Source organism: Lepidochelys kempii, chromosome 11 (genome assembly GCF_965140265.1).
Source record: "Lepidochelys kempii isolate rLepKem1 chromosome 11, rLepKem1.hap2, whole genome shotgun sequence".
NCBI lineage: Eukaryota > Metazoa > Chordata > Testudines > Cheloniidae > Lepidochelys > Lepidochelys kempii.
The window spans coordinates 72,995,977-73,140,155 of record NC_133266.1 but is presented as its reverse complement, the minus strand read 5'-3'; the positions used below and the strand labels follow the sequence as shown (position 1 = coordinate 73,140,155).

Below are 144,179 nucleotides of genomic sequence, written 5' to 3'. Positions count from 1 at the left end.
CACAGGAACTCAAGTGAATGTTAGATCTGTGAAGATAAGATAAGGAGTGTAATAAATAGAATTCTTTAAAATCTACCCTTATCTTGTTTTTGTTTCAGTACAAGTGGGGTTCTGGAAAAGCATCAGCTGCTTAGTTAAAGGGACAGGTCTGGATTGTAGAATTCAGCTTCTGGTGCCAGCTGGGATTGCCCTATGCCAGTAAATCCACAGTTCTTTATAATCAATGGGGATAGATGTTGCATAGTCCTCACTAGAAGTGCACAAGGAGCTGAGAGGCAGCTAATTGGTTAATGAGAGACTGGCCCAGTTGGACCCAATCAGATGCCTCCATTCCGAAACTGCATTTTAGAAGAATTGCTCTGGAGCAAAATTTAATGTGACCAATCACAATGGTAGGATTTAAGGCACATCTTCTTGCTATCCCTATGGCAATGGGACAAAACAAAAATGCTGTTTGATACCTGTCATTCTTGGGGATTGTACGTATTTCAGCCACAGTACAAACTGTTCAGAGATCCATGTGCTCTGAAGAGCACTTCTGGGAAACTGAACATTCCGGACAGTTGCATGGCAATAAAATCTGCACAGAAAACTACTAGAGGAGCAAAGTTCAGATGGGATGAAGAGCCTCAAGGCTATTCCTGGGTTCTAGCTCCCGTGCTTACCAGGAAACCCCTACCCAGCTTCCTCTTCAAACCTTCCCCAGTGCCCCATACCAACCACCGCCCCCCGTGCCCCACCCCCACTCAATGTGGCATTCTCTTCCCTGCTACGTGTGGCTGGGCCATATGTAGTGCATGTTGAGCTTGCTATAGGAATTAATCTTTTCACTCAGGCAGTCGAGGTTCATGGCTTTAGAACACGAGGTGTCTAGTTCAATCCCCGCGGCTGACAACTCACCTAGGGAAACAGTGAAATTCATCTGAATTATCACAATTGTATACAAATGATCCTACTTGGAATTAAAGGGAACAATTTTTTGTTCCCTTTAATTCCCCACAATTGTATACAAATGATGAATATGGGAGTTACAGGACACTCCCTGGAGGTATAGAGTGTCACAGAGCGTAATGGCTCAGTCATCAACTGCTTTATGCACCCACGCAGGGAAATCAGCATGTTTAAGGAGTTCCCTTACTTGCTTGTGTGACACACCCACATCACTGGTCTGGGCATGGCAGTAAGGGGGCAGGTGGGTGGGGAGTGGACAGGCCAAGGTAAGGAGCAAGCAGAGCCTTGGGTCCACCCTCCAGGACGGCCAGTGCAGCTGAGCTGGTGTGAAGCTGGTGTGGAGCCAGGTATAGGGGTGGTGCAGACTACTTCCCCTCTTCCCAGCTGACTATAGGGGTAATGGGACTGCATTGTGGCTTTCTGAGACACACTTTGATCTTCTCTTGGGGAGCCCAGTAATGGTCTGTCCTTGGCTCAGGGCACATGGAGATTCCATGAGGAAGCACTGGGTGAGGTTCTCCAGCTGCGGTATGCAGGTCAGAATAGAAGGTCATTGTGACCCCTTCTGGCTTTAAAGACCATGATTGTCTCCTGGTGGGCCTCCATCCATCTTGAAGGCAAGTCTACTTACTGGACTTTCAACGATTCTCTGGGCTGAAATCCATTCAAGCTAGACAGCAGCTCGGACACAACCCAACCCCAGCCAGAAGGGATTGCTCTTGCGCCACCCTGGGATCCTTCTCTGCCATCTCGGTGCCTGTGGTCCTGCCTTTTACAGCGGAGATGGTTTCTCTCTACTGCGTAGGCTGGGGGGTGGGAGCCATCTGTCTCCTTCTTCCAGTATTTTGTGTCCATCCTTTCCCCATTTTTCCCCCATCTGATACACTCCAGCTGTGCGGATCCCTGCTGATTCTGGGGCTCTCCTCCTCCTGCCCACGCAAGCTTGACAAGGCAGTAGGGTCCCACTTACAGGACGATGTTTAGCTGCTTGGCTTTATAAGTTAAAAAACGCTACAGCCAGCCAGGGAGTGAGGGCAGCAGCTCCCCCTACACAAATTCCCTGCTACAACTAGGAGTCCAAGTCTTACAAAAGGCACCAGGCTACGGTCTAAAATCCTCCCAATGCTTGTATCCTTTAATTGATTATAAGTAAGGCTACATTTTAGTCACAGGTATTTTTACTAAAAGTCATGGACAGGTCACAGGCAGGTGCTGGGGGGGGGTGCTCAGGGGTGGGTGTGGCCAGGAGGAGCACCGCAGGTGCTGGGGGTGGGTGCTCAGGGGTGGGTGCGGCCAGGAGGAGCACCGCAGGTGCTGGGGGGGGGTGCTTAGGGGGGGTGCGGCCAGGAGGAGCACCGCAGGTGCTGGGGGAGGGTGCTCGGGGGGGGTGCGGCCAGGAGGAGCACCGCAGGTGCTGGGGGGAGGGTCCTCAGGGGGGGGTGCGGCCAGGAGGAGCACCGCAGGTGCTGGGGGGGGGTGCTCAGGGGTGGGTGCGGCCAGGAGGAGCACCGCAGGTGCTGGGGGGGGGTGCTCAGGGGTGGGTGCGGCCAGGAGGAGCACCACAGGTGCTGGGGGGGGTTGTTCAGGGGTGGGTGCGGCCAGGAGGAGCACCGCAGGTGCTGGGGGGGGGTGTTGGTGGGGCTGGGGCAGGGTCCATACCCAGCTCCTGGGAAGTGGAAACCCCAGCTTCCTTTGAATGCTGCCTCTGCTCCATTCAAAGCCCCAGTTCTGCAGCTCCCATTGGCTGGGAGCCGTAGCCAATGGGAGCTGGGGAGCGGTGCCTGCAGGCAGAGGAGCTAGGAGCTGAGGGAAGCGAGTTGCTGTTGCCCTTCTGGGGAGCCTCCCACCACCACCCAGGCAAGCACTTCCCCCAGCCTTGAGCCCCTCCCAATGCCTGCTGGGGGGTGGGGGCTGAGACTGCCCCAGCAGCAGCCAGTGTGACTGGCCCAGGGGCTGCCTGAGCTGCAGAAGTCAGGGAGGTCACGGAAAGTCACGGAATTGGCGACTTCCATGACCTCCACGTGACCTCCATGACAAACATGGAGTCTTAATTATAGGGCCATTGTGATCATCTGCTCTGATCTCCTGCATAACAAAGGGCTTCACTGCAATAATGTCTGGCAGCACAAACTCCCTTCCATGGTACAGGCAGCCCATCCTGCAGCCCATCCCAACAAGAGACAGGCCCTGTCTTTAATGACTCAAGCTGGAGCTACCTTAAGGATAAATTTCATTCTAATGTCTTTTTTAAAAAATAAAACCTCCCTGTAGTTCACATGTAAGGTGGGCATGTGTGGGATCCTTTCAAATTCAGTTTATTTTTACATAGCATCTTTCAGACATTGCATCTCACGTGGCTTTAAAGTGAGAGAGAAAATAAGGAGCAAAACACAAAAGATGGTTGGGGGGACAGGGCTGGAGAGACAGGACTCCCCCAGCAAACAGCTGTGGTTTCACTTCTTGAGGCAACTGAGAGGACAGAGAGGTGGTGAAGAGAATGCATTTCCAGTAATTAAGGCACAGGATTTTCAAACAAAGGATAGTCTGTAGGAAGATCCACTACAAAACTCAGAAGATGTGAGCCCTATTTATACTGGTCTAACTTCAAAGGAATTACTCCCAAATGACACTGGTGTGTGTTAAATTAGAATCAGGGTCAACATACACATGGGCTTTAGAAGATGTTTTTACATGGGCCATTCCCCTTCCTGTTGTTCTGCCGCTGGGGGCTAAGGATGGGGGAGTCAAGCAAGAGTCACTTAGAGGTCTGAAACTGCCTCTTTTCTGCCTTTTTTTTACTGAAAACAGCTGTGAAAAAGACCAAAGGTGATGAAGACACTGGTAGATGGCCCTGTGCCAGAAACCTGGATCTGAACTCCAGAGCTGGCGTCAAACATTGCATCTCTATGGCAGGCAGAACAAAACCCACAGCTCTGAACAATCCTAATGGAGGTGCTTGGAATTAGGATCAATCACTAATTTGGGCCTTGGGGTTCGATTCAACTTACAGAGACGTGGACGAGCTGTGAACTTGGATCAGAATCCAGCAGTGGGGTTTGCATTCAGGAGGTCGGCCCACCTCTAGAATGTGTCATAATCCGGAAACAGTGTGGTACTGTAGAAGAAGAAAGATGAAATGGATTAAATATAATAATCTCCTATAATACTTATGTAAGCAGAGTCAGGATGAGTTCCACCCCGACATCTGGTGGTGAGGTGTGGCAAGTTGGTGCGGAAAAGAACTTCAGGGGCCGATCTCATTTGTATAGGCACACCCACCCCACCTAGAATGAGGCCATAGCTGCCCAAATGGTCACTTTGACTGCTGTGGGATCCCCAGTGTCCCTGTTATTGGGGCAGGGGCAGGAAGATTGTTATTACTCTGATTATGGGAATCAAGGACAGTGGAACTGTACTGGGCCTTTTGTTATAATGGAGGGACTCGCCATCAACTTAGTAGCACTCGCTAGGCAAGGTACATGGGTTCCAAAACTCTGTGAATAGAGAGAGGCTGGGGACAGGTATTAATACTTGGTGGTATGGGCCCCCGATGAGGGCCTTACATGCTAATTGCATTTCCTCCTCTCTCCACTGTGGAATATCAGAGCTAATTTTGATTCTATTAGGAGTGTAGTTACAGGCTGCTGAGCTGAATTCACTTTGGGCTAATGGTGCACCAGCAGTGAGGCTCCCCTACTTCAAGCTGAAATCACAAAAGAGCTAAACTTACTAAGAGCTGAAATCATGAGTGTTGTGTTAAGTAGTGGGGGAGCCTGAAGATGTATGGTGGAGGAGTTTGCGGGACAGCAAGCAGAATGGCTGGTGGAGCAGAGCAGTTTGCAGGACGGCGAGCAGAGTAGCTGGTGGAGCAGAGTGGCTGGTGGAGTAGAGCAGTTTGTCAGATGCCTAGAGCAGCTCATGGGGCGGCTGGCAGAGCGGAGCCCCATGGAGAGGTGGGGCCATCAGCTTTGGACCACATAAAGTACCCCTTAACACCCAATCTCCACCCAGGTTGGGAGGTAAAGCTCTGCAGATAAACTTTTGAACTCTGGGGCTGCCCTGACCAGGGACAGAGACTTTTGGGTTGTTGGACTTTTGGGACTTTGGGTGATTTTGGGTTGCAGAACTCAAGAACCAAAGGGAAAGGGCACGCCCTGATTTGCTTGGGGTGGGTTTTTTGCTCATGGGTTGTGTTATGAATCCTGTTGGTGGTGTTTCCCCAACATAATGCCACATTGTTTCTCTCGGTTATTAAAAGGCTTTTTGCTACACTCAGACTATGTGCTTGCGAGAGGGGAAGTATTGCCTCTTGGAGGCGCCCAGCGGGGGTGGTATATATTTGTCCCAGGTCACTGGGTGGGGGCTGGAGCCAGTTTTGCATTGTGTTATTGGAATGGATCCCCTAGATACTGAACCCGGCCCTTGTTGCTGCCAACTCTGACGGGCAGAAGGGTTACAGTTACAATACAACCAGCTATCGCAATGTCAGTGGCTTCCAACATGTCTCCATGAGTTATTATTTGGGCTTGCCTTTATTTCCTAAGCAAAACAATAGCATCCGGGTCACTGCAGAAGCTGGGGAACCTACATATTACAAGCCATGCTATTTGCAATGACAGCCAGCAGCATGTTCTCCAGTTACCATGGCAATGCTGCCAAGGTTCAGATAAAGAAAAGGAGTACTTGTGGCACCTTAGAGACTAACCAATTTCTCTAAGGTGCCACAAGTCCTCCTTTTCTTTTTGCGAATACAGACTAACACGGCTGTTACTCTGAAAAAAGGTTCAGATAGTTTTCTTCCACCCAGATTTCTGCTCTTTTCATTTGTTGCTCCATTGGCCATGCCAGCACACACCATGCCTCAATCCTTGCCCATGAGTAGGCTGCAAAAGGGTTAAGATGTCTTGGCAAAGGGTTCCTTACACTGCCATGAGGATCACGGTCACATTGCATAAAGTCCTTGCTTAGGAATAATAGCATTAGATCTTCTGTCACAACAGAGGTAAAACTGAAATCAGCCAGCAGATACTAATAGATCCTCAGTATCTCTTCTCATTAGTCTTAATCATAGGGAAAAACCCAAAAGGCCTAAACCATTTTTGTTGAGCGAGAGGGAGGGGAAAAATGAGTGTGTGCAGACAGCAATGTGGAAGGCTCCTCGTTAGCACCGTTATTCCTGCTACAGGCTCTCTAGGTTGGGAAGTCATATTTTATGTCTTCATCCTCAAACCTCTCTTATAGTATTTCATACTGATCCATAAACTGCCATGCCTCAGCTACCCTGAGATGGATCCTCCAGCTCAGAGGTCAGAAACATTAGCAGACCACTGTGCAGAGATTTTTTTTTTATTTATTTTTTCCAGGCACATCCTCCAATCACAGGACAGTCCCTGGTCTGTTGTTGATTCTATTAGAAAGTCAGGGAATTCAGATGCAATAAAGTTTGGGCGTAACTGGTCATATTCACGCCTGCATCTGTGTAAATACACCCATGCCATCTTTGTGCTCCCCATGTACCACCTAGGTCACTGGAAGGGCCAGACTGTGTTACTCTTACGTTGAGTGCTGCAGTGGTCAAGGAGTAGTCCCAGTGGGAAGATTTGTGGAGGAAGGTGTGAGTCAATGTTAGAGTAAAGCAGTAAAGAAATGTTCAAGAGGGCCTCTTTCAAAGGGGTTTGGAAGTATGGTTGCCACTTAAAGTGCTCCATCTTCAGAGGAACTTTGCACCAACAGCTCCCTTGGATGTCAGAGGGAGCTGCAGATGTTCTGATCTCTCTGGGCCAATCAGAAACTATGAGCTCCAGCTTCCAAGTAATCAGTGAAGAGAGAATGTAGTAAACAATCTCAAAAAGGCCAAAGGAATTAGTTTTCAACCAAGATCTTCTCCATACAAACATTCATGATCATTAAATGAGGCGACAGTGGTATCCTAACCAGAAGTATCAGTGGCTTTAAAAAGAGAGGACCATGTCAATGGTAGACATGACCACCCTGTAGAAACTGATGGACTGGGGTTTTGGCACTGTATGGTGGGGAGTAGTGGTTTCTTGATTCTCTAGCACTTTCTGGCCTCTGGAAGCTGACTTTGGAGCAGCATTAATCTTAGCCCATCCAGAAGGCCACTTAGGCCAGGTCTATACTACAGAGTTAGGTCAATATAATGCAGTTTACATTGACCTATCTGTATAGGCGTCTACATTAAAATGAAGCTCCCTCAGATGTAACTCGCCCCCTACACTGACTTAATAACTCCACCTCCGTGAGAGGCGTAGCACTGAGGTCGATGTAGTTAGGTCAATGCACTGTCAGTGTAGTGGCTTACATTGCCGTTTGCTCTCTTTCAGAAGCTGTCCCACACTGGCAGTTAAATTGGTGCAAGTGCTCCTGGTGAGGACGCGCACTGCCGACAGAAGGAGGACATGCAAAAGCAACGTAATTACTGAGGTGGCTGTACATTGCTGTAACTGAGGTTGATTTAATTTTCTGGGGTAGACTTGCCCTGACTCTCCTCATCAGAAGTATCAGTGGCTTTGCTGAGAAGAGTGTGCAGATATTGGTGCTGATGAACTGGTTCCATCTTGGTAATAGCTCATCTTAAGTGATCACTGTCCTTACAGTGTGTACGGTAACACCCATTGTTTCATGTTCTGTGTGTATATAAATCTCCTCACTGTATTTTCCACTGAATGCATCCAATGAAGTGAGCTGTAGCTCACGAAAGCTTATGCTCAAATAAATGGGTTAGTCTCTAAGGTGCCACAAGTACTCCTTTTCTTTTTGCAAATACAGACTAACATGGCTGCTACTCTGAAACCTATCTTGGGGAGAGCTGTTCTTCAGGGCAGAGCGTTGTAGCAGGAAACCCAGATGTCCTAATGATTTTAGTGGCCAGGTTGTTTAAAGAATTACTGAGACCACAGGGGCCAGCTTCCAACCCCCCATGCTCTGCCCTAGGCCCCGCCCCCACCCAACCATTTCCCCCAAGCTCCCGCTCCCACCCCCACCCTGCCTCTTTCTGGCCCTGCTCCGCCCAAGTCCCGCCCCCACCTCACCCCTTCTCCCAACACCCCATCCCTGCTCCACCTCTTCCCACCCCCGCCCCACCGGAGCCCCAGGCCCTTTAAATCACCACTGGAGCACCGGACAGCGCAGGCCAGGTGGAGTGGAAGGGCTGGCTGGGGGACGCTTACCCCCAGCCATGCCCCTTCCACCTGAGACCCCGCCCCTTCCGGGGGCTGGAGCTAGCCCCCATACTGGCAAGTCTTTGGAGTTACTTTCACCACTGCCTGGGTCCAGCCGTCACAACGACTGCCTATGCCTGAGACTGACACGCTGCCTGCCAAGAGCAGCTTGCCCGAAGTGGGGGGGGGAGGGAGGGTTATGTCGCAGATGAAGAGTAGGCAGGGTCACAGCCTGTTTCCCCTCCCTCTATGTGCATGGCTACTGGGGGAAATATGCAGCACTTATTAAAGGGCTGAAGCAAATTACTCCTTGACTGAAGGGCTGTGGGAGGCACGGGGTCTTAGTGAGGCAGAACACCTTCGGATGCCCCCAGTGCAGCAGGGTAGCCTGATGTGTCCTCACAGGGCTCTGACTGAATAGCACCCAATAGCCTTAGCAGAGCTTGATTGTCTCACCTTGGGCCTTCAGGGTCAATCATCGAAACTCACAGGCTACCAAAGCACCCACAGAATTAGGAGTCTTCAGGACAGCGCATGCTCAAGATGGATCAGAACTGGAGCCCTTCTCATACAACTCCTGAGGCCCAGCCATTGCTGGTTTGGATGAAATGGAACCTCGGTCTGAACCACTCTCACTCTGCTTTGGCAAAACTCAGGCCTGATTTACAGAACCCAAATGCGACCTCCTTGTGCCCAGTGGTGAAAAAAAAAAAGGAGTAAATTAAACTCCATGTCCCCAGATGGGAAGTGGATCAACTCCATTTACCCACGTTTATCCTTGACGACACTACTGCTTGTTCCTTTTCTACAGCAGAAGACCTAGAACACCTACCCACCATCCAACCTGGTCACTATATTGCCCTGCACAGATATTGATCAGATTAATTCTGAGCAACAAGAGCTTCAAAACCTCCCCTTGAAAGATATCCCATAGATGTACTGTTTTCACTATTAGGATATTTTTTCCTAAGGTTTAACCCAAACTTCCCTTTTCATAATTTCTTCTTATTCCTGCTAGTAATTTCTCCTTTAAGAATCCTACACACTTGTTCCTCTGCTGCTAGAGTAGACAGTTATATCTCCTCTTAGTCATCTCTTTGCCAAGCAATTGTTAAGCTGTAATAGCTTTGTATGTTGTAAAAAAGGGATTAGACAGTGGTGGGTGGGTAGAACTCTAACTGAAGTGTGGCTCTGACATACAGGATCTGATTTTTTTAAGAGCTTCTTGCCCTGACAACCATGTGGGCACAATGATGTCACATGTATCTACCGGCCTGATAGTGACAAGTCAGGCAGGTCGGTGTGTAAGAGCGAGTGCAAGTGACAGCATTTATCTGTGCTTGCAAAAACACACTGGCAAAACGGGAGACTGTTTCTGAAAGTTAGCCTCAGCGGATCGCTGAGAGCTCTGAATTTGCATGTGCGCCTGTTTGCACACTCAGCTACTGGAGCTGTGCACAGACAATTCAGGCAACAACCCAATCTACACATGCACATAAGGGGGTTTATACAGATGACTGACATTTTGCATTTATGTAAACAGGACACCCTTAAAAACATGTCCAATGACTTTAATTGCTATTGAAGTACCCCAGTTTGTCTGTATGCATGTTTGCCCTACTTAGTTTGCAGCCAAGTTTAACTATAAACCAATGTTTACTCGCCTTAGTTAAGACAAAACTAGACAGTCACTCAAAGGCATCAGAAATAAATAGGGTTGCCAGTTTTGATTGGATGTATTCTTGGAAGTTTCATCACGGAACATAATCTTTAATGAAAGATGAATCTTTAATTCCTGGAGACTCCAGGATAATCCTGGAGGGTTGGCAACCCTAATCTGCCAGTACAGAGGGTTACCACACAGTTGTATGCACTGCATGGTGAGGCTGTGGCTTACACCAGGAGAGAAAGGAACCTGACTAAGAGGAAGAAGGCCTTCCGATTTCTATCCTGTCCTGAGGATCTCTGCAATAAAGCCGAGACAGGTCTAACCTTTCACCAGGAAAAAGGGTTAACTATTTCCCTGGTGGAATCTGCACAGCCTGTCAGGGAAGCATGAGGATTTATAGGCATTTCAAGAAAATATTGGAAGCCAAAAAAAAAGTAAAGCAACTAATTAGGAGTCAGTTGTTGGTCTCACATTTTATCACAAGCTGTTAGCAACTGACAAGCTGCTAAATTCTTTTTTTCTCACTGTTAAATGAGATTAACCTCTGGTTACTTATGGATAGGAACCAATTTTGCTAGCGCACCCACAGAAAAAAATTAATGGGTGCTTAGCACCTACCAGCAGCCAAGTACCCCCCCATCCGCACCCCCCCAGCGCCTCTTGCTCACCAGCGACCCTACTGATCAACTCCTCCCCCTCACTCCCAGCTCCTCCTGCCCGCTGCGATCAGCTGTTCCGCTCCATGCCGGAGGCGCTGGGAGGGACAGGGAGGAGCAGGGATGAGGCGCATTTCGGGGGGGGAGGTGGGGAAGAGGTGGGGCGGGGATGGAGTGGGGCAGGGAAGAGGTGGGGGTGGGGCCTTGGGGAAGGGGCAGAGCGGGGGCAGGGGCAGAGCGGGGGCAGGAAGAGGCAGGGTGGAGGTGGAGGTTTGGGGGAAGGCGTGGATTGGGGGTGGGGCCTGAGGGGGAATCGAGCACCCCCCAGGTAGAGAGGAAGTCGGTGCCTGTGCTTTCCAGGACACCCAGTGGAGAGCCAATACAAGAAATACACCCCAAAGGAGTTGCTGAAACACTAGAAAAAGTCAAAGGTCTAGGCTGGGGCACTCCCTGTGCTCTGCTAGATTTACTGGTGCTGGAATTACGTTGCCTTAGCTTTTCCACCAATTGTCCTCAATGCCTACAAAGGGCCACAACCCAGCAATGCGGAGACAAACAACGCTCTGACGCGAGGTTGATTCAGTGGAGTATATGGGCAGGGCCTCCCGGGGGGGAGGCAAAAGGGGCAGCTTGAGAGGGTCCCCAAATTGAGTGGCATTGTGACCTGCCACATGGGGTCCCAAGTCCACTCAGGCTTGGCCTGGATGCCATGACAGAGGGGAGGCCAGTCCAAGCTTTAGTGGTGCTATGAGGCCTGGAGCTGGGTCCAGCCCCACAGGATGGGAGCTGTCCCTGAGGGGTGAGTGTGGGGCAAGCCTGCTCTACAGCTCACTTCCCACCACCTCCATTTCCCCAAATTTTTTGGGAAGGGTAAGAGGAGCTCTGAACATCTGTGTGGCCCTGGATCCAGGATAGATCCAGAGACACTCTTGGGATTGGATGTGAATGGCAGCAAAGCTTTCTGCTCGCGCAGGTGTTTGTAATCTCCTTGCAGTGGAAACAAGTTGGTAGCCTTGATCTAGCCAGCCTGCTAAAACTAGTTGCAAACCCACAGCAGCTTGAGCATGTGTTCAGGAGGTTAACAGGGACATGCACAAGGGGGAACAGGAGCATGGGTCCCCCCAGTCAGAACTCCTCTGGGGCCGGGGCGGAGAGAGCAAGCTCCACCAGCCCCAGGGCGGTGGGGAGAACCAGCTCCTCCAGCTGCGGGGCATGTGGGGGAGGAGATCCTGCTCCTCTGGCCATGGAGGGAGAGGGGAGGAGAGCCAGCTCCTCTGGCAATGGGGAGGGGTAAGGGAGGACAGCCAGCTCCTCAGGGTGGGGAGAAGAGCCAGCTCCTCTGGCCACAGGGGGCACAGAAAGTGCCCCTCCAAAAGTGGTCAAATTTTTATGCCTGCACATGCCCCTGGTGGTTAGCCCATGCAGTTGGGGCCACACTGCTATTTTTAGCAAGTTAAATCGATCCAAGCCGGCTCAGGTTTGCCTACACGTGCTGCAATCACACCTCCCGATTGCTCTGTAGACATACCTCAGTCTCCCGGCATGATCTGTGTTTCCTTTCCCCAGAGGTGGGTTGCATATGCCCAGATGCCCTGCTAGTGATTTGCACTCTGAAACTTTCTGGGCTGGAAGGGTCAGGACACAGTGCTTGCATGGAATGTCCTGCAGAAAAATTCCTGGTGTGCAGTTCTCCAGGCACTAGCCGCTGCAGTGGAGTGGGTATGAAGCCCTCAAGAACTTGCAAGGAACCAAGGTTAACCACCCAACTCTAAAGTGTCCCTTGGGGAGGGTACCCCTAGATTCCTGGGAGGCTAGGGCTCATCTCGCATGGCTGCTACACCTGTACTTGGTTCTGCTGGCCCCATCCCCCACAGTGGCTATTTATTCTTGTCTTACCATAGCACCTAGAAGCTGTAGACCAGGGCCCTATTTTGCTAGGTGCTGTGCAGACACAGAACAAAAAACTGGCCCTGCCCCAAAGAGCTGACCATTGATGTATGAGGAAAAGACAACAGGTGGAGACAGACAAACAGACAGACGTGGGAGGACAAGGAAATGATGAGACAATCCTGGTCAGCATGATCAGTGGTGGTGTCTGTACTGGCCTCTCTCTCAGAAGGTGGAGGTTGCCCGGGAGTAGGCTGCAGCCTCTCCTGAGGCTGATGGGTGGATACATTAACGATAAAGACAGAGGTACTCCTACGCCAGGTGGCAGTTGCTCGCTCCACTGCTCATGCACATAGCTAAGCACATCCCCTCTGACATATGAATGGGCTACCCACATCCAGGGAGCAAAGCCATCAAAGCCACATCTAGCACACAGCAGTGGGCTGCTAGCCATTGCACCAGTAGGCTAGCTACCAGAGCTCTTCCTTGCCAGCCATTTACCGCTCCACTGAGTCCAAGTGCATTCAGGGGAAATAGAGGTCTGTGCTGAAGATCTATCAACTAGCACAAGAACACTTGTTTAAATTATCTTCCCCCCATGCATATTCCATAGGAGGCTTAATGCCCAATTTAGCTCGCTATAGACGAAAAGGGACAGTGTTACGGGCCCTGACATGAAGGCAGAGAAGAAAATGGAAGCACAATGTTTTTTTTCTGAAGACAAATTAACATGATGTAACCTTCCGTTGAGGCACATGTACAACCCCCGTTAACATTCACAGGAGTGAGGCACATGCATCCTGGGTAAAGCAGCTTTCTATGACGAGACCTCACGCCGGACGAAGGGTTATCATGAGATGATTCTCAGCAATCATTGAAGCCCTCCGGGCAGAGCTAGGTAAGAATTATAGGTCGGTCTTTTCCATAGCTCCATTAAAACAACTGTCGGTGTCACCTACTGAATACTTCCAGAGCTGCAGTAAATCTCCACACGGAGCATTCAGTACTGGTATCATTGTTCAGTTAATGTTTGTAAAATACAGAGGCTGGAGAAGCACTATGAGGTGCGAATTACGGCAAGTAAAGGAGTTTGGCACCCAGCTCTCACTGTAAGTCATTAGAGAAGTCCAAGGCTACAGAAATAAGCGCTACCTAGGGAGACTACAGTCGCGGCGGCCAGAGGGCTGTTGGCAGGGGCAGAGATGCTCTTGAAGAGAGGGTGCAGCAGTACTGCCAACCCAAAGCCGCCAAAAATCAGGAGGCGGGCCCACCAAAATCATGAAACTTTACAGAAATACAGTTGGGGTTCTTGTTATAGACCTCCGGAGTTTGAACCTTTAGGGACACACTCAGGTGATGTTCACAAGCGTTTCTCACAACCATGAGAGCTAGAAACGTCTTTTTTTTTAAAATGAAAGGGGAGAGTCTCCTGTGATCACATGACTGCGGATGCTGGGGCTTTACCAAATATAGCAGATGTCGCAAGACTTGGGATCAGATCAAATCAAAGATAGTGCTAGCAATAACCAGAGCTTAAAACTAACCTCAAACAAGAGCAGCACACAGCAGGAGTTTGCCTGGGAGTTTGCCTGGGAGTTCGCCTGGGGTGAGCCCAGTGAGGCTTACATCTTGCCAGCTTCTTTGAGGAAGCTCATAGTAGGAAGGTGATATGGAGGGGGGGTGTTCAGCTATTGTGACCTGCACTGGATGTGCCATGTTTGTCTTTCTTCCACAGGACAGAAGCGACTTTGTCTGTACAAAGTGCAAGCTAGTATCCATATTGGAAGAGAAGATTGAAGGTCTGGAGCAACAGATATCAACCCTGCGTTGCATACGAGAATCTGAGGATTTCCTGGACAAAAGTCAGGATATGCTTCTACGGGCACAAAGCTCTAAAGATTTAGAGCAGGTTGCACAGCGGAGCCAAGAGGCCAGTGAAGAAGCTTGGCAACATGTGACCTCCAGAAGAAGAAGGGGGAATGTCCGGGTACCAGCAACGCAGACACAGGTAAGTAACTGTTTTCATGTTCTCTCCACAGGTACCATTGCAGAGAGTGGACTAGATGATACGTCTGGGGGGAGAAAGCAGAAGGAGACTCCGCTGGTTGGAAGGCATGAGATGCGAGGTCCTGAGGTTGGGGGTTCCACGACCACCACTCCCAAGAGAAGGAGGCGGGTGGTGGTGGTCGGGGACTCTCTCCTCAGGGGGACTGAGTCATCTATCTGTCGCCCTGGCTGGGAAAACAGAGAAGTCTGCTGCTTCCCAGGAGCTAAGATTCGCGATGTGACGGAGAGACTGCCGAGACTCATCAAGCCCTCGGATCGCTACCCCTTCCTGCTTCTTCACGTGGGCACCAATGATACTGCCAAGAATGACCTTGAGCGAATCACTACGGACTACGTGGCTCTGGGAAGAAGGATAAAGGAGTTTGAGGCGCAAGTGGTGTTCTCGTCCATCCTCCCCGTGGAAGGAAAAGGCTGGGGTCTTCTGCCCGCCCAACAGAGCCACCGCTTCTTGGGCCCCTCTGCATCAGACTCCGACCTGTGCCACTGCAGGGCACGTCTCCTATGCCTGCTTTTCAGAGGGCGAGCACCCAAAACTCCACCTGACAGCACTCAGAGGGGCAGGTGTCAGCTCCTCTGAAAATAAGGCCCCATTGCATTGCACGACGGTGACTCAGGACTCTCCATGCCAACTGGCAAGGGGCTACAGAAGTCCCAGAAGTCAGCGTGTACATTCTGTTCCCCCAAGGAACGTCATGTGAGGTCTCAGATTAAAACTGACCTCACACTGGCTATTACTATCTTTGTGAAATGTATGTACAGATACTATGTAAGGAATTATGTATATACACTGAAACTATGTTCTTATAATCTGTGCAAGGTATTAGTTATCATACCTAATAACTAATGGGGGAGGGATAGCTCAGTGGTTTGAGCATTGGCCTGCTAAACCAGGGTTGTGAGTTCAATCCTTGAGGGGGCCATTTGGGATCAGGGCAAAAATTGGGGATTGGTCCTCCTCTGAGCAGGGGGTTGGACTAGATGACCTCCTGAGGTCCCTTCCAACCCTGGTATTCTATGATCACTAAGGCTACATTTTAGTCACAGGTATTTTTAATAAAAGTCATGGACAGGTCACGGGCAGTAAACAAAAATTCACAGCCCATGACCTGTCCATGACTTCTACTATATACCCCTGACTAAATCTTGGGGCAGGAGGGCAATTAATTAATTGTTGGGGAGTTGGTGCAATTAATTGTTGGGGCAATTAATTAATTGGTGCTGAGGGAGGCAACCCAAAGGGTGCCGTCGGTGCTGGAGGTGGGACAGCCCAGGACCCCTGCGGGTGCTCGGGGGGGGGGCAGGAAGTTGGCGAGACTGGCAGGTTCCTACCTCGCTCCCACACTTCCCAGGAAGTGGTGACATTCTCCTCACTCAGTTCCCAGATGGAGGTGTGGCCAGGCAGCTCTGTGTGCTGCCTCCACCCCACACGCCGGCTCCACAGCTCCCACTGGTCATGGTGACTGCAGGTGAAGGCAGTGCGCAGAGCTCCCTGGCCATGCCTCCCCTTAGGAGCTGAGCGAGGGGGATATCACCACTTCTGGGGAGCCACCCGAGGTAAGTGCTGTCCGGAACCTGCCTCATCCCATCCCGTGCCCCAACCCCCTGCGCCCTCCCACACCCAAACTCCTGCTGCTGCTGGAGAGGGCAGGGGGCGCAGTGGCCCAAGACTGCCCCAGCAATGGCCAGTGCCACTGGCCCAGGGGCTGCCTGAGCTGCTCAGGTGGTCCCCAGGCCAGGTGCACCAGCCTCTTCAGAAGTCATGGAGGTCACAGAAAGTCACGGAGTCTGTGACTTCCATAACCTCCATGACAAACTCGCAGCCTTAGTTATCATCAGCAGAGGTGAAAAACAGGTTTTTGGCCAGACAAGAGATGTTCATTCACCTGTCTCTGTCGGGTAGGTTCATTCACTTAACTCTCTGCTGAGATGTAAATTAAGCATTGTAAGCTTACACAATGGATACCCATTTCCATATGAAATCCTTGAAAAGATATGAAGTCAACAGGAACATAACACATAGGAAAAAACAAGCCACAGGTGGTTGCCCTGGCTGTTTGCGAAGACAATGATCTTTAGGGGGTCTATCTAGGAAGCAAAGGAAACACCCCACCATCCTGCACCTAGGAAGTAAACAGTGTGTTAACATACATGAAAACAGACTCTCAGCCAACCTGGGCTGAAAATGCAGCAGAGGGCTTTGGGTGACATGAACGTCTTGGTTCACCTGTTAGTTAAGTTTAGTCTCTAGAAAAGGACTAGATGATTTTGATATCTGTAACCCTTTGTTTCCAGTATCCTTACTCACTATCACTTGAATCTTTGATAATAAACCTATTCTTGTTTTCACTATAAATACATTTAAGTGCTGATACATTTAGCAAAGTGCTGATTCTGAGTTGAATCACAAAAGCTGGTATATATGCAGTTCCTTTGGGAACAGCAGACACGGCAATTCTGTGAGTAGCCAGTGTCAGGGGCTGGATATCCCAGGGGAATGCTTCAAAGGGGCTCAGGGACTGGGGTACACTTATTATTAATTTGCAAGTTGTTTACAGGGCTGGCATAGCCCAGGGAAGAGTGCTTGAGTGGCTAACAGGCTGGTGGTGTTAGCAAGCTAACACCGAGCCAGGCTCAAGCAAGACTCCCTTATGCTGGAGGCAGGGGGTAACAAGCCGACTCACATTCCTGGGTACCCTGAGAACCATCATAGATACATGAGCAAGGGCCCGCTAGCTGATTTGCCTGTGACAGGGCCCATCTCCAGATCCGCATCCCTGGAGTATAGGCTGGTGGAGGTGTCAGGGTTTGGGTTCCAGTTAGCCAGACATTGTGGTCCAAACCAGAACATCAGTCCGAAACCAAACTTATCCTAATTAAGTCACACCCATATGCATCATTAATTTAGGTACTGATCACTCATGAGATGAGTAGTACTTCACTCTTCAAGCAATCTTGGCCTGCATGTGGAGAACTGTATTATTAGGGCAGAAGCCACCAGATGACACTGTTACACACAGTCTTACAAGTTCTTTTCCTTCATATGAGAACAGTGGGCACTCTTGGAAGAAATGTATATTGTTGTTAGTTTTGTGATGTAGATTCTTTGGGGAAAATGGTTGCAAACAGCAAGAATTTCTGCCTTAATCTCTCTAACTAGAGTTGATTCTTAGCACAGAGATGCTCTCTGGGGATGGGACTCTGGTGTTTGACTGAGATTCCTGAATGAGGAGTTTCCCTGCATGCCATTGGTGACTAGCTCTGTTCCAGGACTGGTGTACATACTATAAATAAACTAGAGATACTAAGGATATAACCTAAGTTATCTTAGGTGCCTGTACACGAATGCAAGAAGCCTGGGAAACAAGCAGGAAGAATTGGAAGTCCTGACACAGTCAAGGAACTATGATGTAATTAGAAGAACAGAGACTTGATGGTGTAACTCACATGACTGGACCCCTGGGTATAAACTGTTCAAGAAGGAGAGGCAGGGGAGAAAAGCTGGAGGAGTTGCACTGTATGTAAGGGAGCAGTATGATTGCTCAGAGCTCCAGTATGAAACTGGAGAAAAGCCTGTTGAGAGTCTTTGGGTTAAGTTTAGCAGCGAGAGCAACAAAGCTGGTGTTGTGGTGGGTGTCTCCTATCAACCACCGGACCAGGAGGATGAGGTAGACGATGTTTTCTTTGGACAACTAACAAATTTCCAGATCACAGACTCTGGTTCGGATGATGGACTTCAATCACCCTGACATATGCTGGGAGAACAATACAACAGTGCACAGATAAACAAGGAAGTTTTTGGAAAGTGTTGGGGACAACTTCCTGGTGCAAGTGCTGGAGGAACCAACTAGGGGCAGAGCTCCTTTTGACCTGCTGCTCACAAACAGGGAAGAATTGGTAAGGGAAGTAGAAGTGGGTGGCAACCTGGGCAGCAGTGACCATGAGATGTCAGGATCCTGACAAAAGGAAGAAAGGAGAGCAGCAGAATATGGACCCTGGACTTCAGAAAAGCAGACTTTGATTTCCTCAGGGAACTGACGGGCAGGATCCCCTGGGAAGCTAATATGAGGGGGAAAGGAGTCCAGGAGAGCTGGCTGTATTTTAAAGAAGCACAGGAACAAACCATCCCGAGATGCAGAAAGAATAGCAAATATGGCAGGCGACCAGATTGGCTTAACAGTGAAATCTTCAGTGAGCTTAAACAGAAAAAGGATGCTTACAAGAAGTGGAAACTTGGACAGATGACTAGGGAGGAGTATAAAAATATTGCTCAAGCATGCAGGGATGTAATCAAACCAAAGCACAATTGGAGTTGCAGTTAGCAAGGGATGTGAAGGGTAACAAGAAGGGTTTCTACAGGTATGTTAGCAACAAGAAGGTGGTCTGGGAAAGTGTGGGACCCTTACTGAATGGGGGAGGCAATCTAGTGACAGATGATGTGCAAAAAGCTGAAATACTCAATGTTTTTTTTTTGTCTTGGTCTTCACAGACAAGGGCAACTCCCAGACTGCTGCACTGGGCAGCACAGTATGGGGAGGAGGTGAGCAGCTCTCAGTGGTGAAAGAACAGGTTAGAGTGATACTTTGGCAATTATGCTGAAGAATTGGAAGACAATGGGACATTGTTCCAGGAAGCACAATCCATTTATCAAAGTGCTTGCAGCTCCTGGTTCAAGGCAGGTGAAGTAATAATAAATATTGAGCGCAAAGAAAGTGAACCTTAATCCAGAGAAGTTTAATAAATAAAAGGCTTTTAAAAAATTAGTGCAGATCTTTGGCTTGTGCCAGCTCATACTTCTTCAGAAGCAGCTTTAGGTGCTGGTAGTGAGCATTCAGATCTCCCCAGAAAACCCTGAACAGCTCAGATTACCAGATGGAACCTTTGTTATTTACATGGCAAAATTGAAACCTTGCAAATTTCAAACTGTGGTCCAATTTCAGAATATTTTTTCTAGGCAATATTTCTCCTGATGTCACAAATTCTCCAGAACATTTGCGCTTCTCACAGTTGTTTTGTTCAAGTTTTAAAATTTCATCTGTGATAAACACTCATGACTTTGCCCTCCAAAATGTCATTTCAGAGCTGCCTGTATTTCTACTTGCATATATGTTCCTATCAGAATATACCTATCAGAGATTTTGTTCCCCAGTCTGCGCATAGAGCTTAATGCTAACGTGGAGCAAAAACACAGAGATGGAAAAGCTCCCTGGTGCCATTCCTTGTAACACCCTCTGGCATTCCATGCCCTACCTGCAGATATTCTTCGTTTCAAACTAATTTTTACTTAAAAAAATATAAAGCAAAAACCAAACAAAAAATCTTGCATGCACATTTGTATTTGCTGTTTTGATGGCAGTACTGACAGCTCTGACAATAGACATTTTCTTTCTACCCACAGAATAAGCATAGCAAAGGAAACAGCAGCATAAACATCTCCAACCAGATCTTGGAGGGATAAGGTATAGGAGTGAGCAGTTTGATAGTTTATAGTTCAGGTCCCATGCCCATTCGTCACAATAGGCCTGAAGGAGTTAAGGAGAGCCTGTAGCTGCAATCAGCCCTGCTCTGCTACACCTCAATCAGTGTCCAGGTTGGGGCTGACTAGAAAGGACAGCAGATGGCTGGCTGTCATGCAGCCGGAGAGGGCTGGCCTGCCTGCTGAATCCTAGGAGCCTTGTGACAAACTGGGGAGAAGGGGCCAGCTGAAGGAGAAGCTGGCTATTCCCTACATCTGGCCAATGCTACACATCCAGCTTCAAGGAGGAGAGCTGGGTGACTCCTGTTGTGAGAAGGAAGCCAGAAGGACTGTTTGGAATACAGCCCTGCTGCCGCTACTGGGAGCAACTCAGAGGGAGCGTCTCAGTCACTAGCTAGGAAGAAGCCACAAGGAGCCACCAATCCACAGTGGCATTCACTGGTCTGTGGGAGGTGCTGACAAGCAGGAAAAGGTAGGAGCAGCCCAGGGAAGTGCTGGGGGAGTGAAGGAAGAGTCTACAGCCATCTAACCAGGGTCCCTGGGCTGGACACAGAGGAGAGGGTGGGCCTGGGTTCAATTATCTCCTTCAGTCCCAGAGGGGAAGTACAGGCTTCAAGACTGAAAGAGGCCAAGAACAGTGGGTCCCAGATGGGGGCTGAGCGTCTGGCATAGAGTCCATGAAACACTGAGTTTGCCTGTTTTGTTGGACTATTGGAAGGGGAGGGACTGTAGGGGACTGAGTGCTGAGTTGCAAGAAGCAGACCACTGCAGGGGGCACTAAAGGAGGAGAGCCTGTTGCACCTTGCCTGGCCACCAGGGGATGCTTTGGCCAGGAGTCACATGCTTACATGGACATTGGTTAAAAGTTCCATGCAATTTTCATGTTTGTGCAGCATAAATATAGTCCTGTTGCAAAATTAGTGCTGATACAAAGAACCCACCTGGTTGTCTGTTGAAATGCACTGGAAGATAATTGCATCTCAGCCTTTTGGTTCTCCAGGGTTTGTGCTGGGACGCAGAAATGCAACTTCAAAAGATGGGAAATAAAAAGGGAGCGGGACACTAAAAACATCTTTGAAGATCAGGCAACAGATGACACACTCAACTATAGCTCTCAATGCCCACAAAAACATCCATAGAAAGGCCAATATCCTCTACAGACAACCAATAAAAAACAGTCAGTGCTGTTTGTATTCATATGGAGAACAAACACCTCCAAACCTATCAGTCCTCCAGCTCATTCCATGTATAACCGAAACCCTCTCCTAAGATAATTGTCTCATTCACATAAAGCAGAGATGGGTCCCACAGTATTCTTGCCAGCAAGTTAAAGAAGTATGGGCTGGATGAATGGACTATAAGGTGGATAGAAAGCTGGCTAGATTGTCAGGCTCAACAGGTAGTGATCAATGGCTCCATGTCTAGTTGGCAGCCAGTATCAAGTGGAGTGCCCCAGGGGTCGGTCCTGGGGCCGGTTTTGTTCAATATCTTCATAAATGATCTAGAGGATGGTGTGGATTGCATCCTCAGCAAGTTTGCAGATGACACTAAACTGGGAGGAGTGGTAGATACGCTGAAGGGTAGGGATAGGATACAGAGGGACCTAGACAAATTGGAGGATTGGGCCAAAAGAAATCTAATGAGGTTCAACAAGGACAAGTGCAGAGTCCTGCACTTAGGATGGAAGAATCCAATGCACCGCTACAAACTAGGGACCGAATGGCTCGGCAGCAGTTCTGCAGAAAAGGACCTAGGGGTTACAGTGGACAAGAAGTTGGATATGAGTCAACAGTGTGCCCTTGTTGCCAAGAAGACCAATGGCATTTTGGGATGTATAAGTAGGGGCATTGCCAGCAGATCAAGGGACGTGATTGTTCCCCTCTATTCAGCATTGGTGAGGCCTCATCTGGAGTACTGTGTCCAGTTTTGGGCCCCACACTACAAGAAGGATGTGGAAAAATTGGAAAGAGTCCAGCGGAGGGCAACAAAAATGATTAGGGGACTGGAACACATGACTTATGAGGAGAGGCTGAGGGAACTGGGATTGTTTAGTCTGCGGAAGAGAAGAATGAGGGGGGATTTGATAGCTGCTTTCAACTACCTGAAAGGGGGTTCCAAAGAGGATGGCTCTAGACTGTTCTCAGTGGTAGCAGATGAACGAACAAGGAGTAATGGTCTCAAGGTGCAGTGGGGGAGATTTAGGCTGGATATTAGGAAAAACTTTTTCATTAGGAGGGTGGTGAAACACTGGAATGCGTTACCTAGGGAGGTGGTGGAATCTCCTTCCCTAGAAGTTTTTAAGGTCAGGCTTGACAAAGCCCTGGCTGGGATGATTTAGTCGGGGATCGGTCCTGCTTTGAGCAGGGGGTTGGACTAGATGACCTCTTGAGGTCCCTTCCAATCCTGATATTCTATGATTCTATGAAATAGAGAGTAGGGGGCACAGTTGCATAGTTGTTAAACACATCTCTGTGTAATGAGTACAAACAGATGTAGTACATTATACACTGCATACTATCCCTTCCCCACCTCAGTTACAGGCAGTGGCAATCTTGCACAGGTTAAAGAAGCACTGGGGATGCCCAGACATAAAGACATTCCTTAAATGCCTTCCTTAAAAGGAAGATGGATTTGAAGACAGCTTTTCTGATTGGGAGGGAAGCTGCAAGAGAGAGGTCCAAGGAGCAAGGGACAGTTTAAGAGCGGAACCTTCTCAAAGTTCAGAAGGGTTTGGCTCATTAGTGAGATAAGGACCAGCCCCCAAATTGGGCTCAGGTTCCAGCTCATCTTTAGTCACTACTGTGTCTCAATAGGCCACCATTCACCTGCAGATGTATAATGAAAAAGCAGAATGTCTGGATCAGCCCACCAGCAGTGAGCTTCCAGACACAAATGCCAGAGCTCAAGTGTGTTCTACACTTCATTGCATCGGTTCATGTCCAGAATGGATCTGCTGAAGAGTTCTTCAACATATTTTCAGTGGGGCTGGCCACTAGCGAGCAGCACTACAGTGAGAATTGTTGCAGTGCCCAGCCCTGTGACATGGAGGGCCTAGCAGAGCTAGTCTCCCACTTCCCCATACAGTTCCACTGCAGTTTGTACTTTTCATAAGCAGTCAAACTTGGTGCAGGGAATCATGAAAGATGGAATTCAGCCTCCAGCCCCTGGAAAGGTGCAAGGTTGCAACACAGCCCTTCTATGGCTATTCAGCATCCCTTATAGGGAGGTTTGGCTCAATGGATCCAGGTCAGAGAAGACATTGTGCACCACTCCCCAGCCCACCTCCAACCACCCCCATGGAGTGGCCTGGAGACCCTCCTTTATAGTGCACAGGGGGTGCAGCTACTGTTCTGGGTGATTGTTCCCCCGACAGCACCTCCTCTGTGCAGTTCTACTGCTGGGGTAAGTGTACCCCATTCAACCCTGTGTAGACATTTTGCACCTAGCTGCATGTTGCCAAGAGTGAATATAGCACTCTGTGCATTTTCACACTTGATTACCACTGTATTTGTAGAGCTAGTTACTGCCATAGTTGTACAGTAAATTACCACTCTTTTGTTGCTATCTTAACATGTGAATTAAAAATATTTATTACACACACACACATGCACGCTACACAAATGTTTGTGACCATTTTAAGCTACATGCCTTTATTTCATTTGGTCCATTTAAAAAATGACTTTATTTAGTAACTAGAAGCAACATGGAAAATACAGAACACCACATGCACTATGCTGACAAGTCACCAACCCTAAAGTAAGGGTCTTGTGTAGGGCTCGCCTGCTTGAGATCAGATATTGTCTGCAGTGTAGTGGGGGAGAAGCCACGTTTTTTAAAAAGAATCTCAGAATTGGAGAATAAGAAACACCTAATTGCCTCATTATCTGGTTGCACACAAACTAGTTCCCACAAGCTGTGTAGGTTTGGGAAGCTGCATCGTAGAACGGTACTTACATGACATATTGTATCCACCTGAAAACTGACACTGCAGCCTTGGGTGGGTGGAACAATATGTGAATTCAGAGGGGAAGGGAGTGTTGGAAAAGAAGAAACGGGGCAGCTCCTGCGTTTAGGAAGAGCAGGATTTTCTAAATGGGTTAGCACCCGTGGTTTGCATTTCTCAGGTCCGTCTGAGAATATAGTATTCCGAGTCCAGCTGCATATCTTCTTATTAGAAGAAAGTCTGCCTTGCAAATTGTCAGATGGGGGTGCCTATAGTTTGACTCCAAAATCCAGATTTAGGCATCTAAAAAGAAGAGGCCTGGCTGCTGAGTAGGGTTGCCAACTTTCTAATCGCACAAAACTGAACACCAGAGCCTGGCCCCTTCCCTGAGGCCCCGCCCCCACTCACTACATTCCCCCTCCCTCGGTGGCTCAGTCTCCCCCACCCTCACTCATTGGGCTGGGGCAGAAGGCTGGGGTGCGGGATGGGGTGAGGGCTCTAACTGGGGGTGCGGGCTCCAGGGTGTGGCCAGAAATGAGGAGTTCAGGGTGTGGGAGGGGGCTCTGGGCTGGGGCAAGGAGTTGGGGTGTGGGATAAAGGTTGAGGCAGGGGGTTGGGGTATGGGAGGGGGTGAGGGCTCTGGCCTGGGGGTGTGGGCTCTGGGGTGGGGCCGGGGATGAGGGGTTTGGAATGCAGGAGGGGTCTCCAGGCTGCGGGGTGGGGCTGAGGGATTCTGAGTGTGGGAGAGAGCTACGGGTTGAGACGGGGGGTTGGGGTGCAGGAGGGGGTAGGGGCTGTGGGCTGGGGGTCCGGGCTCTGGGCTGGGGCCCGGGATGAGGGCTTCAGGGTGTCAGAGGGGGCTCTGGGCTGGGGCTGGGGGTTGGGGTACAGGGGGGAGTGAGGGCTCTGGCTGTGGGTGCAGCCTAGATTCATAGATATTTAGGTCAGAAGGGACCATTATGATCATCTAGTCTGACCTCCTGCACAATGCAGGCCACAGAATTTCACCCACCACTCCTAAAAAAGACCTCACACCTATATCTGTGCTATTGAAGTCCTCAAATTGTAGTTTGAAGACCTCAAGGAGCAGAGAATCCTCCAGCAAGTGACCCGTGCCCCATGCTACAGAGGAAGGCGAAAAACCTCCAGGGCCTTCCAATCTGCCCTGGAGGAAAATTCCTTCCCGACCCCAAATATGGCGATCAGCTAAACCCTGAGCATATGGGCAAGATTCATCAGCCAGATACTACAGAAAATTCTTTCCTGGGTAACTTGGATCTTACCCCATCTAAAAACCCATCACGGGCCATTGGGCCTATTTACCATGAATATTTAATTACCAAAACCATGTTATCCCATCATACCATCTCCTCCATAAACTTATCGAGTTTAATCTTAAAGCAAGATAGATCTTTTGCCCCCACTACTTCCCTCGGAAGGCTATTCCAAAACTTCACTCCTCTGATGGTTAGAAACCTTCGTCTAATTTCTAATCTAAATTTCCTAGTGGCCAGTTTATATCCATTTGTTCTTGTGTCCACATTGGTACTGAGTTTAAATAATTCCTCTCCCTCTCTGGTATTTATCCCTCTGATATATTTATAGAGAGCAATCATATCTCCCCTCAACCTTCTTTTAGTTAGGCTAAACAAGCCAAGCTCCCTGAGTCTCCTTTCATAAGACAAGTTTTCCATTCCTCGGATCATCCTAGTAGCCCTTCTCTGTACCTGTTCCAGTTTGAATTCATCCTTCTTAAACATGGGAGACCAGAACTGCACACAGTATTCCAGGTGAGGTCTCACCAGTGCCTTATATAACGGTACTAAAACCTCCTTATCCCTACTGGAAATACCTCTCCTGATGCATCCCAAGACGACATTAGCTTTTTTCACAGCCATATCACATTGGCAGCTCATAGTCATCCTATGATCAACCAATACTCCAAGGTCCTTTTCCTCCTCCGTTACTTCTAGTTGATGCGTCCCTAGCTTATAACTAAAATTCTTGTTATTAATCCCTAAATGCATGACCTTACACTTCTCACTATTAAATTTCATCCTATTCCTATTACTCCAGTTTACAAGGTCATCCAGATCCTCCTGTAGGGTATCCCTGTCCTTCTCTAAATTAGCAATACCTCCCAGCTTTGTATCATCTGCAAACTTTATTAGCACACTCCCACTTTTTGTGCCCAGGTCAGTAATAAAAAGATTAAATAAGATTGGTCCCAAAACTGATCCTTGAGGAACTCCACTGGTAACCTCCCTCCAACTTGACAGTTCACCTTTCAGTAGGACCCGTTGTAGTCTCCCCTTTAACCAATTCCCTATCCACCTTTCAATTTTCCTATTGATGCCCATCTTATCCAATTTAACTAATAATTCCCCATGTGGCACAGTATCAAACGCCTTACTAAAATCTAAGTAAATTAGATCCACTGCGTTTCCTTTATCTAAAAAATCTGTTACTCTCTCAAAGAAGGAGATCAGGTTGGTTTGGCACAATCTACCTTTTGTAAAACCATGTTGTATTTTGTCCCATTTACCATTGACTTCAATGTCCTTAACTACCTTCTCCTTCAAAATTTTTTCCAAGACCTTGCATACTACAGATGTCAAACTAACAGGCCTATAATTACTTGGATCACTTTTTTTCCCTTTCTTAAAAATAGGAACTATGTTAGCAATTCTCCAATCATACGGTACAACCCCTGAGTTTACAGATTCATTAAAAATTCTTGCTAATGGGCTTGCAATTTCTTGTGCCAATTCTTTTAATATTCTTGGATGAAGATTATCTGGGCCCCCCGATTTAGTCCCATTAAGCTGTTTGAGTTTCGCTTCTACCTCAGATATGGTGATGTCTACCTCCATATCCTCATTCCCATTTATCATGCTACCATTATCCCTAAGATCCTCTTTAGTCTTATTAAAGACTGAGGCAAAGTATTTGTTTAGATATTGGGCCATGCCTAGATTATCCTTGACCTCCACTCCATCCTCAGTGTTTAGCGGTCCCACTTCTTCTTCTTTCTTTGTTTTCTTCCTATTTATATGACTATAGAACCTTTTACTATTGGTTTTAATTCCCTTTGCAAGGTCCAACTCTACTTGACTTTTAGCCTGTCTCTCTTTATCCCTACATATTCTGACCTCAATAAGGTAGCTTTCCTTACTGATCCCTCCCTTCTTCCACTCCCTATATGCTTTCTGCTTTTTCTTAATTACCTCTCTAAGATGCTTGCTCATCCAGCTTGGTCTACAACTCCTGCCTATGAATTTTTTCCCCTTTCTTGGGATGCAGGCTTCCGATAGCTTCTGCAGCTTTAATTTAAAATAATCCCAGGCCTCCTCTACCTTTAAACCCATAAATTCTTCAGTCCAATCCACTTCCCTAACTAATTTCCTTAATTTTTGAAAGTCAGCCCTTTTGAAATCAAAAACCCTAGTTGCAGATTTATTTTTGTTAATCCTTCCATTCAATTTGAACTGAATTAGCTCATGATCACTTGAGCCAAGATTATCCCCTACAACCATTTCCTCTATGAGGTCCTCATTACTCACCAAGACCAAATCTAAAATGGCATCCCCTCTAGTCGGTTCAGCAACTACTTGCTGAAGGAATCCATCAGCTATCGCATCTAGGAAAATCTGAGCCCTATTATTATTACTAGCACTCGTCCTCCAGTCTATATCTGGGAAGTTAAAGTCTCCCATGATCACACAGTTTCCATTAGTATTTACTTTATTAAAAACATTAAAAAGGGCTCTATCCATATCCAAATTAGATCCCGGCGGTCTATAGCACACCCCAAGCACTATCCCAGGGGAGGCTCTAATAGTTTTCTTCCCCAATTTAATTGTTGCCCAGACAGACTCAGTCATATCCATTTCATCGCTTCTTATTTCTTTACATTCTATCTCATCATTGATATACAGTGCTACTCCACCACCTTTACCTTTATTTCGGTCTTTCCTAAACAGCACATACCCCTCAATACCTGTAGCCCAGTCATGACGACTATTCCACCAGGTCTCTGTTATACCTATAATATCTGGTTTCACTTCCTGCACCAGTAACTCTAGTTCCTCCATTTTGTTACCTAGGCTCCTTGCATTAGTGTACAAACATCTTAATTTTTGCTGTTTGGCCTCACTCACATTCTGTACCCTATTAGGCACGGTTATTTTACTACCAGTATAACCTATTAGACTTGTATCTACACTGCCCTTCCTCCTACCTACAGCTGTATCCACTCTTACTTCATTTTCTTTCCACTCTATGCTAAATTCTGGCGTGGCGATTACCTGGACATCTCCCAACCATCTCCCCCAAATTCCTAGTTTAAAGCTCTCTTAATCAGTTGTGCCAGCCTCCATCCTAGAAGTCTATTTCCTTCCCTACTCAGATGAAGTCCATCCCGAGAGAACTGTCCTCTATCCATGAATGCCTCCCAATGGCCATACATCCCAAAGCCCTCCTTATAGCACCACTGCCTAAGCCATCTATTGATAGTCATAATCTTGTCACACCTTTGTTGCCCTTCTCTAGGAACAGGCAGAATCCCACTAAAGATCACCTGAGCCTCAATTTCCTTAAGCGTCCTCCCCAGCCTAGCATAGTCTCCCTTAATACTTTCCAGCGAGAATCTAGCCATATCATTTGTTCCCACATGAAGGATAATTAGGGGATTCTTTCCCGCTCCCTTTAGAATCCTTTTCAACCTCAGGTCTACATCCCGTATCTTAGCACCTGGAAGACAGCACACCCTCCTATTTTCTGGATCAGCTCTGGTTACAGAGCTATTCTTCTCAGTAAAGAGTCCCCAATCACATAGACCTGCCTTTTCCTAGTGACGGTGCTATTCTCCAGTCTATCCCCTGTTCCCTCTGGCTGCAAGTTTTTTCCATTCCCATTCTCCCTTGTAATCCTTTTTAACCCATCCTGTATCCTCCTGGGGCTCATATTTGGTGTAATCTCCATTAACTCTTCCCCTTTTCCTATAGGACTAACCGCTCTTCTCTTCTTCCTTGCCCTGTCACCTTCAGTGACTACCTGCTGAGCCCCTTCTTCATTTTCCAACTCTGCAAACCTATTCTGAAGCTCTATTTCTCCTTCACTAGCCCGTCTTTTCCTCTGCCTAGTTCTTTTAGTCACATGCTTCCACTGACCACTTTCCTCACCCAGTCTCCCCTCAGAATTCCCTAGTCCTGCTTCCATCTGCAAGTCTGAGCTTTTCCCTTCAGATACCTCATGTCTTTGCTCCATAATCTGCTCAAACCCCTTCCTAAACTCTACCAGACTTTCCACCTGCATCTCCAAACCTCTGATCTTTTCCTCCATCAGCTCTATCAGACGGCATTTCATGCAGACAAAACTCTTACCAGGTGCCCCCTCCAGGATCATGTACATACCACAGCTTCCACATCCAGTCATCTTCATTGTGTCATCTGCTACATGGGTCACTCCCACTGCCACCTCTGAATCTGTCATAGCCTTCCCACCTAAATCCTGTTAATCTGGGAAACACAAACCCCACCAAAACACCACCACCCACAGCAAAACCAAACCCCACACAAGCACCACAAGACAAACTCCGCTTTCAAACTCCCACTCAAACTCCCCTGTTTACAGCTCTGTTTGCTAGCTCCTGTGCCGCTGCAGCTGTCTGTGCCTCTGGGGTGGGGCCAGGGATGTGGGGTTTTGGGTGCAGGAGAGAGCTCCGGGTTTGGGGGGGGGCTCAGAGCTAGGGCAGGGGGTTGGGGCTCAGGGTTGGGGCACAGGCTTACCTCGGGCAGCTCTGGTCAGTGGCACAGGGGGGCTAAGGCAGGCTGTCTGCGTCTCCTGGTTCCACACTGCACCCCAGAGGCGGCCAGCAGGTCCGGCACCTAGGCAGTGGGAAGAGGAGGCTCCAGGTGCTGCTCTCACCCTCAGGCAACGCCCCCCCAGCTCCCATTGGCTGAGGTTCCTGGCCAATGGGAGTGCGGAGCCAGTGCTCTGGGTTGGGGCAGCGCGCTGAGACCTGTGGGCCCCCCACTTAGGAGCCAGACCTGCTGGCTGCTTCCAGGGGTGCAGCGCGGAACCAAGAGAGGCAGGGACTAGCCTGCCTTAGCCCTGCAGCACTGCCAACTGGACTTTAACAGCGCAGTCAGTGGTGCTGACCAGAGCCGCCAGGGTCCCTTTTTGACCGGGCGTTCCAGTTGAAAACCGGACACCTGGTAATCCTACTGCTGAGCACCTGCAAAGCCAGTGCAGTCAGCACAGGAGTTAAGCACCTCTGAAAATCAGACCACTTTTATTTAGGAACCTAAACATGGATATAGGCACCCTCTGCTAGAGGGGCCTCTGAACATCATTGGGACCATGCCAGCCAGGAAGATCCTCAGTGCTGCACCCAACCTACAGTTCCCATGGTGCCTTGGGGAAGAGAGAGACTTCTGTGGGGAAACATGTGGTGGGCTCCCTCTTGGCGGGGAGCGGAGATCCTGGCCAAAGGAGTGGAGATTGCTTTGTGGAGCAAGACAGCAGCTGGGTCTGGGAAACTGCTGGGCTTTAACCAAGCAGAGAGCCCCGGAGGCTATTGCTGGGCCTCACAGGAGCCAGGGCCAAGACTGTTGCGGTGCCCAGATCTGACTGAGGTGGCCTTGCATGAAGGCAATGGGAGTAACCACCACCTTGTTGTTTGGCAAAGTGCTTGCAGGGGAAGGGGGACAGCAAGAGGTTTCCCTGAGCCTGAGATCTAACCAAGATCCAGGGTTACTGACCTCTGGTGATAACAGCATGGAATGATCCTATGGGAAAATCACTCTGCCCCTTGCTGTGTTCGCTGGACTGCTTTACCAGACCCACAGAGGGCTGTCCTGGGCTTCAAGATCTTCACAATCGCCCACGCAAGTGTTTAGACCTTTGACAGTCAGAGGGGTGCACACTCCGGGGTGGGGTAACTGGTGTGAATGGGCAGTTGGTTACATTTTATTTACTGATGTAAACTGCCGTTTATTAATTGATTTACTGAAGTGCCCCTGCTGATTTAAAGGGGTTGTGACATTTTAATTAACCTCAGTTTGTTACCTTATGGTTTTCTAAAAGGATAAGTAAAGGTGTGTCTAAGGTAGTCTAAGAGGATATTATTTGTCTGTTGGTTATAATTGCTACTTCTGAGCTAGATCCAATGCATAGATAAGCTCAGGTTTACTCCTGGAGGCTCATTTAGGATCAGTTTCCTTTACAAGTAAAAGGACTGCAGCAGAGGGGTGGACAGAGGATTCCCACCCATCCAGCATCACCACTGGGATACTCAGGATTTTCTTTACTGTCAAGGGGAGTGTTGCCTGTCAAGGGCCGAGTAACCCAGGGAGGAAGTGGGGGGGGGGGGGGGGGGGTTTAACACAGAGTTAGGAGCTGAAATGTAGGCACCTGGGGTTGATAATTTTGACCAGAATTTTTCACTGCCTAACCTACATTAATTTAGGAATAAACTAGCCCTGCTTAATTCCTCTTTCACTCTGCCCTGTTAATAAAACTTGGTTCACTGATCTAAATATCCCAAAGCTTACAATAGTTTTGGATTTTCGTATTTGTTTGCCTTATTTTGCTTCATTGTTGGGCTTTATTATTATTTATTTGTTCATTAATTTTTAAGTTAGGAATTGCAGAAGCTAAGGTTTCACCTCCAATATTAAGCTCAGCACATCACATATGTGGGGGTCTCTTTTCCTTTTAATTTCCTGGTTAAACGTGTACTTGGTTTACTGTTTTTGTCATCAAACATACACTACATGGGCGGCATATGCCTGAGTACCCAGGCCTAACCCAGTAGCTCCCTGTGCCCCCCGTGGTTACTCCATATGGAGCAGCTGATGAGCCTGCTACTAGATTTGAGCTAAGGTGTCTGGTTCTGTCATTCAGGCAGTTAAAGCCTTAAGCATTTCAATCAGGGGGACATGGACTCACTTCAAATACCAGAAGGCAAATAAAAAAGAATCCAAAGTGTGTGTGTCTCTCTTTCTCATAATGGTGGGGGTGGAGTCCAACTCATATTTCTTGAATGCCTGGGGTTGGCCATACTGAGCTGGGGAACCGTTAGAAGAATAAGAAAGCAATATCCCACAGCGGACAAATTTATACATGGGAACCAGGCCTAGGCCCAAACCAAACCCTTGGATATCCCCCTTCACCAGCCTCTAGAGAAATGCAGCTAGGCCAGAGTTGCCTTGTTTGGATCCCAATCTCAGCACTTCCTTTTTGTGCCTCACTTTGGAAGTAGATTTTAAATCTTTGTCAGAGGGCCGAGAGAGTCAAAGGGCACCTGGGCATTGGAGCTGGAGGTGTTATTAGACATACCAAAGTCTGTGGTGGACTCTCCGTCGCTGACAATTTGTAAATCAAGAGTGTTTCTCTGATGTTTCTCTGAAAGGATGTTTCTCTGAAAGATCTGCCCTAGGAATTATTTTGGGGCAGTTCTCTCTGCAACCAATGTTATGACTATAGCTACAGACTTGACTCGCACCGGGGCAACTCTTGAATTTCATGCTTGGCTTTATACACAGGCAAAATGTTCAGCACTTTACTCAGATTTTTGGCTTAAAAGAGAAAAAACGCTTAATTCCTGAAATATGCCATTCATACATAACTCCAAGAGTTCTGATTTGGATGGGATAGCAAAATTCCAAGAACCCAGCAAGCCACTGTAACTTATTTAACAGCGATTGGAAGGGGTACAAACCAAAACAGAATTTTTAGAAATTGCAAGTATCCCATTATGGGCCGGACCCCCAACTGGTGTAAATCCATGTAGCTCTATTAGAGCCAATAGTATACATTGGCACTGTTCCATTGAAGTCAAAGGGTGAGCTCTCCAGCTGCTGTAAAAGAGCAGCTACCCTGAAACCCTTGGAGCTACGCTCATTTACACGAGCTGAGTATCTGGCTGCATGTTATCTCATATTACCAAGGCCTTTGGGATAGGGTATGACCAGAAAGCTGCATCCAGGAGGAGTTCTGTGAGTTGCAGCTGTTGTGCAACTGATCTCGGCTCCTCTAGGACCCTCAGAATTGCCTGTCCTGATGCTCCATGCACTGAGCTGCAACAAGTCTTAGCCAGTTAGGAAGGGGCCTGTTCCTGTCCAGAGGAATGAAAGCAAGCAGGACAGACAGGCAGAATATCCTTTGCTTTCATTTGAACTCCATCACTAATTCACTGAGGGTACATTTACATTGCAGAAAATATGACAGTGAGTCTCAGAATCCAGGACAACTGACTCAGGCTCTCAGGGTTCGTGCTCGGGGGCTAAAAATAGCAGTGCAGGTGTACCTCTCGGCTCGCAGAATCACTGCTACAGGGAGCTTTTTTTTTTTTTTTTTTTTAAGGCTAGTACCCTTAGTGGCCATGACTTACTTCATCTTCTACCTCAGTTTCCCCAACTATAAAACCTGTCTGACAGGTGTGAGGACTAGCTAATGTCTGTACCACATGTGGACAACTTCAGTGCTAAATATTATGTCCAAAATCTTCAAAGTGAAAGCCCACAATGAGGCATCAAAATCCATATGTAGGCGCCTACAGAAGTGACCTTCTTGTCAGAGGTGAGCCGATATCAGCATCAATGGATTACAAGCATGAGTAAGGACAACTTGCCTGGGGAAAGACCTGCAGGACCCAGTCCCTGGTTTGAGGGGAAAGCAGGCAAACCTGTGAGGTCTGTGTACATTTTTCCAAGAAGGCTCAGGTTCATTTGAGCTTCACAGACCTTCCATGAATGTTTAGGCAAACCTAGGGCGGGTTTCAAGTTTGTAACCAAACGAGATGAGGTAAATCAGTATATTTGCTTTAATCCCTAGTTTACAGATAGAAAAACCAAGGCACAGAGAGACTAAAAGACATGAAGGCCCAGAAGAATTAAAGTATAAAATAAACACCTCTGAGGATCTGGCCCAAGTGACTTGGCTACCATCACACAGGTGGTCTGCAGCCTAGCCAAGAATATTGTAGGCTGTAAGGCTTCAGACTCACTGCCTGCAGCCCAAGGAAGACCCTCCATCTTTCCACAGAGTTACCTTTTCCTTGGATTTCTCTGCAAATATTTCACACAGCTCCACCATATTCCCAGCTGATTGGTGTTTTGCCTGTGGCTTTTATTCACTCTTTTAAATGTAAAGTAAACCAAAGCCTTTCGGATCCTGTTCCCAATTAGGCCCAAATACTCCCCCAAACATGGGGAAAATCTCTCTCTAATATATTTTCGAGGTCCCCGGTACCATAGTATCTGAGCACCTCCCAGTCTTCAATTAATTTATCCTCCCAACACCCCTGTGAGGGAGGGCAGCATTATGGTCCCCATGTCAGATGGAGAACTGAGTTACAGAGGCAATTCCTTTGAGGAGCCAATCCCGAGTGGCTCTCCCCCAAGTCACTCCAAAAGCCTGTTGCGGATGAAGGAATTGAATTCTGGGCTCCTAACTTGCAGGCTAGTGCCCCCAGTGCTGCTGAGACCCTAGCCACTCCTGCCTTCTACGCACGCCACCGGCACCCTGCAGAAGACGGTGCACGCCTGTCCTGGGCAGGAGACAGCCGTGTGCTAGTCGAACAAGGAATTTTGTGTGTGGCCAGAATGGCTGTGAAATGGCCATTCCTGCAAACGTCTACAGAGGGGGAAAGATACAGTTCTGCGGTGGCCTTAAGAATAGAGGATTTTCAAGGAGGGGCAATTTTTTAAGTGACGTTATACTAATTGCTGAGTCCAGTCTGTGTGCTGCTGCACCCCCTAGTGACACTCCAGCAGGTGTAGCATCATTTTCCAGTCAAAATGTGCATTACTGAGAAACAGTCCAGCGTGAGCTGCACCGTCCCAACAGAACATCTCCCATTAACATCGTCAGAGCAGAGCCACATCCAAGCTGTATCCTAGCAAACTCCAGAGGCTTCGGGATCTAATTAGCACATGGTCCCCTTTTCAGGTAAAGGAAGCTGTTTCCCACCCACCCCCCAACCCCTGCCCCGTGCTCTGCCCCTGTGTGGAGGTGCAAGGTGGTGATATGGGCATGCCGGGGTGCCAACATCTTCCATTCCTAGAGTCATCTCTCTGGCACAATTGCAGTCCTGCAGAAACAGGCCAGGGCTCCCAGTGGCACGGCTGAGCTGCAGAGGACACGCTGCTTCAGCTTCAGGGAAAAGCAGATGCTGCATCACACTTTGCATGCCAGGGAGCTCTGGAGACTGGTATATTTCCTTGAAGGATACTGGCTTCCCTGCAGGTGAGGGGGGATAACAGTATCAATCCCCCACATAGAGTGCTTCTAAGGCACAGTCCAGCCTTACAGTTATAAACCTTGCCAAGTGCCTCAAGCTCGGCCTAGCTTAATGTTAGAGATGGCTCAAGCCAGGGAGGAAGAATTCAGAGATTTATCCATTTTAAGGCCAGAAGGGATCATCTAGTCTGACCTGCATAGCACAGGCCAGAGGATTTCACCCCACATTCCTGAATCCAGCCCATATCTGGTGGTTGAGCTAGAGCATATATTTTAGAAAGGCTGATCCAGTCTTGATTTAAAGACTAAGGATGGAGAATCCACCATGTCTCCCAGCTAAGTTGTTCCTTAATGACCATCACTCTTCAAATGCTCCAACGTTTTGGGAAGTTGCTAAATGAAGTTTTGGTTCAGGAACCCTTATAGAATGTGAAACCAGAGCTGGGTTTGGATTCTTCCAGAATCAGGGTGCATTTATATATGGCTGGAGGACTGGTCAGAGTTACCACCCTCAGCACTGAATTCCCTGGCTCTTGAATGTTTAGACTCAGAGCCCCCCGCCCCAGTGATGCTTTATTCTGGTTTTTATTTCAAAGGCCAGTGTCTTTTTATAGGAAAAAAGACAGTCTCTGAGAAGCAGGTAACCATTCTCTGCGAGTTGGCTCCAGCTCCAAAGGTGCAGGAGATATGGCCTATTAATATTTAATGATGCCTTTACGAGGTATTCATCCAGGCCAGAATTTCCCTCTCTAATGAGCCCTTCAGAAGCGTAACCCTCAGGGCACAGCTCTGGGGAATAATTTGTACTGGTTCCGAGGGGGAAACGACCATTTAAGTCAGTGGAAATTTCATGTGCTGATTTAGTTCCCAATATGCAGCAGAGACCCTCACTGTGGACAGACCCGAACGGGGCTTCAAGGAAACTGGGCACTGGATCATTGGGCTGGGTAGCTGGCATGGGCTGTTCTGATGCACCCTGCTGCACTCGGTCACTTGAAGAGCATGTCTAGGCAGACCACATTGGGTACGATCAATTCCTTCCATTTTCTGTGACAAAAACCTGGTGACTGCAGGGCTTCCCATCCCATTCACTAGCCTGGATAAGTTGGAGAGCCAGAATCTACCAGTATATTCCACACACCCCATGCCCTCAGGAGAGGAGGGCTGCCAAATGTCATGTAGCAGGAATTTACTCCCAGTCCACATCACGCCTGCCCACAGCCTTGATGGAATCTCATGCACTCCATGGGGCTGACGTCATTGAGCAGTTTACCCCTCAGTGAGTCCTCTTGGGGCACCGGCCACAAGGGCAGGGAGACTATACTCACTATTTTAGTCACCCCTGGGCTGTGGGAACGGCCCCTTACACAGGTTGGGTAAAGAAGGAAAGTTCCATTTTTATATTGCTCAACTAAGCATGAACAGTTCCAGACCCAGCCTCTTGGGTGCTGTGCATAGTGGTGTGGTTGCGGCCGACAGGCATCAGTAATGTTGGGGGTTTGTCTACATCATTTCATAGACCAAATGGTAAGGCTAGCTGTAGCGCAAGTTGATCTCCACCTTGCCCTCCTAGCGGACATCAGGATTATAGGTTTCATTCCTTCCTGGTCAAAGGCATCCCAGAGAGGGAAGTGGTTAATTTTGGCTGGGTTTTAGGTTGTCACTGCAACAAGTTTCCAAAAAGATTCCCTGGAATAAAATCATCCAATTCACTTTGGCTCTGCGGGCCCCTTCTCATGACGCATTCCTGAAAATATTCTAGGGAAGAAGTTGGCTGGCAGAGATACTCACCAAACAGGGAAATCGACATGAATGCTAAAGAGTAGTCACAGAAAGCAAATCTGAAGTTTAGAAATAGGAATATTCACAGTCAGGCTTCTGGTATAAGACTTACACGTGCAACCATTTCTACCAGGTCTTGTCAGCAGCAAAAAGGGCTAGGTTCAATTCTGTAGGGGTTCTTTCTAAAGCCAAGCAACACCAGCTCAAGCCCCCCCCCGAAACCTGGGAAAATATATATATACCGCCTTGTGTGCCCTTGATAGGCAATACTTCCTCACTCACAAGCATTGAGTGCAGGGGTTTAAAACCAAGAGAACTTTACTGGGTGGGGAGGGAGAGAGAAAAGCACATGGACAACAGAATGAATTTGGGAAAACCAGCAATTAATAAATGAACAGTTTTATGTAAAATTCCCCCAGCCACCTCAGGTGTCTCAGCAATAGTCCCAACAACCTCACTCCTCCTCTGGTAGTTGTAAGTGGCTGATGCATTCTACCATATCCCTGCTCCCCACTCAGTTGTTTGTTGTCCTAGAGTGATAGAGTCCAAGGATTCTATGAGGTCAGTGGTGTCTGAGCTGCTACAAGGGCTCTACTATATGACCCAGCTGAGGTGCTTTCAGCTTTAATTACTAGGAAGGGAGGCTTAAACCAGAATCCTATTGGTAGATTCATCTGTCAAGTAAGCTCTTTACCATTCACTGTTGTACTGCATTTGCTATTTAACTTTTTAGATAGAAATAAATAGCATATAGAATCCTTAACAGAGTACTTCATCCCCAAAGAGTCCCATGGAAGTAGAACCAGAGCCTACCCTCGCCGAGCTCCTTTACCCAATCATGCCCGATTACAGTTGCAGTCAGGGTGACCCCTCACCCCAAGCACATTTGGTGCAGTTCTCTCATCCCTTCATTTCCCAACAGGGGCAACAGCATTTTATTTCCCCCAGGCTCAAAACTCAACTGTATGTTAACCAAAAGTGCCCCAAACTGTCACATAGCTGAAACGCAAATGAGATGTGGCCCACTCAGTCATTTACCCTTGTTCCCCAACAGATGGCATCAAATAGCTCCCTCCCCTGTGTAGCCTCAGTTCATCTGGAGTTCCCAAGCAGCTCTGAGCCATTCTTCTCCCTGTATGTCAACAGGTGTCAATAGTGAGCTCTCTGCTCTTGAAGGCTTCAGGCTACAGGACCTTACATATGTCATACCAGTGTCCTGGCTAGGTCACCAACAGTGGGAATTAAACCTAGGACATCAGTTCTCAATTCCTGAGTGTCTCCTGTCTGAGCTAAAAACACTTGTGTGGGATAGCCAAGCTGGTAGCAGACACATCAATCTCTAGGTGGCCTAGCTACCAGCAGAGGGGGGAAGAATGCCACACCAACTGGGCATGGCTTTTGTGCATGAATATAACATGTGAACAGAAGCCAGACCACATGACCTGCATCAAATCAAACTAACACAGCTCAAACTTAAATTAATGACTACTCACAAAAAATAGCTCACCCACAGTCCAGAAAGCAAAAAGGATTCATAGACTTTATTTGGTGAATAGCTATGGAGGAGTTAGTATTTAAATTAGATCAGCCCCAGGCAGGCCCCATCAAACTAGGTGCTGTGCAAACCTGAAGGAAAGACACAATTCCTGAAAAAGAAAGCTTAAATCTGAGCAGAAAAATGGAGTCAGTGACTTGCTAAGAACGATTTACTATCCCATAATAAAGCTCATAGCCATGGTTTTAATTTTCCTCTTCTGCTTCTGCAATCTCAAATCAAAGCTTAATGACTTCTTAGCCATGCTTCCACTGCTCCTTGCCTTTCTACTAATGGTGAGCTCAGACCAGGCTGGCTCAAGGGAGCTGGCTGTATTTCCCATCACCTGAGAAGAAAGCAGGGAAGAGGCAGGAAGGGAACGTTGACATGGAAATGGTTGAAATATTAGTGGGTTGTGATTTACTCTAAGGTGCCCAACCCCACTGAACAGCAGCGGGAATTGGGGTCAGATTTTCAACAGCATCTAAGTGACTTGGCTCCTTCTTTGAAAATCCCAGCCCATGGAGATAATCTTCACAGGAACTAATATTCATAATCACATATATATAACAGGCACCCACACTTTTCCATGCATCTATAATTTACATGAGCTGGATTACTTTAATGCTCACCCACAATTCTTTACCAGCATTTTGCCTAGCCATTGTTGTGACTCCTTCCACTAGGTCACTGGTATTGCCGAAGAATTTTTGTGGTCCACCTTATTATCTTGAGCATCCTACACAGCAATGACTCTAGAAAGGGAAGAGCTAGTGGAGGTCATGTAAGCCAGCCCTGAATCACTACAGGATTATTTTTTTTTAAAGCTGGTCAAATAAACGTTTTGAAAAAGCGTATTAAAGCCCTGGCTAGTTTCTCCAGGGAGCGATCAAGATAATTTTCCTTGGCCAGAGCGTGGTAGCAGGGTCAGGCTGTCAGCTTCTATTAAGATTCAGATTTGCGTCACTGCATGGAAAGTGTTTAGCTGTATTGCTTCTCATTAGATTGCTGTAGAATAAATCTAATCATTAACTTACTACACTTGGCTGATTTTAAGGTTAGAAATCTAGCTCTCTTGCTGCCCCAGCGGGGCTGTAACCACACCGAGTTCCCATTAGGAATGACAGCTTTACAGGAACATTACCTGTATTTCTCTGTAATGGCAAACAAGCTGACGTCTGACAAGAGCAACCTTGCAAAGGAGGTGCCGTAGTTTGTCACTGCAGGAGCTAGTGGGGTCCATTGTATCATAGAATCATAGAGACCTCAGGAGGTCATCTAGTCCAATCCCCTGCTCAAAGCAGGACCAACACCAACTAAATCATCCCAGCCTAGGCGTTGTCAAGCCAGGCCTTAAAAACATCTAAGGATGGAGATTCCACCACCTCCCTAGATTCCCTGCATTCCAGTGTTTCACCACCCTCCTACTGAAACAGTGTTTCCTAATATCCAACCTAGACCTCCCCCACTGCAACTTGAGACCATTACTCCTTGTTCTGTCATCAGCTACCACTGAGAACAGCCGAGCTCCACCCTCTTTGGAACCCCCCTTCAGGTAGTTGAACTCTGCTATCAAATCCCCCCTCACTCTTCTCTTCTGGAGACTAAACAAGCCTCTCCTCATAAGTCATGTGCCCCATCCCCCTAACCATTTTCATTGCCCTCCCCTGGACTCTCTCCAATTTGTCCACATCCCTTCTATAGTGGGCGGGACCAAAACTGGACGCACTACTCCAGGTGTGGCCTCACCTGTGCCGAATAGAGGGGAATAATCACTGCCCTCGATCTGCTGGCAATGCTCCTACTAATGCAGCCCAATATGCCGTTAGCCTTCTTGGCAACAAGGGCACACTGCTGACTCATATCCAACTTCTCATCCACTGTAATCCCCAGCTCTCTTTCTGCAGAACTGCTGCTTAGCCGGTCCCCAGCCTGTAGCGGTGCATGGGATTCTTCCTTCCTAAGTGCAGGACTCTGCACTTGTCCTTGTTTAACCTCAGATTTCTTTTGGCCTTCACTACACACTTAACACAGGCTCTTACCCGTGGTTTAGCCCAACCTCCCCAAATATCCACACAGAAGCACTTTTACCCAGCTCAATATGGCACTGAACCTGAGCTTGCTTGCCCAGCTGTGGGTATAAGTTTGGCGCTCAGGATACAGCAGAAGCCTTGGGTCACAGAGGTCGGGTTGTGATAGTTCTCCAAGGCCTTCCCACCATTCCCCCAGGGCTGTCGTTCCTGCCTTTCTTCCTCCTCACTTCTGGTGTCCCTCCCAGTTTAAATACACCTGGTCAGTGGTCACGCCCCTCCCTCTGCACAGCCTGTCCCGTTCCCTCACAGCTCGCTGGTACCACAATGCTGCCCAGGACCGCTTCATCCCAGCAGGCTGCCAGTTGGCCAGAGGTGCACACCCAGGGTCCGGTGGACCTCTGCTGTGGGTCCAGTCATTGCCACGATTGCAGGAGGTGCACCCAAAATCAGCTGCTCTACAACAGCGTTGCTGAGAGGCTGGAGGAGAAGACTAAGATGAGTGCACCTCAGTGCCAGCAGAGAAATAAAATACTGCTAAGGGCATATACTTCAAGGCAAAGGACACCAGTGGCAAATCTGGATTCCCTCATTCACTTGCCCCTACTAAGAGTAGGGCCAGGTGCTCAGCCCTGCCCTAAGCCCGGTGCCCAGTACCTGGCTTGATGGGCTATTAAAGTGAATCAGTCTGATTTTTAGACTAGGAGAGAGGGACCAGCCGAGCCAGAGGAGACCCGGGCAGCTGAGGAAGCAGGAACAGCCCCCAGACCAGACCATGCAGCCAGGCCGACTGGAGGATGTCCTCCAGTCCATAGACCTGTCTGGGGAAGGGCCTGGGGAACAGAACAGAGAAGAAGCAGCTTCAGAAGCAGAGTCACAGCTGGGTAAGAAACCCCCACCATTTCTGTTATAGCCTGGGCGGGAGTTGCAGCAGAAGTCGGAGCATTTTAACTGTTTATGACCAATGGAATTATTGTCATAGAGCATAGTAAGTGTGATGGAGTGGACTTTGCTTCAGTTGAGCACGGAAGCCACACCCTTCCTCCCCCCTATAATGTGTGATCCAAGATGGATTCCAAGTGGGGAGAAAATTACATGCACCCAGTGATTTATTCTAGCTGGGGTTTACCTGCTGACTGCTAAATGAAGACATTTATGTACAAGGAATTAATCCATGGCCCAGTGGGGTGTAAATCTACAGCACTCCAGCGTGCTGCACTCTATATGTCCATGTGGACCCTGCTGCTGTGCACTGAAAGTTCCCCAGCGTGCTTTGACTTACTCCTGTTTGAAGCAGCAGTACGCAAAATGGGGAGGAAGGGTGCAGGTATCTGGGCTAGGGGGTGTCCCATGGCTGGGCTCTGGGGGCAGAGAAACAGGAACTGGGTTGTCATAGGGGTTTCTTTAACTCTCAACTCCTGGGGGGATTTTTGTGTGTGTCTGTATTATTACAGACATACTTACTGATGGGTATTTTGCAATAAATTACCAAAATAATTGAAACTGGTGTGACTATATAGTGTTATTTTGACAAATAAAATATGCAGAGTTTTTCTGAATTATAAAATATTGTGCACAGAATTTTAATTTTTTTGGCGCAGAATTGCCCCAGGAATAAGATTACATATCTCTTTACATGTCACTAAAATCCAACCCATCAATTTTTCCCAGTTCTTTACTTGTTGGTCTGTTCCTGTCCTTATCTTTGTCTTGGATATAAGCATTGCAGGTACTGATCTGTGAAGTCACCTCCGAGGTTTGTACTAGGGTATGTCCTGTCCTTTTGGGGGGACAATCCAGTACTGACCTATTAGAGTGACACCTACTTGTTGCTATGGTAAAAAAAACCTCATATATCCTGATTCTGACAGTTTTCCTATTCACCGCAGGCAAAACTTACTTCAGCTAATGCAGGGTGTTATGGGATGCAGAATTATAAAAGATATAGGCTAATTTGGGCTATATAATTGTTATTAATATTGTGTGTTTAATGCATACTAATATCATGCATACTAATAAAAGTCTAGCGAGAAGATAAAAATGTCAATTTGTGGTCTTGCTGTGACGCAGAACTTTAAAAAGGAGAAACTTTTCTGTCTTTCCATGGACATAAAAACCTCACACTTGGCCGTGGCAGAGCCTTTCACCTCTGCTGGCCCGAGGCAGCCACCCAACCTCCTGGGGTGAGGACCTTGAATAACTGGAGGAAAGGGAAAGGATCAAGGATGACCTGCTCTAAGAAATGCAGAATTTAAGCCACAGGCTGGACCACCATATGAATTCCAGAAGCACCAGCTGGCATGGGAGGAGTGGTAGGAGACGGACCAACAGCAGCTCAGGAAACTGTTTGACCCACTGCTTGCCCTGATGGCCAGCAGGCTGCAGATCCCAACACACTTCTAGTTCCGTTTCAGAGTAGCTTATTTTGGTTTAGCTTAAGCGGATTCCTAATCAGTTTAAAATAACCAGGCTTATTTCAGTTTTAAGCTGAAATCAGAGCAGCCACGCCGCCTTTTGCCCCGCTTTCACTAAACCAGTTTAAAAATCACACCTTAAGTTAAACCAGTGCCTCTCTCTGTATAGACCAGACTTTAGGAATTGGTTTAAGCTAAACCAAAATAAGCAACTTTTAAAGCAAAATCAGTGTCCAAACGGGGGTGTGCATCAGTTTAACTGGATGGGTTTTCAAAACAATATCATTGACACCAGTCAACTTCTGAGAGTAGACAAGCCCATAGGCTCCCTACAGAACTTGGGAAGGGAAGGGCAGAGCCTCACATGCATCCACTAACTCCCAGGCAGAAGGGGAAGCAGAGTACATACTTCACGGTCACTGGCTCCCCTGTGAAGCAGCTCTGACAGAGCCAGGTGAGCTGCTCTGAGCAGGGGGCTTGATGGTGAAAGCCGAGGGCTGTATTTTGTGCCCTACTTTCACATACCACTTCCTGAACCAGTCCCAGGTTTGGCTCTGCTCTTCTGCATCCATCAGTGTTTGATTAATTACGAAGCTTAGGGCCTGATCCTCAGCCAGTATAAATTTGCTATGTGATTTTATGCCAGCTGAGGGTCTGGGCCCTGGTCTCTAGCTTTTAAATCAAAGAACTGGTGTTCAAGACATCTGAAGTTTATTCCCAGCTCTGTCACGCATCTCTTGTGTGATGTTGCCACTGGTCTCCTCCTTCATTAGATAGACATATCTTTACCTGCAACAGATGATGCAAGACTAACAATTGAGCTTTGTCAAGCATACAGAGCCTCTGATAAAAGTCTCAAACACAAACTGTGCAGTCAGCCCATGATGAAATACGGCCCATTGCAGCCTCAAGAAGTTCTTTCTTATGTGGTTTAATTTATCTAGTTTATGAGTAAGCCCCTGCTGCTGCCAACACCTTCTTCTGCGCCTCTTCTCCTCCTCTAGTAGCAGATACATGTTTAAAAACAGTGGGCCAGATTCTTAGATGGTGTAAATTGGTGTTGGCATCAGTGGAGATACAGTGATGTATACCAGCTGGGGATCTGGCCCAGTCACTCCAGTGGAAGAATGGCAATTTACACTAGCCTGGGATGTAGACATTGCATTTTTCCTCAGAGGAGCTTTGAGCACTTTACAAGGAATCATAGAATATCAGGGTTGGAAGGGATCTTAGGAGGCCATCTAGGCCAACTCCCTGCTTAAAGCAGGACCAGTCCCCAATTAAATCATCCCAGCCAGGGCTTTGTCAAGCCTGACCTTAAAAACCTCTAAGGAAGGAAAATCCACCACCTCCCTAGGTAACCCATTCCAGTGCTTCACCACATCTGAGTCAAAAAGTTTTTCCTAATATCAAACCTAAATCTCCTCCATTGCAATTTGAGACCATTACTCCTTGTTCTGTCATCTGCTACCACTGAGAACAGTCTAGATCCATCCTCTTTGGAACCCCCTTTCAGGTAGTTGAAGACAGCTATCAAATCCCCCCTCATTCTTCTCTTCCGCAGACTAAACAATCCCAGTTCCTTCAGCCTCTCCTCATAAGTCATATGCTCCACCCCCCTAATCATTTTTGTTGCCCTTCGCTAGACTCTTTCCAATTTTTCCACAGCCTCCTTGTAGTGTGGGGCCCAAAACTGGACACAGTACTCCAGATGAGGCCTCACCAATGCTGAATAGAGGGGAGTGATCACGTCCTTCGATCTGCTGGCAGTGCCCCTACTTATACAGCCCAAAATGCCGTGAGGCTTCTTGGCAACAAGGACACACTGTTGACTCATATCCAGCCTCTCGTCCACTGTAATCCCTAGGTCCTTTGCTGCAGAACTGCTGCCTAGCCGCTCGGTCCCTAGTCTGTAGTGGAGCATGGGATTCTTCCGTCCTAAGTGCAGGATTCTGCACTTTCCTTGTTGAACCTCATCAGATTTCTTTTGGCCCAATCCTCTAATTTGTCTAGGTCCCTCTGTATCCTATCCCTACCCTCCAGCGTATCTACCGCTCCTCCCAGTTTAGTGTCATCCGCAAACTTGCTGAGGGTGCAATCCACACCATCCTCCAGACTGTTAATGAAGATATTGAACAAAACCTGAGGACTGACCCTTGGGGCACTCCACTTGATACCGGCTGCCAACTAGACATGGAACCATTGATCACTACCTGTTGAGCCCGACGATCTAGCCAGGTTTCTATCCACCTTATAGTTCACCTTATAGTCCAGCCCATACTTCTTTAACTTGCTGGGTTCTCCCAACCCCCTCTGACATAAAGGAATAGTCTCACTCCCATTGCACAGATGGGAAAACAGACACTCACCAGTTAAATGACCTTGCCAATGTCACACAGCAAATTGACCGTATAGCCAAGCTTAGAACCCATATCACATGACTTCCAGCCCTTTGCTTCAATCACAGATTCTATCTGCAGTCTCAGGCACTTGGGGTGTTGGAAAAAAGCCCAACAATGACCCAGCAAAAGGGGATGTTGCATTCTCAACACCTTTCTATTGTATTTATCGACCAGTAGACTTGGTCCTGCTGAGGTTAATCTAAACCTGTTTAGTTTAACTCAAAGTAGGTCTACTTTGTGTAGCACTGGGACAGCTGCACAGGGCCTGGATTTTCAGTACAATTTCTTCCAATATTTTTTCTCTTTAAAGATCTCATGCATTTAACAAATATACTTAAACAGACTTTTGTTGCAACATCAAAGGACAGTGACTGGGATTCTCCTGCTCTTCAGTGTCGATAGGCCATTCTTGTGTACATGTTATAAAATAGCATTTGGCAAATTACTCTATCATATTTCCCCTGGGAGACAATGGGCCACAAGAAGAACTTAGGCATTTTATAGTTTTTAAAACCTTCAGTATTATACATGGTCAAAAAAAATCCATCAATATTTTTTTTAAAAAGAAAAGTGCCTTTTTGACCAAAAAACTCCTTTTTAATGAAAAGTTTTTGTTTTTCAATGAAAAAATTCCAAATTTTGTGATTTTTTAAAAAATTGTTTTGTTTCAGCACGGGGAAAATTACTCTCTTGCTTTATTACTCCTGTTTTAGAGGGAGGAAAAGTTTCAAAAAAGAGGAAGAGAGAGAGAGAGTCTTTTCTCTTGCAAAAGAAAACCCAATTTTTAATGATGTAATCCTTCTGCCAGGAGGTGTTAGCAGCAACAAAGACAGGATCCAATATCTAGGGGTTCCCTCTTAGCATTACAGAACAGAACCGGCTCACGATCTCATGCAGAAAACTGGGGAAACTAAACAACCACCCGCTGGACGCCTCTAAGAAGCAATGCTTCTGACTCGCAAGCTCTGAATCTACGTTTAAAAAACAACAAACAACTTTTATTAAGGGGAGAGGGAACACAACATTAGGCTGGGAAAATACTGCAGCAATGACTTAGAAAGTATGCAGCCTGAAGTAGAACACCCACCCCACCGTACCTGGGGCAGTTTTGCTTCAGTTTCCCACCTTGTGATGTGAGAGTCCAGTGGACGACTGTCCCTTTCACACACCACTCCCCCTTTCCTCTGCTGCATCCCACTCAGGGTTTGTTGTTTGGGGTCACCAAAGTCCCAGCACCCACTGGGACTGCGTTCAAGTGGTTCACCTCCTGCCCCATGGGGTGGGAGTAACGCGTCTTGCTGCTGCCCACTGTCCAGACCCACAGCACTAGCCCAGCGATAAGTTATCACAGTACTGGGGCTGCTGGGTAGAGGGTGCCCTGCTGCCAATACACTGCCTTTAGTTGTGAGGCTGTGTCCTGAGCCTCCACCACCTACCCCTGTCCACAGTGACTTCAACAGGTAGTGCAGATCTTCACTCCTGCTGCCTCCTCTACATTCTCTCACTGCAGCTCCGCCCCCACACCCGGTCTAAGGCTCCGTCTGTTCATCCGCGACTTCAGCTCCAGTTGTCAGTGAGAAGAGACGAGGACTGTCTTTAAACACTGGAGGGGAAGGGTCAAATGGCATCTACACAGAGTCCCCACCACCTGGGAGGAACAGCTGTCCCCACCCCCTCTGGCTTTCACTTGGATTGGGGGGTGGGCCAACACAGAGAAGAAACCTTGGTAGCTCAGCCAACGGTAATGCCCAATTGGATTTGTGCTTGTAAGGTCACAACCACCTGAGGGATGTGTGTTCCTCTCCACCACTGCTACTCTCCTACCCCCAAACCTGCAAGGTATCTACTGCACCGTGGCAACACAGAGAGACTTTGCTGGGCAGGGGCAGGGACAGGCACCCACCTGCCTCCCCATTTTTGCACATTTTGGGCCTTCGGTCAGGGCTGAGCCATCACAGCTACTGGAGGGAGAGTTAAGAGGTGACTTGGTCACAATCTTTAAATACCTACCTTGGGAGAAAATTGCTGGTAGTAGAGCTCTCTAATCTATTGCACAAAGGCATACTACGGTCCAATGGCTGGAACAAATTCAGATTAGAAATAAGGCACAATTTTAGCAATGCCAGTAATTAACCACCAGAGCCACTTATGTAGCGATGTAGTAAATTCTCCATCACTTGGAGACTTGAAATCCAGACTGGGCTCCTTTCTAAAAGAGAGACTGGAGTAGTTCATCCCCAACTACTAGGGCTTGTGATTGGAGGAGCCACTTGGTGACATTCTCTGGCCTGTGTTACGGAGAAGAGCAGACGATACGATCACAGTTGTTCCTTCTGGCTTGAAAATCCATGGAGTAGAGGGAAGCAGCTGGAGCACAATATGTTTGATGATTCACAGCCTGGCAGTAAATTATTTGAAAAAGGGCAGTTACTATGAATATTTTGTAAAACACTTTGAAATCCTCAGGAGGAAGGTGTCAGTATCGTACGTGCAAAGAGTAATTAATTAAGCCTTTCCATACCACCATCTTGTAGGTCAACTGCCTAGAGATGGGGAAACAGACCTTGGCACTTCTGCACAGTGACAAAAAACCCACAGTACCGAGTCTCTGAGTCCAGCTGACTCGGGCTCAGGCTGCAGGGCTAAAATTGCAGTGTAGATATTTGGGTTTGGGTTTGGGCTGGAGCCTGGGCTCTGAGACCACCTCTACTCCCAGAGCCAGGGTCCCAGAGCCAGTGTTCCAGCCTGAGTGCAAACATCCACACTGAAATTTTACAGCTCCACAATCTGAGCCCTGTGCGCCAAAGTTAGCCGAGCCGGGCCTGCCTCGAGTCTCTTATTGCTGTGCAGACCAACAGAAGTCTAGGCCAGCATTTCTGAGTGTCTGTTATTTCTGGGTGCCCAACCTGACAGTGGGGTGGGAGGAGGTATTGTTTCATGATTTCTGTGTGTATATAAAGTCTGCTGCAGTTTCCACGGTAAACATCTGATGAAGTGAGCTGTAGCTCACGAAAGCTCATGCTCAAATAAATTGGTTAGTCTCTAAGGTGCCACAAGTACTCCTTTTCTTTTTGCGAATACAGACTAACACGGCTGTTCCTCTGAAACATGTCAGAGTTGTGACCCAACAACCGAATTACTGGAGCGTTAAACCCTGGGTATTTCTTAGATCCCAAGGCCAGAAGGGACCATCATGATCATCTAGCCTGACTTCCTGTATAACACAAGCCAGAGAATTCCACCAAATGATGCCTGCAGTGGAAAGAATTGTTCTTCCCACTATCAAGCCAATAACCTGGAATTGCACGACAACAGCTTGGCTTGACAAAGCCATCCAAACTTGAATTAGAGAGGGAAAGCAATGGGGCATCACCCACTTACTCTGCTACTCTGTGCCAGTGGTTAATTACCCTTGCCGTTAACACTCAGAAGTGTCTTTATTTGCATTCCAGGCTGGGCACCCAGGGTGCCCAAAATTTAGTGGGCACTTCGGGCCTTAATGACTCACACGTTGCCAGAGCTGCATAAAGCACATAGGCAGCCCGATTCCTCTAGCCCTGTTCTAAGCACCAAACTCCACTCCCTCGTCATAAAACAAAAGGATTTATAATGCAGTAGATTATGCCGTCATTCAGTTCAAAGTTCTCTCCAGTTTAAACTCTTTCTTTAAGGGTAATTTGTTTCAGTTCCAAAGCAGCTGCTGCTAATTATGCCGCTAGGAAATATTATGTATTAACATTACTCAACTTCCTTTGGCCAGGTTGCCATGAAATGCTATTCCATTCGAAAGATCCAGCCCCAAATGTTTTCTGATCTCCAGATAAAATCCTACTTAAACAAGGAAGAGGCGATGTCACGGCATGCACAACAGTGAAAGAGAGTGACATCACAGAGATGGCTCAGCTCGCTGATTGTTTGACAGAACAAAAACCACACCCAAAAAAACCCACAGACCATTAAACCTTCACAATGGTTAGACAGCTGGTGTGCTCTGATCACTGCCTGTCATGCTGACCAGCATGGTCTCATTGTTTCCTTGTTCTCTCCCATCTGTCTGTCTGTCTCCATCTGTTGTTTCTTGTTGTATTCTTTGTACAGCACCTAGCACAATAGGGTCCTACTCCATGGCTGGGGCTCCTGGGCGCCACAGTTATACAAAGAAGTAATAAATAATAATAATACCATTCCACTAGATAGCTTAAAAGTCTGAAGACAGGCATTTTCCTTCCTTAACAAAGACAGGCTATGATCCCTGGTGCTGAAAATTCAGATACTTCCTCACCCTGAAAACAAGAAATATTTTTAGTGGAAAACATTAACTCTTCATTATGCACTTAGCCAAGCTGGAGTCATTTCATTAATGGCACCTGCTCAAAGTGAAGCACCTGTTAAATGCTTGGCTGGATCGGGGCCTTATTTACTTGTTCACCAGCACCTCAGTGAACAGGTGTAACCCACAGGTCAGTGTGCGTCACTTGTCACCCTCAGGGGCTGATCCTCAGAGGTTGTGAGCCTGTTACAGCCCTCAGCGACAGAGTCTGGCTCTTTAACTTAATCTTTTACTACTGGCCAGCCCCGGTTCAATCCCCAGTGTCAGTCAAGATGGCAGCTGGAGAGGAAAGTCTGTGACGTTCTTGAATAGGAGGCAGGGTCAAGCACCCCCCAGTGGCAGGGGGGTGCTTGACTCCCACCCCACCCCACCCCAGGCCCTGCCCCCACCCCTGCTCTGACTCTTCCCTCTCTGCTCCCTACCCCAAGTGTGCCCTGTCCCCTGCTCCTCCCCCACCCTCCCCGCACCTCCCGGAACAGCTGATTGTGGTGGTGGAAGATGCTGGAGGGGCGGGGGGGAGGTTGCCCATGGACAAGGGGTTTCCAGCGGGCAAGAGGTGCTGCGGGGGGGGGGGGGGGGGGAAACTTGGCTGCCAGTGGTTGCTAAGCACATGCTCCTTTTTTTCCATGGGTGCTCCAGCCCTGGAACACCCATGGAGTCTGCACCTCGGACACTACAGCCAGAGGAGAAGCAAATTCCTTGGATGAGCCCTGTGTCATACCAAGCAAAGACGACTGAAAATCCATGCTCCAAGAGCTGCAAAAGCCTCATGTGTGGTTACAGAACAGGGAAGGGAATTAGCACTGGGATTGGGCTATGGCACCACTTGCTGTTAGGTTGCTGGTTCAAATCCCAGCACCAGCAGGAGGTGTTGGAAGCCGTTAGTAGCTGACAGCTGGTCAATGGCCTATGGAAAGCATGTTGGAGGCCTTGGCCATGTTCCTAATGGACTTAACAATGGGGCATCTCAGCAGTAAGAACCACCTAGGCACCAAATTACACAGGGCTCTTACAAATGAGAGAGGCAGCACTAGGGAGTGCCCAGCATTAGTGGTGAGCTGGAGCCGGTTTGCACCGGTTCACGCAAACCAGTTGTTAAATTTTGAAGCCGGTTTAGAACTGGTTGTTAAAGGGGTGGGGAAGCTCAGGAGGGACAGACAGGATGTGGCCCGCGGGACCATCCCGTCTGAGCTCTTGGCTGGGGAGGCTCCCATGTGAATTTTTACTGACCAGGTGGCACTCCGAGCCTTCGGCAGCATTTCGGCGGCGGGTCCTTCAGTGCCGCCGAAGACCCAGAGCGAGTGAAGGAACCGGTTCTTGAGCTTCTGGCAGCTCATCACTGCCCAGCATGGATCTGTTTTGAGGACTTTGGCTGTCCAGCGCAAGCACTGAATTCACTGGAAAATCCGAAGGCAGAGAAACACGGGCCAGCCTGGCAATCCCATCCCAGCACCACCCTCCTCTGGAAAACAGGACTACAGTGACACCTAGTGGGTGCTGGGGAAGATCCACACTTACTCGTGGAAGGCAATGGGAAGAGCTGGATTTCTCAGGTGCCCCGAGGCAGGTTTGTTTTCAGTCAATGAATACTGATCAGGACAAAGGCCCGGCTCTCTCATCTGTCAGATCAAGGTAGGCAAGTTGCGGGGAAAGGGTGGGTACTTTACAACAGTGAGAGAGCACTAAAAGCAGGAACACTGCTGGGTGCTGTGCCACTAAATCCACTGCCAATGCCCCAGCAGGAGCAGGAATGGGTGTGAAGGAGAGAATTCAGCATTGAGAACGTGCTCTCCTTCGGTACAGCAAGAGGCGCACTGAACAAAGGACACAGGCCTTAGCTCCTTCCCAGCACTGCTGTCTGGGATTCTCTCTCCATGGCAGTGCTGTGCACTAAATGCACCAACATTCGCGGTGTGGGGGTGGTGGTTCTGTGTCTTTCCTTTAGGGAAACAGCCTGCATGGGACTGGTTAGGGAGCCTTAACATCTCTGGCCATGCTCAGTACGCACTAAGCTAACAGAGATGGCGTCTTCTTGTGCACCCGCAGAGTGTGGGTATTGGCTGAAGCCTGACATCATGTTAAGGGTTAGGGTTAGAGTGGCAGAAACGCACAAAGAAAGAAGCCCACCAGCAACACAACCAGCTGGAGATTTAGGCACTGGGAGGTTAAGCACAGACGACATCCTGTTGTGATCTTGCTGTGACTATGTGTTTGGAAAACAAAACATTTCAGCTGGCAGCTCAACGAAGCAGAACCTGCCCACGTTGTGCTCCCCAGGTGCCTCTCGAGCAAACACCACGATGCTATCTGCCTAATAACTCTGGGCGGAACGCTGCCGTCTTATCGGGGTTAAAAGGGTCAGATCAACCTAAGTGGTTCTTGCTGACTGCTTGTGAGGGGGAAATGGTTTCCCTTTTCTCAGAAGAGCTCCCTAGCGTGGCGTCTGGGCTCAGTTTGCTAGCGCGATAGCCATCTCCAGCCTATGAAGCAATAGCTGCAGCTCTGCACCATGCCCAGCAGCTCCTGGAGGGGCAGGGTGGGATCCTACACGCAATACTTAAAGCTAGATTTTCAGAACAGCCTAGGAGCTGGGTACCCAGCTGCTACTGAATTTCTATGGGAGTTGTTCACCGAATGCCCTTAAACTCTGTTGAAAATGCCAGTTTTCAGCTCTCAGTTAACTATGCCAGTGACTGTGCTCACTGAGCATCTGCCACTGGTACCCAAGGGCTGGCCCAGCTGCCATACGTCCACACACACATACAGACACGCCCAGCAGGACTCAGGTGGTCATGTTGACTTCAGGCAAGGCTACCCAGGGTGTGGTCCTTCCCTGGGCCAGTCACCAGCAGTGCCATGCCAGGATCTGCTGGCCTAATAGCCCAAACAGCGCAAGTAATCCCCCCCCACTCCTGGTCCACAGTGCACTGCTCCCTGGGTCCACTCTACTCCGCTCCCCACACTCACAGCAGATATCACGGGACTCTGCTAGATGCTAGTTTCCCAAGCAAATCAGATTCCTCAGCAGCGACTGGATTCGTCCTGCTTCTGCCACCATCCTGTCTCATTGGTAGAACCCTACCAAATTCATGGTCGTGAAAAACACATCACGGACAGTGAAATCTGGTCTTCCCCTGTGAAGTCTGGTCTTTTGTGTGATTTTTCCCTATACTATACAGATTTTATGGGGGAGACCCGTGTTTCTCAAATTGGGTGTCCTGACCCAAAAAGGGAGTTGCAGGGGGGGTCACCAGGTTACTTTAGGGTGGTCATGATATTGCCACCCTTCTGCACTGGCTTCAGAGCTGGGCAGCTGGAGAGCGGCAGCTGTTGGCCAGGCACCCAGCCCTGAAGGCAGCGCCCCGCCAGCAGCAGCCCAGAGTAAGGCTAACAATACCTACCATGCCACCCTTACTTCTGTACTGCTGCCTTCAGAGCTGGGCGGCCGGTTAGTGGCAGATGCTGACTGAGGGCCCAGCTCTGCAGGTAGCAGCAGAGAACCAAGGGTGCCAGTCCCACACCAGGCCGTCCTTACTTCTCCGCTACTGCTGCTGGCAGTGGCTCCGTCTTCAGAGCTGGGCTCCCGGCCAGCAGCCTCCGCTCTCCAGTGACGCAGCTCTGGAGGCCGCACTGCTGCCAACAGCAGTGCAGAAGTAACGGTAGCAGCACCGCAACCCCCCGCCCACACACACACACACACACACAGAGCTCCTTTTCGGGCCAGGACCGCTAGTTACAGCCCCATGAAACCTCAGATTTAAATAGCTGAAATCATGAACTTTACAATTTTTAAAATCTTATGGCCATGAAATTGACCGAAATGGACTGTGAATTTGGTAGAGCCTTGCTCCTTGGTGGCCTTGCTCTGAGCACGCTGCCCAGCAGCTACTCTGCAACAGACATGCGGCCCCTGGGGGTGAAATCCAAGCCCAGCTGGAGGCATTCATAAGGAATCCTTTGGTCCATGGCCACGTGTCAGAGCGACCACACGGTGTGTTGGCTTCACTCTGAGCTGCACGCAGTACCGTGGAAAGATCAAGAGCCTTGTGGCTCAGTACAACCAGAGTGGGCATGGTACTCCTAGCTCCAGTGCAGGGTGGAAAACATGCCTGGTCTGTGAGGAGCTTGACTGATTCCTCAGTTTTCGGCTCTCACCCTAGTCTAGTGTGCTTCTGTGTAGCAGGCAGGCTCCAGACAATGCCATGGAGAGGAAAGAGCGGGCAGGGGAAGAACACTAGGACCAGGGAAACCAGATGCACATGGGCTGGCTCAGGAGACACCCACATCCCATGATCTAGGAATGGTAGTGGAGACAGTGTTTCTCCACGTGCACATAGTCTGGGAATGGTTTTCATGAGCGCTGGTGTGCAGGGTCATCATGCATTGCCACATGCCCTCTGGCCGTGCTACAAACCCACCCAAGAACCTGCTCTGTTGATCATTTAAGCCTCATGTTTAAAGCACCTTTCTAGCAGGCAAGGGGGAATGGGCACAGGGCTCTATTGGTAGCTCCTGTGCTATTTAGAAAACCCAATTGTTCAAATGTCTCAGGGATCCATCTCCGGCACACTCGCCTTGCACACAGTGTGCGTTGCCATGCATTCCCCACCACAACAGCGCTGATGTCCCAAGCCCAAACTGGTGCTCAACTGATCAGTAACACCACCAGCTAGTTTCCACAGGGTGATCGATTGCCACTCCCATTCCCTTGGTGAGGGGACCGTCCACCCCCATGGCCTGGTGCTGTAACATCAGGGCTAGCTCGCCACACGCCGTTGCTGCTCAACTCCAGTCATGAGCAACGCCACTCCCACCTGGCTGTGGTCACGGGCTGGACCCCAGACATGCCTCACCCAGTGAGCAGCAGCTTCAAGTACTGGCTATTGCAGTGCGGGGCTGTGCACAGCCACGGCAGCCATACATCTGTGCAATACTAACTCCAAACTCAACTCTCCGCCAGGATACCCTCCACCCCCCCAGCACCTCCTGCAGATCAGTCAGCCCAGCCTAGCTGGAATTGGTGTCAGTCCCCAAGAAGTTATGGGAGTTTGACCTCTTTTCTTACCATTCGCTGAGATCCCAGAAGGCCTTTTGAAGTGTCCCACAAGTCACTGCCCTGAGGGACTGTGGAATAGATCCCCAGAGGACAGTGATGCTCCAATGATGTGCTTCAGCTCAAGTGTGGATGCAAGCACAATTACCACTTCTGCAGTGCAAACTAGAGGGGGGTGAACTGCAGAACCGCTCCCCCGTGTAAACCCTGCTGGCACACACTAAAAGGTACCTAGATCGCATTGCTGTCGTCCCATTTCAAACGTGGTTATTTTTAATGTGCACTTTTAGAGCATACCAGCAGGGTCTACACAAGGCATTTAGAGTGCACCCACATTAGAGCACTCCCCTTTTGATTCACACTGTGGCACCATGTAGACATGCCCTTGGTGTCGTATGCACCACACACCAGAACTCCCTGAAGGTTGATGCGCTCCCTTTATCTGCAGGCCAAGAAGAGTGCTGGGCAATCTTCCTTGCAGTGCTCTGACCAGGAGGGAATCTACTCTACAGACCAGACAAGTCTTAGCCCCCAAAAGATTCGTTCATGTTAAACAGGGTGAGGATGTGTGTGACTGGGAGACCCCACCACCACCTGGAACTCTGCAGACCCTTACAAAGACACTTGTTTACTTCTTTTAGATCTAAGTATTTTATTGCATAGCATCTTGTTACACTAAAAGACCTTCTATTGCTCCTTTGGAGAGGTGTGTTAATGCAACAGATTGGTATCACTGAAGGATATTGGTAAACTCCTCTGTATTCCCATAGCACATATTATCCCAATGCTTTAGACCAATTGTCCCCAAACTTTTTACCCCCTTACCTGTAACGTGATCTGTCCACAAGTCCTAGGAGCAGTGGTTGGGAGCCTGGGCCAGAAGTGGGGCCGCGGTCAAGAGCAGGGCCATGGTTGGGGACTAGGCTGGGAGCGACGGGCTGAACCGGGGCCATGGCTGTGATTGTGGGCCAAGCCATGGCTAGGGCATGGCTGGGTGGTGCTCCTTCCTTGCCCCCTGTGGGGTCTAGCCCAGGCCTTGCTCCACCCCCTTGTGATGGGGTGGGGACACATCTAGTGCAAGGTGGGTGCTCCCCATCCTCCTTGCATGCAAAGGGGTGTTCCCAATCCACAAATAGGTTCACCACACTGTTCTAACTCTCTGAGTTATAAGGCCTAAGAGTCCCCCCTACTTCATCGGGTCCCAGCCCAGGGCCCTGTCAGTGGCAAGGGTCTCCATCACAGAGTTAACGGGGATCTAACCGCAACACAGGGACAATTCTCAGCCCTGCGGCTGGTGTCCCCCCCCGGGCTACTTCCTACTCTGTCCCTTGTAGTCATGGTCCAGACATCTCCAGGCTCGTTGGCACAGATGGCTCCCAGTGATCCTGGGTTCTCCTAGATGTCTGCCTCTCTGCCTGGGTCTCAGCGTGTCTGCCTCCTGCTGTCGGAGCCTCTGGTGCTTCCTGGAGTGGAGCCGATCCTTCCCCTTTAGCCGTCTGCCCAGACTGAGCTGCTCCTCTTTATACTACTGCCACACTTGGAGCATGCCCAGCAGGGCTTGGTGGGTGTGGCTTCCTCAGCCCACATTAGCCCATCTCAGTCTAGTGCAGGATGAGTATACCCCATCACCATCCAAGCATTCTTCCTTGCCCCCCAGGGGGGTGCATCCCACTGTTTGGGGATCACTGCTTTAGACACAGTAGTTTTACAACCAACCCTTGAGGAAATCAAAGAGACAGAGGATAAAGGCCTGATTTTCAGACATGTAGAGCACCCATATCTCCAGTTGAGATCAATGAGAGCTGCAGGTGTTTAACAGCTCTGAAAATCAGGTCCAAAATTACCTGCCCAGGATCCCATATAACCCCATGAAAAGGCCAGGAAAAGAAGGAAGCCCTGACTTCCACATGGTTTTGTTAAGTAACTTCCATGTCTTAAAATCAGGTGTCATGTAGCTAGGCTGTATGCAGTCGTTCCCCATGAAGTGTAGTCAGAGCACATTAATCCTGGACATAAGTTCTTGTAATGACAGATGGCCAAATAATGCTGTGGTTCTCCCAGCAGGAGGAGTTGAGACCGCTGACCTCAGTACACTTGTGGTTTTACCCCCAAGGCTTGAACTGAGAGCTCCCTAGTTACCACTCCCCTACTTAGCCTCTGCTACACTTGTTTCTATTAACCTTTACACAAATGGTGTTCTGCCCATTCTTTTGTAAATAACATCCCTAGTCTGCTAGAATGTGTTGTGGATCTACATTACATTCGCTTAGGACAGGTCTATGCTGCTGCTGAAATTGAGGTAACTTATGTCGCTCGGGGATGAAAAAGACACGCCCACGAGCGACGCATGTTACACAGACTGAAGCGCTGTCCACACCACCGCTCTGTCTACAGGAGACGCTCTCCTATTCACACAGAGCGTCTTCACCAGACGCGCTACAGCAGCGTCAACGTAGCACTTCTCGTGTAGACCTGACACCAAGCAAGCTTTTCCACAGAGGGGAATGGTTTTAATTTTGTCTGGGGTGGGGGTACAGCAAGTTTGTCTTCTGTTCTATTTCAGCAGAGTATAGTTTATCACTGCATTCACTCTCAACAAAAAAGCCGTGTGGTTAACATCTCGACTGTTCTCAGTGGTAGCAGATGACAGAACGAGGAGTAATGGTCTCAAGTTGCAGTGGGGGAGGTTTAGGTTGGATATTAGGAAAAACTTTTTCACTAGGAGGGTGGTGAAGCACTGGAATGCGTTACCTAGGGAGGTGGTGGAATCTCCTTCCTTAGAAGTTTTTAAGGTCAGGCTTGACAAAGCCCTGGCTGGGATCATTTAGTTGGGGATTGGTCCTGCTTTGAGAAGGGGGTTGAACTAGATGACCTCCTGAGGTCCCTTCCAACCCTAATCTTCTATGATTCTATAAAAACCATCTTGTTTGAAAACGTAAGGAGGCACCTTAAGATAGGGAACAGAAAAACTCATTGGATCCCATAGCCATGGCCCCTGAGCCAAGTGTCATTGCTCATTCTCTAAAAGGGAAGCATTTTTTTTTTTTTTTAGGAGGGAGGGAAGGTGTGGAATTAAAATGTCAAGTTTAAATACAGCGTTTGCTCTGTGGTTCAGAGTGCATGGAGATAACGAATGCAGACAGACTGACCCTGTTAAACACTGCAATATTTCAACTCTCCATCAACTGATACGGAAACTACTAATGGACAATTCAAGTGCAAAAACACAAGCCAGTTGTCAACTGCAGCGCTGGTTGGAGTGGGAGGGTTTACTGGGAACCCAGAACTCCATAAACCCATGTGAACTAAGGCTCTGTCTACGCTACCACTTACGTTGGTATAAGTTATGTTGCTTGGGGGTTGAATAAGCCACCCCCCTGAGCAAGATAAGTTACACTGACCTAAGCACCAGTGTGGACAGTACTATGTCGGCAGGATAGCTTCTCCTGACAACATAATTAATCTACCCCCAATGAGTGGCGGGAGAGCCCTCTGATGCGGCAGCACTGCTGTAAGCTCTCTAGTGTAGCCATACCCTTAGTTTTATAATTGGACAGGGGTTGCCATCAACTCAGATTTTAACAGCCAAAAAGGCCCATTGCAATCATCTAGTCTGAACTTCTGGATAGCACAGGCTAGGGAACTTCACCCAGTGATTGGTTCGGTTCATAGCTGTAGCATTTTGGAGACTTTAAACTCCAATCGGATTCGCACTCTGCAAATGGCAAGAGATCTTGGTGACAGCACAGACTAAAGCCTATATTGCAGAGACGCTGGATACTACAGAACAAACTTTAACCAAAGGTGTCTTGATGACTGTAGATTCTTAACCTTTTCAAATCTACTAAAAGGCAGGAGAGAGTTGACCAGGGATCTGTAAGTTGACGTTGGCATGACACTGAATGCTAATTAATGGAATTAGAATCTAAATACCTTTTTCAGTATTGGTTCAGAGGGAACTCTTTTCCTAGAAAGGAAAAAGTAACAGCAAATGTAAAGAAGTCGGAATCAGAAGGAGGAACATTGCTTTTCTTATATATTTAGTTTACAGTTCTTGAAGCTCCAGTTAAATCTGGAGAGAAGGTTTATGCTGTATGTTTTGTGTCATAATGTAAGCTGTGTGGAATTTTCTGACTGGAATTATGTTCCATCTAAAGCAGGGCTTGGGGGACATGCACTTCGTCAAACAGGACTCTTGGAATTTTAGGGGAAGATTTGTTTCTTTGCTTCCAACCACTCCACACCACACAAAGACAGAGCACCCACAATGGAAAATTAAACAGAGCGCCTTTTCCAGCATTCCAAATACCAGAACTTCACATTCCAGCAGAGGGGTTTATATCACACTTGCACACGCAATGCCAAGTGAGTTACCAAGGTCTGCAAAACCCTGAGGATTAGCTTATGAAAACAGAGTTGGACCTCTCAAAAAAGGACTTTTAAGGTTCACAGCAAACCCAGCAGATGTCATCTCTCCTCCACCCTTCCTTAATGATTGCTGTAGGGTGGCACTCAAAGCCCAGAAGGAAAAGCTAGTAAAATATATCCTAGCACACTTACCGTTCAGCTCGCATCTCATCTCAAGGCTAATACAATGGTCTAGGTGGCAAGAGGAGCCTCAAAACTGGCCTATGCTGAAGGGAGAGCTGGCATACAGCCATCTGGATATGTGTGAGGACTAAGGAACTGTGTGACTGTGTTGCCAATTACTGCTGCACTCTTTGGCCCCTAGACCTGCCTCTCTCCTGTGGCAGATAAGTTTCTGAGTGGTACCAGCATATGCGCATTTCCACAGGGGGAAATGCCAAGCTCCAGCTTTGAGGCTGGAGGATCTGTTGAGGCCCACAGCCTGAGAGCTCTGCAGTGCTACAGGCCGGTCTGGAATGGGGAACTGTAGCCCAGGTGGTTGGGCACATACATTTGTCTCTAAGGACTTTCCTGCTTTACTTGCACATCTGACATTACGCTGGAACTGCAGAAGCTGATCTGAAGCCTTGGTTGTGATCGGGGAGTTAGCAATACACGAGCAAAAAGGCTGATTTTTGATCAGCCCAAGGAAATAGGCAAGCCCCCTTCCTGCCTATCTCAACATCTAACATGGCCCCCAAGGCAGTTTTTAAAGAAGTCTTTTCACAATAGGCTTAGTGCAAGAAAAGGGAGCTGGCCAGACGTGGTTGCTTAGACAAGAGCATTGCCCTAAATGTTGGAATGCCTGGCAGCACTTTCATTCAATGATTAAAGTACTTAGCCCATAGCAGAAAATGCCGAATTATGACAGACTGAATCTGGACAGCGCTGCTAGAAGTAATGCCAGGAAGCCTAATTTTTATGACTGGTAACTAAAGCCACTAGCTGTCACCTTCAGCCCCCAACTAAAACCCCTCCAACGCATTATTAAGGATCTACAACCTATCCTAAAGGATGACCCAACACTCTCACAAATCTTGGGAGACAGGCCAGTCCTTGCCTACAGACAGCCCCCCCAATCTGAAGCAAATACTCACCAACAACCACATACCACACAACAGAACCACTAACCCAGGAACTTATCCTTGCAACAAAGCCCGTTGCCAATTGTGCCCACATATCTATTCAGGGGACACCATCACAGGGCCTAATAACATCAGCCACACTATCAGAGGCTCGTATACCTGCACATCCACCAATGTGATATATGCCATCATGTGCCAGCAATGCCCCTCTGCCATGTACATTGGTCAAACTGGACAGTCTCTACGTAAAAGAATAAATGGACACAAATCAGATGTCAAGAATTATAACATTCATAAACCAGTCAGAGAACACTTCAATCTCTCTGGTCACGCAATCACAGACATGAAGGTCGCTATCTTAAAACAAAAAAACTTCAAATCCAGACTCCAGCGAGAAACTGCTGAATTGGAATTCATTTGCAAATTGGATACTATTAATTTAGGCTTAAATAGAGACTGGGAGTGGCTAAGTCATTATGCAAGGTAGCCTATTTCCTCTTGTTTTTTCCTCCCCCCCCTCCCCCCCACCAGATGTTCTGGTTTAACTTGGATTTAAACTTGGAGAGTGGTCAGTTTGGATGAGCTATTACCAGCAGGAGAGTGAGTTTGTGTGTGTATGGGGGTGGGGGGGATGTGAGAAAACCTGGATTTGTGCTGGAAATGGCCCACCTTAATTATGCACATTGTAGGGAGAATGGTCACTTTGGATGAGCTATTACCAGCAGGATAGTGAGTTTCTGTGTGTGGTTTTTGGGAGGGGGGTGAGGGGGTGAGAGAACCTGGATTTGTGCAGGAAATGGCCCCACTTTATTATCATGCACATTGTGTAAAGAGTTGTCACTTTGGATGGGCTATCACCAGCAGGAGAGTGAATTTGTGTGTGGGGGGTGGAGGGTGAGAAAACCTGGATTTGTGCTGGAAATGGCCCACCTGATGATCACTTTAGATAAGCTATTACCAGCAGGACAGTGGGGTGGGAGGAGGTATTTTTTCATATTCTCTGTGTATAAATAAAGTCTGCTGCAGTTTCCACGGCATGCATCTGATGAAGTGAGCTGTAGCTCACGAAAGCTCATGCTCAAATAAATTGGTTAGTCTCTAAGGTGCCACAAGTACTCCTTTTCTTTTTGCGAATACAGACTAACACGGCTGTTACTCTGAAATAAAGCCAAATGAATCATTTATTTAAAAGAACTCTGTAACTTAGATTTTTAGAGACATATAAAATAATAATGACTTTTACTTTGCCTTTTATACTCCAACATTTTGATTTATGGTTTTATATTAGAGGAAGAAATTAGTGCTCAACAGCTGGCAATTATTATGAAATCTTTACAGTTTTAAGTGCAAAAAATACTTTGTTTAAAAGTGAGCACTACCCACTTTCCTTCTCTTGGTGGTGTTTTTAAAAATATATATATTTGTTTGCTTTGATGTCAATACCTATGAAAGACCTATTTATAGAAATATAGCTGCATCAGAATGGTGTGCCTAACAGAACTGTGTATGACACGGGGATGGAAATATAAATTGAAAAAATCATTAGGATACAGGTTTTATTTCTTTTCAGTTCAGTCAAACAATCACAATCCTGTATAATATTAAGCCCCCGTTTTGATGACGATTCCCTGTTGATCTTAGAAAGGCTACCACTGCAATGTCATATTATTACAATTATTGTGGATCATTCTAAAATAAAAATGAGCTGAATTCCATGAAGAGGCAAGACATTTCCTTAAATATTACGGTGGTTTGGTTTACTTTGAGACCATTCTCTTACACTCTAATTTCCCGACCATTTACATGTGTGTTCTTTGTGCTACATATACAGTCAATGGTGAGCAGAGAGACTGAAAGCAGCTTCTATATCATTCAAGTTCTGTGGTCATTCAGTGTCAGGGCTTCAAAGCACGGCGGGTTTCATTTCAGCCAGATCCACTTGTCCCCCACCTCGGAGTTGTAACCTTTGTCAAAATTGCGACCAGGAAGCTAGAGAAAAACAAACAAGTCCGGTCAGGGCTAGGCCATTTATGATGATAAATCATTTCTTCTTCTTCTTCCACACTTCACCTCCCCACCCCCAACACGTTTGGCCAGGATTTCAATTTAAAAAAAGACAAGTGATTTTTGGGTGCCCAATTTTCAGGGGGAGACCGCTCATTACTTCCTGAACATCAGGCCTCTTTAAAGTAACTTCAAATGGGCATCCACAATGAGAAGTTGCTTTAAAAATACCATTGGCCAATATTTCTCTTGGTTGACAGCTTCAGAAACCTGGACACCTTCCTAGGATATCCTAACAAGTAATCTTAATGAGAAGGGATCCTAAACGTTTAAAGGGTTCATTGTAGTTTGTCCCACAGAAACGGAGTAAGAGTGTAGAAACTAATCCCAAACTAAATGCAAATTAAAAATACAAAAGATGGCATGCATGAAAAATCCAGTTAATTATTACAGTAAAACTAATCCATTTAAAACACATTAATATTCAGCCTTTATATGCAGATCTAACTTGAATTTATTAAAACAGAAAACTTTTTCCAGGGGTCACTGTTTTCATTGCATTGTCAATTTGCATTTAACAGACAACTGTTTCCTAATTTGCATGGAACAGATTGACAGAGCCAGAAGAGTACCCAGAAGTCACCAACTACAGGACAGGCCCAACAAAGAAAATAACAGAACGCCACTAGCCATCACCTTCAGCCCCCAACTAAAACCTCTCCAACACATCATCAAGGATCTACAACCTATCCTGAAGGACGACCCATCACTCTCACAGATCTTGGGAGACAGGCCAGTCCTTGCCTACAGACAGCCCCCCCCAATCTGAAGCAAATACTCACAAGCAACCACACACCACACAACAGAACCACTAACCCAGGAACCTATCCTTGCAACAAAGCCCGTTGCCAACTGTGTCCACATATCTATTCAGGGGACACCATCATAGGGCCTAATCACATCAGCCACAATATCAGAGGCTTGTTCACCTGCACATCTACCAATATGATACATGCCATCATGTGCCAGCAATGCCCCTCTGCCATGTACATTGGTCAAACTGGACAGTCTCTACGTAAAAGAATAAATGGACACAAATCAGACGTCAAGAATTATAACATTCAAAAACCAGTTGGAGAACACTTCAATCTCTCTGGTCACTCAATTTCAGACCTAAAAGTGGCAATTCTTCAACAAAAAAACTTCAAAAACAGACTCCAACGAGAGACTGCTGAATTGGAATTAATTTACAAACTGGATACAATTAACTTACGCTTGAATAGAGACTGGGAGTGGATGGGTCATTACACAAAGTAAAACTATTTCCCCATGTTTATCCCCGCCGCTGCCACTCCCCACTGTTCCTCAGACGTTCTTGTCAACAGCTGGAAATGGCCCACCTTGATTATCACTACAAAAGGTTCCCCCCCGCCCCCACCCCGCTCTCCTGCTGGTAATAGCTCACCTTACCTGATCACTCTGGTTCAGTGTATATGGTAACACCTATTGTTTCATGTTCTCTGTGTATATCAATCTCCCCACTGTATTTTCCACTGAATGCATCCGATGAAGTGAGCTGTAGCTCACGAAAGCTTATGCTCAAACAAATTTGTTAGTCTCTAAGGTGCCACAAGTACTTCTTTTCTTTTTGCGAATACAGACTAACATGGCTGCTCCTCTGAAACATGGCAGCTAAAGTTCCTCATACCATTTATTCAGGTCTCAACAACTTCATCTGAAAACAAAGTGATGACAATCTTTGGTTGGGACACATCACAATTTTATTACTACATGCTACCTATACACAGTGTAATGCATTTCCAAATAGAATATTACTTGACACACTGTCATAGAATCATAGAATATCAGGGTTGGAAGGGACCTCAGGAGGTCATCTAGTCCAACCCCCTGCTCAAAGCAGGACCAATCCCCAACTAAAGCATCCCAGCCAGGGCTTTGTCAAGCCTGACGTTAAAAATATCTAAGGAAGGAGATTCCACCACCTCCCTAGGTAATGCATTCCAGTGTTTTACCACCTTCCTAGTGAAAAAGTTTTTCCTAATATCCAACCTAAACCTCCCCCACTGCAACTTGAGACCATTACTCCTTGTTCTGTCATCAGCTACCACTGAGAACAGTCTAGATCCATCCTCTTTGGAACCCCCTTTCAGGTAGTTGAAAGCAGCTATCAAATCCCCCCGCATTCTTCTCTTCCGCAGACTAAACAATCCCAGTTCCCTCAGCTTCTCCTCATAAGCCATGTGTTCCAGTCCCCTAATCATTTTTGTTGCCCTCCGCTGGACTCTCTCCAATTTTTCCACATCCTTCTTGTAGTGTGGGGCCCAAAACTGGACACAGTACTCCAGATGAGGCCTCACCAATGTCAAATAGAGGGGAATGATCACGTCCCTCGATCTGCTGGCAATGCCCCACCATATAGATCCCAAAATGCCATTGGCCTTCTTGGCAACAAGGACACACTGTTGACTCATATCCAGCTTTTTGTCCACTGTAACCCCTAGGTCCTTTTCTGCAGAACTGCTGCCGAGCCATTCGGTCCCTAGTCTGTAGCAGTGCATGGGATTCTTCTGTCCTAAGTGCAGGACTCTGCACTTGTCCTTGTTGAACCTCATCAGATTTCTTTTGGCCCAATCCTCTCATTTGTCTAGGTCCCTCTGTATCCTATCCCTACACTCCAGCGTATCTACCTCTCCTCTCAGTTTAGTGTCATCTGCAAACTTGCTGAGGGTGCAATCCACACCATCCTCCAGATCATTTATGAAGATATCGAACAAAACCGGCCTGAGGACAGACCCTTGGGGCACTCCACTTGATACCGCTGCCAACTAGACATGGAGCCATTGATCACTACCCGTTGAGCCTGACAATCTAGCCAACTTTCTATCCACCTTATAGTCCATTCATCCAGCCCATACTTCTTTAATTTGCTGGCAAGAACACTGAGGAAGACCGTGTCAAAAGCTTTGCTGAAGTCAAGGAACAACACGTCCACCACTTTCCCCTCATCCACAGAGCCAGTTATCTCGTCACAGAAGGCAATTAGATTAGTCAGGCATGACCTGCCCTTGGTGAATCCATGCTGACTGTTCCTGATCACTTTCCTCTCCTCTAAGTGCTTCAGCATGGATTCCTTGAGGACCTGCTTCATGATTTTTCCAGGGACTGAGGTGAGGCTGAATTGCCTGTAGTTCCCAGGATCCTCCTTCTTCCCTTTTTTAAAGATGGGCACTACATTAGCCTTTTTCCAGTCGTCCGGGACTTCCCCCGATCGCCATGAGTTTTCAAAGATAATGGCCAATGGCTCTGCAATCACATCCGCCAACTCCTTTAGCAATCTCGAATGCACCGCATCCGGCCCCATGGACTTGTGCTCGTCCAGCTTTTCTAAATAGTCCCGAACCACTTCTTTCTCCAGAGAGGGCTGGTCACCTCCTCCCCATGCTGTGCTGCCCAGTACAGTGGTCTGGGAGCTGACCTTGTTCGTGAAGACAGAGGCAAAGAAAGCATTGAGTACATTAGCTTTTTCCACATCCTCTGTCACTATGTTGCCTCCCTCATTCAGTAAGGGGCCCACACTTTCCTTGACTTTCTTCTTGTTGCTAACATACCTGAAGAAACCCTTCTTGTTATTCTTAACGTCTCTTGCTAGCTGCAACTCCAAGTGTGATTTGGCCTTCCTGATTTCACTCCTGCATGCCCGAGCAATATTTTTATATGCTTCCCTGGTCATTTGTCCAATCTTCCACTTCTTGTAAGCTTCTTTTTTGTGTTTAAGATCAGCAAGGATTTCACTGTTAAGCCAAGCTGGTCGCCTGCCATATTTACTATTCTTTCTACACATCGGGATGGTTTGTCCCTGTAACCTCAATAAAGATTCTTTAAAATACAGCCAACACTCCTGGACTCCTTTCTCCCTCATGTTATTCTCCCAGGAGATCCTGCCCATCAGTTCCCTGAGGGAGTCAAAGTCTGCTTTTCTGAAGTCCAGAGTCCGTATTCTGCTGCTCTCCTTTCTTCCCTGTGTCAGGATCCTGAACTCAAGCATCTCATGGTCACTGCCTCCCAGGGTCCCATCCACTTTAGCTTCCCTTTTAAATGGAAACCAGCCTTCTGGATAGATTTTAGACAGCTCTCCCCTTAACATTCTAGAAAGTTCAGTCTGCCCAAACATCTCATGTCCCCTTCAAGTGGGATCCCAATGGACCCTCCAGCTGGCATGATCCAACTTTTTAGACAGTTACTTATCTAAAAACAGTTCTGGCTGACCATTTCTGTGGTATAGCCCAGGCCCAACCCTCTAGGATGTGTTGGCCTAAGACCATAAGGGAAAGGGAAACTGAGGGGGGGAGGGATAGCTCAGTGGTTTGAGCATTGGCCTGCTAAACCCAGGGTTGTGAGTTCAATCCTTGAGGGGGCCATTTAGGGATCTAGGGCAAAAATTGGGGATTGGTCCTGCAGGGGGTTGGACTAGATGACCTCCTGAGGTCCCTTCCAACCCTGATAGTCTATGATTCTATGATCAGGACTTGAAGCTGACTGGTAAGAGGAATGAGTGGAGAGAAGTGTGCAATTGTGAAAACCAAGGAACAGGTGGGGAGTGCAGAGAAAAGGGGAGTGGCCAGGATTGCTAGGAAAGGAGATAGCGCAGCAGGATAAATCCTAACTTGAGAGAGGACAGGAAGGGGGGTTATAGATGGAAGTAAAGCAAAGGTGCATGGGAAGAGCTGAACAAGAATCCTATTGCTTGGTAGGATGGGACGCTTTAATGGGAAGCAACTCTGGGATCCATGTCTGAGCTGGGCAGGGGATCAGCAGACCTTCTGAGCGTGAGCAAGAGCATGGAAAATTCAAGTGCAACATTAAAAAAGACAATCCCTTTATGGACAGTCTCATGCAGTTTCTCAGTACACACACAACTCTTCTACTTCAAGAACTACTTCCTGCAAGGAGGTGGAAGGAAAGAAGCGCAGGCAGACTTGCGGAGCAATGCCAGGACAGCACAGTCCCCTGCCTGTGCACGTGAACAGGAAGTAGAACCAAAGCATTACACAGCCTACATTTTCAGTATCCAGGAACAGCACAAAACCACCCCAGAGTACACAGTGAAAAATCCAACTGCAATACAGAATTAAATTTCAAGCTGCTAAGATTTTGGGGTGGGGGCCGTAGGGTGTTTCGAGTATCAGCATTTTTAAAGGGTTACAAATTATAGTGTCTAAGGCCAGGCCTAAACTAGGAAAGGTTTGCTGGGATAGCTATCCTGACAGAACAGATATTGGCAAAAAGGTGCTCTGGCTGTCAAAGCTTATTTCAGTTCCCCAAGTGAAAGAAGGTACATCAGCAAATGCACTTTTATGCCACTAAAACTGCGACTTTATAAGGCCTATGGTTGGTATAGAAACATAAGAAAAGTTACACCCCTAGCCAATATTAATAAACTAGTGAAAGTTTTAACATAGACCCAGTGCAAACTAACACACCCAGTAGAGAGACAACGTGGGTGAGGTAATACCTGATTGGACCAGCTTCTGCTGGTGAGAGAGACAAGCTTTCGAACTTACACAAGAGCTCTTCAAGTCTTGGGACCAACACATCTATAATACTGAACGTACTCAGTGGACACATACTGAGGCCTGAGTCTACAGTCTGATCCATATGGGTGAAACCAGACATCAAATACCTACTTTGGCAACAAATCCCCCAAATCCAGTGAGAGGCCAAACAGAGGTAAATACATCTCAGCCTTTTTAAACTCCCAGCTGTTAACAATGCCTTTGAAGGAGGCACGGACAATGACCTAAGAATGACAGAAGTTCTCAGGTTCCCATTAGATAACAAAAGCCGTCTACCCCTCTAATGAGCTGGTACATAACTATCATCAAATATACAAAGTACATCACAGTTCTGTAAGATGATGCTCAGCATGTGAAGAAAACGTAACTGTAAAAATCTACTGTGATCTCAACGATTTCTTTTTAAATGCCAAACATTGATCTCTGATGTACAAAACACTTCCCTGCCTCGTTTCCCCACATAGATAGCGGTGATATAGCAAGAACCACAGGCTTATCATTTTTCTTTTTTTAAAGAACAAATGAAGTCTGAACAAAGAACTATTTAGAGTAAGTGCACCTGTTCACAGCATGGGAAGAGGGGTCCAATTAGGTATTGATGTGGTCGATAGCAGTTTGCTATGCCACAGAGTATTTATGTATTTAACAAAAATGGCCTCATCCTGGATTAAGGTAAGAAAGCAACGTCTGTTACGACAGAGATCAAATGAGTCACAAATAGTTTCCATGTCTTGAACACGAACACACACACAACCCACCTAGTAGAAACTATTACAAGTCACCCTTGATCAGATTCTCTAAGGTTTTTAATTTAAAAGTTGCCTCTTAATGTCTTGTCTAAATATCAGACGCAATCATGCAGTCCTGTTAACAGCAACTCCTGCTGATTGAAGAGTAGATTTGTGATAGCAAGTCATTTGTTTCCATCTCTGCAACACAAATTTACAGTGGAAAGCTGGAGAAAAAAAAAAAAATCTCTCAGGGCATCAGGGCTGGTGTGTTCAGCCTGCATCTATTAATTCTAGCACAAAAATTGCTCTCCCCAGCCTTGTTAAGGCAGATTTAAAGAAATTCCCAGATTATTAAAGCAAAGGGGGTCTCTGGGAAAAAAACATGAATTTTATTATTTCATTTCTGAGTAAATATCCACTCTAAAAAACCCCATATTGTAACCCCACCACAGTTCAAATTATCCAGTACAAAGATGCCATGTGTTTTTTGTTAGAGATATAAAGTACATCAAAGCCATTGTTATAATATGTATTAATTGAAGGAGGGACTGAGTTGTTCAGTCAGGCTTTCACATTGGGCCTTGGCAAAGACATTTGTTAAAATACAGAGCCAAGATTATATGAATTTGAGGACGTATTACTAGACAGGCTCTTAAACTGCTTAAAATTCAAAGGGAAAATAATACAGTTAAATGAAGTAACGTATCTAGTAAGCCATGCCATGTAGCAACAACTCAGAAAACAAACCTGCAGCAATGAAGTGGATACAAGAGGACTTAACTGAAAAAGTGATGTAACTCCAAAATTATTACAAGAATATAGATATGGTTTGTTCTGAACACACTTCACAGAGAATGCCACCTTCCTGTGAATGTAGAATGTCTGAGAAAATATTTTCCAGTGATTCTAGTGAAGTCCTTTTATGTCATTTAAACATGCATTTAAAAATAACTTGTGGGTAAGTACATTTTAGTCATAAGTCAACTTTTTTTCTTTATGTAATAGGCAGAAGAAGAACTTGAAATGCACTGCATCTCAGTCCCATTCCCTGTCCTCCCCCACCCAAAAAACAAAAACAAAAAAAAACAACAACCTGGGCTCCTAGGAGGGGGTTCCATCTTACCTACCTACACCCACACCTTTTTGGTCAGAGGTGCGGAAAGATCGTCCTGATTACCTGCTACATTCCCTTTTGTTCTAACAGGAGTTAGAAAAGTTCTAAGTCTCATGGATAATAAAAAGAAAAGGAGTACTTCTGGCACCTTAGAGATTAACAAATTTATTTGAGCATAAGCTTTCGCGAGCAGCTCACGAAAGCTTATGCTCAGATAAATTTGTTAGTCTCTAAGGTGCCACAAGTCCTCCTTTTCTTTTTGCGGATACAGACTAACATGGCTGCTACCCTGAAACCTGTCATTATGCAATGGATAATAAACAACTTCTCAGAGAGCAGTAATGAAAATCAGTTAATCCACATAATTAATGAGAGTGGCTGGCCCGTTTGCAGTACTACTCTGTGCTTGAGAAAACTAGTCGATTTCACTAAGGCTTGAATTAGACTAAAGGGAAGATGCAGCTGACTGGCAAGGTAAAAATCAGAACAAGCGTCTCCTCATACAATTAAGAGGGAAACATTTAGGGCCAGGATCTTGTCCCAATTACATCTGTTTTGTGATGACATAAATGGCCAGCCAAAGAATCCCCGGTTTAGAGGATTTCTCCGGTGGGGCAGAAGCAGCATAGTTGAACCTATGTCACCCTCTCTTGTAGCCTTTAGCATAGGGTGTGCGGCCAGGGAAAGGGGTGTAGCTGGAACACTGCTATCTCTGCCTATCCCCAACTGTTTGAATTGCCCCTGGGAACAAAGGCAACCTTAAGTGCCATGATTAGGGAGGGAGGAGAGGTATGAAACACAGTCAAAGCCACCTTTGTCCTTTTAATTCCTCCTGGGCCTTGCACTGCACACAGCATGGCCAGATCTGTGGACTCTGTCATTACACAGGGCTTGGCTTCACTTGTGAGTTAGAGCGCATTAAAGCAGCCCCGGGCACCCTAACTCATGACACATCCACACTGGCAAGGCACGTAGAGCGCGCACACTCCGTGGCTGGAGTGCTCCTGGTAATCCACCTCCACGAGAAGCACAACGCTTTCTGCGCCCCAGCAGGAGTGCCGCGGTGCCAGTGTGGATGCCCTGGTCTATTAATGCGCTCTGATTGGCCTCTAGAAGTATCCCACAATGCCTGTTCTAGCCACTCTGGTCATCACTTTGAACTCTACTGCCCTGCCCTCAAGTGACCAACCGTCAGACCCACCCTTTAAATTCTCTGGGAATTTTGAAAATCCCCTTCCTGTTTGCTCATCCAGGCGTGGAGTGCTCTCAGCGAATCTTTCCAGGTGACCATGCCTCCATGCGCCAAGCAATCCCCCACGATGGACCAATGGTGAGGTGCTGGACCTCATCAGTGTTTGGGGGGAGCAAGCTGTCCAGGCCCAGCTGTGCTCCATACATAGGAATTACGATACCTTCGGGCAGATACCAAGGGACATGATGGAAAGGGGCCATGATTGGGATGCACTGCAGTGCAGGGCTAAAGTGAAGGAGCTGGGGAATGCCTATTGCAAAGCCCGCAAGGCAAACCACCGCTCTGGTGCTGCCCCTGCAACCTGCCGTTTCTACAAAGAGCTGGACACAATACTTGGGGGCGACCCCACCTCCACTCTGAAGGCCACCACAGACACTTCAGAGCCCAGTGCAACAAGGCAGGAGGAGGTGGAAAGCGGGAGCAAGGGTGCTGAGGAGGAGGGGGACAGCCCGGCATCCCTAGAAACATGCAGCCAAGAGCTGTTTTCAAGCCAGGAGAAAGTTGGCCAGTCACAACGGACAGTGCTTGTGGAAGAACACACAGCAGAGGAGGTGCCCAGTAAGCGGCTTTTATTTTGGGAAGGAAGTTGTTTGGTGAGGGCTCTTGGGGCAAAGAGCATTAGGGCTGCATGCATGTCTCGATGCGGAACAGGGCACTGATGTGCTCTCTCATCGCAGTAATCGGCCTCAGTGATCTCTTCAAAGGTCTCATACAGAAGCTGGGCAATCCACTTGTGCAGGTTCCTTGGCAGAGCTACTGTGCTCCTTGTCCAAGTAAGGCTAACATGTCTGCGCCACTGTGCCGTGAGGGGCAGGGGGACCATTGCTGCACACACGAAAGCTGCATATGGGCCAGAGCGGAAGCCGCATTGTAGTAGAAGACCCTCCCTTGCTTCCCAGGCCACCCTCAGCGGCGAGATATCTTCCAGAACGAACTCATCCTGTGGAAAATGTGGGGACAGTGTTCAGTATAGGGGCCCCCTGCAGCTGTTGGCTCTCCCCAAGGCACAGAACCCCAGAGGACAGTACGGCCGTGAAACAAATCAGTCCCCTTACCCCTGTGCTTACTCATCATTTTGGGGCTCCTGTAGGTTGTGCGCGCTCGCTTTGGGATGGGCAATTTCTGCTACTGTTTACACTGTGCTTGTCTTTAAGTACAGGCGAATCATTGCTCTGTCTGGTGTGAACAATGCTGCCTCTGTTAAGTGTTGCATTTTGGCTTTACAGATGCAACCTTGAGATCCCAGCCATCCTTGTTATCAAAGGCCGAAAGACTCCAAAGAATCAGGAAGCGTCCACAAAGAAGCAAACAGGACCTGCTGTGTGAAGTAATGCAGCAGTCTCTAATGAAAATAAAGAAGTGCAGGAGTGGTGGGAGAGTGAAAGGTGGGTCCGCCAGCAGAAGGCGGATCACTGGCATCAAAGCACAGAGCGGCTGCTAAGCATCATGGAGCGCCAAGCGGACTTGATACAGGTGCTCGTAGCAATACAGGCGGTGCACTTCCGTGCCTCCTCCCCTCCCCCCGCAGCCTTTGTCCCAAAACTCTCTCTCTTGTTCCCCCATGTCACCTCCAATCCACTTTCCCCAACATCTATGTTCTTATCACCACCAGCTGCCTCCAACACCTATAGCTTCATCACCCAGCCCTGCAAACTACGACCCTTACCCACAGCACTCAACCTCCATCACCATGCATTTTAGCCAACCTGAAGTGCAGCACTCATTGCACAGCGCTCCAGACAGGAAGGCTGAGTATGATAACAGGACATACACAAATCTGTGATTGTACCGTTCCCCACCGCACCCCCTTCCCTCGTCCCACACAGCACAGATATGTCATGCCCTTTGTTTCCCAAGCAGTTGTGTTTCTTTTCAAGAAATTAATTTTCTTTTCAATAAATGAATTTTTTGGCTTTGAAAACATTTTTTATGATTGCATTAAGTAAAACATACCGTAGCCCAGGAAAGCAACAGGCACTACAAGTCAGTGCATCATAGTAGCAAAAACAGATTCCTATTAACATTGGAACCACTGCACTTCACTCCTGTGCAGGACACCAGACATTACTGGTGGCTTTCAGCCTCAAATTGCTCCCTCAAGGCATCCCTAATCCTTGCAGCCCCGCACTGGGCCCCTCTAACAGCCCTACTCTCTGGCTGTTCAAATTCAGCCTTCAGGTGTTGAACCTCTGAGGTCCATGCCTGAGTGAATCTTCCACCCTTCTCTTCACAAATGTTATGGAGGGTACAGTACGCAGATATAACCACGGGGATGTTGTCTTTGGCCAGGTCCAGCTTCCCATACAGACAGCGCTAGCGGCCATTTAAACGGCCAAAAGCACACTCCACAGTCATTCTGCACCAACTCAGCCTGTTGTTGAACCACTCCTTGCTGCTGTCAAGGAGGCTCCCTGTGTAGGGTTTCATGAGCCACGGTATTAAAGAGTAAGCGGGATCTCCAAGGATCACAATGGGCATTTCAACTTCCCCTACGGTGATCTTCTGGTCTGGGAAAAAAGTCCTGGCTTGCAGCTTCCTGAACAGGCCTGTGTTCCGAAAGATGTGTGTCATGCACCTTTCCAGACCAGCCTGCATCAATGAAACAATGTCAATGAAATGCCAACGGTGATCCACAAGCACCTGGAGAACCACAGAGAAATACCCCTTCCAATTTATGTACTCTGAGGCTAGGTGGGCTGGTGCCAGAACTGGAATATACGTCCCATCTATTGCCCCTCCACAGTTAGAGAAACCCATTTGTGCAAAGCCAACCACAATGTCACGCACGTTACCCAGAGTCACAGTTCTTCTGAACAGGATGCGATTAATGGCCCTGCAAACTTGCATCAACACGATTCCAACGGTCGACTTTTCCGCTCCAATCTGGTTAGCGACCGATAGGTAGCTGTCTGGAGTTGGCAGCTTCCAGACTGCAACAGCCACCCGCTTCTCCACTGGCAGGGCAGCTCTCAATCTCGTATCCTTGCGCCGCCGGGTGGGGGCGAGCTCATCACATAGTCCCATGAAAGTGGCTTTTCTCATCTGAAAGTTCTGTAGCCACTGCTCGTCATCCCAGACTTGCATGATGATGTGATCCCACCACTCAGTGCTTGTTTCCCGAGCCCAAAAGCAGTGTTCCACTGTGGTCAGCATGTCCGTGAATGCCACAAGCAATCTAGTGTCATATGTGTTATGCGAGTCGACATCACCGTCAGACTCCTCACTGTAAGTTTGTAGCTTAAGGAGTAACTCTACTGCAATTTGTGACGTGCTGGCGTGACCCATCAGCATATTCCTCAGCAATTCGGGGTCCATTCCTGCAGACCAAAAGGGAAGACAGAGCGCGCAGTACAAAAAAAAGTTGAACGGTGGCACCAAATGTGGACGGAAGCACAGGGATTGCTGGAATGCGAAGTGATGCATCACGGGGCATTGGAACAGGACCCATAATGCCCCGCACCCTCGCCCACACCCTTCCCACAAGCCACAGCGCCAGAATGGGAAAAGGTGATAATGCACCGCTCCCAATGCCGCTGCAAGTGCTGCAAATGTGGCCACGCCAGTGCGCCTGCAGCTGACAGTGGGAGCACACTGCAGCGCTTTCCCTGCTGTGGTCTCTGAGGGCTGCTTCAACTCACAGCGCTCTACATCTGCAAGTGTAGCCATGCCCGAAGGTTCCCAAGTAGAAGAGGATTGTGGAGTGCAGTTTATCTTCATACACAAATCCCAGAAACCACCTTGTGATAAAGTAAACAAAGCCAAGTTATCTGTACTACTGCAACAACATCTAGAGGCCTTGGCCAGATGCTGTGCAAACATAGTAAAAAAGCGTCTGCCCTAAAGAGCTTCCAGTCAAACACAAGATGGGATGACAGAAACAAATGAGCAATGGAAATATCATTCTAGTACATCTCCCTTGCAAAACAGAAATGTGCCTTCCAGCATAGTCACTGCTGAGTAATGCAAAATATAAGAATGGCCATACTGGGTCAGACCAAAGGTCCACCTAGCTCAGTATCCTGTCTTCCCACAGTGGCCAATGCCAGGTGCCCCAAGGGAATGAACAGAACAGGTCATCACCAAGTGATCCATCGCATCGCCCATTCCCAGCAAAGCCTTTTCTATTATCCTAGCAGAGAGAAGTATGAGACCAGGAATCAAGTCTGGATCTCCCACGTAACACTGCACTGAATTAATTAAACTTGACCAAAGGGCCCACCTTAACAAAAGTATGTTACACATCAACTCTTCAAACTGAATTGCTGCTCCGAAGACAGAACTGACTCATACAAAGGAATTAATTTCTTCAGATTTTTAAAAAGCAAATTACATAAAAAATAAAAGATCACTTTAATAATTAAATAAAAAACTATACCACAGAAGTGTGTGTCAAGACCATGAATATGATGAAATGCCCCTTTAAAATGGTATATGTTGTAGAATAATGAACAGCTTCAATGAGGTGTTTACGGTACACTACAGTTGCATTTCACAGATCCTCAAAAAAAGTGAAAATCAGACATGCAGAGCCAGAGCTGCCTGAGAGTTTAAACAATCTGGAAATGTCTAAATCCATCATGGAGTTTGGAGCCTGTCTTATTTTCCAGAATTTCTGGACCAAAGAGAAGAACTACTCTCCTTCCCCCAACTCCTTGGCTGCTTTCATTACACCGCTATGCTTAACAGCTAAAATAGGTCCATAAATAACAGGGTTTGAAGGCTGTTGATCAAAGAGTATTTAAAAACACAAGGCATCACCCTGGAAAGCACAAAGGCTTGTACCAATCTCCAAGCCTTTTCATTTGCTGACCATTTATAGTAAGTACCATAGCAGCACCTGTCATTGCTGCTATTAGTTAAGGTCTATTGCTGTTTCCATTAGAAGCCCTGCTTTTCAGAGGTTTATAGCTAAGGTGGTTTATTTTAACTGGCTGTAAATTAAAGTGCATGGTTTTCACTTCAGATACCATTTCTTCTTAGAACTCTTTAAATATTGGTTGTGCTGCACTTATTGGGGTAGGCTTGGTATTACTTGCTCCAGTGCAAAATTATAGAAAATTAATAGAAAATAAAAAACCTGTAAGCTAGATACACACGCTTCAGAAGAATAGCATACTAATTAGGATGCTAATTTTTAAGGCGCTGCTACAATTCCTGATTTTGGCAGAACTCCCAATGAAGTCAATGGGTTTTTTAGCCTGAATAAGGAGTACTGACCTAATATTAAAGTAACCTATTCTTCATGGACATAAAAAAAGTTACAATATGAACAGACGAGCAACTGTTCTGCTACGCTGACAGGCTCGTTAGTAGAACAGTTATTACTTATCTCTGGTTTCCTCTAGGTTCTTAATGCATAAAATGTGTCAAGATTCTCATCAGTGATTTCATTTTGGGCGCCCAACTTGACAACACCTTAAAGGGCCCTGATTTTCAAAGGGTGGGTCTTGGCCTAATACATGTATAGACAAGCATGAAAAGGGTGATCTAAGCTGCAGTTATGATGCCAATATAAGCAAGAGTAATGTCAGGGCAATCCAAATATTTTCTATATTATTGCTAAAAAATAAAGAAAATGAAATCATACAATTTTTTATTAAAGTAACACCGACGTTCACAACACTTTTTCTTGCTGATATGTTCTGAAATTTTACATAGATGTATGTTGCTGCATATAAACTGAGCTGTATTATAAAGATTTTGGTCATCAATTAGAAATTATGAGTCTTCTCTGCTGGCATATCCAGAATGCTGAAAAACAACATCTGTAGTTCCAGCAGCATAAGAGTACAATGCCAGGTGAAATATTTTCCATCCAGTACTCATATTGGGTCAACTGTCAGAAAACTACTTAAGATATTCGAGTGCTGAGAAGAGTCATTAACAATGACATCTTTGGGACTCCTTGTTCGTATTCTTTCACCGATTAACTTACCAAACTTGCTCAAATTAATAGTTGATTTCTCCAACTATCAGCACTATAGACAACCTAGAGTACGGCTGTGTTCTTGCTTTTACAACACTGCCAGTAATAAAGATTCAGACAGCAGAATTTAGCTGATTAAAAGAGATTAGTAACAAAATTATATACTTCTATAATGGCAAATCACTACAACTTCTATTCTAGGCGCTGATATACACAGCGGAACAGAATCCACCTTGCTCTTTCTTAGCAGAACAGTGCTAATAGTAAACATTGACTTTAGTCAGTAAGGTAATACCTAGCTCTTATCTAGCACTTGTCATCAGTAAATCTCAAAGCACTTTACAATGATACAATACAGTATCATTATCCCCAGTTTACAGATGGGGAAACTGAGGCACCGGGAGATGAAGTGTCTTGTTGCAGGTCACCCATCAGGCCAGTGGCAGAGTGTGGAGCAGACCCAGACCACCACATGACACCACAGAGAGAAGCTGTAGAACCAACTGACTAGTGCCATGCTGAATAAAGTGATTATTGTAACTGCGTATTTATTTTTCTGATTAGTCAGTACTAAAATGCATCTGAAGCCTCTTACCTCTAGGCTAACTTATGGTTAGTGCCACATTAATATATTTTAGCAAGGTAGCAGCAGGCTTTAGAAATGCCAGTTTTAATACCAGAAAGTTAGCTCTACACATAATTCAATTTGTGTGTTGTCGGAAGTGCTTCTCATCAGTGAGAGCTTTCAAAACAACGTACTTCACAAATCAAGAAATTCAGAAATTAAAACTGACCCTTCAGTTTTAGCCTATGCAAAATCCAGCATATAAACAATGCAATATTTTCAATTATTTGAAAGCCCTGCAGAATCCAGCCTTACAGAGCAAGTCAGGAATAACCAAAGGGAAAATAATGGGGCCAGTGTCCTTTGCACAGTAAAGGATCTAAAAAAAGGCAGCCTGAAGTCTTTCCCCATTCTAAGAAATAGTTTCTAGTCTAAGAGATACTAGGATCATCATCAAATTTTGTCCTCCCTGATTTTGCTAGCCTCCTGGGTGGCCCAGAGGAGGGGAGTTGGAGCTCTCTCATCCCAGAAGTGACATAGCTGGGATTTTAATCTTTAACAAAACTTTCTTCACAGCTATTTGTTTGAGTTAAATAGGCATATCTGAGGAATCACCTCTCCCCACATCATGGCCATAGTGGTCAGTAGAAACACTCAAGCTTGGTCTCCCTTGTTATAAAGGAGGCACTCTCTGTGAGGGCTACAGAACTCTGGAACTTGCTTGGTCCAATACAGCCTGAATTTGGTGACTTTACAGGCATGCTGCAAAAGACATCCGCTCAACAGGGTCGTTGGAGGGGGCTGACGGCACGCTTCTCACAATGATGAAGAGAGAAGTTTGGGGTTTTTTTTAGGTTTCTTGCTGACCGAGTTCCTGTTTGAAATGAATATTTTAAGGGTGCTGGCATTTTATTTTATTGTATTAGTAATGATGCATCATGGAATCCAAATCCTTGGATAGACATTTTTATCATTTAAATTTAAATAAACCAACTGGTGTTACCAAAAAGTCCCCAAAAAGTTCTGAAGCAGTCTACCAAGCCTTCAAACTCATCACTTACACTGGTTTCACTTCCTTTGTACTCTACTTTATAATCCTACCATTTCTCTAGCTGTCTACAGATTCTAAAGCAAAAAGCAAAGCAGAACAAATAAACAAAAATTTTATGCTCCATTTTATAAGTGAAGAAAAGAAAAGCACAGAACACCCATTTTCCCCCTTTGCAGGTCAGCTTTAAAGATAGTTTGGTAGTTCATTTAAAATCTACTGGGTTTTGTTTGTTAGACTCATAAGGATATTTTATCAGACAATGGTATTTTCATATAATATGCACAAACATTAAATTTGGTGGCAAGAACAATTTTATTTACTCTAGTTTGGAATCTGCTAAACAAGTAATTTTGAAGAGACAAACATTTCACAAAGCAGAACACTTAGAAATTAGAGCCTTTTCTTGCTTATTGCACGTCTGTCTTTATTAAACTTTTTCTTCCTAGCTCTGAGAACAGACCACGCTCTGTATTAAAGCTGTCAAATATCTCCATTAAAATAAAAAATGGAAAGGGAGACCTTGATCCAGAAAAATGAAAACAACTAAAGATGGCAAAGGAAAAAATAGCAGGGGGGAGAAAACAGAAGACGGTGTTGCCATAGCAGCTGTCTTTGATAAAGTCATACGTAAGAAGGGAGGGAGTTACCCTAACAATAATTAGCCTCCTTAATTTTGGAAAAACAGAGAGAGGCTAAACTGAAACACAATTTACAATGTAATTACTTACACTAAAGAAAAAGAGCTGCAGTGTTCTAAAAACATTGACAATGTCTGGCTTGGAAATAATTTTTTCTTTTCAACGTATTGAGGACATTTTCTGTGTAGGTAACATGGTGTTTGTTTCAATCACCATATCTAAAATCTGAGATCAATGGCCAAAACGTTTATTATTCCACAGTACAATTATTTCGGAGTTAACCCTACATGTATTATTCTGACACATTTCAGAGTAACAGCCGTGTTAGTCTGTATTCGCAAAAAGAAAAGGAGTACTTGTGGCACCTTAGAGACTAACCAATTTATTTGAGCATAAGCTTTTGTGAGCTGTAGCTGCAGCTCACGAAAGCTTATGCTCAAATAAATTGGTTAGTCTCTAAGGTGCCACAAGTACTCCTTTTCTTTATTCTGAGACAACCTCCCTGTTGCTCGCCCGGACTCTGGAATCCCCAGCATCTAAAAGTATTTTCTCTGTGGTGTCCTTGTATTTATTGTAAAGGGAGGATTAGTATGGAAGCCCTGAGAGTGCTCTGTACTAATGAAGAAGGATGGGAAGATTGGAGGCCTGCCTGAGTGTTTATTCCCATTCTAGGCATCATCCCCACCCCAACCAGAGCTGTTAGAATGTGTCTGAGTAGCACTTCACACAAAGTGAGGGCCCAGGCTGTATCTTCTTGGGCTAGTATCACTATACAGTAAAAACATCTCTCTTTATAGAAATCTTATCTTTAGGGTTTGGGTTTTTTTGCTGGGGAAGGAGGAGTAGGCATTCAGTGAAATTGAATGGTGGTAAATTCAAAACTAATCAAAGGAAATACTTTTTCACACAACATGTAATTAGACTGTGAAACTAATTGCCACAAGATGTCATTGAACAAGATTCTAAGAGGGAATGGACATTTGTAAGGATGACAAGAATATCCACAACTATGTCAGTTAATGCCTAAATAAATGGGAAAAGATATTAAACTTCACGTTTCAGGGCTTAAGCTAGATCTCTAGTAGGGATCAAGACAAGAGTTACAGGGAGACAAGTTATCCTACATTCGTCTGCTGCCTCAGACTTGAGGATGACTAGTGATAATTAGCCCCCACTAATTTTATTTAGTTCTCAATTAACAGCAATATCAAAGGTTGTGTGTGTGTGTGTGTGCGCACGCGCGTACATATACACAGGAAACACCGACTAGTCTTCCTGTGATCTGCAGTGAGAAGAGAGGAATTATCCAGCTCTGGTTTCTGAGATACAAATGCTGCTTGTGTTAATGTTTCCCTTCAGATAACCATCTGCCCAATTTTGGGAGAAGAGAGAGGACATGTTTGGAGGGGTGAGAAAAGAAATCCCTAGAAGGTTCCAGCAGCACTCACGGATTGAGTTTGGGAGTGTGAAGCGTAGTGTTATTTGATTCCTTCCCCTCTGCGGACACCTCTAAGTACTCCCAGTATCCCAGGAAGCCTGAGGACTTTGGAGTATTCTCTGTCAAAAGTCTATCATTGGAAAGAGCGAAGGGGCACTTGTTAAAGAATTTGCAAGTCTTTGCTGCTTCCTGTCAGAATTAACATGCTTATCTTCCAGTGATCTACATGACTTGACACAAAATTATTTTTTTTACTGAGTTTCCTTTTACCTCCCAACACATCTTTAAAATTTATGAAAAGCTGCTGAACCAAGCCAGACAACTTACTTAATAGTAAAAGAAAGATGCAGCAAGCCTTGTCTCAGAAATGGAGAGATCATTTAACAACAACAAAAAATAAAAAAATGGAAGGAAGGGTAGTTAAGGGTAGTTAAATTCTAGAATCCTAATCATTGAAGGTTTTTAAGAACAGGTTGGACAAACACGAGTCAGGGACTGTCTAGGTTTATTTGGTCCTGCCTCAGTGCAGGTCCTGATGACCTCTCAAGCTCCCTTCCAGTCCAATACTTCTATGACTGACTGAGTTTGAAAAAGGTAAAAACAAAAATTTTCTGCAGCTGCCTCACTACTGTTAAAAAAAAAAAAAGTTGGGTATGCCTTAAACCTTCTGGGTTCTTAGGAAGGTATTTGCACAGGTCCTCAGTGCACCGGGGGTGGGGGGGGGGAACCAGCCACATGTGAAAGGTTTATGCAATGGAGGACACACTTACAAAGGGTGGAGGACACACTTACAAAGGAGGACACACTTCACAGTATTACTTCCACTAACTTTAAACATGCACACATTGTCCAAAATGAAAAGTTTACTATTCTTGTGATGTTTTAATTACAGGATCATTAAGCCTGGAGTTACTAGCTGACTAGGCCTACAAGCTCAGACTTTCTGTAGCATTGTGCTCTGTTACGCCCCCTCCATGACACTGGCCCTGGGCTTCCCTAGCCACTTGTGGCTCGTGTGGCCCCCTAACTCTAGGGGTGTTTCCTAGTGTAGGGGCAGCTGGTTGGCTGGAGGAAGAGATGCTTCTTATGCCGCACCTATGCAGGGACAGGCCTGTGAGGAAAGGAGGGACGTTACCTAGGAGCAGACAGGTTTCAGATATGAGTGGGAGGAGGAAAAAGGGAGCTGCTGGGTCACATTTGCAGGAGGGAAGTGGGGAAGGAAGAGAAAAAGAGCCCAGAAGTTGAAGGCCAGATTGAGGGCAGATACATCATTTGGGTAGGAATCCTTCTCTAGAGCGGCCATGTGAGAGTACAGAAGGGTTATGACTATAATTTAAACATACTGGCCAAGTAAAAAGAAAAGACGAAGAGAAACAGCAGTAGGAAGTACAGCCCCAATACAGGAAAGTACTTAAGCACAGTCTCATGGGATGGTTTTGGTCCCTAAGAATATCATGCCGTTTTTGATTGGCATCAGGGAGAAACTGTGTGACTTGAGCTTCCTGTCTTCCTTTCTAGAGATGGCTTACACAGTTCTTCCTGCCAGATATCCTTCCATCATATCTGGGAAGTGGATCTCACTATTTGAAAGCCAATTTCCAACTGAGTCAGGGCACCCTTGCCTTGTTGCCGAACGCAAGATTGTCAATTACAAAAGTTAGGAAAAAAGTGTATTTAGAACTCGCATCCCTAGTTCCCAATATGATGCACTGAGGTCACCTACTGAGAGAGCTCAACACACACCTACAGTTCTGAACTCCACCACCACGTGATCCTTTAGCAGGGAAAGTCCGTTGTCTTACGCAAAACAGGCATAGTAGGTATAGATTAGATGATGCACTATGACAATGCACATACCAGAACAACACCCTTAAATATGCAATAATGCACACAAAGGTTTCTGTTTAATTTTGAAACACAAGAATCCTAATTCTTGGAACAAATATACTTAGTCATCAAGTCCAAAGTTTCAGATTCATGCTGGAAATGATGCCAAAAGCTACCATAAAGGTGTTTAATTCTGAAAATATTTTTTCCTTGAACTTATTAGGGAGTATTCAAAGCCATCAACTGATTTGAACTTATGCAACAGCGAGAAGCCTTCTGTGATTCTAATCCCATTTACAAGCCGGAGAAAATGCTTTCTAATACAGATCTCAAAAAGATGTGGAATTGTATGAACCCAGAGCATCTTTCTCTACAGCCCCGTCTGCACAGTCTGAGGAGGAGCAGAGAAGGGGTAATATTTATTGGAAATTCTAAACCTGATGCATAATAGACATTTTTTTTTCAAAAGTTCACAGTCTCTCAAATACCAGAATTTTACACTTTAATGATACTTACCACAAGTGATTTTTCTAACCTTGCTAGTGCACTAATTAAACTGTTTTGACTCTGCAGATTATAGTTCACTACAACTTCCAAATACAGTTTCCTTGGACTTTTACCTGCCCTAGTTTCCCCAAGCAGCCAGCAGAGAAAAAGTTTCCACACAGTTTAAAAATATACAGACACCACCATCAGCTGGCTGTTCAATTTGTACAAACTAAGAACTTATAGTAGTAAGTCCTACAGAAATTCTGCAGAGTACCTTGAAGAGCAGGTGATGTTAATTTTCACCAAGTCCCACAAGATCCCATGCAGATCATACCACAGGACTGACTGCATAAAGGTAGGAAGCCAATTTCAAGCCATTATCTCCAAAACTAGCAAGGTAAGCAGCTAATGTGGTTGGGAATCTCTGGGTACATTTACACTGAAATTAGAGGCAAGCTGGCTGACTCGGGCTTGCGGGGTTCTGGCTAAGGGGACCCTTGCAGGATCCTAGAGTCCAGGCTCCAGCCTGAGCGCAAACGTTGACACCTCAATTAAACAGTCCCTTAGATCTGAGCCTGAGTCAGCTGCCACAGGCCAGCCATGGGTTTTTAACTGCAGTGTAGACATATCGTCTGTGGGCTGCAGGAAGGGGTGCAGCAGGTTGCAGGCTCATAGGAACATGTTTATTTAAAGCAATAACATTTCACTGAACCAATGAAACGTTCACATCCTCAGCACCTACTTTTCGAAAGCAACAAGTATTTTATAGTTGTATCAAAAAAGGTGTTTCAATGGGGATTCAATTTTCTCTTTGGACTTTAAGGAATATTTTAGATTTATCAGAGGGCAGAAAGATGAATTAAAAAAGGATTTACCTTTTCGTCCAAATTTAGAGAGAGAAAAAAAGAATCCGCTTATCAACCTAATAATCTGCTTCATTATTTCCCCTAAATAGGAGCTAGATTTTAAGAAAAGTTGGGTTCTATACAAAGCTAGCACATATGATAAGAGGCCCCACTCCTGGAAAGACATCAGCATATTATGCATAAAATTGACATAACTGAGTTATGCAGTGTGGTTCTAGCTGTACTTGCCCTGGCATATTAGGAAGACAAAGTGGGCGAGGTAATAACTTTTATTGAATCAACTTCTGTTGGTGAAAAAGAAGCTTTTGAGCTACACAGAGCGCTTTATGTGTGGGCTCAAGCCTTTGCAGGGTTGGGGCCATAGTCTGGAATATCTTCTCCATTCCCACACCTTTCCTGTCCACAACATTTTCATTCCCTCCAGACATTTCTTACCGATCTGTATTGGTAATATATTTTATCAAATTCATTGCCTCCAATTGTGATTTCTGGGATGTAGCGAGGGATAGTTGTAGGGTTCACCACTTTATGTTTGTCCTCCATACTAAAAAAGGGAAAAAAACAAAACAAAAAAACCACAGTTATGTCCATCCTTCTTGGAAATAATTCAATCAACTTTGAAATTCAGAGAGATATTGGAAAACTGAAATGCATTAGTAATCTGGATGCAAAGGACAATAAAGAAGTCATTACTTCAGGCAAACCAAATACAAAAAAATGATTTTTTTTTCCTACTTAAACTATATTTCTGCAGATGTAGGGTCCTCTTTCGGTTCTACTGTATGCATGAACTGACTGCCCCTTGCACCCTTCCCTATCCCATTTCAATATAGCCCTTTTCCCATTTGGCCTTTATTTGAAAGAAAGGCTAACTCTTCTAATGGTAGCTCTGAAGTTGCTGGAAGCCTGGTGTGTCAGAGAGCTGCAACTACTTGCTTCTATGAACGTTTCGGTTTTGTAACTCAGTAACAGATATAAATAAAACAGATGGATTTTTTGTACTCCGTTAATGTTTTGCAAATAGCGTCCATGCGCTGGCATTTCATTTGCAGTGGAAGGATGCTTTTCTCATCAATATTAATCTATATTTCCATCTCTAGTGAAATGAACAAATCGCACACATATGGCTCTGTCCCAGATAAAATTTGAGCTTAATACAATAGCTTCATATTGTTTTTTTTTTAATTGAGTTCGCTTAAATTGTGTAGATTAAGTTTAGCCCAACTAATGAAATAGAGATCTTACTTGCATTTTATTCTAAATGCATTCAAAATAATTTAATACACTCATGGTCTCCTCTTCCATTACGAGGCTATCAATATGCAGCATCTAAATTCTATTACTTTTTCAGTAAAGAGTTTGTATGGAAGTGTTTTTAAATGTACCTGGCAACATACCAGGTGATCCATGTGCACAAATATTCAACAGAACAAGAACTGGCCCAATAGTAGCTCTTGACATGGTCACATACAACACCATCTTCAATTACTGGCAATCTCTCAGCTGGTGGGATCTGAGGCTAGAGTAGAGGAAATATGCTCAATGCATAGAGGGTGTGCTACCATTCTTCACAGCAAAACTCTGTTTTACCGCTGTGTGAAGCTACAGTGTTCCTTAGGTTAGCTCAGATTACATTAGGCAATCGTTCTCTAGTCTCTCAACAAGATGTCATGGCAGGGGGTCATGGGAAAGAAAACAACAAGAGGGGAAACTAGAAAGACAAGTGCCAATGACAGCAGTATGTTTCCGCGCTCTCTACAAGTGCCCAATTGTGATTGCTTGTACCCAGTATTCACAACCTACACACCATTGTAATAATCTTTGTGAAAAATATGCCTAGTGAGGTATCATTTGAAAACTAATCACTCACTGGTCAATAACAATGATGAAATGTGTGTAGCAACATTATATATAAAGTTATGAATTCTCCTTGAATGATGTTGGTAGCACATATTCAAACCCATGTAGCCCCAGTTAGGCAGGACTGGTCAAGCAGATCTTCAGAAATATGTGTTTACCTCAATTTACATGCAAGTTGTAAACAGGGTCCTCAGATAGTGAGAGGGAGAAGACAGGAGATAAGGAAAATCTGCATTTCAGCCGAGGTGAGAAGAAATTGTGTGCAACCTCTTTCACCACCGGACACCATGTTGCCTTCTTTACTGTCTGAATGAACTTTAATAGGGTAATCCTCAGTACAATGTATTTCAAAGGATGACTGAACTATGAAAGTGATGGGCAAAATGCCCCAAGTTCTCTCTCCCTATCCATCTCTCTCTTTTCACCTCAGATGACAAAAGAAACAGGTGTTGGACTTTGGAAATAGATGCCAACCTGAGAATTTGATCAACAATGTTAGTGGGAATGGACTTCAACTTGACCCAAATCTAGTTAGTTAAGTTTAGAAAGCATTTTATCTTTATTTCTCTTGTAACCATTGCTCACTTAAATGCCTTATAGTGGTACTCACAAACTCTTTATAGTTAAATAAACTTGTTTTATTCTTTAATTAAAACGAATCCAGTGTTGTCTTTAAACAAAATTGTGTAAGTAACTCCATTTAGAGTAGCAAACTGTTGTATATGGATCTACTCAGAGGGCAATGGGACCATCTGGACTGTCCAGGAGAGGGCTGGACAATGCAGAACACATATTTTGGGGGGAAAACCCAGGGCTGGCAGTGTGTTGGGGTCACCCTGCAGGCAGTAACCAAGGCTGCTAGAAGCCAGAGTGCGGCTGGTGAGTTGCTGACAGGCTGCAGGGGGCAGAACTGCTGGACCGGGACTGTGGCTCTACAGACACTCAGGGTGTTACCAGCATGCTGTCCGCGAGTGGCCCAAGTGAGACCTACAGCAGCAAAGCATTGTGAGGCACCCAAGTTGCAGGGCAGGTGGTGATACAGCCCCTCAATCGTCAGGATTGCACCCCGGAATATCATACTAATGAGCTCCTAACAAGCCCTCTTTTTCATCTGAGGAGGAGGATAGGACTGGGGAAAGATGAGGTGCTAGCTGGACAAGACACTCAGGAGAAGACAGAAGCAAGAGAAGTTATTGACTTGTGTAGAAGTGGTCCGGCTTTTGGAACTTAGTATCACAAAAAAATTGCTATGCCCAGAAACAGTGCATCCTGGGGATATAGATAACACTGAGTAACATAACCCTGCATTTCCATACTTTTCAATATCTGCTCCAAGTGTTTCAAAAGTTTTGAAGTTGAAATAGTTTTAAAATATATATTGCATTAATTTCATATAAAGAAAATTCACATTGTACAGTACTCCCTTGCTTTATTCCTATATCAAATTCATCACTTTGTGACATTTCATCATAAGATTTATATAAAAAATATTGCCAAGTAGACCCAAACAGAACAAAAATATTAGATTCATGCTTGTCTCCCCAAAATTCCTATCCCAAATGTTTTATTTGCCTGTAACATTGAGGGTTAATGTAACAAACAGTAACAGAATTTCAGCTGGAAACATGATTTTGAAGTCAACAGTGTCCCTTTACCAGAATGGAAACATTTAGAGATACCTTGCTGTGCTATTAGGATTTTGCTGCAGTTCAGCTCTGATCAGTACAGATATAAGCAGCAATCCACCATAAAAGGGATACTCTGTGGCAACACTAAGCACATTCAAAAATCTAACATTTTTTGAAGAGCTTAAGAAACTGCTAGAAACGCACAACTATTTAGATGAAGAAATTATATACAGAGGAACAGTGCCATCTATATAAAGTCTGAGGACATCACACCAATCATGACGTTGCAATTGACAATGAATTCAAAAACAGAGGTACACAAACACAGCTGTGCTTTTGGTTTTCAGGGACTGTCATTTCTCTAGAAACATTTACACAAGAATGCAAAGGAGTAATATGGTGCAGAAAACGGTTACTCAATTACAATTACTACTGTTAATCATTTGTATTACAGTAGTACTCCAAGAGTTCAAATCAGGACCTCGCTGTGCTCAGTGCTGTCTAGAACATAGAAGAACACAGTCCCTGCCCCATGAGTAGTTAGCTAGCTAATTCACAACTGAATACAAACCCAAATGGTTTGTGTGTTAAGATATAAATCTACGTGCCACTCTATTACAGATAGATAACATAAAAACAACACTGAACTAACAACCTGAATATTATTCCAAGGTCAGAAAATGAATAAAAATAAATGCTCATTTGGCATCATTTGGCAAAGTTAGGATGAAATAATGTCAAAGAAATTCTCCTACAACTGAAAAAACATTGTTCATACTACTTATCACAAAACTGTGATTTTTCCTTAATCAGAGATAACTTTTTCCCTTCCAATTTAGTATAGTGGGGCAGGAGAGGACTGGTATTGTTTTTTGGGATTTTTTTTAAGAACAGGTTTGGGGGTTTATAACCCTATCTCCAAGATGGTGTTTACCAGGAAAACCAGAGGAGTTCTGGGTGTAACAAGGAAGCCAGGTTTCCAAAGCCAGCACCATCCACAAGTTACAGGACAGGAAGATGGGCCCTCTAGCCAAGACAAATATGGGTCTTTTAGGAGCCACGCTGCCAATGACTCTCCCATACCTTCATCTCCCACCCCAAGAGAAGCAGGAACTGAAGGCAGAGTAAGTTTTGCTTGAAAGAATATTATAAAAATCACATCAATTCCCATTGTGAATTCCACTGGCTCAGCAAAGAGCATTTCTGTCCTTGCCACATGTTAAATCTGGTCCATATAGGTTCTGTAGAACAGGGACAAGCTGGAACACCCAGTGCCATTCAAGTGGAATTAACTTAGCCTCCTCCCATGCAGAAGGGATCTCTCCAAGTAGTGACTCTTTTCACATCTACGCACAGCCCCTTTTAAGGAAAGTCTGTCAGCACTATAGAGTGTAAACGCTCTATGGCAGGGACCGTCTCTTTGGTCTGTATTTATACAGAACTTACCACAATTAGGTCTCGGAGACCCATGATTAGGTCTCTGAGGCATTATGGTAATACATAAAATAAAATAGTGAGTTATAATCTGCATTTTCATTGTGCAGCCAGCACTTCCATCCATTCATACAGCAATTTCCTCTTAAACTAGCTGTTTACAAGATATCAAACTATGGCTCCTGACTTCAATAGGACTTTACACATGGTTAGCATTAGGCATGGTGCTTAAGCATCTTTCTGCCTTGGGCCCTAAAGGCACTGGCTTTATATCATCCTCCAATTTATCAATAGCCGTGTCTCATTCTAACAGCAGCACTGACCCTCTGCCAAACCATAGCAGATATCCTGGGCTTGGCAGATTAGCTTCCCAAGGGAAGCAACACTCCGTCTGGGAATATTCCAACAGTAACTTATTTACACACACACACACAAGTCCTGGAACAGAAGATACTCCTTTGTCTCCTCCGAACTGGATTATCGTATGCTCCACAAGCTACTAGGAATTAACTCCAGTCAGAAGCTGAAGCTAGAGTGGAATCCAGCAGCCCACATGTTAAGTGACAGGTTTCAGAGTAACAGCCGTGTTAGTCTGTATTCGCAAAAAGAAAAGGAGGACTTGTGGTACCTTAGAGACTAACCAATTTATTTGAGCATAAGCTTTCGTGAGCTGAATGCATGAAATGAGCTGTAGCTCACAAAAGCTTATGCTCAAATAAATTGGTTAGTCTCTAAGGTGCCACTAGTACTCCTTTTCTTTTCATGTTAAGTGAGTATGTCAACAGTACTCATGAGGTGCACTTCAGGCCCATTGGTTTTTGGAGTTTAAAGGTGTTAATGCTGCCTTAAATGGCCTGGGATCTGCCACTTGAGAGAGAACCTCTCTCTATTTCAGATAGCAATCACACTGGGGCTTCTCTTTGGGTGTGATCCAAAGCCTGTTGAAGTCAATGGGAGTCTTGAAACATAGGGATGGGAGATACTGGTAAAGCATTCTCTGAGAGGGCCCTTGGACTTCTGACCCCCTCTTCCCCCCCCACATTGAAATAGTCATGATCTTTTACCTTCAGGCTATGATGCAGAGGCCCTTCCCCCGCCTCCCCTCACAAGTGTTTTGGGAAGGAAAAGAGGACAGGGAGGTAAGAGATTTTATTACACAAGGTTTGTTATATGTGGGAGGGAGTCTGCCCTTTTGTTTAACTTATTTATTATTTGCATATTATTTGTTGGGAATCATTAAGAAAGGGATAGATAATAAAACAGAAAATATCATAGTGCTTTTATATAAATACATGATACGCTGACATCTTGAATACTGCATGCAGATGTGGTGACCCCATCTCAAAAAAGATATATTGGAATTGGAAAAGGTTCAGAAAAGGGCAACAAAAATTATTAGGGGTATGGAACGGCTGCCATATGAGGAGAGATTAATAAGACTGGGACTTTTCCAGCTTGGAAAAGACACGACTAAGGGGGGATATGATAGAGGTCTATCAAATCATGACTGGTGTGGAGAAAGTAAATAAAGAAGTGTTATTTCTTCCTTCTCATAACACAATTAGGGGGAACCAAATAAAATGAATAGGCAGCAGGTTTAAAACAAATAAAAGGAAGTATCTTTTCACACAACATAGTCTTGGCCTTCACAACATCCTCTGGCAAGGATTTCCACAGGTTGACTATAACAGAGTTAAAAAAAGAACTAGATAAATTAATGAAGGATAGGTCCATCAATGGCTATTAGCCAGGGATGGTGTCCCTAGCCTCTGTTTGCCAGAAGGTGGGAATGGGCAACAGGGGATGGATCACTTGATGATTACCTATTCTGTTCATTCCTTCTGGGGCACCTGCCATTGGCCACTATCAGAAGACAGGATACTGGGCTAAAAAGACCTTTGATCTGACCCAGTATGGCCATTCTTATGCATAACAGCCCTGTTGTGCTGGCCTTTGCACAAACTCAGTTAAAGACAGTCCCTGTCCCAAAGAGCTTACAAGTCAGACAAAGGTGAGAGGGGAAATAGAAGCACAGAGGTGGGAAGTGACTTGCTCAAGGGGTCCCTGCAGGCCACCACCAAAGCTGGGAATAGAACCCAGGTCTAGTTTTCCAGACCTGTGCCTTAGCCACCAGATCTGTATTTTAGTTAATGGCAGGAAACCTAGAACAGGCTTCTTTCACATTAAATCAAACTTAAGGGGCTAGTGTTACTCTACACAAACTGGAAGGAATTTGTTGTGAATGATCATGATGTAAAATTATAAAATGCATCATGCTGTATTTGAGAATTAACTTTATGGACAGGACTCTATGATAGGGGAAGCAAAAGTGGATGGGAACCTGGGAGGCAGTGACCATTAGATGGTCGAGTTCAGGATCCTGACACAAGGAAGAAAGGAGAGCAGCAGAATACGGACTCTGGACTTCAGAAAAGCAGACTTTGACAACCTCAGGGAACTGATAGGCAGGGTCCCCTGGGAGAATAATATGAGGGGGAAAGGAGTCCAGGAGAGCTGGCTGTATTTTAAAGAAGCCTTATGGAGGTTACAGGGACAAACCATCCCGATGTGCAGAAAGAATAGTAAATACGGCAGGCGACCAGCATGGCTTATCAGTGAAATCCCTGCTAATCTCAAACCCAAAAAAGAAGCTTACAAGAAGTGGAAGATTGGACAAATGACCAGGGAAGAGTATAAAAATATTGCTCGGGCATGCAGGAGTGAAATCAGGAACGCCAAATCACACCTGGAGTTGCAGATAGCAAGAGATGTTAAGAGTAACAAGAAAGGTTTCTTCAGGTATGTTAGCAACAAGAAGAAAGTCAAGGAAAGTGTGGGCCTTTTACTGAATGAGGGAGGCAACCTAGTGGCAGAGGATGTGGAAAAAGCTAATGTACTCAATGCTTTTTTTGCCTCTGTCTTCACGCACAAGGTCAGCTCCCAGACTACTGCACTGGGCAGCACTGCATGGGGAGGAGGTGACAAGCCCTCTCTGGAGAAAGAAGTGGTTCGGGACTATTTAGAAAAGTTGGATGAGCACAAGTCCATGGGGCCGGATGCGCTGCATCTGAGGGTGCTAAAGGAGTTGGCGGATGTGATTGCAGAGCCATTGGCCATTATCTTTGAAAACTCATGGCAATCGGGGGAGGTCCCGGACAACTGGAAAAGGCTAATGTAGTGCCTATCTTTAAAAAAGGGAAGGAGGAGGATCCTGGGAACTACAGGCCAGTCAGCTTCACCTCAGTCCCTGGAAAAATAATGGAGCAGGTCCTCAAGGAATCAATTCTGAAGCACTTAGAGGAGAGGAAAGTGATCAAGAACAGTCAGCATGGATTCATGAAGGGCAAGTCAAGCCTGACTAATCTAATTGCCTTCTATGACGAGATAACTGGCTCTGTGGATGAGGGGAAAGCAGTGGACGTGCTGTTCCTTGACTTTAGCAAAGCTTTTGACACGGTCTCCCACAGTATTCTTGACATGACTTATGAGGAGAGGCTGAGGGAACTGGGATTGTTTTGTCTGGGGAAGAGAAGAATGAGGGAGGGATTTGATAGCTGCTTTCAACTACCTGAAAGGGGGTTCCAAAGAGGATGGCTCTAGACTGTTCTCAGTGGTAGCAGATGACAGAACAAGGAGTAATGGTCCCAAGTTGCAGTGGGGGAGGTTTAGGTTGGATATTAGGAAAAACTTTTTTACTAGGAGGGTGGTGAAGCACTGGAATGCGTTACCTAGGGAGGTGGTAGAATCTCCTTCCTTAGAAGTTTTTAAGGTCAGGCTTGACAAAGCCCTGGCTGGGATGATTTAGTTGGGGATTGGTCCTGCTTTGAGAAGGGGGTTGGACTAGATGGCCTCCTGAGGTCCCTTCCAACCCTGATATTCTATGATTCTATGGTGTTGTCTGCAACAGAAGGGAACTGGACTTGGTGATCCAAGATGTCCCTTAGAGTCCTATAACCTATGTAACTCCACCAAAGAATGAGGCTTTAAGTTAATAGCTTATCCCTTTTAATGTCCACATGGGGGCAGCATGTGCACAAACATGGACAGCAGCTCACACACGAGAAATATATAAGTAGATTCTTCCATAACAAATAAAAGCGTTTAACACTTGATAAGTCACACATAAATAGGGCTTGTGCGCCCAGGGCAGGCTCCTTGAGTTCTGCTGAGGAAAGCTCTCCATAGTTTTTTAACTCTGGGCATTCAGGAAAGGAGCTTGCTGTAGATTACAGGATGTAAAGGATTTATTTATATCATTGGTGGCTAGAGCTATATAAACAGCTGTATTATTAATTGGCTTATTATATATTATATTTTAAATATTGATCATACTTTAGTTATTGCCAATTTTAAATGCTTAGAGTATGCATGGTCACATGGGGATGAGGGGAGGGGGTGGCTGAGTGGTGGGTGCAGGGACACCTGGGGACAGGGGCAGATGTGCTTGACTGAATGAGAGAGGCTAGAGGTCAGCCAGGGTCAGCTCCCTAACAATCCCTCCCTGCCACCAAAAAAACCTGTTCTATAGTTCTCCCATCCACAGACAACAACCCTCCAAGTTCACACCCAGGCTCCTGCCCAGCAATTACTTCCTTCTCCGTCGGGTCCTCCATTGGGGGTAATGGACTCCCCCAAGCCTTTGCACTGCTTCTGAGGGGTGCAGGAAATATGTTTCTGTACTGTAGTTTAAATGAATTATTACTCAGAGATCTGTATTAATATGCCTAGTAAGGAATCTATTTGTCAAAAAGTATTTCCTGAATCTTTTTTGTTATCTGTATTGTTCCAGACATACTTGCTGACAGGTATTTTGAAGTAAATTACCAAAATAATTGAAACTGGTGTGATTATATTGTTATTTTGACAAAATGCAGAATTTTAAAATATTGTGTGCAGAATTTTTAATTTTTTTGGCACAGAATTTCCACAGAAATAAACCACATTGCTCAGCGGTGTGAAAAATTCACCCCCTGAAAGACATACTTAAGCCAACCATAGCTCTACCATAGACTAGAAGAAATCTTCCTAGCTACTGCCTCTTGGAGAAGTGGATTTACTACAGCAATAGAAGAACCTGTTCGTCACTGTAGTGTCTTTTACAATACTACAGAAATTCAGAAAGGAAAAATATCAAGAAAAATTTGCCCATGGATCTACTTGCCTATGGAATAGTCTCCCAAGGGAACTGGACCAATTCACCATTTAAATCTAGTCTTGCAGAAAACACTAGTAAATTTACCCAATGGCAATCCTGCACATGAAAGGAGAGGGACTAGCTGATCTGTTAGAGTGTTTCCAGCTCTAGAGTTGGTTCACAGATAGCAAAATCAGTGCAAATGGCCGATGTAATTTCAGAAATAAACTGAGGTATTAAACGAAATTTGTGTCCACGCTTAACTGAATTAGGGGCAAGATCCCTGGCGTGGGTTGTGTTTGCCAGCATGTGCATTCAGAGAGTCACAACACTGCAGCCCCTGCTCTTTATCATGCAAGTGTTCCAATGCTGTTCTCTTCCCTCAACTCTCTTGCACCTATAGATATGATCCCACCACGCTTGGAGTAAGTAGTGCTGCATCTCCCTTTCCGACAACTGACAGCGCTTGGAACCGGCCCTCCACACTCAGGCAGAACTCCCACCGAAGTCAGTGAGAGCACTGCCAGAGTAGCAAGGGCACCAAGAGGATCACAGTTCGTCAGCAAAGCAGCCAATCCCCTGCTCCTATCTCAGCACGTGCGCACTGGATCTCTCTGTGAACAAATGGACCGTCCAGGCAGTTAATTGTATGTCAGGTACTCTTTGCACTAGTATCAATACCTACCGCACTACTGAAGAGCTTAATGTAGATATTCACTGACAATCTAGCCTAAGAAAGAAAGATCACATTGACAGATTATTTCAGTAAGGTCTTCTCTCTTCTGATTCTATCTCTATTGATCCAATTAAACAGAAACCTTTTTAAAAATGTCCTGAAACAGCAATCTTCTAAAATCTTTGAATAATTGAGCGTGAAAGACACAAAACTGGCAATACTCTAAAACCTAGATTAGGATTAATTAAGGCTCTTTATCTAGGATTATTTATTGGAAAACCAGTATTGATTGAGTGACTGTGTTCCTGTCATCCATCCAAGTTGGCATAAATTGCATTTCTTCCCCTACATTCCCTTTAGCCTCCTTGTTGGTTGCTCTCCCTGAACAGCAGAGATCTGAAAACAGAAATGGAAGTGCAGCACGCAAGGGCCTCCTCCCCCCAAATCTTTAAGATTGGCTGCATTATAATTTAACAGCAACACAACTCAGCAAGTTTTAGTTTGTCATCACCTCCCCACAAAGGGGACAGTGAAAGACACAGGGTAGCTAACTGCACATTGCAGGGCTTTGGAGCGAAGCCCAGAGCTGGAGCACAGCAGTGGAGCTGCAGGTTTTTGCCAGGAGCTGGAGTGGAGCTGGAGCACAGAAAATCTTGACTGCTCCACTGCTCCAGCTTTGTTTTTTTTTCCATTTTCAATCCAAAATGAATGATATTTAGCAAGAAAGTCCTAAAGGTGCCAAAAAGTTTCAGATTGCATAACAATTGATATTAACATCTACTTTACCACTTTACATAATATGTCACAGTTCTTCTCACTTCGTCCATCAAGATTTAATGTACAGATACAAAATTACGAAGTTTTTGGAGATATGTTTTATTAAAGAATCAGATAATTATCAGACATCAGGCAACACTGCAGACTGCTCCCACCCTTGTGCCAAGGTTAGACGAGTACGTACTCGCATAGATTAGTTAGATAGTTAAATTAGTATGTGCTGATACTTCTTTTGTAAGGGTTCATCAACGAGACGCGCTGAGTGCTGCAATTACGGAAAAGCGTGAAGCAAGACGCAACATTTAATATATCACAAACAGGTATATTGCAAAAAAAATAATGTTTTTGTTTATTGATGTATTAAGATATCGCAAAAGATATCAACCACTTAAGCTCATTTCTCACTCAAGCTCCAGTTACTGATACATTTGTTCATTTGTACATGCTCCCGTATCACTCTGATGGACTTATTTTATATGTCGTCTGTTCAACAGTCTTTTGGTAGCTTTGTTTGTAATTTTAAATTTACTGAAAAAGTCGTGTGCAGCAGGCATATAAATACACAGTAAACATTTTTGCATAAATTAGGAGTGATTTCTGTGATATATCCAGAGTGATTGGAAAATGTCCAACACAACTTTGGGGGTGAATTCTTAGGTCATCTTAAGAAAAAACGTTTCTGTGTCCTAAAATTCTTCCTAAGGGAGCTACAGTCCCTTCAAGGAGGTGATGAAAAGTTAATTTCTAATTAATATCTCAAAAACGTTTTAAGATAAAGTAATGAAAGTATGTCCGTGTCTTAGCATTAGTATGTGTTACCGTATTACATTATCCAAAATTATTTAAACCATAGGCATCCCGAACTGGTGGTTGGTCATTTTTATTTCATATTTCAAGAAAGGCTTGTCGTCGACTGATTATGTTCCATAATAAGTTGTTAATTTTTGGTTATTTATTATTATGTTTAAAATTTATGGTTCTAAAGTTGAAAAATAAGTAATAAGTATCATCATTATCATTCTAAGCAGCTAAGCAGATTAAAATTTTTGAACAGTTTTCTCGGAAACGGTTAATTATACAAAATGAATTAAGATGCATGTTTGAGCATTAAATCATATTCCAGAGTCGCATCTGTTAAATAGTCAAAGAGTTGAAAAATATTAAATAAAATTGGCCCAGTCCCCCCAGTTCACGACGCCTGCAGTTTAAATAATTTTATTTGAATGATGTTGTACGATAGAACGTTGGAAATAAAGTTTAACAGGAAAGCAGATTCAAACTGCAAGCACAGTCCTTTTAGTAAAGAGAGGAAATTTTTGGAAATATGTTTTTGCTTCATCAGGCTGGAAACATTATACAAGATAGAGCAATTAACACATTCTATCTTGTATAATCTATTCAGGCTGATGAAGCAAAAACGTATTTCCAAAAATTTGCACTCTTTACTAAAAGGACTCTGCTTGCAATTTGAATCCGCTTTCCCGTTAAAAGTTTATTTTTAACCTTGTAACGTGTAGCCTCGTTACTTCCCAACAATGTTGTAGAACAGCGACAGCACGTATTAACGCTTCGGCACATACCAAATTTCATTGAGATATCTATATTAAAGCGTTTTTGAGATATTAATCAAAAACTTGGAAAATATTTCTAATATTTTTACCGCAAAATTTCATAAGAAAAATGAACTTGCAATTTATAAATACAAATTTATATTATGTATATTAAAAGTACTTACTTCATTAAAACTGGAAGAAACATGTTAAAATATTAAAATATACTTTAATAATAATTTTGTGTAGAAAGAAAATGTGATCATTTTTTTCCAGAAAATCCAAGATAAATTCCAAGTACCTTAAGTGGTTAAGATATCACAAGCAGGTACATTTTTTTATAATGTAATGCTTTTGCTCATTGCTTTTCGAAGATCATAACAAGAAACATTTGGATGCGGTACCAGCACAAGAAGATTTGGCCGGGGCTTCAACAAAAAAATCAAATCTGCCCCACATGATTGATAGCCGATTTACGGAAAAGGATCTCAACGACATCTTAATTCTGAATTTGAAAAACCCCAATTTGGGCTTTTGGGAAAAGCAAAGAAGAAATTGGCAACGTGTAAGGTGGAAAAGGAAGTGAATGGCGAGCTCAAACCATGTAGCTTCAAGACAAGTGAGGCAAGTGCCGTGAAAAGTTTCAACCTTTGGCGGCATGTAAAACATAACCATCCTGAAAACTATGTGGCTCTGGTTACAAAAAAGGACCAGGAAGATGAGGCAAAACAGAAAGCTGACGTGGCTAAACAATGTTCATCTGGCTCTTTCAAAACTCCTGGAGAAAAGATTTTTTGCGGCGCTTCATCTGAAAAGAAACCCAAAATTGCGCAAACAAAACTTGACTCATATTTGAAGTCCTCAAAGGTTACAGTCACCATGGATGCCAATACTTTCCATGAAGGGCTGATGGAAATGGTTTGCTTGAGTTCAACACTGATCACTACCTTCAGGCTAAAGAACAAAGAATTCCAAAAAATTGCTCGTGAAATGGGTCAGCAGCTTGGCGTTTCGATGGAGCACGATGTGGTTCGTCATTTAGTTGTCAGCACAGCTGAGTTTGGTCGCGAAGAGCTCAAGAAAGCTTTGGAGCAAAAATTGTGCAACCTGAAAATGGATGCAAACCCTGAAAACAGAAATTTCCTTGCAATCAATGCTCAGTACTACGAAGAAGGAAAAGATAAAGCAGTGGTAAAAACCTTGGACATAATCGACACTGAAGGGCATCACAATTCTTTGTATGTGAAAAGTCAAGTAAAAGCTGTTTTAGAAAAATTTGGGATCAGTGAAATGCAAGTGCTGAGCATCTGCGTTGACAATGCAGCAAACATGACGTGTGCCATCAAAAATTTCAGCAAGGACAATGAAATCATTTCTACCTCTGAGAACAGGGATGTGGACAGAACTGAAGCAATTTTACCTGATGAAGGAACTAAAGGAATGGATGAAATCGAACTCAACATGGATGCTGCTGCGCAATGGGTTAATGACCCTAGCCTCATACTTCCAACATGGCTTCATGAGGACAACTCAAAAGTCCAACTGATGAGGTGTGATATTCACACGCTTCAGTTGGCAATCCAGACTGAACATGCGAAGAAATTCCTGGCAAAAATTCGACAAGTTGTTGTCAAACTACGAACCCCAAGTATTCGAAGTGTTCTGCTTGATCTACACGGGGTAACAATCATTGGATACTGTGACTCGCTGGGGTTCAACATTTGTGATGATTGATCAGCTTCTCGTTTTTCAATCTTACTGTGAACAAGTGGCTGCTGCTGGAACAAGAGAACTCAAGTTAAAAAAAGCTGAGTGGGCCAAAGTGAAGAACCTGTGAGACCTCTTGGCAAAGCCAAACCAAAACAATCGTGAATCTTCAAGCCGTTGATGTAATCCTGGGAGTTTTAATGAAGGAATGGCAAAAACTGTCAAAATTTTTGCAAGAAAATGGTGGACAAATTGCAGAAGGAATTCTATCCTCCATGCAGAAGCACGATGAGAAGCTTTTTGACAATATTCATTTCCTTGCTGGAGTTTATGTTGACCCACGGTATCGGATTCTTCTTACCTCAAGGAAAATACCAAAGGCAAAGGAAGGACTCCTTGATATTGCTCGACAACTCAAAAAACAAAATCTATTGCTACATTTGAACTCAGCGAAAGAAGTTGAAGAAAATGAAACACAACAAAAGGAGTCATCAACAATTGAATCTGCGGTTTCAGAAAGTTCACATCCTTCAGAAATAGCAGGCTGTTCTCAAATTTCCGTCTCCACTCTGAACTTGTTCGAGCATCCATCCCTGAGACAACTTCAACCATCACAGGGAAATGGAGATAATTCATGCACCAATTCTTCAGAAGATGATGCCTTCAAAAAGGAATTGGATAAACAAGAAAGAAGCCAGCAAGTTTCTGTCATTCATAATTGTAATGAAGCATTATTCAAGAGAAACTTTTGGGAAGATTGTGAGGCGATGGAGTCTATTGGTAGGCTAAAAGTTAAGTCTGTTTTCGAAGCCATTCACAGCTACCCACACTGCATTCAGGCTGCCTGTAGAATTGCTTCGAGCATGCCAACAATTCAAGCTAGTATAGAGCGACTGTTTTTGGTTTTAAAGTTCATTTTAAATGATTTGCGGCAGGCTATGAAAGACGACTTGATTGCTGCAATAATTTTTTACAGAATGAATTATGAATGATTCTAGTTTGTATCATTGTTGATGACATTTAAATGGTTTTAAAAGTCTGGATAAAAATAATGTTTTTTTCAAAATTTCAGTTTGCACTTTTTTATTTAGTTAAAAATTAATTTGAGTTGGAATGGAGCTGGAGCAGTCACTACTGGTGCTGGAGCAGAGCAATTCAAAAATTTGATTGCTTCAAATTTGATGTGCTCCTGGCATTTGTTTTTTTAAGTCTTTACGCTCTCATCTTGGTACAGTAATTGTTTGGGGACAAGAATAATTCCACTGATATAACTTGCACATCAAACACAATTTCCTACAGCTCAAAAAGCCACAGTTCATGGCAAAACTCTTATATTATGAAATAAGCATAGAATTCTGTGGTTTGGGGATTGATTAATTGGATATGGAGCCTTTATCTGTGGGTCTCTGGCTGAATCTAGCTCAAGTTGGTAGTAACCAAAAAGCCACCACCATCTGATATCCGGCTTACTAAAAGTTGGTGGTCCCAGACCAGATTAGTGGCAACCATCCTCTCATTGTTTACCTCTGACGGACAATGTATAAAACTAAGTCTTGGTGCAAATATGCAATTTCTTTTTCAAAGTAAAAGACAATAAAAGTTTCTCCTTACTGGCAACATTGAATAGGATTAGGTTTACTTACTAAAGCCTCAAGTGATGGAAACTAACATCATCTTGTTCCAGCCAAGGTCCCTTATCAAACTTCAGATACTCAATATCTTCAACTACCTGAAAGAGAGGCATACGTTACAATTACAAGAGTTTATCAAAATATATATCCTCAGTCAAGAAAAATAAAAGTCAGTCAAGCAAACAATACATGCAATTAAACAACAAAGCCATCCCAACAGGTGATTTGCTATTACCTTCCAACAGTAATGCAAAACGTTAGTAACAATTACATGTTCAGGACACCCCACAGGCAGTGACCAGAGTCCTTGAGGAACTCTTGCTGAGTTCACTTACTGATGCTTTACATCCCCATGGAGTGATAGGTGGGGGGGGAATACTTAGGGTGCTGGTAGGGACTTTGTTTGTGCTACTCTCAAAACACTCCAAAGTGACTGGCTATGATGTTGACTAGATGCACACATAGTCCAGACTGCAGCTGTTATACAGAGGCATCCCTTAGGGGAGGATCTATTAATGGAGATTCTCTACATCCCAGTAAGAAGGAGAAGATGGAAGATTATAAAATACAGGTAGGATCTGATGAGAAACAGTCAAATGAAAAAGAGGCCCATTCAATTACATTATGTAATGGCAGACAGCTAAAAAGTGACAAGTTTTTAAAGTGCTTATATACCAAAGCCGGAAGTCTAAATAATAAGATGGGGAACAAGAGTGCCTCATATTAAATGAGATATTGATATCATAGGCATCACAGAAACTTGGCGGAATGAGAATAATCAATGGGATATATTTTGTACCCTGGTATTACTGTATCAGAAGGACAAAACAGGTCATGCTGATGGGGGAGTGGCACTATATGTAGAAGAAAGTATAGAATCAAATGAAGTAAAAATCTTAGCTGAACCAAACTGTACCATAGAATCTCTATGGATAGTAATTCCATGCTCGAATAAGAAGAGCATAGCAGTAGGGATATATTACCGACCACCTGACCAGGATGGTGAAATGCTCAGGGAGATTAGAGAGACTATAAAAATAAAGAACTCAGTAATAATGCGGGATTTCAACTATCCCCATACAGACTGGGTACATGTCCCCTCAGGATGGGATGCAGAGATAAAGTTTCTTGACACCTTAAATGGAGCAGCTAGTCCTCGAACCCACAAGAGGAAAGGCAATTCTTGATTTAGTGTTAAGTGGAGCACAGAATCTGGTCCAAGAAGTGAATATTGCTGGACCGCTTGGTAATAGTGACCATAATATAATCAAATGTAACATCCCTGTGGCAGGGAAAACACTACAGCAGCCCAACACTGTAGCACTTAATTTCAAAAACGGGACTACACAAAAAGGAGGAAGTTAGTTAAACAGAGGATGTTGTGAAGGACAAAACTATAATAGGATTCAAAAAAGAACTAGATACATTCATGGAGGATAGGTCCATCAATGGCTATTAGCCAGGATGGGCAGGGTTGGCGTCCCTAGCCTGTGTTTGCCAGAAGCTGGGAATGGGCGACCAGGGATGGATCACATAATGATTACCTGTTCTGTTTATTCCCTCTGGGGCACCTGACATAGGCCAGTGTCGGAAGACAGGATACTGGGCTAGATGGACCTTTAGTCTGATACAGTATGGCCATTCTTATGAGGTAGGGATTAACAGCTGGGGAAAATCTGGGAGGATGTAGTGAAGAGGGTAGTTCCTAACAGGTCTTCCAAGAAGACCCTTTAGATCAGTGGCTCTCAACTTTCTAGATTAATGTATCCCTTTCAGGAATCTGATTTGTCTTGCGTACCCCCAAGTTTCACCTCAATTAAAAACTACTTGCTTATAAAATCAGACATAAAAATACAAAAGTGTCACAGTACACTATTACTGAAAAATGGCTTGCTTTCTCATTTTTACCATATAATTATTAAATAAATCACTTGGAATGTAAATATTGGACTTAAATTTCAGTGTGTAGTAATATAGAGCAGTATAAACAAGTCATTGTCTGTATGAAATTTTAGTTTGTACTGACTTTGCTAGTGCTTTTTATGTAGCCTGTTATAAAACAAGGCAAATATCTAGATGAGCTGATGTACCCTCCTGGAAGACCTCTGTGTACCCCCAAGGGTACATGCACCCCTGACTGAGAACCACTGCTTTAGATGAAACAGTAATATATCTACAAGGCCAGAACCTGAGCAGGTGTAATTGTTATAGCTCCATTGACTTCAAGGGAGCGATAATCTACAGCAGCAGAGGTTCCAGCCCACTCTTATTTATCTATTTACTGACACTTACTTAGACAGACAGACAGACACACATTTCTATTCTATGCTACATAGTATAGTAATCACTTCCCTATACCTCACAGAGCAACAAATGCTTCTTGGCAGAAAGGGGTGGCAAAGGTATCCATTGTTTACATTACAAAAGGCTCTATATTACCTAAATAATTCTGCTTTGTTCCTCATGTTAAGTAGGAACAAGAGTTGATTTACACAGGTATTACTAACCTTTTATCATCATTTTACTTTGAGCATTGAAGTGTACATTTCTCTTACGATCATTTAGCTGATGTAAACTTATAAACAGATGGTTGATGTGCGATAGTCTCAAAATCTGACAGAATCTAAAGAAAACCCTGAATTCTCTATGCCCACTGTTGATCTGTTACTAGGTGCAACATTGGAAAGATAAGGAGCTAAATTAACTGTGCCAAACTCTACAATGTCTATGACTTATAAAGCATGTACCTTAGCATTATATAGGTTTCAGAGTAGCAGCCGTGTTAGTCTGTATTCGCAAAAAGAAAAAGAGTACTCCTTTTCTTTTAGCATTATATAATATCCTATATTTCACTGTCTTTGATTTCACTAAATATTTCTTGGGGAATGGTATGGCAAGTTAGTTTAAATGCCCCTTCCTTATTCTTAATTTTAGATTCCAAATACTCAAATTAGATACCATATGTTCCACTTGACAAATGAGAAAGCAATTATTTTTCATGCCGAGGTAACCCTTTAATCACTGCCATTTAATGGCTGGAGAAAGAGCCTGCGCATTAATTTCTAAAAACATCATGAATCAGTATGTGTGAAATCAATCAGTTTTCTAATCAGTTGCATTTATTCAAGTGACTGTAGGAAAGAGCATCTTTTCAGCAGCTTCTTATCCAGATCACATCATTGTATTACTGTGGGTGGGTGACAGTGTGCATGTATTTTTGTCTACAGAATCTATAGACTGCAAATGATTTTGTCCATCTTCCAACAGCTTTTAAGGAAAATTTCACTTTAATGGGAAACAATCTCAAAAGAGAAAATATAGTACAAGTTCCTTCTAAGCAGAATTAATACCCATGTTTATGGTTCCCACTTGGCATCTAACTTGCAAAATTGTATGCTATTCTTGCAAATAATGACTGCAAATAATAAATTCCTACTCTACTCCAGAGCTGCTCAAACCCAAATTTGACATGGTCATCAATACACTCCCTGGCCACGTACTGTGATGATGTAATATTGCTGGCCCGGAGGAATATCTGCTTGAGCAATAAGAGCTTTAGACTACTTTAAACCCCAATTTACAGGATTAAAATAAAATTGTCAGCAATGGGATTTGCTAACTGTTACCAGGAAGGAGTAGAAGGGATGTAATTTTTTTCTCCTAAAGCCTCTCCACTTCCCTATTGAGCCTGTGACTATCCCCATCCATAGCCATACAACCTGGGATCATCTTTTGATTCCTCCCACCCTTTCCCACACATGCAGGTCCTGCCAAATCTTGCGGTATCTTCCTCTGCAAAATATTGAAAATCCAACTGTTCCTTTCATCAACACCCTGCTTATTTATTTCCTCCTGTTTCTTGAAGCCTCCTCCTCCCTTGCATATCTGACACCCATAACATCTCTCCTTAGTGCACCCAAAATGAAGTACTGAACATGTTATTCCTTGCCTGTTGATCTGACTGCATCACAAGACTTCCTGAATCACTTCACTTGCACCACATTGTCCAACAACTCAGATTTAAGACCTTTTTCTTTTGCCTCTAAAGGTCATACACAAATCTGCTCCTGCATCTGACCTCCTTTCATATTCTCCAGCCCCACCTCCATCAATGACATCTACCTTGTCACCCTATTAATCTCAATGCTACCTTTTTTATACTGCTCGATGGATGCTCTCCCCATCGTGGCTCACTAAGGATTTGTCTACACTGGCAATTAGTCAGTAAAACTTTTGTCATTTGGGGGTGGCTTTTTAACACCCCGAACGACAAAAGTTTTGTCGACGAAAAGCAGCAGTGTGAACAGCGCTTTGTCAGCAGGAGAGCTCTCTCCTGCCGACAAACACTAGCTACACTGTGTGCCTTTTAGCGGCACAGCCATGTCGCTAAAAGCCTCATAGTGTAGCCATAGCTTAAATTATCTTCATCTCCTTAGTCAAGACTCTTCTAGACTCTTTTCTTTTGTGGCAGCTGCAGGAAGTGAGCTAACACCACCAGAACCATCTTAAGTTACAATCTCCTGTGTAAAAAGAAAAGGAATAGTTGTGGCACCTTAGAGATTAACAAATTTATTTGAGCATAAGCTTTCGTGAACTACAGCTCACTTCATTGGATGCATGCAGTGGAAAATACAGTGTGGAGATTTTATATACACAGAGAACATGAAACAATGGGTGTTTCCATACACATTGTAACGAGAGTGATCAGGTAAGATGAGCTATTACCAGAAGGAGAGAAAAAAAAAAACCTTTTGTAGTGATAATCAAGGTGGGCCATTTCCAGCAGCTGACAAGAACGTGTGAGGAACAGTAGGGGGGAGAAATAAACATGGGGAAATAGTTTTACTTTGTGTAATGACACATCCACTCCCAGTCTTTATTCAAGCCTAATTTAATGGTGTCCAGTTTGCAAATTAATTCCAATTCAGCAGTCTCACGTTGGAGTCTGTTTTTGAAGTTTTTTTGTTGTAATATTGCCACTGTAATCAAGTGACCAGAGAGACTGAAGTGTTCTCCGACTGGTTTTTGTTATAATTCTTGACATCTGATTTGTGTCCATTTATTCTTTTACATAGAGACTGTCCGGTCTGGCCAATGTACATGGCAGAGGGGCATTGCTGACACATATCATAGAATATCAGGGTTGGAAGGGACCTCAGGAGGTCATCTAGTCCAATCCCCTGCTCAGAACAGGAACAATCCCCAATTTTTGTCCCAGATCCCTAGATGGCCCCCTCAAGGATTGAACTCACAACCCTGGGTTTAGCAGGCCAATGCTCAAACCACTGAGCTATCCCTCCCCCCCCAGTATCACATTGGTAGATGTGCAGGTGAACGAGCCTCGGATAGGGCCTAATCACATCAGCCACACTATGATGGTGGCCCCTGAATAGATATATGGACACAGTTGGCAACAGGCTTTGTTGCAAGGATAGGTTCCTGGGTTAGTGTTTTTGTTGTGTGGTTGCTGGTGAGTATTTGCTTCAGGTTGGGGGGCTGTCTGTAAGCAAGGACTGGCCTGTCTCCTAAGATCTGTGAGAGCGATGGGTCGCCCTTCAGGATAGGTTGTAGATCCTTGATGATGTGCTGGAGAGGTTTTAGCTGCGGGCTGAAGGTGACGGCTAGTGGCATTCTGTTACTTTCTTTATTGGGCCTGCCCTGTAGTAGGTGACTTCTGGGTACTCTTCTGGCTCTGTCAATGCTTCCCAGCATGTTCCATTTTAGTAATTTAGACTGTAAGCTTAGGAATTAGTTAGGAATTACTTAGGAATTAGTTTCATACCAAAACAATGCTATTTTTGTGCTCCTATTGTACCAGCCTTGTGTGGATTTATATACATTGTGACGGGGCAAGGCCAGATGGCTATGGAAAAGTAGTGGGAGATAGATATATTAGCTCCAGGCTAAACAAATCCCTGGTACCAGGATAAGTTAAAGGGCAGCTGCTCCAGGTCAATTAAGAACTTTCCAGAAGGCAGGGAGAATGCTAGGTTGATTGGGACACCTGAAGCCAATCAGGGACTGACTGAAATTAGTTAAAAGCCTCCCAGTTGGTCAGGTGGGTGTGGATGTCAGGAGCTGTGTGAGGAAGTTGCGCTGTTGGAGAAACTGAGCAGTACACACCATATCAGGCACAAGGAAGGAGGCCCTGAGGTAAGGGTGAAGTGGAGCCTGAGGAAGTGGGGGCTGTTGTGGGGAAGTAGCCCAGGGAATTGTATGTGTCCTGTTTCTAAAAGGTCAGCTACCATAGTGGATACTATTAGGGTCCCTGGGCTGGAGCCTGGAGTAGAGGGCGGGCTTGGGCTCCCCGTTTGCCCCCTCCCTGATTAATCACTGAGACTGGGAGACAACAGAGACTGTGCAAGGGAGGATAGCTTCTCCTCACCTCCCTCTCTGGCTTATGATGAAAAAGGCTCAGTAGACTGTGACCCTTGTCTCTAGAGAAAGAAGGGTTATGTGGAGGGTCACAGTGAGCCTCTGAGGCTAGCGAAATCTGCCAGGAAATGCGGGACCCACAGAGACAAGGACAGAGCTTTGTCACAGCATAGACCACTTTCTTGATCATATCTTGCATGTCTATAGCAACTGTTTATCAAAGACCCCAGTATGCATTAAAACACAGATGAATTAAGCCTCATAACACTTGTGAGCACCAGGGAAGTTGTACGATCCCTATTTTCTAGAAAGGGAAACAGAAATAAAGGTTAACATTACAGCAAACTCACACCTGTAGTTGTACAACTATGAAACATCTGATTTGGGCACTATACAGACTTGTAACTCAACAAACAGCAAGCCAGTAGCAAATCTAGGAATAGCATCAAGATTAGAATAGAAAAGAAGGAACTACACTTCCTAAATCTGCAGGCAGTACTTAAACTGGATGTTTCACACCAATACGGCCACAGTGAGTGTGGCGGCTGTAGTAGCTGAACATAATACAGTGGAATACAGATCAGAGGTGCTGCACAGACTATGTATCCATCTAGACATGCACAAATTAAGGACCCCAATCCTGCAAACACTTCAACAGGTGCGTAACTTTTTTTATGCACCGAAGGAGTCAAATGGAGACCAGAGACTGCTCACTTGTGAGTGTCTGCAGGACTGAGGCCTATTTAAACAGCAGTTTGGATAGATCATTTAAAAGTTAAAAAACCAAAATTTGAGTGTTTATTTTCTTAAATTAGGTAGAGGATTAATGTTAACTCTTAAGAACTATTTCCTACTCCACAATGTCAGACTGCCAATCGTAAAGACTCTCAGTAATCAGATACATAAATAAGATTGGATCTTAGAAGGTATGCAAAGAACTTTTTCTTTTTTTTAAAAAAAAACAAACACAATTTATGCACAAGTTCAAGCAAGCTTTCAATGATAGCTATTACACATCTTTATCTCTACAATAATTATTTTGACAATCATTTAATAACCACCAACATGAGACGCAAATCATTGCTTATAAATGCGTGTTCTGGGGAAATGGTTAACAAGCTCCATTATCATATGCACACTGGAACAACCAGCCCTGTTTGTAATTTTGAAATCAAGCTGCCTGACAAGTCCCTCAACCAACCACTTAAATGAGATTTTCTTAATTAGTCTTTGCTTATTCAAAAGGGATTCAAGGAGACACTAAGACCTCATTTATGGTACCAAAACCTACAGTGTTAGGGAATCTGGTTGCAACACAGTAGTATCCAACACACATCTGTATTACCAACATAAAATGGACTAAAATGTGCAGCGAAGTGTAGTAACAGGGATAATTAAGCCCAAGGTTTTCACACAACTCAGTAATCCAGTTGAACAGTCCGAACTCCTCTACACCAGTGGTTCTCAATTAGCACATAGCTGTATGCTAAAAAAAATTCAAAATTTGCCACTTTGGTCTGAAAGGGGGCAGGGCCAGTTGAGGGGAAGACAGCATCTGGCAGCCTGCTGGAGCACACCTGCCACCAGGGGGTTGGTGAGTGCATCAGGGGGGTAGGGTGCAGGAGTGTGGGTCTCTGGGCAGATTTGGGGGAGGGGGTGTTCTGGGCAGCGAGGGGGTGGGAGGTACTGAGAACCAGGAGTTTGTGGTGGTGCTGCAGCACTCCCAGGTTTTAGGCTGCTCGGCCCCACGGCTCCGCTCTTGGTCTCTCTGTGGAGGGGTCTCTGGGCGGGGGATGCTAGGCATAGGGGAGTGTGTGGAGTTTTGAGGGGGACGCTGTGGTTCTCAACCTGTGGCCCACAATGATAAATAGGTTGAGAACCACTGCTCTACACCCAACTGTGTTGAGCATGACCATGGAGGTAACTAGGTTCCCCAACCCAAGATTTTAATAGAGTTGACAGGACATAAATAATGCCAGTTTGCTCATCCCATCAAAACTAATCAATAAGAAAGGGGAGATTGGACCAAATTATTAGACTTTACCATCTGGATTAAACAGTTAAACACACATCACCTGGGATGAGGTTTCATTTTACACTTTTTTTTTATGAGATGCAACTAAAACACAGGCTGCAATACCTGCAAATTAGAGAGATCTACCAATTGGAAGTAGGCGTTACATCACATTCCTCCCATTCTCTGCCTTGTACCGCTCCTGGTCAAAACACAGTCCTATCTCATTCTGCAATTCAGAAAGTGGAATTTATAAAAATATTAACTAACATGATTTAATAGGAATTACAGAGATGATTCCAACAGAAATTGGGTGGCACAAAGACTTTCCTGCTGCCTGACAGAGGCTATTCGGCTCCAGTTCACAATTTGTTTTCTCTAGAGACTCCAAAAGCAATTGATTTCAGGATTTCCATGGTTCATTTGTACCCTGATGTGGCATTATGCCATTATCAATGAGCAAGGCGCAGGGACAGCAGGTGACCTTCAACAAAGATTTTAAAGCTGTTTAACGCTGAAAAGCAAAAATCCTAGTATAACAACTTCACAAAGGTAGCAGTAAGGTAGCCAGGTCAGGAGCCTCTTTTACTATTAACTGACTATCTACATTTAAATATCTTCAGTTAAGCATCTCATTGCAGACCAGGTGGAGAAGAGGAACTCAAGATCATTGTATGGGGAAGAAAGAACCAGCAGCATGGTATTAGCATACGAACCTGAATGCTATAAAAATCACTCCCAAGGCAAATTTAGATGTGCTGTCCTTCATAGAAAAGCACTCTGAAATTACCACACAGCACTGAAAAACAATGTTTTTATTACAGTTAAGATTACACAGTCTGCAAAGTTATGTAAAAGACTTGTGGATAAGCTATTTTCATAGCTAAAACAAAATCAGTTTGGCACCCCCCCAGTTGTATAGAGGTGGAAAATAGAGGTATACTTGGATCTGAGTGCTGCACTGAATTCAAATGTACATCCCATTATATCCAGGCTCTTATAGACCACTCCCTACAAAAATGCATCACTTCTCATTAAAAATAAAATCAGAGTAATGAACTGCTCCAACATGAATTCACAGTGTTAAATTTCTGTTCATGTTTTCAGCCTTATCAAGAGGCAGAGCTCTGAAAATTACAAAGCTACAACTTTGCTCTGCTGTCTGATTGCTCAGCAACCATGTAAAGCTGAAATTCACATCTCCCGCACATCTTTGAAGTACGCTGTCACCGTTAGAAAGTCTCCAATCTCTTATGAGGCTTCGTTTTTGATCAGAACAAGACATAGCATAATGGAATATTATGGCTGAACCTGCCCATGTTAACTACTTAAAACTTTTATTTAAGCATTTCTGGACTGGTCCTCAAATGTGTTTATTTACACATTGATCACCAAATGGAAAGTGGGCTTTCCACAGCAGCAGGAAATTCATGGAAGTTATGAGATGTCTGAATTCTTCAACTTTTAGGGGTGTGTCTATATTGCACCTGGGATGGCACTTCCCAGCATGGGTAGACAGAAGTATGTGAGCTCTATTTGAGCTAGAGTGCTAAAAATAGGAATGTGGCCACAGCAGCTCGGGTTCACCACCCAAATACACATGCAGAGGGTCAGGTGGGTTTGTACTCAGGTAGTTGGAACAATCCACTGTGGCCACACAGCTATTCTTAGCGAATTAGCTCAAGCGGAGCTGGTGAGTGTCTGTCTACCCATACTGGGAAACACAACCTCAGGTGCTGCACAAACATACCCTAAGGGTGAAGGAGCAAGATCCTTTTCACATGATGGCAGAAACTGTATTATTAATGTGTATGTTTAAATTTCTGTTGGCAACAGCTGTGCATAAGCACATTTTCTAAGACCAATATACATCCCTGTGTCTAATTTATCAAATGTTGATGAAAACCTCCCACTCCACACTTGCCATGGAAACCTGGATAGAACATTCTCCATGCCCATGCATCAACTGTGCTGTTCCTGAGAAAGTTTCATCCATAGCAAAGTCTGGGTTTAACTAGGAGGATTACCTGAACCAATTAGGTCCCCATCTCCCTCTGTAAATCCTCTCTTCCCAACCCTTCTGTGATAGTGCACCCCATAAGGCTTTATGGAAATATGCTTATGAATTATGACATAACTAGAATATGTTTTATGCTACATATGCCATGTAACATATCTCTGTAAAGGTTATGATCTACTGAATCTATTAATCCCATTTGTATGCACATATCATTTTTGTACTTGAAGTCATGAATATTGGCTGTATACTTGCTTGATTTCTAAGTAGACTTTGTAGAGCATTTGGTCAGCTTCTTGAGAAAGGAATGTGCAAATTAAGTGCCCAATCAAGAAACACTTAAAGGACAATGAAACTTGTAATGCTCCAATCCACATAAGAAGTCTACTTGAGGACATTCAAGGTAAGCAATGGCTGCTGCCTGAAAAAACTGAGTCATGCATGGACATGTGACTTGTCCATATGACTCCAAAATTCCATCTTGGAGCTGGACTTTGCATAGGAAAGAGGAGGGGGTCTCCACCCACAAGAGAAAGTCTATTTAAGCCTGTGGAAGACCCCTCCATTTTGTCTTCAGCTTGCTCAAGAGATAGCCTCTCCACCCCCAAGGATACCTGAAAGAAACTGGAGCAAAGGACAGTAACTACGGGGGATGTGAGTGATTGCTGGACCCAGACTAGGAGACTAGTCTGTAAAAGGAAGCTTACTGGGTGAGGTTTTTATCTGTATTCAGTTTTCTTACCAAGCAAAATAAAAAACACACAAGTCTGTCTAATTCACTTTGTTCTGTCTGTTACTACTTGGAACTGCTTAAATACTACTTTCTGTATTTAATAAAATCACTTTTTACTTATTAATTAACCCAGGGTATGTATAAATACCTGGGGGGGGGGTGGTGCAAACTGCTGTGCATCTCTCTCTATCAGTGTTATAGAGGGCGAACAATTTATGAGTTTACCCTGTATAAGCTTTATACAGGGTAAAACAGATTTATTTGGGGTTTAGACCCCTTTGGGAGTTGAGCATCTGAGCATTTAAGACCGGAACACTACTTAAGTTACTTTCAGTTAAGTCTGCAGCTTTGGGGCATGCGGTTCAGACCCTGGGTCTGTGTTGGAGCAGACTGGCGTGTCTGGCCCAGCAAGACAGGGTGCTGGTGTCCCATGCTGGCAGGGAAAGCAGGGGCAGAAGTAGTCTTGGCACAACAGCTATCAACCCCAGGGGGGTTTCTGTGATCCAACCCATCACACCTCCTCCTTCAGCAGTAAGCAACATGCTACCATGCAGGGGTCTGGGTCTCATCTCTTGGGCTATGCAATCAGCCCTGGGAAGGATTCTTTGCACCTCTCTCTTTCTCTAGCAGATGAAAAGAGTTAAGTTAGACAAGCTCCTGATGAAGTCACAAGGAAGGTCCCCATAATATCAGGCCTTCAAAGCAAGATGCGTGGGGAGAATGGGGTTCAATAGATTGGAAAAAAAAAAAAAAAGATATGGATGATGTAGCTCTTAGGAGCTGTGCAGAACCTTATCACTTGTACAAAATTTGATAGTACTTTAACAGGCTGTGTACTGAAAATGAAAGATCATCATTTGATGAAGGATCAAATCTACTACAAACTGGTCCAAAGCTATATAAGACAGTAAGTAGGCATTAGAAATTAGCCGCAACTGTAGAAACAAGAGGTGAAAGGCCTTAATTATCCCATTATCAATCCTCTACAATCTTCTCTGAATTCTCCCCACACTGTGACCAAGTGGATTGCATTTTTCCAGAATAAAGACACATACAGAATCCCAGGCTAATCGAATTGGATACTGTAAACTGGCCTATTACCCTGCAGTTTGGTTGATTTTCCCCACGTCCACACTGGTCTGCATCAATCCATTTGGAGAGAAGAACTGCAATTCACAGATACCATATACAACTGTCAATACAGATCAAGTGACTGGCCTTTTAGCAGTCTCAGCATTTGTGGTTGCATGATTACCTTCCAGCAGTTGGCCCTTACAGTTATCACAAACATTTTTCTCAGAGCAAAAAATCCGTGGGATTGTAAAAGGAGTCAAACTTTAGATCCACTAGTAGTTGTCTAGCAAAGTAATAAAATAACTTGATATTCCCTTTAACTAGTCTTGGAACTAGTTTCTTTTAAGAGTGGATTATTTTATGTTGCTGTTACTCTAAAAGACATGACTAAATTGCAAATCCAAGATTAACTACAAAAGATGGCCAGAACAATGCATTTCAAAAAACAGATTTCCCTAATCAAAGCTTAACGATATCAACTCCATGCAGCAAGCTCTTTTACCTTCTCTACATCCTGTGCCGCACTCGCTGTGTACTGCAAAACCTCAGAGGTCTCACTGCAAAGAAAATAAATAATATTAAATTTACTGGATATAGCTACCTTGCCTCCCAGAAAAAAAAAGACCCCAATTATTCATGCTGAAATGAAATTAAGATGTAATACACCAAGATAAATGGAATAATTTCAAATTAAGATTTTTTTTTTTTGTGGAGGAGTTATTTGGAGAAGTTGTTGCAGTAGAACACTCCCTGGATTGCTCAATGTTTCTTCCCTGCGATGAAAGTGTTTAAAATTCCCAATGTCAGAATTAACTGAAAACTAACTAAGAGTTTGCTAATATGAGACTTGTCCTAATTATGCACTTCTGCTCCTATTCAATTCAGACAACCGCTCTCCAAACTATTAGCAGCTGTTTGACCCAAAAATTCAGTGAGAGGGGCACGAGGGGAGACAGAGCACATGCAGGCCGAACGGACACTGCTACCAAAGTTCTCTGATCAGCAGCGCAAGGACACAAGCACACCTACAATGGAGCACCCATAGGGACGCTACTCAAAGAAGCTGCAGGATTCTTGAAATTCTCAACTCCAACGTTCATCGCCCTACAGTCAACTGGCAGAGGAACAAAACGGTCTTACTTTTTTCCTTCCCAAAGGGGACTGTCATCACAATGCAGCACAGACTTTTGCATTTTCAGTTTCAAGTTTCACTAAACAAAGGATAGTGGGTTTTGATCAAATACAGAGTGGATCAAGCCTCTTGATTCTTTGCAGGCTTTCACAAAGCAGCAGCAGCTGCTCAGTGGTAGCAGAATTGGATATGAAGATTAAGAACAGATTCGCAAAAAGAAAAGGAGTACTTGTGGCACCTTAGAGACTAACCAATTTATTTGAGCATAAGCTTTCGTGAGCTACAGCTCACTTCATCGGATGCATACTGTGGAAAGTATAGAAGATCTTTTTATACACACAAAGCATGAAAAAAATGGGTGTTTACCACTACAAAAGGTTTTCTCTCCCCCCACCCCACTCTCCTGCTGGTAATAGCTTATCTAAAGTGATCACTTTGTGCTGGAAATGGCCCAACTTGATTATCATACACATTGTAAGGAGAGTGATCACTTTAGATAAGCTATTACCAGCAGGAGAGTGGGGTGGGGGGAGAGAAAACCTTTTGTAGTGGTAAACACCCATTTTTTCATGCTGTGTGTGTATAAAAAGATCTTCTATACTTTCCACAGTATGCATCCGATGAAGTGAGCTGTAGCTCACGAAAGCTTATGCTCAAATAAATTGGTTAGTCTCTAAGGTGCCACAAGTACTCCTTTTCTTTTTGCGAATACAGACTAACACAACTGTTACTCTAAAAGAACAGATTTGCAATTTTAGGCTTCTGGCCAGGAAAAGACTACCAAAAAGACTGAAGTGATCTGTTCAATATGATGAAGAGGAGCACCTATCCCAGCATTAGTCATTTATGAGACTATCAGATGACGCACGGAAAGGTTCTGGTATCTCCAGTATGACATCAACCTCCTGTTTTCGTCTAATACATAAACTACTGATGAATTCCATCGTTGTGTGAAACTTGACTGTCATATATGTTAAAACTTTTAACATCATGGGGCAGATGTGTCCTCCTTCGAAACTGAGTACAAACTTCATTTGACAGGTTGTTATAAACCCATACACTGGAGATGCCAAGCAGAGTGACTGCTTAAAAAGTGTATTAAACCACATACAGATGAAGAGTTGAAATCACAGGAGGACCAGCTAGATCAGGATGTAACCTGAATGAAGTAACAATGGTATGTTTCAGGGGCTCGATTTGATCCAAAGAACAAACAACATTTTTCTCCTCACTGGTCAATTAAAACAATTCTGCCCTCAGGGATGGGAGTCCTAAGGTTTCCCACCCTCTCTCTTCAGCCTTTAGTTCCAGCTTTGTTCTTACAGCTGTGCACTAGCTGCTAATCAATGGGGGGTGAACTCACCAAGGGAGGCAGCTGACCTTAGCTGCATCAACATCTCATGCCCCAGATGACAGACAGGCTTCAGGATGACGGAATGAAATTATTCATTTCAATTGCTGGCAGCACAATTACCCTGATTTATCTTGGGAGTTGCAGCAAGAAAACAAGAGGAGATGGATGACACACTTTAAGGTTTGTTCTGACTTACATCAATGAGACTAGATAACCAGATGCATACACAAGCCAACCAGCGTTCCCTCTAATTTTTCCCACGCATGTGGGAGAGGGGCTCAGGGCTGGGGCAGAGGATTGGGGTGAGGGCTCTGGCTGGGGGTGCGGGCTCTGGGGTAGGGCCAGGGATGAGGGGTTTGGGGTGGAGGTTTCCCAGGGCCTCCGGTGGGGAGAGGACTCCTCCTAGCTCTCTCTCCCCACAGCAGCACCTGGACTGGGTAGGGAGGCGCCTCTCCTGGCCGCGGCAGGTCCGTGCCAGGGCTGGGTTGGGGGAGGGGTGCCTCTCCCCGCCGCAGCAGGTCCATGCTGGGGGAGAGGCATCTCTCCCCGCCGCAGCCCTCAGCCCCTGCACGAGGCTTAATAGGCGGCCACGCAGCTTAGAGGGAACTTAGAAGCCAACCCCAGCTTGATTATACTTACCTTGTTTTAATACAAAGCAGGATTAGCTTTGTGACCTTTGAAAGTTACCCTTCCTGACCAGAGTCATCACACCACAACACGCCACGATAATGACCTGGTCTACACTTAAAAGTTAGATAATATAGGTACTGTGTTCAGGGGTGTGAAAAATTCATCCCCCAGATCACCACAGTTAAGCTTACTTAAGTAGATGTGTCTAGGTCAACAGAAGAATTTTTCCATCAAACTAGCTACTGCTGTTCAGAGACACAGATTAGCTACAGTGATGGAAAAACCCCTCCCTTCAATGTAGGAAGCATCAACACTACAGAGTCATAACTGCCACTACAGCACCTGTAGTGTAGAAATGGCCTATGTTAATTGCCCCAAAGGCACTTACTTTCACGCAAATTTAGCTCACAAGATAGTTCTTATGTGAGAGACTCATTAAAATCAGAACTGGGATAGGGGAAAAACTGAAACTGTCTCCACGATACTGCTCAGAGCTGCCATACTCAAATTCAGTTCCTAGGTCCGTCCTTCCTACTTGGACAGAGCTAGGAGTGTTGTGGAGAAGAGCACCTCCAGTCTAACAGGTTAGGGAGGAGTAAGTGTCATTTAACAGAAGCTCCACAAAATCAACTAAGGAGTCCTTTCTGGCCACAGAAGTATGCTCAGAAAGTGGTTGCCGCATGGGATACGAGGCTAGAGAGTTAAAGCAAGAAAAGGATGTGAAAATCCCCCTCAATTTTTTTTTTTTTTTTTTTAATCATCAGTTGCTATTACAGAGCTACCACATGAGAACATTCGGGGCGGGAGGAGGGGAGCAAGTATTCTCTCCAAACAAAATCGGACAGGTGATCATATTAGGAAACCTCTGCTCCTCCTCATCTTGCAATGCCCTCTCCCCCACAAACACACACAACAATAAAGAGCTAAAGCCACTAGACCCCACTCTAGGAAAGTGCTCTCTTCATCTCTATAAGTTGTCCACAATATCTTGTCAACCGGATAAGCAGCCAGGATGCTAATGCCAAACGCCCACGGTACATCACCAGAAGAGAGGAAAGGAGAAACAGAGCTCAAGAATAGGTTTGCAGAGTTGGAAAATGAAGAAGGGGCTCAGCATGTGGTCACTGAAGGTGGAAGGGCAAGGAAAAAGAGAAGAGCGGCTAGTCCTATAGGAAAAGGGGAAGAGTTAATGAAGACTACACCAAATATGAGCCCCAGGAGGATACAGGATGGGTTGAAGAGGATTTCAAGGGAGAATAGGAATAGAAAGAACTTGCAACCAGAGGGAACAGGGGATAGACTGGAGAATAGCACCGTCACCAGGAAAAGGCAGGTCTACATGATCGGGGACTCTTTACTGAGAAGAATAGACAGGCCTGTAACCAGAGCTGATCCAGAGAACAGAAGGGTGTTGTTGGAGACCCCAGGGCATGGCCACTAGTTAAGTTGAAGGGATGGAAGGCCATAAGGGTCGAGGAAGTCTCCCTGCTGAAGGCCTAAGGGCTTCTTCTCAACCCCCCTTAATAGAATTCAGGCCTGGCTGGTTTGAGTAAGCTCTTTTGCTCTTAAAACAATGTTGCAGCCGCAGATAATGCCTCATAGTGTAAGGTTTGCTGACGCCAAGCTAAAAATAATAGGAGATAGTTACAAGGCCAGACAGAATGTGCTGGTTGTTTAAGTTGTTAGGAATGCTTGTTAGAGGTTGCAGGAAATAAACATTGTTGTAACCCATATAAGGAAGGCAGAGTATTTGTGCAAAGTTTTAATTGGCTGATGTGTAGTGCAGTAGCATTAAGGAATATAAAAGTGTGTGTAATGACCTGCTCTGGTGTGCAGGATTTGAGATTCTATTCTCCCTGTACCTTGTTTGCAGCTGCAAATAAACTTTTCTGCTTCTCCACCCCGTTGTGATTATTGAGTGAAACACACCGGGTAACGAACCCCTGCTGTTGTTTTGCCTCTAGGCACTGGGTGCTGGCAACAGTGTGCTGTCTTCCAGGTGCTAAGATACAGGATGTAGAACTGAGGTTGAAAAGGATCCTAAAGGGAGCGGGAAAGAATCCCCTACTTATCCTTCATGTGAGAACAAATGATACTGGTAGATTCTCGCCGGAACGTATCAAGGGAGACTATGCTAGGCTGGGGAAGACGCTTAAGGAGATCGAGGCTCAGGTGATCTTTAGTGGGATTGCCTGTTCCTAGAGAAGGGCAACAAAGGTGTGGACAAGATTTTGACTATCAACAGATGGCTCAGGCAGTGGTGCTATAAGGAGGGCTTTGGGATGTATGGCCACTGGGAGGCATTCATGGACAGAGGACAGTTCTCTCGGGATGGACTTCATCTGAGTAGGGAAGGAAATAGACTTCTAGGATGGAGGCTGGCACAACTGATTAAGAGAGCTTTAAACTAGGAATCTGGGGGAGATGGTTGGGAGATGTCCAGGTGATCTCCATGCCGGATTTTAGCATTGAGAGGGAAGAAAACAAAGCAAGAAAGGATACAGCCGTGGGTAGGAGAATGGACATAAGGAGGAAGGGCAGTGTGGGTACCAGTCCAATAGGTCATACTGGCTGTAGAATGTCCGTGCCTAATCGGGTACAGAATGTGAGCGAGGCCAAACAGCAAAAATGAAGATGTTTGTTCACCAACGCGAGGAGCCTCGGTAACAAAATGGAGGAACTAGAGCTACTGGTGCAGGAAGTGAAACCAGCTATTCTAGGGAGAACAGAGACATGGCGGAATAGTCGTCACGACTGGACTACGGGTATTGAAGGGCATGTGCTGTTTAGGAAAGACAGAATAAAGGTAAAGGTGGTGGAGCAGCATTGTATATCGAGGATGAGGTAGAATGTAAAGAAATAAGAAACGATGGAATGGATAAGACAGAGTCCGTCTGAGCAAAAATACATTGGGGAAGAAAACTACTGGAGCCTCCCCTGGGATAATGCTTGGGGTGTGCTATAGACCGCCGGGATCTAATTTGGATATGGATAGAGCCCTTTTCAATGTTTTTAATGAAGTAAATACTAATGGAAACTGCGTGATCATGGGAGACTTTAACTTCCCAGATATAGACTGGAGGACGAGTGCTAGTAATAATAATAGGGCTCAGATTTTCCTAGATGCGATAGCTGATGGATTCCTTCATCAAGTAGTTGCTGAACCGACTAGAGGGGATGCCATTTTAGATTTGGTTTTGGTGAGTAGTGAGGACATCATAGAAGAAATGGTTGTAGGGGATAATCTTGGTTCAAGTGATCATGAGCTAATTCAGTTCAAAGTGAATGGAAGGATAAACAAAAATAAATCTGCAACTAGGGTTTTTGATTTCAAAAGGGCTGACTTTCGAAAATTAAAGAAATTAGTTAGGGAAGTGGATTGGACTGAAGAATTTATGGATCTAAAGGCAGAGGAGGCCTGGGATTACTTTAAGTCAAAGCTGCAGAAGCTATCGGAAGCCTGCATCCCAAGAAAGGGGAAAAAATTCATAGGCAGGAGTTGTAGACCAAGCTGGATGAGCAAGCATCTCAGAGAGGTGATTAAGAAAAAGCAGAAAGCGTACAGGGAGTGGAAGATGGGAGGGATCAGCAAGGAAAGCTACCTTATTGAGGTTAGAACATGTAGGGATAAAGTGAGACAGGCTAAAAGTCAAGTAGAGTTGAACCTTGCAAAGGGAATTAAAACCAATAGTAAAAGGTTCTATAGCCATATAAATAGGAAGAAAACAAAGAAAGAAGAAGAAGTGGGACCGCTAAACACTGAGGATGGAGTGGAGGTCAAGGATAATCTAGGCATGGCCCAATATCTAAACAAATACTTTGTCTCAGTCTTTAATAAGGCTAATGAGGATCTTAGGGATAATGGTAGCATGACAAATGGGAATGAGGATATGGAGGTAGATATTACCATATCTGAGGTAGAAGCAAAACTCGAACAGTTTAATGGGACTAAATCGGGGGGGTCCAGATAATTCATCCAAGATTATTAAAGAAATTGGCACATGAAATTGCGAGCCCATTAGCAAAAATTTGTAAAGAATCTGTAAACTCAGGGGTTCTACAGTATGATTGGAGAATTGCTAATATAGTTCCTATTTTTAAGAAAGGAAAAAAAAGTGATCCGGGTAACTACAGGCCTGTTAGTTTGACATCTGTAGTATACAAGGTCTTGGAAAAAATTTTGAAGGACATTGAGGTCAATGGTAAATGGGACAAAATACAACATGGTTTTACAAAAGGTAGATCGTGCCAAACCAACCTGATCTCCTTCTTTGAGAAAGTAACAGATTTTTTTAGACAAAGGAAACTCAGTGGATCTAATTTACCTAGATTTCAGTAAGGTGTTTGATACTGTGCCACATGGGGAACGGTTAGTTAAATTGGAAAAGATGGGGATCAATATGAAAACTGAAAGGTGGATAAGGAATTGGTTAACAGGGAGACTACAGCAGGTCATTCTGAAAGGTGAACTGTCAGGCTGGAGGGAAGTTACCAATGGAGTTCCTCAGGGATCGGTTTTGGGACCAATCTTTTTATTACTGACCTCGGCACAAAGTGGGAGTGTGCTAATAAAGTTTGCAGAGGATACAAAGCTGGGAGGTATTGCCAATTTAGAGAGAGACAGGGATATCATACAGGAAAATCTGGATGACCTTGTAAACTGGAGTAGTAGGATGAAATTTAATAGTGAGAAGTGTAAGGTCATGCATTTAGGGGTTAACAAGAATTTTAGTTATAAGCTGGGGATGCATCAATTAGAAGTCATGGAAGAGGACGACGACCTTGGAGTATTGGTTGACCACAGGATGACTATGAGCTGCCAATGTGATATGGCTGTGAAAAAAGCTAATGTGGTCTTGGGATGCATTTGGCGAGGTATTTCCAGTAGAGATAAGGAGGTTTTAGTACCGTTATACAAGGCACTGGTGAGACCTCACCTGGAATACTGTGTGCAGTTCTGGTCTCCCATGTTTAAGAAGGATGAATTCAAACTGGAACAGGTACAGAGAAGGGCTACTAGGATGATTCGAGGAATGGAAAACCTGTCTTATGAAAGGAGACTCAAGGAGCTTGACTTATTTAGCCTAACCAAAAGAAGGTTGAGAAGAGATAATGACTGCTCTCTATAAATATATCAGAGGGATAAATACCGGAGAGGGAGAGGAATTTTTTAAGCTCAGTACCAATGGTGACACAAGAACAAATGGATATAAACTGGTCATCGGGAAGTTTAGACTCTAAATTAGACAAAGGTTTCTAACCATCAGAGGAGTGAAGTTTTGGAATAGCTTTCCAAGGGAAGCAGTGGGGACAAAAGACCTATCTGGCTTTAAGATTAAACTCGATAAGTTTATGGAGGAGATGGTATGATGGGATAACATGATTTTGGCAATTAATTGATCTTTAACTATTCATGGTAAATAGGCCCAATACCCTGTGATGGGATGTTAGATGGGGCGGGATCTGAGTTACTACAGAAAATTCTTTCCTGGGTATCTGGCTGGTGAATCTTGCCCATATGCTCAGGGTTCAGCTGATCGCCATATTTGGGGTCGGGAAGGAATTTTCCTCCAGGGCAGATTGGAAGAGGCCCTGGAGGTTTTTCACCTTCCTCTGAAGCATGGGTCACTTGCTAGAGGATTCTCTGCTCCTTGAAGTCCTCAAATCACGGTTTAAAGACTTCAATAGCTCAGACATAGGTGAGAGGTTTATTGCAGGAGTGGATGGGTGAGATTCTGTAGCCTGCATTGTGCAGGAGGTCGGACTAGATGATCATAATGGTCCCTTCTGACCTTAATATATATGAATCTCTCATATGAAGGGTTAATGTCTAGCTATTCCACCTGGAAGCAGGCGGGGCACACCCTGACTGTTTCCTAGAAGCAATGCACACATTGCTCTATCCAAGGACAAGGGCTAGATATGAACCCTGAGAACTTGATTGTTTGGACAGCAACTGTGGGAGGCTTTTTTAGCCTGGGCTCAAGGCCTGAGAACCAGGATTGTAGTAGATAGAGGATGGTAACTAAGCATATGAATCAACGTCATACATTCCTTTGTGTAGCAGTGTGTAATGCTTAGGGGGAGAAATATAATAAAAGGAGAAGGTGGAAGGCGGGGGGGCAGAACAGCCCATCTCCGCTGACCAGCCTGTTTGCTTGCATAAAGCTGTGTTCTGTCTCATCACTGAACCGCCACACTCATAGTTGGTGTAAAGGGGACAGCAATCTCCGATCCTGGGATTTATTACTTGCTTTATCCCTGACTCACTGTGTGGTTGTGAGCAAGCCAGAAACTCTTTGCACTATTGTGCACCCTTCTGTAAAATGCGATAGTACTTCCCCACCTGACTGTGGAGTTGTGAGGCTGTTTATAATGTGCTCGGAGATACTAGGACAAAAGGCACTGAATTACGGATTTGGGTCCATAAACCTTGTAATATATTCAATGTTTCTGCCACATAGGAATTTGAGTTCAGTCTTGAAATCCAGTTGAGATACAATCCAAGTGACCATTAGCAACTACTCCGCCCCCCAAAAAATAATTTTATGCTTATAGAAAGCTATTGAAACCTAAAAGTTCAAATAAAATCTTTTATCTTTCTTAAGCCCATTGAAACAAGTCTAAGGGGAAAAACAGTTCAATAGAGTTGGCAGTTTTTCAAAGAGACATTATTAAGGGCACAAGAGCAAACTATCCCACTGCGTAGGAAAGATAGGAAGTATGGCAAGAGACCATGAGATCTTCAGTGATCTGAAACTCAGAAAAAAGTTTAACGTGGCTTCTGTAAAAAACCCCACCTCCACGAGGGGAGTAGCTACCACACTGGAAGTGCGGCACTTTACAGCGCTGAAACCTGCAGCGCTGGGGGGGCGGGGGGGTTCACACCCCTGAGCAAGAAGTTGCAGCGCTGTAAAGTACCAGTATAGACAAGCCCTTACTGTCAGGGTAGTAAAGCACTGGAATAAATTGCCCAGGGAGGTTGTGGAATCTCCGTTACTGGAGATTTTTAAGAGCAAGTTAGACAAACACCTGTCGGGGTGATGTAGTTAACATTTAGGCCTGCCATGAGTGCAGGGGACTGGACTAGATGACCTCTCGAGGTCCCCTCCACTCCTAAGATTCTATGATGTTCCCTGACATGACGGGTAACTGCAATGAATAATTTCAAAAGGGTAAATTTCAGCACTAGCATAGGGATCCAACTGTGTAGGTGCGTAACTTACTACATCCAGAGTTTAATATGGTAACAAAACACAAGGAGGATTTTTACATACTAGCAGTTTGAATCAAGTGTATGTGTGGCGATTCTAGCTCTACACGCACAAATAGTTTTGCATAAATATTTGTCACACAAAAAGGCTGAAGCTGCTAACCTGATCTCTGGCAGGAAAGATTTCTTGTAGATATCTTCAATGCTCTGGAGGTATGCAGGAGACACCTTTTTCTCATGGGGCTAAACACAAGGAAAACAAAACACTGTGAAATGTGTGTGTTTGTTTTCTTTTTACACTGGTACAGATTCCAGAGATCGCAAGTAGAAGCCACGACTCCCACACCATCTGTTGAAACATAGCTCCTGCATTAAACAGCCAAACAGTCATTTACATCCACATGCATTTATGAAGACTTCAAAATTATGACTAACATATGGAGTATTTGGGATTACAGAATATTGTATTAACATATAGAACACTACATATGTGGCAAACAGAATAAACTGCAGCTGCTGTAGAATCATAGCTGTTCACTGTACTTTTTTGTATGTTCTCCATAAAGTTGAACATATTTGTTTTGCAATTCCTTTAATAATGATGCGGAATAATAGGATTCCCTTGGTATATAAGAGAGTCTAGAAAGACAGAAAAAGGCAAGTACTACTGAAGAAAGCACAAAGTGACACTTCTCTACCAGGCTGAGATGAACGGTGGAAGAATCTCAATTTTTCTAAGCTTACACAAACAGAATTACCAACCAAGAACAGGCTCCAGACAGTTTAATTTCTAAACAAATGACTAATCCTACCCACCTGCACATTTAAGGAAGTTACGTATAGTCAGCTGGTTTAAAAAAAAAAAGAAAAAAGGATTGCCCACATCGACCCTTTCAGCAAGTTAAACCAAATGGGCCAACTAACCATCATTTCTTCTCTTGAGGATTGATTAGGACATGCATGATTACAGCGTGCACCCCAAATATAATCCTCCCTAATTTTTAGGCAGACAGATGAGCAACAGTGCACTCAATACAAAGCCAAACAACTTTTTCTTATAAATTAAGTGGACTGCAATTCTACTGTCAAGGGGTTACCCATCAATGGCAGGCATCAGTTACTCTATACAGCTCTTTCATCACATTTCCTGAGTGCACGGTTCATCATGATTTCCTTCTTCCCTTAAGAGCAGAACTGTTCTGCTCTTTCCCTACCCATTTACAGCCTGATCCTGCCTGTGAGGTACAGAATGCTCACACCTGTATGTCAGAGATGATGTGCAGCACCTTGGAGAATTAGGCTCCTCCGTCAGTTGAGCACACAGAAGTATTTTCTATTCCAAGCCTCTAATAATTGTTCAGTCAATGCCAACTACAAGCCATTAATGTAAACAGACAGAAGAGTTCCAGGGGCTGCTGCTAACAAACAATGATATATTAATAAATACATTCACCCTTCAAAGCCTCTACCCCTGAGAAATGTTATTGTAGGAGCAGTTTGTGCCAGAATAAAAAGGACTGCAGGGTCAAGGAGACCAGTTCTGTTTTCCCCAAGATAAGCAGAGGGAGATAAAAATTAGAAACCTCTCATAGTGCTTCATAAGGTATCATTCAAAAAAGCAGCTTAATTTAAAGAGAGACGCTCTCCTCTAGTAAAGGAACGGCCCATTATTACTGTTGCATAAAGTAACATCCTGTTCTTTAAGCAAAAGAGTAACGTTCAGTCATGGTTTGAATATCTGTCTGGCATTTTATTATATTAAAGAAGTGCAAGACTGATAGACAACGCAACTCAGGCCAGTGACAAACCTATCTTAGCAGAATGTTATCACAGTGAAGTTACAAAAAACTGCCTGTGTTTTTTTTTATTTTCCACTGCCATATACACCTTTCCTTAACAATGGTCAACTTTGTTTGACACGAGTACAGCAATTTCCAAGCCTGTCACCAAAGCTGCCCTCCCATATACCATATACACAAAGGGCTTTGGAAAACAGATGTGGTCAAATGTTTGTAAAGATCTCAATAAAAGGCTTTTAAAAAAAAAATTAGACTTCTCATCGTTAAATTCCTCACTCAGATCCAATTTCCTGTAACCTTTGAACAAGGTGCAGGGTAAACATCATTTGGCTCTTGTAGCACATCTGGGAACAGTTACTGATACATGGATCAATACCATTTTCGGGGGGCGGGGGGAGGCTACCTCAGATTATCTGTTAAATGAAAACACTCCACAACTCTCCTGCTCTCAGAAGATGTTACTGACCCAAATTTCTGGAACCCTTAGAGGGGTAATTTTAAAACATGTTGCTTCAGAATACCAGAAGTCAAAGCAGTCAACAAAACCGTTATTCTTCTTTCAGTACCATATGTTAACAAAAGGCAGATTCTCTCTGTTCGCCCACAGAAACTATCCTGCTTTTAGAAGACTTTGAAAACAAAAGGGAGAACACCCTTGAGTTTCACAGAATATCCCAGTCTCAAGAGAGTTCAAGTACCAGAATTTCAGACTAGGAAGAGAAATCATTTCTATGTTACACTGAATAACTGAAAAAATAGCCAAGTCTCTGTGTGCTCTGCAATGAGCTGGACTTAAGAACCAGCAACAAGGCCCTCTGGTTTCTGCAGCATGTGGAAACATCTATGGCAATTTGATTTAAATATAAAAAAAAGATTCTTACTGAATCAAAGATGAAAGTTAATAGCAATCAGAATAGTAGCCCTCATGTTATTTATCTGAATACCAAGTTTTATTCATTTTACACTGACCACATGCTGACGATATATAACTGCACCCAAAGGGTTGTCAGAAGGGGAGGCTGCAGCTGAGTGGGGAAGTTGCTAAGGCTTTTGGGATAAGCCCAGTCAGAGTAGGAGGTCTGTACTAAAATGATTAGCAGTGAAGGCCACAATTTCCAATAGAAGTTAGGCATCTAATTTTCCCAGGCTCTAATTCTAGCCAAAAGAGTTTGCAATGCACAATTTTTAACAGTCAGTCAACTTTCTGTGGCAGCACTAATGCCCCACAGAGATAGTCAGGGCAATTCACCTGTCAGAGCTGACATGCCAGGAGAGCTGGCTGTATTTTAAAGAATCCTTATTGAGGTTACAGGGACAAACCATCATGACGTGTAGAAAGAATACTAAATATGGCAGGCGACCAGCTTGGCTTAACAGTGAAATCCTTGCTGACCTTAAACACGAAAAAGAAGCTTACGAGAAATGGAAGACTGGACAAATGACCAGGGAAGAGTATAAAAATATTGCTCGGGCATGCAGGAGTGAAATCAGGAAAGCCAAATCACACCTGGAGTTGCAGCTAGCAAGAGATGTTAAGAGTAACAAGAAGGGTTTCTTCAGGTATGTTAGCAACAAGAAGAAAGTCAAGGAAAGTGTGGGCCCTTACTGAAGGAGGGAGGCAACCCAGTGACAGAGGATGTGGAAAAAGCTAATGTATTCAATGCTTTTTTTCCGTCTTCACGAACAAGGTCAGCTCCCAGACTGCTGCGCTGGGCAGCACCGCATGAGGAGGAGGTGACCAGCCCTCTCTGGAGAAAGAAGTGGTTCGGGACTATTTAGAAAAGCTGGACGAGCACAAGTCCATGGGGCCAGATGCGTTGCATCCGAGAGTGCTAAAGGAGTTGGCGGATGTGATTGCAGAGCCATTGGCCATCACGTTTGAAAACTCATGGCGATCGGGGGAAGTCCCGGACAACTGGAAAAAGGCTAATGTAGTGCCCATCTTTTAAAAAGGGAAGAAGGAGGATCCTGGGAACTAAAGGCCAGTCAGCCTCACCTCAGTCCCTGGAAAAATCATGGAGCAGGTCCTCAAGGAATCAATTCTGAAGCACTTAGAGGAGAGGAAAGTGATCAGGAACAGTCAGCATGGATTCAGCATGGATTCAAGTCAAGCCTGACTAATCTAATTGCCTTCTATGACGAGATAAGTGGCTCTGTGGGTGAGGGGAAAGCGGTGGACGTGTTGTTCCTTGACTTTAGCAAAGCTTTTGACACGGTCTCCCACACTATTCTTGCCAGCAAGTTAAAGAAGTATGGGCTGGATGAATGGACTATGAGATGGACACAGAGTTGGCTAGATTGTCGGGCTCAACGGGTAGTGATCAATGGCTCCATGTCTAGTTGGCAGCCGGTATCAAGTGGAGTGCCCCAAGGGTCGGTCCTTGGGCCAGTTTTGTTCAGTATCTTCATAAATGATCTGGAGGATGGTGTGGATTGCACCCTCAGCAAGTTTGCAGATGACACTAAACTGGGAGGAGAGGTAGATATGCTGGAGGGTAGGGATAGGATACAGAGGGACCTAGACAAATGAGAGGATTGGGCCAAAAGAAATCTGATGAGGTTCAACAAGGACAAGTGCAGAGTCCTGCACTTAGGACGGAAGAATCCCATGCACTGCTACAGACTAGGGACCGAATGGCTCGGCAGTAGTTCTGCAGAAAAGGACCGAGGGGTGACAGTGGACGAGAAGCTGGATATGAGTCAACAGTGTGCCCTTGTTGCCAAGAAGGCCAATGGCATTTTGGGATGTATATGTAGGGGCATTGCCAGCAGATCGAGGGTCGTGACTATTCCCCTCTATTCGACACTGGTGCGGCCTCATCTGGAGTACTGTGTCCAGTTTTGGGCCCCACACTGCAAGAAGGATGTAGAAAAATTGGAAAACATCCAACGGAGGGCAACAAAAATGATTAGGGGACTGGAACACATGACTTATGAGGAGAGGCTGAGGGAAGTGGGATTGTTTAGTCTGCGGAAGAGAGGAATGAGGGGGGATTTGATAGCTGCTTTCAACTACCTGAAAGGGGGTTCCAAAGAGGATGGATCTAGACTGTTCTCAGTGGTAGCAGAGGACAGAACAAGGAGTAATGGTCTCAAGTTGCAGTGGGGGAGGTTTAGGTTGGATATTAGGAAAATCTTTTTCACTAGGAGAGTGGTGAAACACTGGAATGGGTTACCTAGGGAGGTGGTGGAATCTCCTTCCTTTGACGTTTTTAAGGTCAGGCTTGACAAAGCCCTGGCTGGGATGATTTAGTTGGGGATTGGTCCTGCTTTGAGCAGGGGGTTAGACTAGATGACCTCCTGAGGTCCCTTCCAAACCTGCTATTCTTTGATTCTAATTGTATGCCAGGAAGACAGAACCTCACTGATGGGACTCTGAACATTTCTGAAGGTTTTCTTCACAAGAGGAAGAAACACAATTAAAAAAAAAACACTTAAGATTCTGGAGCACAATTCTGCAGCAGAGAGACAGACTAGGCAGCAAGTTCCTTAGCCGCATGATTCATGCAATAGGCCCTGATCATGACATTTTAACATAAAAAAGCAAGCTAACAGCTAGAATTACCTTTCCTTTCTCTTGGATCCTTTTCTGTACCTCTGAGACTGGTACATCAACATAGATCACCAAATGAGGTGGCAGAAATTCACAGATACTGATGCCCTTGACTTCATTATAATGATCAACACCTAAAAAACAAAAATAGAGCAGGGAATTCCTTAAATAGAAATACATAACCATCTGTATTCACCATATATGTAATGAAGCTCAAGAACATACAGAAAAGAAACGATTTGATTTTGATCACCATCATCCCATCCACCAGGTAAATGATCAACACAGCCTCTTGAAAGGATTCTGTTAGCATTTGTAACTGCATTTCATTTTCAGAAGAGTCTGTCTGCCCAGTAGAAGTGTTTATGAAGTCTTACCTCTCTGCAAAGATTTCAGCTGGAATACACATTTCAGGTTGGGTTTTTATCCCAAGCAAGGGGATTTAGCAAATTTAAAGCTGAAATAGCCTTATAGAAATAGAAAATAAGCAACAAACAACATTATAGGGTAGTTTACTTCCGACTTAAATGTCGCCAGATTCACTGAGGTCAATGTTATTAACAGGAAGTGCCTCAGCCCAACAAGCCACAAATCCCAGTTCCCTTTAATTATTTTGCATTAGCCATTTTGCCCCCTAACCCTCCCTCCTTTCATGAACTTGCAGAAAGGTGACCCTTCCCCCAACCTGCACAGGTAGGTTCTTATATAAACAGCAGAGGGCACTGGCAGAGGCAGCTGTAGAGACTGCCTGAAGGCTGCAGGCTGCTACTTCCAATAGCCACAGTATGAGGAAAGCTGCACCCACTGACAACATGGCAGCGGGGCAAAGCGGGTTCTAGGGAGTCTAGGGAAGAAACGGAGGAATAACCACGTCACGTCACTTCACTTCACAAAAACCCCATCCTATCCCATCTCAAAGAAATCTGAGGGGAAGTGTGAGAGGCACATCTGCCCTCCCACAACACACCTCCCCACCCCCGCCAACAGGGACGTCTCGGAGGAAGGGAAATGTTGTCAGGGTGCCCAACACCTGAGTGCACTGAGCTGTGAGCTCAGTGTTCCCTCCCACTACAGTCCGTGGAGCCCCGACTCTCTACTGCAGTGGTTCTCAACTTATTACACATTGTTGGCTGCAGATGCAGCCCACAATTTGTTACTCAGGCCACAGAGGCCAGCTGGCTACCCTGGACCCTGGAGCTTGCAGGGCCGGGCAGCTGCCTCAACCCCAACCCAGCTGTGCTGGGCAGTGGGACAGCCCGGCCCACTCTGCGCCAGGCAGCCGGGAACCTGGCGGACCCCAGCACGCGGGCCGGCCTTCAGCACACACCTGAGCTGGGTCACAACTTTGAGCTAATTGGGCGGCATGCAGTCCACGGGCAGCGGGTTGAGAACTGCTGCTCTAGTGCTACTTTCCCAACAGCTCTGTGCTCTCCCATTGGGAAAGAAGTTAGACCGGGTGGTGATTACCCAGGTTAAGCACCTGATCTAGCTTAGTCCACGTGTAAGCATTCCCACAATGAAGCCATACTATGCCCTCAGACTTTCTACACTTGCCCTTGCAGGTCTAGGGGCATAGCCCAGGGTTCTTTGTGCAGAGAAGCTTTAGGGTTCTTCCCCAGGCCATTGTGGGAGAATCTGTACTTTGCAAAGAACTGTTGGAAGGCATGGGAGAACTATCTACACTTGAATGATCTTGCCTGCATCCTCACAGCAAAATTGATGGATTCCAGCCAGAGTTAAAGTGGAACCTGGGCTCTAACGCACAGCCACAGTCAAGTAAATTAGCCTGGGCTTAAAGCACCTCCAAACCTGTTTTTTTTCCTGTGTGGATGGTTGGGTGGAGGATGACTAGTTAAAACCCAGATTCAGCCTGCAGTAAAAAAAGACCCTCTGGGTATGTGTACACTGCAGTTAAACACCCGCGGCTGGCCTGGGTCAGCTGACTCGGGCTTATGGGGCTCAGGCTATAGCACTGTTTAACTGCACTGCAGACGTTCAGGCTCGGGCTGGAGTCTGGGCCCCTCTCCCTTCACTCAAACCATGACCAAGGTCTTAGGGCACAACCAGAAATAACCATCCATGAACAGATTTCTATGCCAATCTTTTCTTCTGTAGTAGATTTTTCAACTGTAGCCCAGAATGCCTCCATTAAATTCATCTTTAGTGCCGTTCCAATAAAGTCAGTGGAAATTAAGGGTGAATTTGGCTACATATATTTTATTGTGTTCTATCTAAACCAAATAGTTGGAGATATTTCCAGTTTTGCAAGTTGATCTTTAGCACCATTGATACCGGTCTTTACTGGGATGTCCATATTTATGGTTAGTACAGTATTTCTTGTTTAAGGAGATCAGTATTGCTGGATGTTTCTTAACAGATTAGTTGCTTCCTATAAAAGAAGATTTATGCACAAGGGTGTGTTCCTAAACAAGATATTATTGTTCTAAGCTCCTGAGCATGATCAACATGAGTCATTAGAGCAACACAGTGGGTTGTAACTAACTTTCTATTATAAGCCTTATTTTGACACACATCTTTCTTCACAAAATTCCTCCAAACAAATCCATTCAGCATGAAATTTCTCCTCTATGGTTGTGACACTAAGCACCACTTTATTCACACCCTACACGCTATTGTAATAATCTTTGTACATAATATGCCTTGTGTATTACCATTTTGTATCATGTATGTACATGGTGGGTATTAAGAGATATGGACACATGCAGGAATAACTAAAATATTTAAGACAGGTATGTAAGGGGAGTTGTTAAACGGGTCAATCCTAAGCAAAGGAACATGTGTTCCTCCTCAATTTTACGTATAAGCAGCAAACAGACATCAAACTAATGAGGGATGGAAGCAAACTTCACACTAGCAAGTGGGGGAGAAGACAACATGGCATCTACACCAAGCAGGAGAGAGAAGCTTGGTCTCAAAGAAGTCATTTCAAAGATTTACTGGTCTATAAAGACGGGGGGCTGAATCTCAAGTGGTAAGCAACTAAGTCAACTGATCGCATGCAACATTACTGTAGTGTAAGTGTACAAAGTAAGGTCTTCTCTCAAAGCAAATGCCACACTAGTGATTAATATCACTGTGGGTATGTCTACACTATGAAATTAGGTCGATTTTAAAGCAGTCGATTGCATATGTCCACACTAAGCGCATTAAGTCGGCGGAGTGCATCCTCACTACTGTGGCTAGCATTGACTTACAGAGCGGTGCACTGTTGGTAGCTATCCCACAGTTCCCGCAGTCTGTGTCACCCACTGGAATTCTGGGTTAAGCTCCCAATGCCTGATGGGGCAAAAACATTGTCACGGGTGGTTTTGGGTACATGTAGTCAGTCACCCCCTCCCTCCATGAAAGCAACAGCAGACAATTGTTTCGTACCTTTTTTCCTGGTTTACCCATGCAGATGCCATACCACAGCAAGCATGGAGCTCACTCAGCTCACCGTCACCGCTGCTGTTGTGGGCAAGTCTACTGTGGGGGGCTGCTGTGATCCAAGTAGCCAATGCAATCATTGACGTTCTGTTATCAAGGGTAATGACTCTGGGAAATGTGTGGGCCTTTTTAGATTGTAGGTGCATCATATTCCTGTCCTTTGTCACTGGTGAAGACGTCTTGCAGCCATACATTCCAGTCCAGTCAGCGCTGTAAACACCACATAGCACTTCTGTGGTTGACACATGTAACGGCTCCAGGGCTCTTGCTCTTTTGCCTTGTCCGAGGTACCTTGCCCTTCCAGGACCTCCAAGCATTCGACACAGAAACACCTGCAGCAGCTGGCATTGCTACACAGCAGCAGCTCCTGGGTGCCTTCGCAGCAGACGGTGCAGTAGGACTGCTAGCCGTCCTCGTCCATGGTGTACGGCTCCACCGCTTCCGCTGGAACTCTGCTCTCCTGCAACTCTGCAGCAGACGGTGCAGTAGGACTGGTAGCCATCCTTGTTGGACATGTAGCTTGACCGGGGGTTCTGGGAACGTCTTCCCTGCCCGGCTCCTAGCAACCTCCAGGGCATGGTGTATGGCTCCATCGCTTCCGCTGTAACTCTACTCTCCTGCGAGCTGGAGGCTTCTGCCTCAGGCTGCTCTCCCAGCTAGCAGCACCGAGCAGTCGCACCTACCCCAGCCTACCCCTTGCTCCCATGGCTCATGAAGCCTGGACAGTAGTAAGGAGCAGTTCAACTGTAGGCTGAGCAAGTGCAGAATGGTGGTAGAAAGTGCCTTTGGACATTTAAAGCTCGCTGGCGCTGATGGTCAGATCTGAGCACAATCAACATTCCCATTGTTATTGCTGCTTGCTGTGTGCTCCATAATATCTGTGAGAGTAAGGGGGAAATGTTTATGGCGGGGTGGGAGGTTGAGGCAATTCGCCTGCCTGCTGAATACGCGCAGCCAGACACAGGGGGATTAGAAGAGCACAGCAAGGTACACTGCACATCAGAGAGACGTTGAAAAACAGTTTCATGACGGGCCAGGCTTCGGTGTGACAGTTTGTGTGTTTCTCCTTGATACAAACCCACCCCCTTTGTTGATTTTAATTCCCTGTAAGCCAACCACCCTCCCCGCTTCGAAATAAAGAAACTATTGTTTTGAAACCATGCATTCTTTCTTTATTACTTAAAAAAAAAGAAGAGATAATGGACAAGGTAGCCCAGGTGGGGCTTGGAAGGAGGGAAGGACAAGGCCACATTGCTTACTGTAGCCACACTGAAAATCAAACTTTTTGAATGAAAGCCATCTGTTGCTTGGGCCATCCTCTGGAGTGGAGTGGCGTGGCTGGGTGCCCAGAGCCTCCACCCCCCACGTTCTTGGGCGTCTGGGTGAGGAGGCTATGGAACATGGGGAGGAGGGTAGGCAGTTATACAGTTGATGCAGTGAGGGTCTGTGCTCTTGTTGGCTTTCCTGCAGCTCCAACAGACACTTCATGTCCATTTGCTCCCCCAACAGACGCTTCATCATGTCCGTTTGCTTCCCCATTAACGTCAGCATCGCATCCTGCCTCCGCTCTTCGCGCTCACTTAATTCTTTCCTGGCCTCTGCCACTGAATGCCTCCATGCATTAAGCTGTGCCCTATCAGTGCGGGAGGACTGCATGAGCTCGGAAAACATGTCATCGTGAATGCAGTTTTTTCACCTTCTAATCTGCGATAACCTCAGGGATGGAGATGATGGGGGGAGTGTAGAAACATTCTACGATTCTGGGGGGACTGCATGGTCACCTGTGCTGCTGAGTTCGCCACACTGACCAAACAGGAAATTAAATTCAAAAGTTCCCGGGGCTTTTCCTGTGTGCCTGGTTAGTGTATCAGAGTTCAAAGTGCTGTCCAGGGTGGTCACAATGGAGCACTCTGGGATAGCTCCTGGAGGCCAATACCGTCGATTTGTGTCTGCACTACCCCAAGTTTGACCCAGCAAGGTTGATTTTATTTCTACTCCCCTCATCAGGGAGGAGTACAGGAGTTGATTTTAAGATCCTTTTAGGTCGACAGAACGGGGTTGGTTGTATGGACGCAGCCATTTTTAAAATCGACCTAATGCGGCTAAATTTGACCTAACCCCGTAGTGTAGACCAGGGCTATTAAATTTATATATTAACACTACAGAAGGAATTATAGATACTCATTAATATTATGTTTTAAAGCATTGGTTGAACAAAGGAAGCAACAGTTCCCACCCGGACAACAAAGGAAGCAACAGTTCCCACCCGGACAGGAGGGAATGTTACAGCTATTTAAATTAAGTCAGGTCTGCCCAGAAACAATGGAAGCTGCATTTATATAGAGATCAGCAGGGGGATAGGACACTCATAGGATGGGAAAAAGAAAAGGAGGACTTGTGGCACCTTAGAGACTAACAAATTTATTTGAGCATAAGCTTTCGTGAGCTACAGCTCACTTCATCGGATGGGAAAAGAACCCTGAGTATTATCATGCCTCTTGAAACAAAGTCATTGAATGTTTGGTGATATAAGCAAGGACTGAAGCCATCTTTGGCATCCATCACTAGACAGATACAAGGAAATATAGCTCTTACAAGCTGAGAAAGATGGGTCTTTCAACTCTCACTAAATATGAAAAACAGTAAGGCACTGATTCAAACACAGCTATTTAAGTATATAGAGCAGCGTTTCTCAAACGCGTTCCTGACCAAAAAGGGGATTGCCAGCCTATTGTGGGGGGTCACTTGTTGCCACCCTTACTTCTGTGCTACCTTCAGAGGTGGGCAGCGAGAGATCGGTGGCTGCTGGCTGGGCACCCAGCTCTGAAGGCAGTGCCACCGCCAGCAGCGGAGCAGAAGGGTGGCAATACCATATCAATACCACTCTCCACTCTGCCTTCAGAGCTGGACGGCCAAAGAGTAGCTGCTGCTGGCCAGACACCCAACTCTGAAGGCAGTGCTGCCACCAGCAGCAGTGCAGAAGTAAAGGCGGCATATTGAACAGCTGCCAGGGTCTACGACGGATGCTCTGTCCCCCTCAAACTTGAAGAGTTATTCATTGCTGTGAGTAAAACATTCACAGTAAGTTCCCCCCCTCGAAAGTTTCTCACACTCACACACACACACACACACACACACACACCAGAATACATTCCGTGCCTCCCTGTTTGAGTGCCTCTGGTCTAGTACACAGACACTTTGGGGTGTGACCTGCACGCATGAGAACTATGATAGCAAAATATTGTGAGGCACTCAACATTACAGGTAAGAGGTGGAGTACTGAGGCCTCATCTGGAGTACTGTGTCCAGTTTTGGGCCCCACACTTCAAGAAGGATGTGGATAAATTGGAGAGAGTCCAGCGAAGGGCAACAAAAATGATTAGGGGACTGGAACACATGAGTTATGAGGAGAGGCTGAGGGAGCTGGGATTGTTTAGCCTGCAGAAGAGAAGAATGAGGGGGGATTTGATAGCTGCTTTCAACTACCTGAAAGGGGGTTCCAAAGAGGATGGCTCTAGACTGTTCTCAATGGTAGCAGATGACAGAACGAGGAGTAATGGTCTCAAGTTGCAGTGGGGGAGGTTTAGATCGGATATTAGGAAAAACTTTTTCACTAAGAGGGTGGTGAAACACTGGAATGCGTTACCTAGGGAGGTGGTAGAATCTCCTTCCTTAGAGGTTTTTAAGGTCAGGCTTGACAAAGCCCTGGCTGGGATGATTTAACTGGGAATTGGTCCTGCTTTGAGCAGGGGGTTGGACTAGATGACCTTCTGGGGTCCCTTCCAACCCTGATATTCTATGATTCTATGACAACTCTGCACTGGTCTGGACTGCATCCCACAATATGACAGTGGTCTCTTACAACAGGTGATTTTGTTTTTAACTAAATCCGACATGAATGAGACAAGACATTTGAAACATACAGGGTAAGACAGACAAGGGGTTTTCACTTTCCGAAACATCACTTCAGAAACAAATTCCACACTGGTTTAAACAAATTCCAAACTGTACTTGATAAAAACAACCATGCAATAAGAACTGATTTTGGGGAAGGTTTGATGCTTCATTTCAGAGTCATTTCTACAGACTTCTGAATCTTTCAGTAGCCCAGGAGCTCCGCCTTGGAGCTTCTAAGGACCATTCTCAGCTAGTAGGAAATACTCCTACATGGCTCAAGAAGCTGCCTCACTCCTCATAGACTCAAACAAACTTGAAAACCAGAAGGGACCATCATGATCATCTAGTCTGACCTCCTGCACATTGTAGGCCAAGGAACCTCACCCACCCACTCCTGTAATAGACCCCTAACCTCTGGCTGAGTTACTGAAGTCCTCAAATCATGATTTAAAGACTTCAAGTGACAGAGAATTCACCATTTACATTACCTCCAAGTGACCCATGCTCCATAGGAAGGCGAAAGCCCCTCAGGGTCTCTGCCAATCTGACCCAGGGGAAAATTCCTTCCCGACCCAAAACATGGCAATCAGTTAGACCCTGAGCATGTGGGATAAACCCACCACACACATCTGGGAAAGAATTCTCTGTAGTAACTCAGAGCCCTCCCCATCTAGTGTCCCATCACCAGCCGCTGGAGATATTTACTGTTAGCAGTCACAGATTGCCTACAATGAGCATGTATGCAGTTTCATCATACCATTCCCTCCATACACTGATCAAGCTCAGTCTTGACACCAGTTAGGTTTTTTGCCCTCACTGCTCCCCTTGAAAGGCTGTTCCAGAACTTGACTCCTCTGATGTTGAGAAACCATCTAATTTCAAGACTAAACTTGTTAATGGCCAGTTTATAGCCATTTGTTCTTGCGTCCACATTGGTGCTTAACTTAAATAACTCCTCTCCCTCCCTAGCTTTTATCCCTCTGATGTATTTACAGAGAGCAATCATATCTCCCCTCAGCCTTCGTTTGGTTAGGCTAAACAAACCAAGCTCTAAGTCTCCTCTAATAAGGCAGGTTTTCCAGTCCTCAGATCATCCTAGTAGCCTTTTCTGTACCTGTTCCAGTCTGAATTCATCTTTCTTACACACAATATTACAGCTGAAGTCTCACTAGTGTCTTGTATAATGTTACTGATAGTTCCCTGTCTCTACTCATAATAGCACACCTGATGCATCCTAGCACTGCATTAGCCTTTTTCACAGCTGAATCACATTGGTGGCTCATAGTCACCCTGTGATCAACCACTACATCCAGGTCTCTCTCCTCTTCAGTCACTTCCAACTGATAAATCCCCCATTTTATAGCAAAAATTCTTCTTGTTAGTTCAACTTCTGAGTTGAAGCATCTCAATAATTCTATCAGGAGCAGGGAAGGCAGGCACCAAATGCAGCATGGTCAAGTGCACCTAGCAGAGAGCTGGGAGCCAGAAACTCCTGAGTTTTATTCCCAGCTGTGCGACAGTGTGGATTTAATAATCATAGAATCATAGAATATCAGGGTTGGAAGGGACCCCAGAAGGTCATCTAGTCCAACCCCCTGCTCAAAGCAGGACCAATTCCCAGTTAAATCATCCCAGCCAGGGCTTTGTCAAGCCTGACCTTAAAAACCTCTAAGGAAGGAGATTCTACCACCTCCCTAGGTAACGCATTCCAGTGTTTCACCACCCTCTTAGTGAAAAAGTTTTTCCTAATATCCGATCTAAACCTCCCCCACTGCAACTTGAGACCATTACTCCTCGTTCTGTCATCTGCTACCATTGAGAACAGTCTAGAGCCATCCTCTTTGGAACCCCCTTTTAATATTGCATTGTATCTTTCTCCTGCCTGCTGATCACCAAGTTAGCTCTTTCTCCTAATCTACCCCTTTCCCTTTCAGATTTACTCAGGGACTATTTCCATAACAATAGGTTATGATTTCATGAAAGAAAAAAAAAGTAGGGTATCACTGAATCCAGGCAAGACTAAGGGAATAACCACAGCAGAACTGTCCCCTATATGCACTCAGATGTTGTGATAAGAAGTGTGAAAGGAAACATAGAAGAACATCACACCACAGATTAAGAGGCTTGGGTAATCATTAAAAGACTGTAGAAGCAACTTCATTTGATTTGTTAAGAATACCTTTAAACACTCTCACAAGATGGCTTGCCCTTTAAGTGGAATTGGGCATAGCTCGAATCAGCTGGCGTTATGTGGCCAGAGATCAGGTAAATAGCTTGAAGATCACCTGGTCCTCATAAGAGGCAGCAAAAGCACAATTAGGGGGAGAGTTGCAAGGAACAGGAGAGCTTCTGCAGATGTTCCCGAATCAGGGAAAAGAACATAATTGATAGGAAGAACTTGTGTTCAACCATTTTAATGTTAAAGAAATAAAACTGAAGCACTGAACAAAAGGGACTGGAATCCTGCAGCTAGAGAGTTCCTTGGCGTACAGGTCAGTAGCATGGCCCACTGGCTAAATGACACCTTCAGACATTAAGGATTCAGACTTGCTGCCTTTCCATCTGTTTACATGGCCACCATATTCCTCACAGACAGTGTTACAAATTAAGTTTCTTTTTGCAGATAGGAACTTACATCTTTTGTGGATATAGCCTTGTTGAAACATCGCCTCCATGAACACAAAGTCGCTGTAGACGGAGCGTTCCATCACTACACCTTGTCCTATGATTACAAACAGGTTCTAATCATGAAAGGCTCAATAAAACTACGCTGCAACAACATGTCAAGTCATATCTATTAGATAATAAGCAACAGTCAGGCTCTTGTGATTACATCATCTTGGAACACACTCTTCTCTAACCAAGTTAACATACCAAAAGAGTAAAGATTTCACCCCTCAACATAATACCAGGCATAGTTCAAACGAACATACATCTCTAACACTACTGAACATACGTATTGATCGATTCTATTAAGGTTTTTATACCACACCTATCACCATGATATCCAAATGCCTTCCAGTGATGCAATAAGCAATACATCATGAGGAGACCCACATCTGAAATGCAGTTTGTTAAAGTGAAGGCAAGGATATTATTGTTCCTCCTTATAGGAAAGTGCTCTCGTATCTCAAATACGCAAAGGGCACTTAGATACATGTATTTAGCAGGTGAAAGATGGCTGAGTTAATGCTGCTGCTGGAACCTTATAGTTAGGGTAAAAAAGTGGCTATAGAAATAGCAACTTCTTACCTAACCAATCCATTCCTTACTTCTTACCTAACCAATCCATTCGCTTACTTTACACTGATTACAGTAAGATTGTTAATTTTTATCTATGTTAATGAGGCAAATCTGATACAGCGACTGAAAAGGGAGACAGAATCTGTATTCTTGCTGATGTGTGAGCCAGAAACACCACAGCTTAACTTTCAGGTTCCAGGTCAAGCTTGCAGGACTGGATGTTAGAAAAATCACTTTTTTTGCCCCCTAAGCTTCCAGATCAATTCTGCTTAGTCACAGAGTGGCCACAGGTATGGGGCCTTACAAGACAATGTGCATTTTTATCCTGCAAGATGACTATACAATTTGAGTTATGTATTTTTCGACTTTGATTTTAACTGTGCCACCTTAATTATTATATTCAAAAAGCCACATTAACATTTCTAAGTGCAGTTTCCTCTGGAAAATTCTGCCAAGCTGACCTGACAGATTACCAATGTAACTCTGCCCTCCCTCTGAAAGAACTAATGAAGCTCACCATCACAGTGTGATGCCTTTTAGACAGGTATAATCAAAAACAACATAGAAAAACATTATTCAGAATATACATTAACAATAGAACTGTTATTTTGTTTTTTAATAATTCGGAAGGTTTCTCATTTTTGAACACTACTTTATAAAAAGGACTATTCAAAAAACTAATGGAATAACGAGATTTTATATTTTAAAATACAGCTATGGGGGGTAGCCAAACTGTTAAAGGCAGCTTAATCATTTTAACAACTCTAGAACCCAAATTCACCAATTAATTTTGAAACCAAACTTAACCTGTAGACAGGAGGAGCTCCAGTGCGTCAGAATACTGTAAAACACGGTTACTGTACAACCAGGCTTGTAGGCGATATGAATTTCCATCAGGACATTTAGGATCATTGTAAAATTTCTCTAGACTACAATGGCCATTAAATTTCTCATCAAGTAGTGTTCCATCTCCTGTGACCCTGTCCAAATAATGGGCATCTGCTTCTGGGAAATACTGCATACCTGAGACAAAGAGGAATCAAGATCATAAAATTGTTTGGTTTAAACTGGACATTTCCTATTCATTTTAGTTATTTTTAAAACTGTAGTTTAAAGTGAAATTATTTTATTTACAAGCATGCATAACTCATCTCCACAAGTTCTGAGCAAAATATTACTATACAATGTTCTCCAATGAATTTCACCATGCCATCATGATTAGAGATGCACAACCAAGTTAAAAACTATATCTTTCAATTTCTTCTTCCTTCTTCAAAATGGCCTCTAAACTGTTGTTCTGAGCAGCCACTTCCCTCTCCAAAGTTCTTATAACCCCACTCTGTTGCTGCAAGAACATTTTTACTGCAGTGTAACCTAGGACAACCTACTGAGAAAACTCCCACTAACTTCATTAGGGTCAGGATTTCTTCCATCAACACCCCTACAACTGCCCACACATTTGGAAAACGTGACATCCAGAAATCCCAGTTTGCTATATATTTGGTATTCTCGTTGCTGGTCAAACCACTACATTAACTATGGCAGCAAAGAATTATTTGAGCCACCCCAAATCACTGATACTTGATGAATCAGTGCCTTTGCTTGTACAAGGATTGCAATAATGTGTTATGTTCCATAAAAAGAATCAGCCATACCTAGCTTTTCTGCTATTTGTTGTGCAAGTTTGCCCTTCCCAGAAGATAAATTGCCATCCACAGTAAAGATTTTGCTGTATTTATTGAACTTTTTAGTAGATCTCTCTCCCAGCATATAAGCCAACCAGCCATACCGCAACTTCTGCTGAGAGCTCACGTGAATTTTTGCCTGCAAGAAAACAACCACCAAACTAATGAATTCAAGTTGTTGATTTTAACATAATATTTATATTAATACAATGACCTAGAGGCCCCAATCAGGATCAATGCCTACATTAGTATGTATAGCGCCTAACACAATTCAAGGCATCATTGGAGAGTTTACAGTTTTAGGACCTGACCTTGTAATCAGATCCATGAGAGTACAACCATGTGCCCTGCAGATCTGATTGTAGAATCAGGATCTATGAAATGATTAAATTTGTTTAACTGTAGCGTAACCCAGGAAGTGAAGAAAATAGTATTTAATAGAAATAACGAATGATTTAAAGTGATTCAATATGTTACCACAAAATAGAACTTGGCCAGAAGGATTGATATCCCTGGTCTAAAAAGTGCCAAAGATCTTTAATGACTTATTTTAAGGGACAATTAATTCACTAATAATTTTATACATATCTATGTCCACTACTCAGTTTAAGGCCAGAAGAGACCATCCTGATCATCTTGACGGATCTTCTGCTTACCAGACCATAGAATCTCACACAGTAATTTCTGCATCTGTTGAGCCAGAGCATATATTTCAGAAATATATACAAATTTGTTTTAAAGATTTCAAGCAACAGAGAAACCACCACATCCCTAGATAAGCTGTTCTAATGGTCAATTTGCTCCCAATTTCTACTCCAAAATTGTCAAGCTCCAACTTCCAACCATTGGATCACCTTATGTGCCTTTTTCTGCTAGATTAAAGGGCCATCTATTAACAAAAATTGCTTCTCCGTGTTCATACCAGCAGAAAATGATCAAGTCACCTCTTGACCTTCCTTTGGCTAAACTAAATACAATGAGAGACTAAGGAAACTCAATCTAAGGCAGGGTTCCAGATCTCTAATGATTCTTGGAGTGCTTGTTGAACCCATTCCAATCTTTCCAATTCCCTTTTGAAGTGTGGACATCAAGACTGGACACAGCATTCTAGTAATGCTCTCATTGGTACTACATACAGAGGTAATACCTAGAGCCATGGAAATCTATGGGTATCCACTTTATATCTGTGGACCATTTCTGTGGATAACAGCACGGATGTGAATACAAATTTTGTATCCGCGCAGGGCTCTGACGGTAAGAGCCGGGCAAGCAGTTAGGAGGAACTGCGGCAAAGGGACACTAGTTGGGTGGGCTGCTTGAGCCCCATGCCCAGGGCAGGTGGAGCGGTCTGCCGTGGGTCCCCACAGCTCCCCGCCCGGCAATTACTGTGGCCGGGCTGTGACTCAGAGTCCCCCCTCCCCACCGCCGGAGCAGGGAGAGCTGTGCTAGCAGCTGTGGGGAATCTGGGTTCCTCCACCTGCCCTGGGTGGAGGAGATGGGGGGCAGGGACATTGGGTGGCGGAGGGTCCGCAACTCTGCGTGGGCTCCCTACAGCTGCCCGCAGCTCTCCCCGACCGGGCTCCGGCTGGGGGATGCCTGGGAGCCTCAGCCCAGCCCCCAGTGTTGAGCCCTGCAAATCCGCAGATATCCGCAAAAATTATTTGCGGATAGCAGATTGGATGCGGATACACATTTGTGTATCCGCGCAGGGCTCTAGTAATACCAATTCCATATTCCCACTTGCTATTCCCCTGTTTATATATCAAAGGATCATCTTTACCAAGCTACAGAACATCACTGGGAGCTCTTGTTCAATTGGTTATCTACCATGACCCATAAGTACTTTTCAGAATCAATGCATTCCAGGATACAGTACCCTTTATCTTGTAAGTGTGACTTATACTTTTTGTTTCTAGTGGTCAAACACTTCATATGACTGTTCTAAAACATGTGTTCTTCAATTGATCCCTTTTCCAATGAATCTAGATTACTCTGTATAACTGACCCAGTCCCCATCATTATTTACCACTCGACCAATAAGAACAACATCTGCAAACTTTACCAACAATGATTTTAAATTTCTCCCAGGCCACTAACAAAAGCTTCAGCGGGACCTGCTAAAAATACCTCCACTGGATGATGATTCCCCACATACAATTATTTTGTGATTGGTCAGTTAACCAGTTTCCAATCCACGTAACATGAGCTACATTGCTATGCTAGTGCTATGTAAGCGATCATATTCTATGCAACAGCATGTCCACTTTTAGAGATTTACAATTAAACTGAAGGGATCAGCCTGCACAGTCTCATAATGTCCATTCTGAACAGCTTTTTCCCCCTATAGAGGTAAGCAAAACATCACTAGTTTTTTCATCATCATCAAAAAGAATCGGCAAGAAGATTGTGTATTTAGACTGGTAAAAATGAACAACATTTTTGCAAGACTGAGCTCTTAAATGTAGAGTTCAGGCTACTCTCAAACAATAAAGAAAATAAACAGCGCTTTACTAATCTATAGTAGCCTCCACCCAAAGCTTTCTAAGTGCCTTCTAAATATGGGTGAATCAAGCCTCAAGTCTTTGGAAGAGTACTGTAGTAGTGTATCAGGGACTCCATTGTCCAGAAAAAAAAATGTGCTGGAGTGCTGAAATAACTTGTGAAAGGAAACCTGTGTCAGAACAAAGAGCAGAATGCCGATTTTCTGACTCCCAGCCCTGTGCCTTAATAACAAAACCATTCTTCCTGTCCAAGTGATCTGCCAATGATTACGTGTAACATGTAGCCAAATTGTTAGAAAACACAAGGAATGTCTTCAGATTTGTAATGAATTCCAGGTTAGAATATGAATTAAGTTCACCTAGATGTGTGCGTGCATAGATATATATACATAAATAAAATGTGGCTACCAAACATGAATTTTATAAAGAATCTTCATGTCACGTTTTTCACTCTGAACCCTTGCAAAAGGTCGAGTTGCATCACTTCTGTGGTATCCCGTCACTTGTGACAGCAAGATGCAGTACCGATCCAGTACTTCTCCCCAGGATTATTACTAAACACAGCTTGAGGTAACATTTGAAGGCTACAAGAAGTCATAGAATTTAAGGCCGAACGGACTAGTCCCACTTCCTGTAGATCACAGATCACCACCATGACCTAGCCCCTGCACATTAAACCCAGCCACCAAAATGAGACCTAAGCATTACAGGCTACACTAGACTATTACGTGCCACAGGCGGAGCGCAGCAGGGACCAAGCTGCACCAGTGCCCGAGGCCCCCCTCAATGGCAGGAATTTCTCCCCAGATGATCCTAGCAAGCGACCCACACCCCACGCTGCAGCGGAAGGTGGGAACCCGCCAAGGCCTCTGCCAGTCTCTCCTGGGGGAAACTCCCCCCCGCCCCGCAGGGGGATCGGTCAGACCCTGAGCACGGGAGCTGGCCCCGGCCTGCCAGGCGCTGCACAGCGCCCAGTCCCCCGGCCAGGGTCCGCCCTAGGGCGCGGAAGGCCACAAGCCCGCCGCTCCGTTCGGCCAGCGGGAGGCCGCCTCACCACTCGCAGGGCGCCGAGCCCCGGGCGGCCCCGAACGGCCGCAGCCCCCGGGCGGGCGAGCTTCCCCAGCCGCAAGGACATCGCGGACCCAGCACAGCAGCGGGAGGACGCCCTTCCGCTGAGACCGACACGACGCCACCAGCAGAAGGACCCTCAAGGGGGGCCTAACCGGCTGCCCGCGCGGAGATGACGTCAGAGGACCCGGTGCATAGGTAACTGCGGCGAGCGCCTGAGTGGAGAGGGCGAGTTGGGGCGAGGCGCCTGCTCTCAGTCCCCCCTCTGCTTGGTTCCTCTCTCCTGAGCGGCCCCTCGCCGCCACGGGGAGTGCCCCGTTCGGCCGGGCGTGGGGAGCTCCGGGCCCCACGGCGCCACCCGGGAGCCCGTGCCCGAGCATGGCCCCTCTCTGCGGGCTGGAAGGGTGACCCAGGCCCTCAGAGGCCCAGGTTCAAGTCCCT

The 144,179-nt window shown here is 45.1% G+C and overlaps 1 protein-coding gene across 5 annotated transcripts; it reads right to left on the bottom strand.

Moving 5' to 3' along the window:
• Nucleotides 1-61,653: 61,653 nt before the first annotated feature.
• NDUFA10 (NADH:ubiquinone oxidoreductase subunit A10) lies at nt 61,654-143,889 on the bottom strand. Of its 5 annotated transcripts, none has more exons than XM_073306821.1 (10): nt 143,725-143,885; nt 140,140-140,308; nt 139,292-139,507; nt 137,877-137,963; nt 127,910-128,031; nt 122,709-122,788; nt 112,719-112,773; nt 100,016-100,101; nt 84,042-84,150; nt 61,654-62,100 (listed from the first exon to the last, which is right to left on the bottom strand). In XM_073306821.1, exons 1-10 carry the CDS (start codon nt 143,803-143,805, stop codon nt 62,032-62,034), a joined length of 1,074 nt encoding a protein of 357 aa, XP_073162922.1. In that variant the 5' UTR covers nt 143,806-143,885; the 3' UTR covers nt 61,654-62,031. The 5 variants fall into 5 exon arrangements, with proteins under 5 accessions (XP_073162922.1, XP_073162924.1, XP_073162923.1 ...); XM_073306823.1 differs by lacking the exon at nt 143,725-143,885 and adding an exon at nt 143,079-143,690; XM_073306822.1 differs by lacking the exon at nt 84,042-84,150 and having other exon boundaries at nt 143,725-143,887.
• Nucleotides 143,890-144,179: the final 290 nt, after the last annotated feature.

Coding starts and splice junctions, on each gene's coding strand:
- NDUFA10 (XM_073306821.1), bottom strand. CDS start 143,805: ATGTCCTTGCGGCTGGGGAAGCTCGCCCGCCCGGGGGCTGCGGCCGTT. Junction 137,964..139,291: donor GGAGCTCCTCCTGTCTACAG/GTTAAGTTTGGT, acceptor TTGTAATCATAG/GACAAGGTGTAGTGATGGAA. Junction 62,101..84,041: donor TATATTACCAATACAGATCG/GTAAGAAATGTC, acceptor GTTTTTCTCTAG/CTTCCTGGTCGCAATTTTGA.